Below are 142,057 nucleotides of genomic sequence, written 5' to 3' on the forward strand. Positions count from 1 at the left end.
ATGAATAAGAGTTAAATGTAAGGGCTGTGGGTATAACTCAGTGTTAGAGCACCTGCCAAGCATGCTTGAGGTCATGGGTTTAAGCCCAGCACAATCAAAAAAAAAAAAGAGAGAGAGAGAGGAGTTAATGGGAGTTAATGTATACTTGGTAAGAACAAGGATTTCATCTTTTACCAATTCATGGTAAATGGATCCTACAAGGCAGGACAGGGTTTCAGGTCCCCCTGCCCCACAATAAAGTTTAGTTTGGGTAATTTCTCTTGGTACCAATCTCCTTAATACAACTGCACCAGAGAATGGAGGCAAAGGTTTTAATGTAGGGCTTAAATTCTGCCTAACATCAAGCAGTCTTTTTCTCTTTTTGAGAGTCCACTCTTGTGAAATAATAAAGTAAGAACAATCAAGACATGAGGTTCTACCCTAATCTGCTGAGGGCCAGAATCTGTGAAAAGCATTACCAACTACCAACCATAGTCTTTTAATATAGGAAAATTAAAAAAACAAACAAACAAACAAAAATAAACATCATGGTGGCCTGCCTGTAATCCCAGTTACTCAGGAAGCTGAGGCAGGAGGATCACTTGAGCCTAGGAGTTCAGGACCAGCCTAAGCAACATAGCAACACCCCAATTAAAAAAAAAAAAAAAAAAAAAGGAAAGAAAAAGAAAAAAGAAAAGGAAATCAGCAATAAGAAATTTTTAAATGACAGTTTTTCCTTCAGAACACTACTGTCAAACTTTGTCTCATCATTTTTATTTTCTTATCCAGTAAGCTCCCTCTGTTAAATTACCAAAAACTAAACTTACAAGTCCTGATTTAAATCACACCTGTGAAATGCCTGTTCTCCTCTGGTGCCATGGCTTGGAATTCAGAAGTCCAATGACCATGGACTTGGCACATCCTGTCTCCACCTTTGGTATGAACACAAATATGCCACTTAATATTTCCACGAAGGGAAAGTAAGGCTTATCAGTGTGGTAAAAAACCAACTCAAGAGCAAGGCAAAGTTTCTCCATCCTGAAATCTACTTTCCCCTGAAAGATCTCCATTCCGTGGCAGAAGCCCTGAGGGCTTGAAGAGTCAATTTGGTAAAGATGACCTTGGCAAAATAATCTCCATGTATGTGTGGGCATCAAAATTGTAGTCTTCGAACTCTTTGAGTGAATAACAAATCTTAAAAAAGAGGTCCAGATGTCAGAAGCTTCAGACTTATGAATGAAAAAAGACATGATGTGAAGGCTCCACTCTAGGTCCAGGGTGAGAACTAGGGTTTAGTGATGTGCACTTCACTGCTTCCATTCCCATTGGTGGTGGTGGTGATGATGTACTGTGTGGTCTGCTGTTGGCTGGTGGTCTGGGAATCCAGAGAGTCACTGTGTGCAGATGTCTGAACCTGGACTCCACTGGAAAGGGCAGAAGTTTGCTTTTCCTCCAATTCTGGTTGACTGTCTGATAATACATAATGACCCTAAAGCAGAAAAAGAAGAATCTTTAGAAACTTAGAGCCTATGAGGGAGGAGTTGGGGCTACTGGAGGAGAGGAAAGGGGAATATGTAAAGAAATGTAAAGAAATGTTATAGGGAATTCAAAATAGGCACCTATAAGAGATGCTTTATCTACATCCTTTAGAGAGGATGGGTCAGTCACAGTAACTGAATACAAAGGTACCTTTGCTATTACCAAATGATACAGTAAAGAACTTCAGGTATAGAAATTTGCACATGGCGGTAACCTATCTGGCAAAGAAAATATGCACTTTTGTACTTCTCCTAAGAACTTATAATTTCAGAGGAAAATTGCTGTCAATCAAATGTTAAGATTACTACAAAATGGATCAAAGAAGAGATAGTCTCCTTACAGAGGCAGACTGGCCCCTAAGACAGATGGTCAAGATCAGTGGTTCCCAGACCTTAAAATTTCAAAAACCAGCAAAATTAAAAATTATATTAATGGTCCCAAATTTTTGTTTTGCCAAGTAAGGACAATTAAAATATGCTACCATCAAATTTCACTTTAACATTCATGAGTATAGGAAGGGGTGACTCAGAAGGCTGAGGCAGGAGGATCTCAAGTTTGAGGCCAGGCTAGGCAACTAAAAAAGACTGTCTCAAAATAAAAAATTTTTAAAAGGGTTTTTGCATGTAGCTCAGTGGCAAAATGTCCCTGGGTTCAATCCTCAGTACTTCAAAAAAAATAAAAATAAAGTATAAAATATCAGGTTTTCGAGATGACTAGACAACCCTACCACCCTCTTGGGAAATAATCTTCCCCTGGGACTATTGCAATGTCCCTAGCCACTTAAGAGTATTGTTCTTTTTCTCCCAGCTTCTTAAAGGTATAAATGAAAAACAAAATTGCATATATTTTGTGGTATATAACATGATATTTTAATATATGTATACATTGTGAAATAATTAAGTCAAGCTAACATAAATGAAAAAAGCAATAAATCAAGCTAATATACCCATCACCATATACTTACCTCTTATGTGTATGTGGTGATAACATAAATCTACTCTCTTAGTAATATTCAACTGTACAATGCATTACCATAAGCTATAGTCACCATTCCAGATCTGTACTCTAGCTCTCCAGAGCTATTAATCCAAAAGTAATTTTCTTTTTTTTTTGGAGATAGGGATCAAACCCAGGGTCTCGTACCTGCTAAGCATGAAGTCTACCACCAAACTATACCCAGCCCAAGAATATTTTTCTTAATTTAAATTTGTGTACTCTGTCTCCCTAAAATTTAAGAGGTAAACCAAAACAAACACATGAAGATAAAAAGATAAGGAGTACATACAATCAATAACCTTGCCAAATTCAAGTATTATGGAAATGTTTTTTACCTTGCAGTAGGTAAATTATTTAAAATAGCTCCATAATTGATTCATTATATTATTCTCTCCCAGCCCAGTTGAAGGTCAATAGTTTTGAGGACTTGTAACATTTCCAACAAATGCATAAAAAAGTGATCATGTGATGGATCTAGGAGGCTCATTATAGTTATTAGTTTAATGGATTTTTTTTTTTTTTTGAGCATTTGCTATAGTCTAGCCTCCAGAGAAAGGTAGAGGATGAAGTGATAAAGACATAGGTTTCAAGAAATCGTGTACTGAGAAATAGAGAATAAAGCAATAAATAAAGAATAAACCCTGACAAGCACTCTAGCACAGCATTACAGTGTGGACAGAATGGCTTACCGGAGTAACTGCCTTCACTTGGCCGGAAGTGACAGGAGTCGCTACACCACTGTCCGTAATCACAAACTGACCCGGGGGAAGTGTCATCATTTGAATCTCAGAGGCTGAAAACAGGAAATACATAGATATTTTAATACAAGTTCTAAAAACAAATACAGATGCTCCTTTACTTATATGATGGGGGTCACATTTCAATAAATCTATCCTACCTTGAAAACATCCTAAATCATATATGCATTCGATACACCTAACCCCTGTATTATAGCTTAGCCTTGCCTGACTTAAATATTCTCAGAACATTTATAACGGCCTATGCTTGGTCAAAATCATCTAACACGAGACCAATTTTATAATGAAGTGTTGAATATCTCATGTAAATTAGTAAATACTGTACTGTCAGTAAAAAACAGAATACGGCCAGGCATGGTGGTGCAAACCTGTAGTCCCACCCCCTCACGAAGCTGGGGCAGGAAATTCTCCTAAACCAGGGTTTGAGATCAGCCTAGGCAACACAGCAAGACACTATCTCAAAAATAAAAACAAAAGCCTCAGAATAGTTGTATGGTTATGCTTCTGCATCATCATTAAGGTGAAAATCCTAAGTTGAACCATAGTAATTGAACCATCTGTACAAGTGGCCATAGTCCTCACTTAGGTATTTCCCACAGATTTGCTTGAGGCACAGAAGATTAATCACAACTAAATCTAGATTGAATTATTGTTATTAAAGAAAATCAAAAGTAAATTTCACCCTAGCACCCTAGGTGAAAAATAGTCTGGAAAATATTTTCTACTAAAAGGAATTAAATATTCTTGGGAAAATGGATGATTCCAGCTCTGAGCAGAAGATGTATGAGATGAGCATGGAACATCATTGTCTTACCAGCACACAAGATGCTATAGGGTCATGTGGGAAAGATGCAGGAGACAGTTTGAAGAGACTCCTGTTAGGCAAAAATGGAGTAACCTGAACATCAATAAGGATAACACTGCAATAGGTTCAAACATGTCATGTGTTGAAATGCATGAGTACAAAATGACACTAAGGCACACATATCCCTTATTCGTTACTGTGGATAACACTGGAAAATCAACTCATTATTTTGAAAACTGGTAAATAAAGGTGATTAATCAGGTATCTAAATCATTTATGCTCCAGAATCTGTGCCTCAAGAATCATCTGGTAATTAGGGTAAAATGTTTTTCTTTATAGAATTTTTCTAATTAATTAATAAATAAGAATGATAAAGGGCTGGGACTGTAGCCCAGTGGTAGACGTCTGTGGGTTTGATCCACAGCACCACATAAAAATAAATACAAAAAAAGATGTTGTGTCCATTTTCAACTAAAAACATTTTTAAAAAAAGAATGATACAATCCAAATATCATTACTTCATAAGCCTTAATAAAATAAGGAGCTAAGGAATAAGTATCATTGACTCCTTATATCACAAAAAGACAGACAACCAAACATTGTATGCCTTCTGATGGAAGCACACACACCTGCTGTAGTGTGAACCTAAACTTGGCCAGTCTACAGGAAATAAAAGAGATGGAAGAAAGTATATCAAACGACAACAATAAGCTGGGCTGGGGGGGCACACCTACAATCCCAGTGACTTGGGAAGCTGAGGCAGGAGGATCATAAGTTCAAGGCCTGCCTCAGCAACTTGGGAAGATACTCTCTCGAAATAAAAATTAAAAAGGTCTGGAGATGTAGTTCAGTGGTAAAGCACCCATGGATTCAATCCCTAGTATCAAGGGGAAAAAAAAAAAAAAAAAAAACAATGACAATGTCTGATCCTTATCTGACCCAATTTGAACAAACCAACAAAAATTTTAAAATTTCTGAGACCATCACAGAAATATGAATACTGACTAGATATCTGTAGTAAATTTGAGGGTATTAAAGAATTATTTTCAGGTGTGATAATGTTGTGTTGTGATAATGTTGTATTTTTTTTAAATGCTCTTTTGGGCTAGGGATATAGTTCAGTGATAGAGCACATGCTAAGCATGTGCAAGGCCCCAGGTTCAATCCTTAGTACAGCACCTGCCCCCGCCCCCCCCACACATACACACAACAATAACAAAGAACAAAAACAACAGACTTTTCAATTTTACTTATTTTCTTTTCTTTTGGTGCTAAGGATTGAACCCCAGGTCATGTTACCACCGAGTTACATCTCCAGACCTTTCCATTTTTATATGGAAACTGGACCTCTCTAACTTGCTGAGGCTGACCTTGAACTTAAGATCCTCCTGCCTCAGTCTTCTGAGTCACTGGGATTACAGGTATGCACTACCATGCCCAGTCAACTTCTCAATTTTAAAATAGGTATGGATGAAATGATACAATGGATTCTTACTCAGTTGGAAGATGGAGGAGAAGGATGGGGTTAGAGAGGAGGCTGGACATGACTTGGTAACTACTGAAGCTAAAGGATGAATACAGGGATTCATTATACTATTCTACTCATGTATAATTTTGGAATTTTTTTTCTAATAAAAAATTTCAGTTCCAGAATCTTTTCTTCATGTTAGAATGTTAACTCATACTATTAGCACCATGGATAGCTGTGTATCTTTACCATTCTACTGTGTTTCACAGGAAATAAACTAAACATAAATGTCAAGTCTATTTCCCAGGATTCTACTGGTATTTACTCTGGAGTCAGAGACTCTTTCTCTGACCATAAACTAGATTCAGCCATCATTGGAACCACCAGTATTTATATAAACAGATTTTCAAAACAATTAAATGGCAGAGCTCAAATCTGACTCCACAGCAAATCTATATAACACAGCCAAGGATCAACCGTAACAGTGATGGGCCTCCCCAAAAAAGAAATCAAGACTACTTCCTCCCTTCTTAGTGCTCAGAACTCCTACTTGCTACTATCAAGGTCTGTTATCATTCTTCCTGTTCCTTCCACATTTTCAATAATAAAGTCTCACATACTTTCTAGCCCATACCCAAGGTTTTCATCCCAACCTTGATTTCTATCTACTCTGACTTCAGGCAGCTAACCTTTTACTGTTTCCATAGCACTAACCTCAGGGTTTTGTAATATGCTACTCATATATGTATTTCCTCTGTTAGATGATGATCTCTCTTTCTCTCTTTCTTTTGGTACCAGAGATTGAACCCAGGAGCATTTTACCACTGATCTACATCCCCAGTTCCTTTTACTTTTTATTTTGAAACACGGTCTTACTAAGTTGCTAAGGGTCTAAAAAAGTTTCTGAGGCTGGTTTCAAACTTGCCATCCTCCTGCCTCAGCCTCCCAAGTCACTGGGAATAGAGGAGTGTCCACCCTACCCAACTAATGATGATCCCTTTGACCCAAAGATTATTTCATGAGAAGTGGCAAAGCAGGGTGATTTGGAGCATAAGTTCTGGAGTCAGACAGCCTGGGTTCTAGTTCTCCGGTGACTAGCCACATCTCTTAGATAAGTTTTTGTGACTAAACACATTTTGCCTCATCGGTAAAATGCAATTAGCAACTGTACTTATCTTGTAAGTTGTTGTAAATACTGAATGTGATACATATAACTTCAAATCATTCCCAGCATACACTAAGCTAAATGAAAGTGGGCTTATAGCTGGGCATGGTGGCACATGCCTAAAATCTCAGGAGTTTGGGAGGCTGAGACAGGAGAATCACAAGTTCAAGGTCAGCCTCAGCAACTTAGCAAGGCCCTAAGCAACTTAGTAAGATGCTGTCTCAAAATAAGAAAGAAAAAGAACTGGGGATGTAGCTCTGTGGTAAAATATCCCTGGGTTAAATCCCCAGTACCAAAACAAAATTTTTTTAAAAATTATTATTGACATTGACAGTATTACTGGGTAGTATTACTGATATTAATGTCAACATTAATCTTTATATACCCAGGGTCTAGCACAGTGATTGATATATAGGCATTTAATAATTATTGATGGAAGGGATGAACCATTACCATCAACATACTCTTTCTCCATCTATTCTATATAAGTCACCTACCTACACTTCCTCCAGCAACATACCTAAAGTATCTGAAAATGTCCTGTCAAACTGGCTCTCTGAGGTCAAAATGCTGCCTTGAATTTTGTCATGAAACTCATTTAAATACATACACCACAGAGGGAAAAAAATGCACAATTGATATTTTAATCTAAAAACCTATTATAAAGCTGATGAGATGAAAACACATGGCCGGAGTTCCCCTCATGACCTATACAGCACTGTATCCATTTTTCTTACTCACAGTAGCCTCGGAAAGAATTCCAAGCATTGGGAAGGTATGTGTGCTGCACAGAGGAGTTTTGCTGCTGCTGCTGCAGAGTCTGCCCCTGTGTGGAAGAACTGCCTTGTATATGGGAGGGGCTGAGCCCCTGCTGAGGCTGCTGTGCAGAAGGGCTCAGTGGCTGCCCAGTCACCTAGGGAGAGGGAGAAAATAAGAGCAGGAAATTATGAAATTTTACTAGATCTAAGACTTGCAAATAACTGAATGAAATAAAGCAGAATAATGTGAATTTTATAAGACAAAGTATATTGCTGCTAAAGTAATCATAGTTTTAACTAAGTATGGAATGAACAAAAAGCAATCATAACCCTGAAATTCTAATGTTTTCAGAAAATAATCTACAGAATTATAAAAAACTAATTTCAATAAACTTGTTAGTAAGATAAATTAAGATTAATCCTATATTATATAGGATTCAGACATCTAGTGTAGGTAGAGGCTTACTTCTGACTACCAGATATCAGACCACACTCTGTTGCCTGCTGTTCAAGGTCCTCCAGAATCCAGCTCCAAGCTACCTTTCCTACTTTCTTTCCAAACACAATTTCCTATTCCTAAACAGAATCATTCAGTTTCTTCCAAATGTACTACAATTTCACAACTCTGCATTGTAACTCTTCATTGTAAGATCACAATGCCTCTTTTGAATACCATGTCAAAACCATACCCTCTCAAGACCTAATTCGAAGATCATATCCACACATAATTTCTACACAGTCTGCTCTATGTAAAACTTCTCTCTCCTTTGAACTCCATGCTTACTTAAACATCTCAATGACAGATTCAAACACAACAATACACAATAGTACTCCACAAAGTCATTGTTCCAAATCACAGAAGCAATTTAGCAATTGCATTTAGAATGATAAGAAAGGCTAGTGCTCTTCCTAGGATATCATACCACAGAGTTCCATTGGGACAGGGGAAGCTAATAACTTAATGCAAATGGGTCTACCATATTAATATTAATATGGTATTAATATTAATACCATAATAATAGTATTATTATACCTTAATATTAATATTAAGGTATAATAAGTAGAGGCAAAGGTAAGACTTATTAATTAAGGACCAAAAATAACAACACAATCTCAATAGTGGTGAGTAATGTTTTTACTATCTCTTACGGTCCCTGAGGTCACATTAATTCCCCTGAACAGTCCATAGAGAAGATACCTGAGATGATGACGGGGCTGAGGTGGTGGGCTCAGTGACTTGGATGTGCTGCACCTGGATAGCATGCTGTGTGTAGGTCTGAGGATCATGGAGCTGGCCAACATCCACAGTGGACTGCTGAGACTGGTGAGGAGAAGTGGCCTGGTGGGAGAAAAAACAGGCCCAGAAACCAAATATATATCAGCTGAGGTTAAGGGAAATCTTACCAGAGAAAAAGTTCAGTTAAAAACAATGATCCAACAGAATAGGTGAAACTTCAGATCTAATGCTATATATAACCTCACTGCACTCCCAGAGGGCACACACCTCTAAGCCAACCTGGCCAAATGTAAAGTTCCAAAAATGCTTCTAAAATATAAGCTACTAAAATTCTGGAAGACAAGGAGAAAGAAGAAATACGACTCCTAATAATAAGTTGTATGACAGTCAGGTGCAGGATGCATGCCTATAATCCCAGCTACTTGACTGAGAGCAAGTTTGAGACCAGCCTCAGCAATTTGGTAAGATTTTATCTCAGAATAAAGAAGTAAAAAGAGCTGCTCAGTGATAGAGCAACCCTGGGTTTAATCCCCAGTGCTGTAATAATAATAATAATGAATATGATGATGATCATGATATTAGTAATAAATTACATGAGAAGCTCTCAGAAATCAACAGTTTTTCCTTCAAATTTCACTAAATTTAGTGGCCTATCACTTAAAAGAGACAAAGGAGGAGAATTTGCTTTTAGTTTGTCATGACCTGGAATATGCTATCTCTAGGTATCCTTGTAACTATGTACTTAAAAGCAAGAGAAAAAGTAACATTCCAAGAGTTTAAAAAAAAAAAAAATTAAATGAAATTCCACATTTTATGAGTAGTTGTACACAAAACTATTGTAGTGTTTTGAGACAAGTGTCTCTTAATCATGATAAGTTCATAAGTATAAAATGCGTAAGTTTTTACTAAAGCAAAAACTGTCTCCCTTTAAATTTAAATGTTGCCAGCCGACTGTATGATTCTGGTTAAAAAATTAGACATGAAATCCTTGGCTATTAATTTAAAAGACATTACTTTAAAAGATATGCCAATAATTATTTCCAAATGTGGGTGCCCACCTTAATAGTTTTCTTAATTAGAACAGTTGAGAAATGAAGAGAATAATTGTGCTGTTATGTTCGGATCCACTAAAACAGTGGTCCCTAACCTTTTACATTTCACAAACATGTTTGAAAATCTAGCCAAAGTATTGCTGGTCCCTTTTTCCAGTTGCTATATATACATATCGTGTATATATATATATGGGGTTTTTTGTTGTTTTTCTTTTTTGTTTTTTCGTGGTACTGGTGATTGATCCCAAGGATGCTCTACCACTGAGTTACATTCCCAGCCCTTTTAAGTTTATATTTTGAGACAGGATCTCACTAAGTTGCTGAGGACGGCCTCAAATTTGCAATCCTCCTGCCTCAAATTTGCAATCCCCCTACTCAGCCATTTTAGTTACTGAGATTATAGGTACACACCACCACGACTTTCCTCACATCACGTTTAACACGCAATCATGGGGCCTCATAGATTCTTAGCACAAAGCTAATAACTGCCCCATATGGGGGGGGGGGAGTAAAGAATAGTTGCAGGGCACAGTGACACATGCCTGTAATCCTAGCTAACTCTGGAGGCTGAAGCAAAAGGATTGCAAATTCAAGGTCAGTCTGGGCAACTTAGTGAGATCCTATCTCAAAATAAAATTTAAAAGGCTGAGCATGAAGCTCAGTGCTATAGCACTTGCCTAGTATGCATGAAGCCATGGGTTCCAGTGCTGCAAAAACAAACAAGAATAGTGAATGACAGTGGTAACTTTCATATTGGTTTTAAATTTTTCAAAAACAATGGATTTCAAAGCAACAAGTTCATTTGTGTTTTGAATATACATCCTCACAGCATAAATAAAGGAAAAAGTCAAGCATAGTGGTGCACTTCTGTAATCCCAGCAACTCAAGAGGCTGAGGCAGAAGGATTCCAAGTTCAAAGTCAACCTCAGCAACTTAGTAAGGCCCTCAGCAACTTAGCAAGACTCTATCTCAAAAAAAAAAAAAAAAAAGGCTGGGAATGTAGCTCAATAGTAAAGCACCTGAGTTCAATCCCCAATACCAAAACAAACATACAAATGAATAAATAAAACAGTAGTTCTGAGAGAATTTCTTCTTTTAGCTCCCTCATGAGTAAAAATGAGCTATTCATCATCTAGTAGAAAGAACACAGTTATAATTCTATACTAAAAAGATACTAATTAATAGAGACTGAATCAAAATTATACTTTACAACCTCTCAAATGATAGAAGCCATTTGATGCCTGAGTAAGATTTATCAAACTGGTGCATTATCAAGTAGTCAACCTGGATGCTAAAGGACAAGCATCCAGCATCTTCAGAAGAGGCTAGGTGCCGTTAGTACCTGTACACTATATATGCTAGAGCCTAAAATCTCCTGGCTAGAATAGAGAGAAATCTCTTACACTGCCAAGTCCAAGTCCAGAGCCCACATCAGCCTGGGAAGGGGGGTGGCAATGGTGTTTCACAAATTCCCTAATCTCAGAACTTCCATGCAGAAGCACAATATGTAAAGCCCAGGTTCCGAGACCTGGCTGCTTGTGTTGACTCTAGCCACCATTCTGGCTAATAGCAATATGGTGCTTATAAAGATAAACAGAAGTAAACGCCACACTGTACCGGGGCCACCTGCACCACTTGAAGTTGTATATGCTGAGGTTGCTGGAGACCGGATGCAGACTGGGACACAGGTATGTACTGAATCCTCTGGTAGTCTCCCTGTGGTGTTCGGTAATCTGTTGTTAAGGTCTGAGACAGTTCTGTCATCGCTTGGGTTAGCAGGTCTGTTGTCTAGAAAAATCACACAGAACACATTAGTTGGTAAACTACTGATTATTAAGAGCTATTTTAGTATTCTTTAATCTTGTCAAAATTTCATTAGTCATGCCGGTGGGTTGTGGAACTACAGACTAATCCTGAGTGTCTGTCTCTTGCTCAATGGAGCTTCCCTAGACATTCTGATAATATTGCAGTGAAGGAGCAACGCCGAGAATTCCTTGCTATTTCTTTGACAGACAGCTTTGGAAAATAATGACTAGGAGACCCAATCATAAGCATAATGCCTTATGTAGCAAACTGAATAACAGGCTCTATTTGTAGTCAATTAAATAACAAGACAGGTATTTAAAAATATGATGAGCATCGAAGGAAATGAAATGCTTTCCTGGTCATATACTTACCACCACAGTCTCTCCAGTGGCACTATCTGTCGTTAGAACAGCCGGAGTGGCACTGATCACAGCTGTTGTCAGGGGTGTATGGATGGTGTTGGGAAGCTGGGCATACTCTGGATGTTTCTTTCGAATATGTTGGACCATCTTGGTCTGAAAAATTGAAGCAAAAATCAAGAATAATTACTAAAATTAGTAGTTTTCAATCTTTCTCATATGCAAACCAAAGCTTCCTAAGATCTTTTAATTTGTGCCTTTACAAAATAAAAAATCATGGGCTAGGGATATAGTTCAGTTGGTAGAGCACTTGCCTCATAAGCACAGGCCCTGGGTTCAACCCCCAGCACTGCAAAATAATAATAATAATAATAATAAAATAAAAAAATAAAAAAATCAGACAGGCTCCATGGCATACTCCTGTAGTCCCAGCTACTTGAGAGGTTGAAACAGAAGGCTCCCTTGAGTCTAGGAGGCTAGCCTAAACAACATAGTTAGACCCCATCTTTCAAATTAATTAAGTAATTAAAGGGAAATGAAAAATCACAGCATACTAACTCTGTGCCTGCACTTCCAAAAGTAACATAAGGGTGTGAAAGCGGGGGGCGGGAGTAGGTAGAAAAGTAAAAACTTACATGATCCTACACCATCAGGCAAGTCCAAAACCTTCACAGCATCCCTCACCTCACTAATACCCATAACAATCAGTCACAATCCCAAATGACCCCCTTTTCAGGAACTACCACTTCAGTTCCTACATAATGCTTCCATAAGCCTAAGCTTATAAACTATGAGTGCAGCATATTCAGATCTGAGACCCTCAGCAGGCCAAGGGCAGAAGAGAACAGTCAGGTGCTCAGGCTATTAGATGGCACTAATTCTAGGGAGTCTACAACATTCTCCTCCCATTCTTCACTGTGGTTCCTGCTTACAGGAACTAGAATGATATCTCTTTCAATCCCCCATCACTTAGGAAGGAGTCATCTGGTCCACCTCGATGAGAAGTCACCTTCTGTTAAGACATTCCTCATGCAGAGGTTTCACTGTCAGATGTGGTCAAAAGCGATGCCATACCTTGCTGCTATACTGCTTCGAGCAGTGAGGGCAGCAGACAGGAGGGGTGGCGATGGTGCCCGTCAGTTGGGTGTGGGTGCTTAACATGGGGTCTGGCTCTCCAGGACCAGCAGGACGAAGTTTCCGAATGCTTGGTGGGAGCTCAGCTCCTGGATGGTTCTTCAGAATATGGGCTTTACGCTTGCTGGCACTTTTATAGACCTGTAGGTTCAAATATTTTGCCATGAAAGCAGTGTACAATTCCATTTTCTTGCTTAAAAAGAAAAAAAAAAAAAAAAAAAAACTAACAATGTCACTCTAAGAAAATATCAAAAAAAAGTACCAATAATGCCCAAAAGAAAATATATTAGCAGATCTTTTGAATATAGATATAACATATAAATTAAAACAAGAAGATAATACAGATATGCCAGGTATCTTCCTTGAATTTTCTATATACATCTAAGATATTAACTGTAAAAATATCCTTTACCTGAAAGCTCAAAAGGAGAATATAAAGAAATTGAGATTTGTCTTTAATGCCAGTTCATCCTTGGTCTATCTGTAAAAGCTCTCTTATGATGTATGTAGCTGACTACTAGGAACCGAAGAATCTTTCAAATGGCAAGTTTAATAGCGACTAGTACCTTTGGTAGGGACTCTGTGTTTGTTTAAAACATGTTCTTTACTTTCACTCTGACGTAGCTACATTATACAAGACTATATCATATATACTATTTTAATAAACAATAAATAGTATGTTCTCTTTCATTTTTGTAACTGCACAAAAATAAAGAATGGAATAGTAGAAGTAGAATATTCCACCACCACAGAACTTTTTCACATCCCACTCAATCTTCTAGAAATGCTAGATCTACCACATATGTACAAGTAAGATGATAAACACCCTCATTTTGAGAGCTGAGGAATAAAATGAATTCATATACTAGGCTCTTGGTAACAAGCCTCTTCTTTTGTAACAGAAGTCATAGAAAGAAGGAACAAAAGAAAAACAAATTCAAAGAATTCTTAAGAAAAAAATTTGGCTCAAAATGAAGTTGCATTTGTAGCTCTTTCTGGTCTGAATGGAAAACTACTGAGAGGCGGGGAACCATCTGTTAAGAGTAACTAGTATATATTTACACACACAGACACGCTGGCTCTGAGCAGGGTTCCCACAGTGGCATAGGGATGGATATTTTGCTCTTACCTTATCACAATACTGACAAAAATAATCCCGGTTGGGTTTTATGATGGGTAGAGTTAACTCTGGCACTTCTTCTATCTTCATGTCTGGATGCCTTTTTGATAAGTGATTTACCTAAAGTGGAAAAAAAAAAAAAAAAAAAAAAAACAAATGAGAAAGAGACCCCATTATTACAGACAAAAGATGAGTACTAGAAGTTGAAATTCTCTGACACAAAGCCTCAAAACAATAAGGCATTTGCCCAGAACCAACATCATCAGACCCATCTGATACCAAAGTATATTAACGGTCACTAACTTAGCAAAAACTGAAGAGGAGATAGTCACCCCAGGTCCCATTGATAGTCTCCAGCTAAAAGAACTACTGTTAGAAAAAGGAAAATTAAACTAACATGAATTTCTCTAGTGAATTCTCCTGATGCAACCTGTCTTTCATTGGAATTTAGTTGCCCTAGCTTTACTGAGAATGCTGAATGAATTGATACAAAGTAAGTTTCTGAATTTGAAATATTGTCCTATGACTTTCTAGCTCTTAGAAATACATTCTGCAACTGTTACAAAGTCAAAATAAGTTAAGAGCAGTGAACTGACTGTTCTGATGTTACCTCTAGCCTGGGACCACATACCTTCCTGCTCTGATGAAGAGATTCCTCCTATTGCTCAGTTTCTTAGCTGGAAAAAAGAGGCAAATGGGGGACAAAGATTCTGCCAAAAAGTATATTAAGGAACACAAAAGGGAGGAGGGAAATAAAACAGGACACAAGTAAAGGGATTGAGAAGGGTTAAAAAAAAAAAAAAGAAAGAAAGAAAACAAAAACCTAGTAATGAAAAGTGGTAGAGGGCTGAAGCTGTGGCTCAGCGGCAGAGCACAAGCTTAATGTGCATGAGACTTGGGGTGGAAACTCTAGCACACACACAAAAAAGGGGAGGGTGGCAGAAAACGATCTATTTTAAAGGATCACAAGTTTAAGGCCAGCCTGAGCAACTTAGCGAGACCCTGTTTCAAAATAAAAATTAAAAAGGGCTGAGGCTATAGCTCAATGGTAGAGCAATCCTGGGTTCAATCCCCAGTACCACAAGGAGAGGAAAGGTGTCACCTAAGAAGTGGTACTGGAGGGCAAAGGCAGATTGGAAAGAAGAAAACTCCAAACTGGGAATTGTTAACCCGTTTCTTCCCCTAACTATTGATAAAAGCTACTGACAAACATAACTTAGTACCGAATAAAAATACCAAAGCCACCATCATCGACAGAAATGAGGTCTGGAGGCAGAAACCTGCCGCCATCTGGCACTGACCAGCATGCCCCGTCGCCGGAAGCCCATCATGCAGAGGCGGCACTTGAATGTGAAGCTGTCGTAGTCTGTGGATGTGATACGAGGTTTGAAGGTCTTGGAACGACTAATACGGTCGGCTTTCTTGGCTTCCCTCTCAGGATTATGCATCCTTTGCATGTGTTCCCGTAGTTTGTCTTTTCGCTATTTAGAAAGAAGTTTTAGAAAGGAAATAGGGTAAAACATTTTTATTTGAAGGAATAATAGAAAATATCAACACAAATCATCAGTCACCCCAACCCACTGAGAGGCATCTGAGTTGCTGGAGTGCTGGGAAATACATAGGATATGTCAAAAGTGGCTAGGAATCTGTTTGATAGCAAATAAGTGCCTTCCAATGACCCTTCGTTTGAAATTCACCAAATATGAATGATACATACTGATACCTCAGAGGAAAAATTTTGCATTTATGTAGAGGCAAAGGGTACATGGAATAAGTGTGGTATTAAGAACTATAAGACAAGCGGAGTGCCGTGCTACACACCTATAATCCCATCAACTCTGGAAGATGAGGTAGGAAGATCCAAGTTTAAGGCCAGCATTGCCAACTTAGCAAGACCCTGCCTCTAAAAAGAGCTGGGATGTCACTCAGTGGTAGAGCCCTCTTGGCTTCAATCCCCAGAACTACAAAACAAAACTATAAGACAAACTAATAATGAAGGATAGGCAATACTGGATTTATATGTGTGTATTCAATTCCCACACATTTCAACAAACATAATGATGTTCTTCTAAATCCCAAATTAACTTATATAAGAAATCTCTCCATTTGTGGACTTAGAAGTTCAAGTAAGCAAGTATACTGTCCACTACAGGTAGACATCATACTGATATGAGGCCAAAGAGAAATAATAAGCTGAACCCATCCTGAACAAAACAAATTCAAAAACTGCCAATCCCTTATCCAGTAGGGCTCTCTGCTCTTGAAAATATGATTAAACTGTTATTCATCTTGTAAAGATTTTGAATCTTCCTCTAGGACCAGTACTTCTGCTGGGGTTAGTGGTGAATGCCTGTAATCACAGCAATTCAGAAGGCTAAGGCAGGAGGTTCTCAAGTTCCAGGCCAGCCTCAACAACTTAGTAAGACCCTGTTTCAAAATAAAGAATAAAATATACACAATGGAATATTATTCAGTCATAAAGAAGAATAATATTATGGCATTTGCAAATAAATGGATGGAAGTGAAGAATATCATGCTAAGTGAAATAAGTCAATCCCAAAAAACCAAAGGCCAAATGTTTTCCCTGATAAGTAGAGAATGATATATAATGGGTGTGGGAGTGCGGGGAGTGAGAGAAGAATGGGATAACTTTAGAATATGTAGAAAGAAATGAGAGGGAGTGGGGGTAAGAAAAATGGTGGAATGAGACAGATATCATTACCCTATGTACATGTATGATTACACAAATGGTATGAGTCTACATTGTGCACAACCATAGAAACGAAATGATATACCCCATTTGAATGAATCAAAATGCAGTCTGTAAAAAATTTAAAAAATAAAAATAAATAAAATTTTTAAAAAAAGAGCTGGGGATATAGCTCAGTGGTAAAGGGCCCCTAAGCAGCTTGACAAGACCCTGTCTCAAAATAAAAAGGGCTGGAGATGTAGCTCAGTGGTAAAGCATCCTTGGGTTAAATCCCCAGTACCAAAAAACAAAACAAAACAAAACAAAAAACTGGGTTAAGGACACTGTTCTAAATAATGGTATTTCTCTCAGTACAGACACAATAATAAAGATCCATTGCCTTTTCCACCTTTTCCTGACCTTCAGTGTTAAATGTTTCCCCCATCTACTCCTTTTAACAGACCAATTCACCTTAATCAAATAATGTCCTAAATCTCAAAGCCTAATACTAATACTATATATATCATGTCATGTATACAGTCACAAGTATTTGAATGCCAAAGCTCCGTAAGTTCTTTCTATCCCAACATCTCCAAAAACAGATCTGTTATCTCCCGACTCTCTCTCCTGCCTATGTCTAGTGCCTTGGTATCCACCCTCCCTGCTTCACCCTCTCACCCAGACCTAAGGTCCTGTGAGTTCTCCTTCCAATGTCTGGCTTTAGTATGGACCCTCTTCTCCCACCTTCGGCCTCTGCCTGAGATTACGCTCCCCTCCAAAAGGCCTCTGGCTCCCTTCACCAAAACTCTGGTTACTCAGCATAACAAACTGGCTTAACTTGGCTCTCTGGCTTCATGCCACTGCTGGACTCTTCCCATGCCCCTCACCCACTCTCCCTCTCACCATCTTATCTTCTGAACATGGTATCACCTTAATCCCTGCTGCTCCCTCTGCTCTGAACATTTTCATCCTTCCCTTGTAGTTCATCCATTTCACTTCGCCAGTTGGCAAACTCTTCCTCATCCTTTAGTGAATCCAAAAGTGTCACTTTGGGCTGGTGGTGCAGGTCAGTGGCTTGCCTAGCACATGTGAGACCCTGGGTTCCAACCCGATACCAGAAAATAAAAAAATCAGCTCATCTATGAAGGCTCCTCCATCCCCAAATCATAGCTCCCTCAGCACTTTGTCCTTTCCTCTATTGTAATATCAGTAATATATTTTTTTTTTTTTTGGGTGCTGGGGATCGAACCCAGGGCCTTGTGCTTACAAGGCAAGCACTCTACCAACTGAGCTATCTCCCCAGCCCCTATCAGTAATATTTTTAACATCTGACTTTATAATTAAGGTGTGCACTGCATAAAGTCAGAAGTTCCTACCTTATCTTTATTTATATATAAATAAACTGTTCTTGCTAATGAACAGTTAGCAAGACAGAGAATTGCAATATACAAGTATTAGGGCTACCACCAAAAGGTCTTATAGGAATTCATAGAAGAAACACTTAACCCAGGGACCAAGAAATGTTTCAAATGAAGTGACAGCAGTCAGGTGAAATGATGAGAGTCTGAAAGTTTATTTCAAACCAGGAGTGGAAGGGAAAGCAAATGTAAGGGCCCAAGGAAAGATAGTACCCCAGGATGAAGTAGAGTCAACTAATTCAGTAAAGACAGAGTGCAAAGTAAAGTGGAAACTGGGGAGAAAGTGAGAAACCAGATTTTGTACTATCTTTTAAGTGGTAAGAGCTTTGGGATCCATCTGCCTGAGGAGTTATTAAAGGATTTTTCAGAAGGGTCATGACATCGGATTTGTTTTTCAGAAAAATTAGTCTGGTTATAATCTGAAAAAATACAGTATACGGTGGTTTTGTGGTGTGTCAACTTGATTAAGGTGAACTGCATTTAAATGGAATCCCCTTCCAAGCATTGTTCCAGGTTAGAATTAGCCAAAAGAAACACTGGCATCAGATTGGGAGGTGGGAACAAAGCCACCTGGAGGTGGTATTGGTATGGAGGTGCCAGTGGATTCCCACTAATCCTCTCTCCCTCCCACTCAGTCACCAGCTCTCTTCCTGACCCTGCTGGTCAATTCCAGGCAGGCTGCCAGATGCAGCCACAATGGACTTCCATGGACTGTGCCAGCTCTCCTTCTTGAGCCTACCCTGCAGTTGGAGGTGCCTGAGACCCCAGATTCCCAGGTAAGTTGCATTTGTCCACTCAAGAGTAGTGCTTCAGAGGTTGCACTGGGAACATTTTAAATCAGAGAAATTCTCCCTTCAGACCCTTAACTTCTCTAACCTCTCCTACAATTAATTTTTTAAACCTTTAAGAAAATTCCTTATTCTATAATAACTATGGTAGTTTTGCCTCCATGATTGAGCACTATCTAATATATTGTGTGAAATTAAAGGATTAATGAAAGAAGAAAGTTTTTTTAATATTCATAGATATTAAAATAATATCTAGCATGAAATAGTACCATAAATAAATAAGAAAGCAGATAAAACCCAGATCACTTTTATTTTTCATATTAGGGTTCCCTACACAGTTCTAAATCATGCTATTATATATTGAAAGTCATCACAATTATGTTTGGTAACACACACAACAAAAGATATAAGCTTTGAAACGTACTTTCTATAATTATCTTCACATCCTATACAAATATAGCTTGAGTTTTCCCTTCTTAAACATCCACTACTGATTATTTTCCAATATCCATGACAGTGTGACCAATAATCATATTCCATAGTGTCTCTCAATGACATTTTTGCAGAATTGCCTGATTTCTTCACATACACACACACACACATATATATATATACACATGCATATATATATATTATTGTTTTCACGTTTATTTATGCAACTCTTACCTCTGAGTCTCCTGCCACCTTTTCTTTTTGGTCTCTTCTAAATTCTAGTAAGATTAGTGATACTTACTATTTTTTACTTTAATCCTTTTTACTTTAATCATTTACATTCTCCAAAGTGGTGTGCACCCTCTCAATGTCCTTCACATTTCCCACCTGTTAGATGAGAGTCCTACTGCCTGTGGGCTCAATTAGAGGTTCTCAATAAAAATCTCTTGATTTGAATGATATGTAAATGTATTGGTCTCTTAGGAATTACTCAAGAGCACTTTAGTATACATTTGCTCTTATAATCATTATAGATTTGGATTCTTTCAGGATGCTCATTATGAGTCTATTTGAAGATCTGAATTAGTTATCTTGAAAAAAATCAAGTAAAGTGTTTCCCTTAATTTTATAGCTAAGTCAAACAGGCAGCCCAAAATTCATCCCAAACCCAGTATCCCAGTATTTCATAAATGGATGATAAACTGGTGAAATGAACAGGCTTTTTTTTTTTTTTTTTTTTTTTTTTTTTTTTTTTTTTTTTAATTGGCAGCACTAGAGATAGAACCCAGGGCCTCACACATGCTAGGCAAGCACTCTACCACTGAGCTACATCCCCATCCTTGAACGGACATTACAGCATAATTCCACTGGCCATGAGTACCACACCTCAAACTGTATGTTGGCTTCATACCTTAAATTGCTTCCCACAGGTAGAACATAGGAAGTCTTTGCGGTCCGAATGCCGGAGCATGTGGAGTCGCAGTTTGTCAGGGCGACAGAAGGCCTTGTCACACTCTGTGCACTGGTAGATCTTTTCTGAGTGGAAGCTGCGCACGTGTTTTTTCACCTGGCAGTAAAAACCGGGGAAAACTCAGGGCCTCTGACACCAAAAGAAATGACCAAAGGCAGCTATTAACGCTAGAGGGAGCCAAAGCATTACCATGGATTTCATCAACCTGGTCATGCCATCCAGTCAGATGTGATAATTGGCCTCACTACCACATACTGTCCCTGTCACAAAGAAACAAAATAAGTAGCCAGAAAACCTTACAAATCTTAACCTCTCAGGTGACTTGAAGAGTAGAACAAAGTGTTGCTTGGTCGAAGACCTGATCATCCGGTGCCCATTTCCTTTTTCTTTTTTTAAGACTAAGCAGGGTTCCTTTAGATTTGAATGAATCTTGCTAAATATTATCTATGGGAAGACAAAAAATAACTCTTCCTCATTTTTTTTTCTGCCTTCAACACAAATTGAAGTAATTTAGCTCCTGTTAGTAAACGATCTTTTTATATCTTCCTATAAATCAGGTTCTAGCAGGGTTGGGGATATATAGTTCAAGTGGTAGAGCACTTGCCTAGCATGCGTGAGGCCCCCAGCACTGAAACAAACAAACAAAAACATAAGGTTCTGAAGAATTAAAGACATGAATTAGATGACAAAGAAATACAACACTTGGGTCATTTCTACTAAATTGGGACATTCTCCCTTTGCTTTTGGATAACCTGAATTAAAGAATGTAGCTCCACCCTGGGTTCAATTTCCAGCACACCCTCACTGCCCAAAAAAGAATATAGCTTCTGAACTCAGAGCCATCAAAATCACATGAGGAAGAACTGTGGATGTAAGCTAAGTAGTGAGTCAAACCAAACTGTTCCTGTAAAACACTTTGCTTCATTATTTTTGGAGTTTCTTTCCCCATTAAATTCTGCCTTTAGCAACCTTTATAATTGTTCATGTGAAATAAGAATATTTCTAAGACTAAACACTAGTAGAGCTATAATTAAATCCTAGTCTACTTTTGCTTTGGAAATTTTTTTAAATGTATTTTTATAAGTTAGTTAATTATTCACTGACTAGCATATAAAAATATTAACACTTGAAGTCCAAATGGAATAATGAATGTTGTGGGATTTATCTTCAACCATTTTGTTCTAACAGACAAGGAGACAGTCAGTGCTTGATAAAAATGTATTAAATACTAATATGTTTTTTCTTATTTCCCTTTCAAAATGCATGACCTTAAAAATCGAGACAGGAAACCACAATGTAGGAAGATGTTTCCAGGAAATGGGAGTGTATCTTTTATAGATTCTATTATATGAGAAATGGATATTAACAAGTTTACAGTAGACATTTTAAAAATTCTAACCAGATCTGGGCGTTTATTACTTGCAATATGACTCGAATGTTTAAACACCAATGTCTGATCAGGACAATTAAGTGTCATAATACTCTTGTTTATCAAAAGTAGTGTGACTGAAAAAAATATTGTTCTCAATTATAAAGCTATTTAAAGAAATGATGAAAATGCAGGTATTAGGCAGTCTCCATTTTAAAAAAAAAAAAAAAAAAAAATCAGTTTCTTTTACCAAAAGAAGGAAGCAGACATGAATCTCAGTAGCAGACACTCACCTGGATAAAATCTGGGAACCGTTTCTTACAAGTTGGGCAGGTGAAGTAGCCATCATTGATATGAATGGCCACATGATCTTTCAACAAATCAAGTCGGTCAAAGGATTCTGGGCAAAAAATGCAAGAGTAAGTCTTCTGGTCCGAATGGAGCTTCATGTGGCTCTCCAAGGAGGCGCTGCTGATGAAGCCCTTGTTACAGAGATCACAGGTCAATGGGCAGTTCCCCTCCCGCCCATGGAAGCGCAAGTGTTGGTCCAATTTGTCCTTTTCCCTGAAGGCCTTCCCACACTGCAAACACTTAAAAGGCCGGAAGGATTTCCGAATAAACAGATGTTGAAGAGCTGCATTCTGAAAGACATACACAAATACAATTATGTGGTGAGGAAATGAGTATGTACGTGGATCACACTTCCACAGGGAAACAAAGAATGATCCCTGCGGGACATCCACAGTGGAAAGAATTTTCTGGTGAAAATGCTGGAAATGAATCCCTCCCCAAAAAAGTTTATCTCAAAAAGAAAAGAAATTGTGGTTCGTTTTATGTCTATGTATTTTTGTTGTTGTTGTTGTTTTGTTTTGTTGTTTTTTAAAGATTGAGATGGCATTCAAAAAAGCATTCCCAACAAAGTATTCCAACAAACCCCAAAGTGGAAAAAAATAAAAACCGGATATTTGAGAAAAAAAAGATGGGTTAAGTGATATATGCATGAATAAGGTTGTAGAATGTTAGTCAAAAATTACTTCCTGAAGCCCTTGATAGGAAAGAATTTGAAGAGTAATCGAAACATCTAGCAAAAAAAAAGATAATAAAGAGAATCAAAGGGTAGTTAGCCCTTACCAAGAGTTGGAGAAAGGGATTTGGGGTAAGAAAAATGTTCTGGAATTACAGTGATGATTTGAGATAAATAGAGATAGATACATAGACAGATAGACAGATAGATATCTATAGTTATAGTGATGACAGTTGCACAACTTTAAGAATATTCTAAAAACTACTTTAAAAGGGTGAATTTTAGCTGGGTGCAGTGATACATGCCTATAATTCCAGTGACTTGGGTGGCTGAGGCAGGAGGTTTGTAAGTTAGAGGACAGCCTCAGCAATTTAGCAAGATCCTGCCTCAAAAAAAAAAAAAAAAAAGAGCCACGGGCAGGGTACATGCCTGTAATCCCAGTTGCTGGGGTGGGAGGAGGGGACTGAAACAGGAGGATGAGGAGTTCAAAGCTGCCTTAGCAAAAGTGAGGTGCTAAACAATTCAGCGAGACCCTGTCTCTAAATAAAATACAAAATAGAGCTGGGAATGTGGCTCAGTGTCGAGTGCCCCTGAGTTCAATCCCTGGTACCCAAAAATAAATAAATAAAATAAAATGAAATAAAAAGGGCTGGGGACATAACTCGGTGGCAGAGCACCCTGGGTTCAATACCCCAAAAGAAAAATAATAATAATAAAAATAAAATAATAAAAGAGAAGATTTTAGTGCTGGGAGCATAACTCAGTGGTAATGTATTTGTCTATCATGTGAGAGGGTTTTATCCCCAGCACAAAAAAATAAAAACTGAAAAAAATATGTGTGTGTGTGTGTGTGCATGTGGCGTATGTACATATGTATGTATATATATATATGTATATACATGTATATATATAGTGAATTTTATGCTATGTAAATGACATCTCGATTTAAGAAAAAAGAACTGAAAGGGGAATGAAGAATTCAGATTTATGTGAATGTTTGTTCATGAGACAATGACACGTAAGCACGAATCATAAACAGAATATATGCATTGCATCACTTCCTACAAAGAAAATGCAGAGAGGACAAGTTCCTGAGGTAGCCAGTTAGGTCTACTGGTTAGAATGCCATGCTAATGAAGTTAAGCTTATTGCTGTATTTCCTGTCTAGACAGGGCAATTTCTCCCCCTCTCTCTTACTCTCTCTCTTTTATCTCTCTTTTTTTTTTTTCCCTTTGGCAGTCACAGATTGCACTTCCAACTCTGATTAGCCATCTTGTAAATTCATGTAGTAGTTACATGGAATTAAAGTGAGAAAAGATGGATATTCAGTGCGAATCCATCACAACTGCTGGAAAAACATCCATGCTCCACTGAGAGCAGATCCACAGAATCATCTTTCACACAGAGAATACGGAATTAATATTTAACTGTGCTATAATGAAGTCTCAATTGTAAGTTCCTCAAAAACACCAAGGGAAACTCTAGATAGCTTTAAGGGAGAAAAATCCTTCAAAAAGTGCACCTGTGAGCTGGATGCCTTTTACTAGTAATTGAAGGATTAATGGAATCTTAATGCATTATTTGTGCAAGGAAGAAAGTACAGTGAACACCACTTTAACTCTTAATTACTTAGCAGCAACTTCTACATTAATGTGAAATAATCATTTGGGAGGAAAAGAAAAATATTTATATTTGATCTATTGAAATTTCTGAATATACTTGATTCCATATAAAAGAAAATTGCCTTCTGTGGCTTTCTCTAATAGGGCTAAGAGAGAGATTTAAAGATGATACCTACTAATTTATCTTGAGTAGGTAAATAGCAATTCTGCCCTCTTCCCAAGCTTACTGGGGTTGCTAAGGGGAGGGAGAGGACATAATATTTTATTCATTTTTGTATACAGATCCCTTAATAAACTGCTTAGCTCATAGGAAACCTCCAACAACAGTTTGAAAATAAATAAAATATATTTCAAATAAAATTCGAAAAATTATTTCTAGGTGTTTTTTTTTTTTTTTTTCCTATAGTATCCATGAAGATCTTTACGAATAGATCTTTTCAAATCAGTCACTGAGGTTGCTTTCACTTACAGTGCTCAGCAGTCACCTCATCTTTTTACTCTATCTGGACATGTATTTACATTACACAAAAGCTTTTACTATTTTGTCTACTCTCAAAACTTTATGGAAAGATGTCATATAAACAGATACTATTCTGAAGCTGAGAGAAGATTCAAGACTTAGAGCATGTCTTCCATGGAAGAATCATTTCCTTTATCCACCTTTGGTCAAGTTTCCAAGGACAGACACAATGCACAACAGTTGATGACAGTTCCAATGAGGATTCCAAATCTGCTTGGGTGCCAAATCCAGAGTTCAGCTTTGTTTTGGTCCACTATACTAATCAGTCTTCTGTCATTTCTGATTAGCATGAGTACCTTCAGACACTTGATTTAAATTGAGCAGCCACCTGGCTCCTCTTCCTTTGCTCTATTGACAACTCTTATCATCCCTTTGATTTCCATGGAGCCCTGAACACTGTCTAAGTGCTCAAGAACTAGTCTGTATTTCTCTGAGCTAATGATACTCATGTGATCCTCATATTACAAGGTAGTAAAAGTGCTGAAACATTTCCCACCCTTTGAACCACTTTCAGGCCAGTTCTGCTCTAAGGTAGCTTCTGCAGTATAGAGCCACACCTGGTCCACTTTCTAGAAGAAATAATGGCCACCGAAGAGGCAGCACACAGATGTATCGGGGTCTTCTGTTGACCGGACACCTGTTAGTCAACCATACCACACCATATGGGATGTCTGTTGTTCTAAGGATGCCAAAACAGTATCTTTGCTAAGTTCTGTAAATCACATTGCAATGAATTCTGAGACAAGATTCTTTGTTTCTAAAATGTGCCTAAAGTTTGATATTAATAGCTAAAGGAGTGCCTGGTGTGGTGGTGCAGCCCTCTAATCCCAGTGGCTCCAGAGGCTAAAGCAGGAGAATCACGAGTTCAAAGCCAGCTTCAACAATTTAGTGAAGACATGAGCAATTTAGCGAGACCCTGTCTCAAAATAAAAAATAAAAGGGCTGGGGATGTGGCTCAGTAGTTAAGCATCTGTCCCTATGTTCAATTCCTATTTACAACAACAACAACAACAACAACAAAAAGCTAAAGGAACCTACATTATTGATTGATTTTCATACTATTTTAATCCTGAGTCTAAAAAAGAAATCAAATCATCATGCTTGTTTGTTTGTTGTTTGTTCTTAATAACTTTTCCTCAGACTAATATTTTAGGCTTTTAAAACCTTTGGTGGACTAGACTTGCTGAACATACCTCACTCTCCACTATCCTTCACCTATCACCTACTCTAGGGTCAAGCTAGTGCTTGTACTGTCCCATAACTACACCAAGCACATCCCTGTGTCTGGGACTCTGATTTGAAAGCTATACTCCTCTAGAATGGTTCACCTTCTAGAAAAGACATTCTCTCTTTCAGGGACTCAGTCTAGGTCTCCTTCATCTATTAATTATTCCCTATCTCCTCCACCTTTCTTTGGTCTTTCATTCCTCCAAGTTCCTAGAGCAATTATAGGCTATACTTTTACATTTCACACATAACTGTAAACAATCTTATGCTATTTTTTAGACTATCAGCTCCCAGATACAGAGCTCAAGGGAAAGTTAGAATTCAGAACCACTCCATAAGTAATTCAAATTATTTTAGAGCTGGAAGGGACCTTGGAGATCACTTAGTCCTAACCTCCATTTCATACAAGAAGAATCTGCAGCCCACAATTTACTCACTAATCTATTTGCAAATGAATTATAATTATTCATTAATTTGCATTTACTGGAGCAACCAAATTGTGCTTTTCATCAGGATTTAGTAAATACAGGTTGCAATGAACAGCAGGTCAGGCAAACACTTAAATAACATTCTGTTATGTGAAACACAGGAAACAAACCTACCTGCAGCTCCAACTGAGCAGGCAGCATTAGAGGAGAGAAAAATAGTTACATTACCAATTGGATTGGAAGACTTCCCTTCAGTTGGTCATTACCAATCTGGATAAAAAAGATGAAAAAATACATAGCCCTACTTTTTAGAATGTGTGCAAGGAGAAAACAAGATAGGTCAACTAAGACTGACTTCTAAAAGTCACATGCCTGTGGCTTTTGTTTCACACAAGGAACCATATACAGAACCAGTATCCCAACTTGTCCAAGAACAAGTACACAGATAGCTAGACTATGCTTGTACATCCACAGTTCACTACATGTGTGCGCTTAAAGCTTTTGCCTTCAAAGAAAAAAAAAAAAAACCAAATCTAGCAAGCATTTCTCTGGACTTAGTAAAATATCAGAATAGACAAAGCAGAAAAGATAGCAATTGAGCAAGAGAAAAAAGGGAAGATTGGGAAATAAAGCAGAACAATGGATGAGAAGATATTCACAGCTTTTTGTTTTTCTGATCTATATTTATATGTTTATAGATCCTTTTGAAGTAGTATACACTGAGCCTAAGTTGTATGTGTTTCAGTTTATAAGATCCTCATAGAGGGTATTGAGACAGAGTTCTTAAGAGTCCTTCAAAGCTGTCATGTGGCTATGAATGTTTAAAAGTATTTTTACATGAAGGCGTGGACTATTTTTCAAGGTCCCTTCTAGCCTATAGGTAAATAAGAACACCTAAAGAGGGAGGTGAGTCCTCTCTCTCTTGCTCACAGCAAGATCCCTTCACAATGGTAGCTGTACCTATTACCACGGACCATCTGAACACAGTCTCACTTATCATCTTTTTAAAAAAAGAAGAAAAAGAAGACCAAAAGAAACATAATCTAAACCAATCATCCATTTAGAACTTATAAAGCCTAGAAGTTGTATGAAAAATCTCTTTCATCTGCAAGTCAAGTGCAAATTAAAATCTTTTATGCCCAGTTGGCCACAAACATGGGTTTTATGTCATTGCTTTTTGTCTGCATAGACACTGCACAAAACTATATCGTTTTCTACATGTAATCCCTGCAGTACTGAGACTCAAATGCTGACTGTGAAATAATAAGAGAAACACATATCTTAACTGGAAGTCATGGTAGCCCTGTAGCCTCAAGATCTAGAGTTAAGACACAGGTAATACAAGTGAGATGCTGACTAGCTCCTGAGATACAACTTAACTTCATACCATCCCAGGTGTGTTGACTCTACCTGCCATATCGACTTGGACACAAGGTCCCCTTACACAGTAATGACACTTGCCAGTCTTCCCTTGGAAACAGTAGATAACCAAGTTTAGTTACCTGCAATTAACTTGTAAGCTATGGTTAGAAACAGATAAGCCTGGCTTAAAATAATTTATATAAGTAATTAGGGCTGGGGATGTAGCTCAGTGGAAGAGTGCTTGCGTAGCACACAGGAGGCCCTAGGTTCTACCCTCAGCACCAAAAAGAAATAAAAGAAAATATAAATAATAATTATAATTAAGTATACGTTATTTCTCCATTTCTAATCTATGAACTTAGGGATGTGGAAAGCTATCTTATTTTAACTGTACTAGTCCAGGAGCTGCCAAAATCCAGGCTTGTGTGTTATTACTAAACTGCTAGAATCTAGGACTAGCTATGACAGCCTGCCATAGGATATGGAGACATTAAGAAATAGAATTTTCTTGCAAAATAAGGGGTTCAAGCAGGTAATGGGCTAGATGAAAGATTTCGAAGTGGATGGTGATCAGACTGGAACACCAAATGTTGAGGGGAAGAAAGAGACTGGCAGTTAAGAAGGAGCATCCCACTTACTCGGATGCGTTTGGCCCTGCGCATGTCATCGGCGGTCAAAGTGCTCTGGGTGGGTACGACGCTCTCTTCATGCTGTGGCTGCAGGTGTAGGGTGTGGGTTTCTGGTTCATGCTCCAGAGACGACTGGGTTTCCTGCGGCAGCTGAGGGATTGGGATAGTGGTCTGTTCCGGTTGATCCAGCCCATTCAGACTAGCAGGTTCAGCCTCATCAAACTGCTCCTTTGTGGGAAAATGTAGCAAGTCCTGAAATTTGTAATAACCGGGAATTATATCCCTACCTAGATAGAGATCAGTACTAAAGGACTACCAGCTGAGATTTAGAATTGCTGCCTTTTTTTTTTTTTTTTTTTCCTTAAGAGACAGCATTTTGCTGTTACCTAGGCTGGGCAGGAATCCTGTACTCAAGTGATCCTCCCAACTTGGCTTCTCAAGTAGCTGACCACTGTGCCCCGTTACTGCTTATTTTTAAATGACCAGATTTATAATGGTCAGAAAAAAAATACTCTGGGAAAATTAGGTAAATAAGCACAAAATACAAAAACCATGGGATATTTCAGATATTTCTTAGTAATGGTTTAAGTTAATTTTTTAAAAAATCCCCTCTCTAATATCTCTGGCCAATTTCAGATTTTTAGGGCAGCAAATTTGAGTTTTTGTTTTAAATAACACTCGAAAATACATGCTTTTTGTCTTTCTCCAATCACACTTTAATTAACAAGCAGCAAAGCTCTGATTCATTGACAGAACTATTAACATATGAAAGGTGTTTGTGTTTAAATCCAGGAAGGGTTCTGTAAATTCTCTAAACAAGCATCTAAGCAGGAGTTCTTTCCCAGTCCCCAGTACCTGTGTCCCATCATCACTTTTTTCTCCATTTTCACTGGTTATTTCCAAGCGGATAAATTTTGGAGGACGCCCTGGCCGTCGACCTGGGCCAAATCGCCTCTTGCCTCGTCCCCTTCCTCTGCCTCTTGTTCTGGGGACAAGAGATTAGGTTACAAATAGTTATAGTTACATCATGCTCCCTAAAATATTTCCAACCCCAGATTTTGAGTTCCTCTCACTTGATTACTTTCCCTGTTTCTTTTCTGTAATGGAAACAATGTTTTGCTAATACGCACTTTCTAAAGTTCTCATCTTTGCCCTCCCTAAAAAAAAGGTGTCTTTGAATTATTCTTGAAAAAAAAAAAAAAAAAGGCTATATAAACACAAAGCACCAACAATATTTTGCTTCTGAAAGGAGGTAAGAAATGCAAACAGAACATGCTAAGCCTAGTGTTACCTGAGGACATGTTACCTTAGGCAAGATTCCATCCTTTCTCTATTTCCCCCTTACCTCAGTTCAGATTCCTTTCACAAAATATGGCTAACTCAAATTATTTTGTTTTACCAAAATCTCTGGGAGCGTCAGAACAAATTTCTTATTCAACTATTCCATAACATGCCTAGCAAACACCAAATTATTTTATTTTATTTTATTTTGCTATTGACAATGTAACTGGCACAACCCTTTAGTTTCACATTTTTTACACAAGGAATCTTGTGTAAAAGGTGGAATCTAGTGTTATATATTCATATATTGTTACATATTCATACATGCACACAATATAACAATATAATTTGGCCAATATCATTCCCCAATATTTCCCCTTTCCCTCCCATCTTCCCTCTCCCTGGTCCTTTCCTCTACTCTGCTGATCTCCCTTCCATTTTATGAGATTCCCTTCCACCTTTCCTTTTTCCTCTCCAGCTTCCACATGAGAGAAAATATATGGTCCTTGACCTTCTGAGTCTAGCTTATTTCACTTAACATGTTCTCAAGCTCCATTCTTTCTCCTGCAACTAACGATTTCATTTTTATTTATGGCTGAATAAAACTCTGTTGTGTACATATGTCTATTTTCTTTATCCAGTCATCCATCAATGGATACCCACTTTGGTTCCACAGTTTGGCTAAGATACCAAATAAATTTTTACCTCATTTAATGGATTTCTAACATACAAAAATTCCTTATTAAGAGACTCCAAAAGTACATCACAAACATCTTTTAGATGAGGGGGGGTTATATATGATATCCATCAGGTCATGTTTTACTCTTCTATGTATCTATTTAAAAATTTTTTTTTTCCCAGAAACTTTTTTTTTCTCCTAATGTTGCCCAGGCTGGTCTCGAATTCCTGAGTTCAAGGAATCCTCCTGTCTCAGTCTGCCAGGTAGCAGGGACTACAGGCCCATGCTTTCTGCGCACTCTTAAGATTTTTATTATGGAAAATTCTAAATATAAGCAAATGTAGAGAACAGTATAATGAGCCCAAGGTACCTATAACCCCAATTTTAATACTTATCAATTCATAGCAATATTATTCCATCTATATCTCTACATGCATACCTATTATATCCCAGACCTCATTTCACCTATAAATATCTTTGCATGTATCTCTAAATCATAAGTACTCTTATATATGTATGTGAATATAATACAATACCATTATCACACCTAAAAAAATCAGGTAGTTGCTCAGTATTATTTTATCTAGTCAAATTCAGACTTTCCTCATTGTCTCAAATTTCTTTTAACAGATGGCACGTGAAGATTTTATCTACTATGTGTCACACACTATGCATGACACTAAAGATATCAAGTTATAGGTGATCTTATCCTCAAAAGTCTAGCAGAGAGGACTGGGGTTGTGGCTCAGTGGCAGAGCACTTGCCTAGCATGTGCGAGGCACTGGGTTTGATTTTTAGCACCCATATTGATAAGAGAATAAAGTAAAGTCTATCAACATCTAAAAAATTGTAAAAAAAATTGTTAAAAAAAGTCTAGCAGAAGCAGCAGGCCTATAAGCCAAAATCCTAATATAAAAATGCTACAATAGAACCATGAACAGTTTGGGGAATACCTAGGAGTGAATAGCTTAACTCTTATTGTGCCCATCCCCTTCAGATATTTATCCCAAGGTCAGATCCTAGACCTGTTGTCCTCAATACCATCCCACTACCCCTGTTTCACAAAGTGCCCATTCTGACACTATCCTCATAGCTCTCTCCAGACTCACTCCCTTCAATACCCACACTCAACAACCCTTCCACCCCACAGCATCTCCAATCCAATCCTTCCTTCTTCCACAGCACACTTCTAAGATCATTCACTGCAATCAATCCCTTTATCTGCTCTGATCCCGACACTAGGTGTTGCTTCTTTGTTGTCACTGTGTTGAATGCTCTTAGTGAAACCATACCTTGTGTAATCCAGTTCCCTGCCTGTATCGCACCAGCAACCATGCAGCTAGATGGTTGCTGGGAACAATATACAGACTTGCTTGTGGTCTTTTGTTTCATGACCATGAACCTCATGTGGACATTCAGTGTTGTAGCAATGTACAGTACTCCCCTAGAATATTCTCTTTCCCACTTGACTAAGTAAGGTTTCACACCATCTTGTATCTTTCCAATCCTTTAAGTGGACAATTCCTACATCTGTCCAATTGATACCACCCTATTCTAAACAACACTCTTTCCTCACCTGCACTGTTGCAATAGCTTCTGAATGAACTCGGGGGTCTTCCCTCTTACTTCAATACACCCTTACCCTGATGTTTATATGCTATCTGAAGGATTCTGATTTCAGAATCTCTAATTAAGGGAGATTTAACTAGAGTAAGGAAATTTTCCATTGCTGGTTATTGGTTATGCTAGAAAAGCAATAAAGAGTAAATAAGGCAGGGGTTGGGTATGAAAGATAACCCTCAATAGCTACCTACCTGGTTACCTAAGCATACACACTCATTAGTCTATATACAAAAATTATTCCAAATCTTTAAAGAACTGATTTGTGAGACTTTCATCCTCGTACATACCTGCTAAATACATCCAGTTTCTCATCATGAGAATTGAGATGCTGATGCAATTGCTCTGAGCTTATAAACCGGCGGTACTTCATAGCAGGGCCAATTCTTCTCTTGCTCTCGAAGAACTAGAGTCACGGGAGAGAAATCATGAAAGCTGATGATCAACAGACCAGGAAAACTCAGATGCCTGCTATCTCTGCCATTTATCTCACTGCAGACAGTATCTGCTATTTGTATTACTTTCTTGTTATAAAATCAAAGGCTAGAATTTGGCAGAGAGGTGGTTTATAGGCTTTTATTTTCTGACACATTCATGCAGGACATCAAAGGAACAACACCCTCACACTGCTTTCTCTTACTCTACACACACCACACCTCCCCCAGAAAGACAGAAAGTGCTGCAAGGAGATCTGTATTCAGATAACCTAATGATTTGGATCCAAGTTTCATATTTTTTTTCTTTTTGGTACTGGAGATTGAATCCAGGGGTGCTTTACCACTGAGCTACATTCTAGCTCTTTTTATTTTATTTTGAGGTAGGGTCTCTCTAAGTTGTTGAGGGTCTTGCTAAATTGCCCAGGATAGCTAGTCTTAAAAATGTGATTCTCCTGCCCCACACTCCTGAGTCACCAGAAGTACAGGTATGCACCACTGTGTCCAGCCCAAGTCTCATAATTTAAGGGTATATTTTATCATAAATAACTTAAAAGTGAATACCCAACATAATGACTTTAGCAAATGTTTGGAAGTAACTACTAAAGCTGAATATATGCATACTATAGGACCCAGCAATTCCACCCCTAGATGTAGACCTAACAGAAATGTGCATACATGTTCACCAAAAGGTATGCATAAAACAGAGCAAGCACTCTTCAAAACAGCTCAAAACTACAAACAATCCTGTTGTAAGATAAAAGAATCTGGCTAGCCTTAGTCCCTGGTTCCTGGGAGGTAACCTCTTAGTAGCTGGAATTTCCTGATTGATAGAAGTGCCTTTGTTATCATCACTGCCCTCATTCTACCTAAGCTTATGCTATGGAGATGACTCAGAGTCAGGGCTGGCAGTGCCAGAAAGTCCAACCTTGTGATTAGGTTGGTGCTTTGCCAGGTGCTTGGCACACACCTGTAATCCCAGCCACTTGGGAGGCTGAGGAAAGAGAATCACAAGTTCAAAGTCAGTCTGGGCAACTCTGGGAGACCCTATCTGAAAATAAAGAACAAAAAGGGTTGGGGATGCAGCTCAGTGGTAGAAAACCCTGGCTTCAAACCCCAGTACTACAAAAAAAAAAAGAAGGCTGGTGCTTTGAGCCAGGTGATACCAGCCCTACCTCCCACAAGAGAATGAGAGCTAAAAATCGAGTCCAGTTACATGACCAATAATTCAGTCATGCCTATATAATAATGTCTCAATAAAAACTCTGGACAGCAAAGCTCTGATGAGCTTCTATGATTGGCAGTGATACATCAATGTGCCAGAAGGATGACATATCCTGAGAGGACACAGAAACTTCATTTAGGACCCTTCCAGACCTCACCCTAGTTCTCTTCTTTTGGTTGATTCTCAAGTATATCCTTTATAAGAAAACTGAGATCATTAAATAAAGTGCTTTCCTAGATTCTGTTAAGTCATTCTAGTTAAATATCAAACCTGAGGGGCACTAAGGAACCCCCTAAATTATAGCTAGTAGTGTAGATAGCTTGGAAACTCCAGAGCTTGCATCTGATATCTGAAGTGAGGGAGTCTTACTGAAAACTGTGCCCTTAACCTGTGAAATATGACCAGGTTCTGGGTAGTTACTATGATAATTGCATTGCACAACCAAATCTACAGCACAATTGTAAATGAATTGTTATATATTTATACAACAGAATACCAAACAACAATAAAAATGAATAAATTGCAATCATATCCAATAATATGATGAACCTGACAATGCTGAGTAAGATGCCCAGGCTACAAAGGTGTACATATCATATCATTCTATTTATGTGCATTTCAATAACAAGCACATAAGCAGGAGAGTAATCATGCTTGGGAATTTACACAGATGTGTTCACTGTAAAAATTCATCAAGCAGTATACATAACAATTTGTTCACCTTTCTATACAGAGAAGGCATTTCAGTAACATTTACATTAAAAACAAAGTCAATGCCTGCTTTACTATGTCCTCAAAGATGTTCAAGTCCAGATAAGAATTGTCCTCTGATCTAGGTTCTAATTTGGTATTTGCAGGTTTTCATTATATTAAATACTATTTTCTAGCACATATGAAAGAAATGTAAATATGTCATTGTAATTTGATCCTAGAGTTGTTGGAGATGTATCTCTAAGAAACCTGGAATATCTTCTGAACTATACTGAGATGGAAAAATTAGAAGTTGCATGAAGATGTAACATATACAACTTAGAATTCATGTAGAAAATATATAATATAAAAGTCCAACCACCTTTCCTTTCTTCCTCAGAAATGTCATGAATTTTCTGGTTCACAAACTCAGCATAGGATGCAGCATACCACACCTGCAAGAACCAAGGACATCAAAGACTAAGGAACATCACCAGATGTGCTTTGCATGCTTACATTATTTCTCCCCAAATGAAACAATTCAGGCTTTTCCACAGCCCATTTAAAAAAAAAAAGAAAAAAAATCACACTGTGAACTCCGCCCCCCAATACCCATCTGGCAGATCATCTGTCAGGAAGTCCATTTGTCAAGACACAGTGCCTATTTCTTTTCCCTTTTTAAAAAATTTGTGTTGTTTTTATCAATAACTCCATAAGAACTTTATTCATAAGTCACTTCATCTAAATAAAACAGCCACTTCTGATTTTTTTTTTAAATTTAGACTATATTTAAACACATATTTGAATACAGCTGCCATCATAGTGGCTGACCAAATAGCTCAACTGGGATCAGCAATGGGACTATTATCAAATGCTTCCACATTCTCCCAAGGCTCTTCTCTCTTACACCAATGGTAGCTGCTTCTCTCCTATCCCAGTGACTGCTTCTGCACACTCACCTTAGCTGGCTCCTCTTCTACCTAACTTTTCAATATTGGTGCTCCTCAAAATTTAACCCAAATCCTGGGCCTTCTTATTTTCCCTCCAGTGATCACATCAATTTCTAACCAACCCTATGCTAATGACTCCCAAATTAACATCTTTATCCCAGATGTCCCTTCTCTGATCACTCCAAGCGCATTCTACTGCTGACCTGATATTTGGTATATTTCACCAAAAGCTCAAATTTAACATGTCCAGAATGGAATTCCTGATGCTTCCCAACTCACATCTCCATCTCTACCTATCTTCTCCATTTCAACAATTGTCCCACCTTCCACCCAAGTGCTCAGACTTAAAACCTAAAAGATGTCTTTGCTTTCTCCATTTGCTTCTGTAATCCTTCAGTAGTACTATCACTTTCTCAGATGTTCTCCATCTCTGCTTCTTCCACTTGAGGCAAGCCAACACCATCTCTTGCCTTCAAACTAGCCTCCCCTTTTCCTTGCAATCCACACAGGAGCCACAGTGGTCTTAAAACACAATTAAATTTTGTTGTACCAGAAATGGCTTATTTCCTAAAAAACCTGAAATGTTCACGATAATCCTCCAAGGGCTCCATGATCTCCTCTATCTTACTAAGAAACTTCAGCCCTTGTCACTTTGCCCACCTTTGCGCCAAGATGGCCTACACTCAGCAACTCAAACATGCCCAGTGCTTTCCCACCTCAAGCCTTTGCCCTTGTTGTCTGACCCCTAGGAATGCAGGGTTCTTCTCCTTTGCTCTTCTTGTAACCCTCTGAAGGGTTGGTCCCTTCTCATTCCCAGACCTCAGTCCATCACCTGTTCAGCAAGGCTTTTTCTATGCAGCATATCTATATTGGTCCCTTCCCTGTTATTTGCTCTTTCTGCACCATGACACTTAACTCCTATTGGATATTATTTGCTTGTTTGCATCTTTCGGTCCACTTCCCCCTCTAGAATGCAAGTTCCCTGAACACAAGGTAACAGCTTGTTTTTTCCTATGTATGAAACACAGGAGTTCAACATATTAATGACTAAATGACTTAATCATATATAATTTTATAGAACATTCATTTAAATATATGGGAATATTTATAAAGGCAGACTTCATTTTGAATGGTACAGTAATATTCTGTAGAGCCTGTATTAATTTACTTAACTGTGTCCCTATGGTTGCACTTTAAGGTGGTTTATCATTTTGCTGTTACAAATACTACCCTAATCCATCAATTCCAAGATGTATATTTTTTTCATATTTAACATCTCAGAAATCAGAAAGCATCTCTCACTCTGGCATCTTACAATCTTTGTCCTGATGCAGCACTCAGCACCTGTGCAAGGCTCCGGCACAAGTCTGACCCAGCTCTCTGCACTGTTCTTACCTCATTCAGTTATAAGCACCCCCTTTGTTTCCAAGACTTGTTGACACCTGCCAAGCACTGCAAATGAAGGCCAAAAAAGTTGCCATTTCCCTCAGAATAAAAGAAATTTCAAAGTAGTAAGAGACTTAGCATCCTCCAGTCCTCTCATTAAGGCTTCGGTCAGACCTGTCAGAAGCTTCCTGCTGACTTGATCAAAAACCACTTTGCTTTCAAGGACCAGTGATTCAATTCAAGAAAAAGAAACAGATGAATTCAAATGAATGGGAAAGCACAATATTCAAACTCTAGGGGTGTGGCTCAAGTGCCAGGCCTGATTTCAGCACCACACACACAAAAAGTTATCTGTGGTATGGAACAACATCCCAGAGACAAAGGTAGAATATTTTTTTAATATCTTTATTTATTTATTTATTTTATGTGGTGCTGAGGTTCAAACCCAGTGCCTCACACACACTAGGCAAGCATTCTACCACTAAGCTACACCCCGAGTCCTGGACTATTTATCTTTTAAAAGATTGTGAGGAGAGGGTTATGGCTTAGTAACAGAACAAAATGTGAGGCCCTGGGTTTGATCCCAGGCACCACATATATGTGTAAATATATTATATACACACACACACACACAACAATATCAAGGACTGGGGATGTGGCTTAGTAGTACAGCACTTTCCTAGCATGAATAAGCATTGCAAAAAAAAAAATATATATCATATATATATACACATCAATATTATCTTATCATCTAGTGGTACAGAAGATGGCAGAAGACAGAAAAGCAAAAACATGAGGCCCATACTTATAATCCCAGTTACTCAGGAGGTTGAGGCAGGAGGATCTCAAGTTTGAGGCCAACCTAGGTAACTCTGCAAGACCTTGTCTCAAAATAAAAATAAAAAGGGCTGGAGGTAGCTCAGTGATAGAGCATTTGCCTCAGATGCAAGAAGCCCAGGGTTCAATCCCCACTGCCAAAAAATAAAAAAAGGCACAGACACTATGATGTAAACCAGTGATTGAAAGGGGAAAAAGTCACACTGCATACAAAGCAGTTTTTTAACCTTTTACCTAAGTATGCATTTTTATGCATGCACAAGGATGGTATGATTTTAATATTATTTCTAATTAAATCTAAAATAGCTCCTGAGAAGTATAAAGTAACCATGCTTATCAATTTAACAAATGCAGGCAGGGTGGGTGGCTGGGCCAGCAGTGGTGGATACAAGGTCAGTTCTGGGTGCTCAGGGTCCCTGTGTTATGAACAAAAGAAGGACATGACTGGCAGGAGAAATGGCAGCAGGAAGCAAGTCAGAAGATGGTGGGAACAGCAACAGCAGCCATGTAAAGACTTTTTTACTGAAAAAGTTGATTGAATGTCTGCCAAAATGTTCAAGTCCACCAAAAGAGAGAGAGGCACTGTTGTGACACTAATGAGAGATCATGATATAGCTGTTCTTTTGGATTTCTTTTTAATAATGTGACCTTCACCTTTGATCCCCTGACCTGCATTACTCAGATAACTTTTCATGTTTTAATTTAATTTCATTTTTAAATTTTGGTGTGTATGTTGGAACATTTCATCTCTCAAAGCATAGCACATTGATTTCCTTTAAGTGATAATGAATTTGCAAACTGTTGTCTTCATGTTCTATATTAAAATCATTTTAGATAGATCGATAAAAATTTTTAGGCATTTTAATAACAGTTTAATTGGGAACATTTTTTTTTTCTTTTCTCTTTTGGCCATTCTGGATATGGAACCCAGGGCCTCACACATGCTTTAGGGGGAAAACAAGCTCCCCGCTAGGCAAGCACTCTACCTCTGAGCTATATCCCCAGCTGCACCACACCCTCACGCGCTATTGGGGAATGAACTCAGGGACACATTACCACCAAGATCTATCTCCAGTCCTTTTTCTTTTTTATTTTGAAACAGGATCTCATTAAGTTGCCCAGGCTTGTCTCAAACTTGTGATCCTCCTGCCTCAGCTTTTCAAGTCACTGGGGTTACAGGCTGCACCACTCCACCTAGTTTAAGGGTAATTTTTTTTTAACATTTCTTTGCTATTTTTCCTTTTCTTCTTTAAATAAAGTCTGTTCCCAGCATTTGTTCATTTGTCCATCTGGCTGTAGTAAGGTTGGAGGTGTACAACTCTTTGTCTCAGTTATCATACTTAAAATCTTTATCCCTGTATTACAAATATTTCTCCCACTCTCTCACTTCCTTTTGTCTGTTATTTCGGTTGTTTGTTATACTCAACTATTAAATTCCCATTTAATTGTTGCTGTTCATCTTAATCTCTACAGTTCCACTTACTGGCTTACAAGAGACAACAGAGCTAGGGTATAGTTCAGTGATGGAGCACTGGGATAGATGCCATAAGATATTAATCTCCTTTGACATTCTTTTTATATTTTCTTCATGGTTTATGGGTTATCTAGCTGATGGTTTCCAAGACAGAGGTTTTATAGCTTTTGAACAAAATCCAGGACTTTGTTCTCCCCGTAAAGAGGAGGAATCAATTTCTAACTTTTTCACATTGAGGTACCATACAATTCAGTGTTCATTCCTCATCTATTTTGTCATTTACATCAGGAAGTTAAAGAATACTTTGCCCCCCCTATTTTGTTCATGTTCCTATAAGCTAAGGAAGGAAGGGAGGGAGGAAGGAAGGAAAAAAACCTGGAGGAGTTACTCAGTGGTCAAGCACTTGTCTAGCATGTGTGAGGTCCTGGGTTCCATCCCAGGTATGACAGAAGAAAAAAAAAAACAGAATTTTTCTTTTGTAATCATACCAGAATTTCATTATGTCATCGAGTCAATATTTAGACAAATTCTAACAGGGTTAGTCCCAAAACACATATTTCTAAAATCAGAAGTCAGAGAATTCTTTGAATAAAATGAAGTATTTAGATAAAGAAAAAGAATCTTGCCATCCATTTGAATTTTATTTTACAAAATCTCATGTTTCACAACAAATTCCTCTTTAGTTAAGTATAAATGACATTAAGTGACACCATCTTTAATTACCCCATCACAAATACCAGTCTGCTCCCCATACAATCACTTTCTTATCCCTAGACCTAATGGCACTTGATGAGCACAGAGTCCATCTACTTTTCACTGTTTCATTTGCAGGATTATTATCAGTCTGTAGTACATAGTATAGTCATCCCTCTGTGTCCATGGGTTCCCCCAACTGCTGATCAAAAATATTGTCTAAAAAATTTGCATCTGTACTTAACATAGAGTTTTTTCTTGTCATTAGTCCCTAAACAATACAGTATAACAACTATTCACATAGCACTTTATTTTATTAAGTATTATAAATAATCTAGAAATGATTTAAAATATGTGGGAGAATGCGTAAGTTCTACGCAAATATTACACCATTTCACATACGGGACTCGAGCATCCACAGATTTTGTTATCTGCAGGGGATCCTAGAACCAATTCCCCTAGGAATGTCTCCAGAAGTAAGTAAATTACCAGTAAAGGACCAGTTTAGTAAGAATCATACTTTAAGGGGAAAAAAAATAGGAAAAGTTCTAAATAATTACTCTTTTTTAGCAGAGGGCCCTCCAGATCCAGCACTGTACCTTCAGTTCCTGCTTGGGTTCCACATTCTTAATTGTTGTATAATAAACATGGTGGCCATATTGGTAAGCCACCAGGTTCTGTTCTAGGTGTTCTGGGCTGGACGTACAAAACATCATCCAGTTACACAAAGTTTCATCAGATAACTCAAAACCACAGGTCTTCATGCAAATCCCTGTCTTTTCTGTCCCCTTATCAAGAGAAACCTGCAACCAAAGAAAAGGTTAAAAAAAAAAAACCTTCAATATACTATTAGCAATAATGTATAAAATATTTCTCCTTAAATTAACCCATACATCTCCCTTGTATCTAGAAAGATACTAGAATTGTAACTTAACAACATAAGATAAAGGATACTTCCTGAAACCTCTCTGACCTGTAACATTACTTGGCAAAATCCTAAAAGTTCACCAATCTAACTACATGACTTTAGTTAATTTTCACAAAACTAGCACAACCAAAACTGCTGTAAATAAATGTTAGCATAATACTCCCAGTTCATTATAATTTGCCTCCTTTGGAGATTCAACTGTATCCATTTATAATATTCAGCCAAGAGACAGGTAATATTCTTGCTTGGAGAGCTTTTTTTTTTTTAAGACGTTAACAGACCTTTATTTATTCATTTATTTATATGTAATGCTGAGAATCAAACCCAGTACCTCACACATGTTAGGCAAGCGTTCCACCACTGAGCTACAACCCCAGCCCTTGCTTGAAGATCTTGAGTATTAATTTAAAAAAAAAAAATCTCTCTACACAGCAGTTAATTTCTCAAAAAAAATACATTCCAGATATTCACCCCCACTTACTGCCCTTTCTTAGCTCTTCAGAGTGGCTATTCAAAAAAGAAGATAGGTAAAGAGGGTTGGGTAGAAGCAAAAGCATTAAAAATAAAGAATGCAAATCAAAATAAATATTCTTCAACATACAGTAAACTATTTTTTTGTTTTTTTAGGGTGGGTTTTTTGTTGGTTTTTGTTTGTTTGTTTTTGCAATGCTGAGGATCAAACCCAGGTCGTGCACATGTTTGATAAGAGCTCTGCCACTAAGCAACATCTCTAGCCCCAATGAACAATTATTTAACAGAAAAAAATAGGACAGATTCAGTAGGACAGAACCTGTTGTAATATTGAAAAGTAGTTTTTCACACAAACATTCCTGGCACATAGATTACATACATCCATGTAATTTTGTTTTTGTTTTTGTTTTCTTTGTGGTACTAGAGACTGAACCTAGGGGCACTACACCACTGAGCTACATCCCAACACTTTTTTTATTTTTAAATTTTGATACAGGATTTTGCTAAATTGCCCATTATATGCTCCAACTTGTGATCCTCCTGCCTCAGCTTCCCAAGTGGCTGGGATCACAGGTATGTACTACCATGTCCAATCACATTCCAAAGTTCATTTTAAAAAAAGAAAGAAAGGGCTGGGGTTGTGGTTCAGTGTGAGGCACTGGGTTTGATTCTCAGCATCACATAAAAATAAATAAGTAAAAAATAAAGGTTCATCCACAACCAAAAAAAAAAAAAAAAACTTCCAATGCCTCTGTTATGTGTTGAGTTTTGTGTCCCTCAACTCTATAACTCCCAGTACTTCGGAATGTGACTGCATTTGGAGATAGAAACTTTAAAGAGGTAATTAAGTAAACATGACATAATTAGAATACACCCTAATCTAATATGACTGATCCATTTAATAAGAGGAGATTAGAAAAGACACACATAAGTACAGAAGAAAAAACCCTGTGAGGGCACAGTAAGAAAATAGTCATGAACGTTTAAGGAGAGACCTCAGAAAAAACCAAACTGCAACACATTATCTTAGACTTCTACCTCCAGAGAAAAAAAGATTTCCATTGCTGAAGCCTCCAGTCTGTAGCATTTCATTGTGTCAGTTCTAGCATACTGGCTACAGACCCTCTCAGGGAGCTAAAATTACAACCTCCATTTTATTGGCTGGGAGACAAGGTGGGGGGGGTGACATTTTCCATTTCTAATTAACAATGGGGGGTTGGCGAGGGAAGAATAGAGTTACTTTAGACTAGCTAGAGGGGAGTGAAGGGAGGGTAGAGGGTATGGGGGTAGGAAGGAGAGTAGAATGAATCAGACATTATTACCTTATGTACATATATACTATACGACCAGTGGTATTCTACATCATGTATAACCAGAAGAATGAGAAATTATACACCATTATATATGAGGTATCAAAGTGCATTCTACTGTCATGTATAACTAATCAAAACAAATTTAAAAATGTTTTAAAAAGAAAAAAAAATTAGCAAATGACTGCTATGTAATGAAAACAAAAGACTCAGCAGAATAAATGAAATGCCCTTTGAAAAACTGTTAAAGAACAGGAGTAAAATGGGGACAAAGTATAAATTACCTTTAGATGAATGTAACAGTCTTTCAGTTCAGATCCCCTGACAAGGGGTCCCTCCACAGGGCCAAACTGGGTACGCTTCGGAATGCGCCTTTTGGAAAACACTCCTCCAAGGAACCTGTCTATGTAGAGGACCAGTGGGAGACTCGCTCTTGCCCGAGTGAGCACAGGCCGATTGGGGATGGGGTGCAAGGGCCATGCTTGGGGCACACTGAAGAATGGCATTATTACATTCCTCACAGACCCTGCAAAAGAAAAAAAGCCTTGAATAAAAGTCAACTTTCTTGACATCATTTGCTCTCAAGTAAAAAGTTTTGACCTGAAAAATCCCCAAATCTTGTTTCCAGGTCAAAATTCCATGAACTCCTACCAGGGCACTACCCATTTTACTGTAATACATTAGCTTGCACAGATAATAAAATGTGTAATTTTCCTCTGAAATCAGGCAAATTTGGTTATGCCTTCCAAAAATAATATTCAGGCTGTGACTTATGTCACTGCTGATAGTAATTCAAAGAGTGGTCACTAAATTTATGAATCAACAACACAGCCATAAAGAAAAAAGAAATTATTAGGCTAACTTACAAATTTTGGTCACACAAAATTATCTCAATAAAGCTGTTAGAAAAAATGAAAACAAACCCTGATAATACAGTTTAATCAATTTCCTCAAAGGGAGTTAGAAAATCTTCATTCCGAGGGTAGGTCTAACTCAAATGGAGAAAGTATCAACAATTTGGATTTCACCGCAAACTGTCTGATAATGCATTCCCTCCTTTATTCCATCCTTCATTCACTTGGACATAATTAGCCCAGCCCTGTAGGGCATGCATTTCCAGCTCATTCTAAAAAACTCAGTTTGCACCAGCCAGTCACCCTCCCTCTTTGCCAGTAGCACCCACATGTACATTATCCACCAGAATGAGATGCACATAACCATAAAGCAGGGGGGTCAGTGGTTGGATCACAAAGTGTTCACATTCATGTTTTACCATTTCACCCTCTTTCAGCAATGTGGTAACCTGGTTTGGATATTTAAATTTCTATAGTTCTCATATAATGGAGAACAACTTTGTATTAATATTTGTATATAAAGTAGCTTTCTGTGCATTTGACTTAGGAGTTACCTTGAAAACTTCTGAATTCAAGGAAAAATTAAACGAAGTTTTCTGTTGGATAGGAATTTAGTGGAGGACTAAACACTGACCCCCTGCAGAAAGGTCTTACCAGCACCACATGGAAGGCCTAGGAGTGTAGTACAAGGCCACAAAGCTCTGAACAGTCTCGGTCACTTCAAATGAATGAAGTTAGAACTTTGCTATCTGTGTGTGAAGATCCATGAATAGAAACAATGATTTGGTAATGGAAGTTCTTTTTCTTTTTCTTTTTCTTTTTTTTAAAGTACTAGGGATTGAACCCAGGGATGCTTACCCCTGAGCTACATTCCCAGTTCTTTTTATTTTGAGACAGGGTCTCACTAAATTGCTGAGGGTCTTGCTAAATTGTTGAGGCCGGCCTTGAACTTATGATCCTCTTGCCTCAGCATCCTAAGCTACTGGAATTACAGGTGGTTGCCACTGTACCTGACTGGGAAGTTCTTGTTATGAAGAAAGTGGCAAAATAAATTTGTTAGAAACTGAGATGGCTGAATAGTCCCAGACTGGGCCAACTTACAATAGAAGTTTGGTATTAGAGTGACCAGGCTTGGATGCCTAACCCATCACCCACCCCATGTCACCAGAGTAGACAGCCTAACCTCTTCTGGGCTTGTTTCCTCATCAGGAAAACTGGAAAACAAATACAAGTGTCATGATCTCCCTCCCATGGCTTCTGTGAAGATGAAGTGGGATGATGCACACAGAGCATGTGGCACAGTGTGTGGGATGTGGGAAAGGATTCGGTGCAAGTGAACCAAGTTCACAACCACACACACTCATGAGAAAGAGCATGTGGCTTCCTTTGAGAGTCCAGTGCCTGCACTTACATAAATCATGGGGGTCAAAGGGCCGGGGTGGGTCTGGCTCCCAGTCATCCAGATCTGTGTCTTCACCGTCTTCTTCCTCCTCTTCTTCAGTATCCTCCTCCTCCTCCTCTTCCTCTTCTTCTTTTGCCTCCAGTCTAGCTATTGGATTCTGCAGAGTTGCCAAAGGGTCGGAACCATCCACACTCTCGATGGAAGGCAGTACCTGGTTATGCACAGGTAATGAGGCCTGGACAGAAGTGTAAGGTGGAAATAAGCAGACACCTGCTTTCAGTCAGTTGACACAAATGCACACACAGAGTACAGGCTGGGGTGGAATATATTCTTCAAGCTAGTTCTCTGTGAGGCACTGGAAAAAATGGTTTCCACCTGAAGCCTATAAGAAAGAGTCTGACTCTTTCAGATGTCTGTGGTCACAGCTTTTAAGCTCAGATCTCTCCTTTCCATTCTGCCTGTTACCTGGGAAGGCTGAGAAGAAAGCCTGGGTCTCTCTCTTTGATGCCAGCAAGGAGGTTCAAACTGAACAAGGCCCTGATCTTAAGCATCTAGCCCCATTCCTTAGACCTGGTGATACCAGGTCCTCTCCTTACATAGTACCCACAAGCCAATGCACACATGCTCTAGAGGACCACCATGCCTTCTCAGAGACTTACAGTACATGCAACAGCTTTTTCTCACACCTCCTGGGATTGGGGGATCATCAGTCTTCACATTTGAACTAAATCTGGGGTGAGGTCCCTCCTTTCCTTTCAGGTACTGCCACACAAAGGAGGGAATACTTGGCTGCTTTTCAATCACTTTGTTTCTGTTTGTGTTTGTACTGGGGTTTGAACCAGGGGCACTTTACCACTGAGCTACATCTCCAGCCCTTTTATTTTTACTTTGAAATCGGGTCTCACTAAGTTGCTCAGGTTGGCCTTGAACTTGCAATCCTCCTGTCTTAGCCTCCCAAGTCACTAGGATTACAGAACTGTACCACGCACCTGGCTTTTTTTTCTTTTTTTTTTTTTTTTTAAAGAGATGGGGTCTGTGCTATGTTCCTCAAGCTGGCCCAAACTCCTGGGCTCAAGTGATTCCCTGATTCAGCCTCCTGAGTAGCTGAAACTATAGGTGTGTACCAAGTCTGCTTCACTTTCATCACTTGTGTGTGTGTGGTGTGTGTGTGTTGTGTGTGTGCGCGCGTGTGTGTGCGCAGTGCTGAGGCTAGAACTTAGGGTCTCCTACATGCTAAGATGCTAGGCAAATGCTCTATCACTGAGCCACATCCCCAGCTCCTATTTCACTTTTAAAACCAACATGGTGCAATGCATGGTTAGTTTAATTTCAAGGTAGACAGGTCTCCTTTCAAACAGTTCAGAGAGTTAAGATTTGAAGAAGGAACAAAGGAGGTACCTTGCAGTTAGTCTCTTGCAAATAAGACAAGGGTTGGGTGACATATTGGAATAATATTATCTTACCAATACATGGGTAGAAAATAAATGGCACCTTAAGAAGTTCTCCTGCTTCTCATGTGTTATGGGTTATTTATACCCTAATTTCCTTTTAGCCAGTCTGTCTCTTCTGCCTAATTAGTTTCATAGGCATACTCAAATCATGTACTCTCCCCTATTCAAGGAATTAAGATCTAAATATACCTACTCCCTTTTTCTTTATCTTCTCATATACCATTTCCTCTCTTAGAATGTTCTTCCCTCACCAATCTTCTAAATCAAATTATGTTCCAGTTTCCCAGTGAGCCCTACCTGCTGCTTCTAGGCCTCCCTGACTGAACCACCTATGCTCCAAATTCCTGTAGTGCTTAAGTGTCACAGAGTCCAGATCTCCTCAACCCTGAGCCTCGTTTCCTTCCTCACCAGGCGGCCCAGATCATTCTGCTTAGTCTAAATCTCCCCACACACATTTCCATGCATTGGTCAGGGCCTAAGACTTTCCTCTGAATTAGGTGAAATAAGTCTAATCTTTCTGTAACATGAATTAAATACTTGAGGACCAAAACTCTTAATTCATTCAATCATTTCTCATGTGGCTGAACTCCCAGGTCTCTGATCCTCTTGCCTTCATTTATTTCTCAGTGGATTCCATATTTTTATGAATATAGTATCAGACAGCATTACCATCGATGACCAGCTACTGTTCTAGTATAAACTGAACATGAACTTGCAGATAACTACAACTGCCAAGTTCTTTTTTCTCCTCACAGATTTATTAAATCATCTTTCCCCTCCTCAGGACTTAAATAGCTGTTTTTTTCACTTAAATGGGGGATTTTGCATTTATCTCCAGTAAATTTCATCTTATTATTTTTATCTGTTCTTCCAGTCTCCTAAGATCTTTTAGAATCTTGATGCTGACATCTCGCACATTAGCCATTCCTCGCAGCCTTGTATCCATTGTCCAAACACCATCTACTTTGTCCCTGAGTAAGCATTCTCACAAGTCCATCTTGGCTCTCCAACTATGTCTTGGGAAATAAGCCATGGCTCAGGAGTCAGACAGATGTAGAATGATTTAGAATAAAGTCCTGGCCCCACAACTTAGCAAGTTACTAAATTTCTCTGAAGTTTTTCTTCATTTGTCAAATGGACACTCAATATATATCACAATGATTGTTGTGAGGAAAAAGTGAAGCAATATGCACATAAGGCAGTAACAGAATTGTTGACACTTAATAGGTACTCAGTATTATTGTAATTATTACAATTATAATCTTAACTTCATTAAGGACCAAGGTGACATCATACACTTCCTCTACAACTTTAAAAGACAATACTGTTGGGCATACAGGAGTTGTTCAACGAAGACTGAAGATAGTTTGTTGAACTATCTGTGGCCCTTTGGGAAATGATGCCAATCCCTTCAGGCAACTGGAGGAACTCCTTGCTGCTATTCACAGAAACAGCCTTTTTGTTGTTGTTGTTGTTGTGGTTGTTGTTGTTGTTGTTATGAATCAAATCTAAGAGCTCAGGGCTGGGGTTGTGGCTCAGTGGTAGAGCGCTTGCCTAGCATGAGGCACTGGGTTTGATTCTCAGCACCACATATTAAAAAAAAAAAAAAAAAAAAAAAAAAAAAAAAAAAAAATCAATAAAATAAAGGTCCATCAACCAACTAAAAAAAATTTTTAAAAAATCTAAGAACTTAAATTCTATGAAGAAACAGTAATGAAGGTATCTACAGAACCCAGCCTTCTGTTAGAGTTTAAAGACCAATGCTCAACATTTAAAATACTCTGGCTCCAAAAATCACATAAATCACCTACCTCAAGTATAATGCACATGTTTTATTTTTAATTTTTTTAAAAACTTTTATTAAGGGCTGGGGATATAGCTCAGTTGATTGAGTGCTTACCTCGCAAGCACAAGGCCCTGGGTTCAAATCCCTAGTACCGGCAAAAAAAAAAAAAAACTTTTATTAAAAGATGAGGTCTCAGCCAGGCGCAGTGGTGCATGCTGTAATCCCAGTGGCTCAGGAGGCTGAGGCAGGAGGATCACGAGTTCAAAGCCGTCTCAGCATATTAGCAAGGACCTAAGCAACTCAGCAGGCCTCTGTCTCTAAATAAATAATAAAAAGATCTGGGGATGAGTCACCACTCCTGGTCTGCCTCAGCTTCAATAAAAACCAGAAAAAAAATACTGCCTGAGGGTGAGAATAAGGAGACAAGGAGACAAGAAGAAGACAGGGAACTTGCGGCAATACAATGGCTTTGGTCTCCTCATCAAATCCTACAAGAAAGCTACTTCATTCTCACTATCTCAGAGCACAGTTTACTATGTCGCCCTTTATTCTAAACCACTTAAATTTCATGCCAGCATTAGTGATGAATGTTACCACACACTGAACAAACCAAAGCATACATGCACCTCTGCTCCTCATAAATTCTTTATCTCTCTGACAAGTCAAACTGGAAGAATGAATTCAGCAATTCAGAGTTATTCTAGAAAAGCTGAGATGATATATTTTTTCCCCAACAGATGCTGTTAGAACTCTGATTCAGTAAGGTAACTGTTTGGCTTCTAGCCACTGCTGAGAAAGCTGACATCAAAATAGCATCAATAATCTTCACCTCCCCCATGCTGGGACACTCCCAAAAGACTGTCAGAGGAGAAGACTTGAATGCTTCCACATTATCTTTAAGAACTGATGCTAAAGCAGTCAAATGTACACCAGAATCAAGAAAACTACTGTTGAAAAAGGGAAAAAAAAGAATGATGATGATCATGTCTATGTAAGAGCTGTATATTTCCAGTAGTATAGACCTGAACCACCGGTAGGATACACTGCAAATTTGTTTACTTCAAATTCAACTGACATTTACTGAATACCAGGCATATATTTAAATCCTTTGAGGCCAGGTGTTATCACACTGCTCCTAAGTGGCAGAGAGAAATTCAAAGTTTGCCTCTGTCCTGCTTTTCCACTATATCACAACGGCCCCTGTGGAATTCAGAATGGAATTCAGTCTATTCGAGCAGGGGCAGCAAAGGTAAACACCCTTATACCTTGGATGCCAGGGCAACACACATGTTCATAAGGTAGTAGCCAGGGCAGTGAGTTGGTAAGCAACATGTGCCTATTTTATTTAGAGAGAAAGAATAAGAAATGAAACTATTTTAGTGTCTATATATTTTATCATGTACAATCAAATACAGAAAATGGAAAAGGAAATGGTTTTAACTTATGGTATACTTTCTTTTTCCATTTAATGCCACTCTATAATTATTTCTGAAGCTACACAATGCATTTTAGGATACAGTTTTATCTGAAAAGTGGAATATTAAACGCACTGGACAGCAGCAAACATGACAGAATGCTTCTTGGTTCCTACTGAGACAAATTATCAGTACAGCATATTTCTTCTCAGTGTGTGGGGAGTCACACATGTTCAATTTCAGAAACAGAGTGGCGACTGTGCTTCCATGTCTGGAGACCATGAGTTCCTTCTTAAGGACAGAGAAGGCACATATGAAAAAAGGACTTTAAACAGATTTGCTACCACTAAAACAATTGGAAATAGAAACCTTTGGCTAAGGCAATAATAACAACAACAAATGCAAACACCATCTGTGTTTAACCCTCACCTTAACATTCTATCCAGAATTTATCCAGGTCATCAAATAAAATGACACTGCTGAGGTGTGATAACCAGAAATAAAAGGCTGTGCTGGTTGAAAGAAAAATACAATAAAGAAAGATGCTGGGGCTCAGTGATAGAGCATGTTTAGCATTCACTGAACTCTGAGTTCCATTCTCAGCACCAAAAAAATAAAAAATTTAAAAAAAGAAAGGAGAAAGGAAAAGGAAAAGAAAGATACTAAAACAATAACGACACTGTCTTACAATGCCAGGATTCATGGAGCTAAGAGTAGCTTTCCTTTCGTACAAAACATGAAACAGCAGATTGTTTTTTGGAGATTGGAGAAGATGACGGGCACTTTGAGGTGCAAATAATGACAAGACCTTTAATTAAATCTGTGCCTTAATATTAAACCCTCTGACCAACAAAATATCATTTTGCTTATCAGATTGGAAAAATTTGAAAAGAATGTAAATACCCAATGTGGCAAGGGAGTGTGTAAATTGGCATACTAACATATTTTTGATGAGAATATACATTTTTTCAGGTATCCAAAAACAACTTAAAGTTTTATCAAAATAGTTTTCCCATTTATAAGAACAAATTTCAAAAATACGTCAAATAGAGAATATTGTGATGAACCTCATGTACTTGCCATTCAACTTCAGTAATTTTGACTCATAGCCAATCTTACATCACTGATTCCCTATACTTTCTTCCTCGCTAGATTATTTTGAAGCAAACCTAGATGTTATACATTTCATTTGTAAGCAGTTTAATATATATCTAGAAAAGAAAAATTTTATATTTCATATATTATCACATCTAAAATCTATTCCTTAGTATTATCAAATATCCAGTTAGCATTACTATTTCCCCAATTGTCTCATAAATATGTTTACCTTCAATTTGTTCAAATCAATCTCCAAACAAGGACCATATATTGCATCTGACTAATAATGTCCCTGAAGTCTCTTAATTCTGTTAGCTCCCATTCCTCCTCTTTTCACTTGTGATTTATTTGTAGGAAACAAAATCAAGGGCTAAGGGTGTAGCTCAGAGATAGAGCACTTCTATAACATATATGAAGCCCTGGGTTCCATCCCCAGCACAAGAATAAATGAATAAATAAGCCAGGCCATTGTTCTAGAGTTTCCCATAGGTCAGATTTTGCTAATTGCATTCTTGTGTGTCTTTTTAACTTGTTTTCATTAGTCTACTATGCTTCCTATAATCTGGCAGTTGAATATAGAGACTCAATCTGATTTAGGTTTGATTTTTGGGGGATGAATACTTTACATTGGTATACAGTAATATCGGAAGTCCAACAACCAGGAGGCATGTAATGAATGGATGTCTCTCTTTCAGTGATACTAAGAATGGTCAGAGGGTTAAGTTGCTATTATCCTAATCTATTAAGAAATTCCAAATTAAATCACCTTTTCTTGGTGGTTATAGTCTGCTGTTGATAATCATTGCCTAGATTCCTTTGTCATTAGGGAATGGAAATGGTGCTATATTTATTAGCTCCACAAGTGTAACTCCACATCATGTACAACCACATGAATGGGATTCTAATTAGAATAAGTTATACTCTATGTATGTATAATATGTCAAAATGCACTCCACTGTCATGTATACCTAAAAAGAACAAATAAGAAAGAGAAAAAGGAGAAAGAAAGAAGAAAGAAAGAAAAGAGAGAGAGAGGGAGAAAGGGAGGGAGGGAAAGAGGGAGGGAGGAAGGAAGGAGAAGGAAAAGGAAAGGAAAGGAAAGGAAGAAACCTTTGTGAAGTAACTGGTTACCTGAGTACTTCCAGGGAGAGAGGCAGGATTCTTTCCCTTCATTTACCAGTTTTTCAGGATAGTGTGGTGGTCCCTAGCTCCTCAAAAAAGTGACCAATGAGTTATTTCTTTCAATATCAAATGAACATGCAGACCATAAGTATGTTTAAGTACTTTTTAATCTATTATAGATATTAGCCTTTCTGACAGGTCAACAGTCCTATTTTGGCCCCTGCAAATTACATCTTGAGTTCCTTCCATAGGTACACCAGAAATTTTTAACAGTTCCTTTGCATTCTGAGAACATGAGTTGCTCCAAGTTCATCTTATATCTTCCTTCCCACAGTTCTGAAATCTGACATTTCTCCAAGGAGCCCTGATTGCTCAGAGCCCTGAGATTCTGTACTTAGGGACCACATAGTGGGGTGTTAGGAATGCTCAGTGCTACTAGCCTGACCCTTGTGTCTAAACCTCTGCAGTGGCCAGAACTACAAAACGTTTTTGCAGTACTGGGGATCAAATCCAGGTCTCATGCATGCTATGCATATGCTCTTCCACTAAGGTATAGCCCAGCTCTAATAACACGTTTTTTTTAAGAGAAAATATATCTTGAGTTCATATTGATATTTCAATTTCAATTTGGGATTCTGGGCCTTTATTTGTTTGATTTTTATACCTGTAACTTAATGCACTTTCAAACAAAACCTTGGTTCTTATTTATTTTTATCTTACTGCTGAGGATCCAAACCAGGGCCCCATACATACTAAGCAAGCACTCTACCACTGAGCTACACCCCCAGCCCAAACTTGGTTCTTAAATAAATTAAAATGTGAATATATTTTGTCTCTACCATTTCTCCTTGGGAAATTTATCCTAAGGAGATAATCTAGTATGATATCCATGACAGTGTTTTTTATAGTATTAAAAAAGAAGAGAAAATCAGAAGGAATTTCAGTTTACAGAAGCCAGAATGAGGAAGGCTATCACCAAATTGATATATAATTTTAGCAGATTTTTTTTTAGTATTTAAAAATAGAACAAGTACAAAAACATTTCCAAATTAAAAAAAAAAAAAAAAGACACATTAAAAATTCATCATTATCAGGGGGCAAGGTGGTGCACACTTATAATCCCAATTGTTGAGAAAGCTGAGGCAGGAAGTATGCAAGTTCAAGTCCCGCTTTGGCAATTTAGTGAGATTCTGTGTCAAAATAAAAAGGGCTGGGGGTAGCTCAATGGCAATACACTTGCCCAGCATGTGTTTAGGCCCTGGTTCAATTCTCAGTACTAAAAGAAAAAGAACTTCTTATTCTTTGGAGCATGAACCAATATACTATTTATATCCTTTTTTTTTTTTTTGAGAGAGAGGGAGGGTCTCACTATGTTGCCTAGGCTGGTCTCAAACCACTGGGCTCAGGTGATTCTGCCTCTGTCTCTCCAGTATACGCTTATTTTTAAAACTTCCCTAACAAATCACATTTTATTACCAGTCATTCCAATATATACTGACTGGAGTGTGTTAGTATTATGTTATGTTTTGCTTTGTTTCCATGAAAAGAGCTCTCAGAGAATGTTTAGTATTTAAAGAAAAAAAAAAAAAAACTATCCAGAATGGCACCAGGCAGAGGGTTAGAGGGACACTGCAGGGAACTAAGAATTACAGTATTATCCACAAACAACAAAAAGGCAAGTCATTACCTGCTGAGCTGTAGTATCCTGTTGGACATAAGCTACCTGGCCTGGATCTGTAAACAGAGTCTAGATAAAAAGAAAAAGAAAAAAATAAATAATCAAAAGATCTTTAGACAGTTCACCTACATAGGAAAAATTATACTACTGCTAAGCACCAATGCTTAGGAGAATTATCTTCCAATACAGCTGGTAATCCTTCACTAATAAAGAACATATAGATAGCAATCTTACATTTGGCTAAAGAAAGCTTTTCATTCTCATGGCTCCAATGAGATAGTATGTCTAACCACCTCACATGGCTAACATGTTTCACTATTTCTTTTTTTTTTTTAAACTGGGGATTAAACTCAGGGGCACTTGACCACTGAGCCACATCCCCAGTACTATTTTGTATTTTGTTTACAGGCAGGGTCTCACTGAGTTGCTTAGCGCCTCACAGTTGATGAGGCTAGCTTGAACTCACGATCCTCCTGCTTCAGCCTCCCAAGCCACTGTGATTACAGGCATGTGCCACCATTCCCAACCACTATTTTACTTTTAATCAAAGCTTGTCTTGAGGTTGAATGTCACAGCTAATTAAAAAGGTATATCATGCAAACATACAAGACATGCTATGAACAAGGTTACATATATTCACACATAACACCACTCACTGGAACAGATTTGTGATTCAGTGAAAATGCAAAGAGATATATAGACACAGAGAAGATCATCATAAAAACGGTGTTCAAATACAAACACGTGTATATTATCAGAAGAGAAGGAGAAGGAATATAAATTGAACTTAATGTCAATAAAGCCAGTAAAGTCATAATGAAAGTTAAAAAAAAAAAAAAGTGATCCCAATTAGAGTGGTCATACTGCAGCAAAGTAACTAGAGAAAGAAAATCTTCAAGACTGTTATAACTAAGGTACCATGGTCAACATCCTGCCCCAGAAAAATATGCTTTCTTCTAAAGCTTTTAAGATTTTAATTTGCCCAAGATTTTAATAGACCTATGGGAATAAGAACTATGGTTAATTTTGATTCCAGAAAAATATAAAGAAGGGTTTCAGGCAGTATACAGATTTCTCATATTTGATTTTTAAAAATTATCAAAATTTGATGTTTAGTAACATCATAACCTGAAGTTGGGCACAGGACATTCTTTATAAAACTTGTCTGGTCTTATTTTAATACAGTTAGAGGACTAAACCTAAGCAGAAGCATTTGAAAAGTACCATCAAAGTATTTGGCAATTTCATCTTTAAATAGATTAGAGAAGTATTGATTAGGTGAGCCGCATATCTTCTTGGGAGTGATCTGAGTCTCTTGATTTGCATGAAGGCAAATTTTATTATCAGGATCCTACCACAAAGTATATAATTTTTTTTTTTTAAATTGTGTTTGGCAGTTGGGAGTAGGCTCAGTGGTAAAGCATGTGCTTGGCAAGCACAAGGTCCTAGGTTCAATCCCCAACATTCAAAAACAAATAAATAAAAACATGTTTAAAGGCACTTTGTACATTGTGAAGTATGAACAACAGAAAATAACATTTGTATACTAGGGAATATTTGTGTCATATCTTTGGAAAGTTCAAGCCACTGGGGGAAAAAATTAAAGAACTTATAATTGTACAGTTTTTACCAGTAAAAACAATGACTTCTGTTATAGACTAAGAATCAGTAGGTTATTAACAAAGGGTAATTAATAAGCTATTAGAATCTTTTGCTTATATCTTTAACTGAAATAAGCCATACATTTTCACTGGGTCATCTTTGATTAAGCTATAAACTAAATGTCTGATTACTGATACTCAAAAAAAGTAACAAATTCACAATCTAGTCACTGTACAACAGAATTGACACGAGGCTAGTGCTCTAAATAGTTATTACCCTTAATTTAAATTAAATGAATGATCTCTTCCTCTGCTGAGTGGGTAATGAGCTCTTTGAGAACACAAATCTTATCTGAACGTTTCCTGCTTCACCAGTACCTAGTACAATGACTGGCACAGAGTAAACATAAATAATTGCTGAATTGATTAATTAATTAATCAACAAATTTAAAACAATAATCTTCCACATGCCTGTGCAGCTTCCACAGGATGGATGTATACCAGTGTGTGCTCAGGACCATCCACTGAAGTGTAGGAGGCACCATCTGCCGTGTACACCACCTGCTGGGGTGGACGGACCTGGTCATCGGTGTAGACAATCTGAGCCACAGTACCAGCATCCGGAACAAAGTGCACCTAGGGCAAAACACAGGCAAGTGTGTAGCAATTATTCTTGTAAAACAAAATCAATCTCACAAACATACGTGGCCAACCAAGTACATTTGCACTGCTAAAATATCCCCAATGAAAGATGAATGAGAATCTAGGCAGTTTGATCTACTCTGAGAGACTAGGAGATATGTACAAGAACTGTGTCATAGATTTGCCACTTATATGAGAGAACCACTTAAATTCCTCTGCCTCAAATGTCCAATGCAGATAATTCCTTTGGGGAGTCACAGGTGGTATGGGGTTAAATGATCCTGCAGATTCCTGTTTGACACCACTACCAAAATACAAGACACAATTATTCTGCGATGTGAACTTAATGGTTAATTTGAATTGTCAACTTGATTGTATTAAGAGATGCCGATGATTAAGAGGCTTCTGGGTATGCCGATGAGGGTGTGTCTAGGAATGACTGGAATGTGGGATAGGAACTAAAGTGGAACCCCTCCCTAAGCATGGCAGCACCTGCCCAATAGGATGGAATAAAAGTTGGAAGAAACAAGGAAGCAGATGCAGATGTAAGCCTGACTCTTCTTGAATGGGTTCTGGATTGCTGCTTCGATCATCTGAGGATACTGGACTCTCGTTCCTTCACTCTTCCAAAGTGGACTTGGCCAGTGATTCTCCAGGTAGTTTCCAGAAGCCTTGGTCTCAGAGTAGGATAGCACTGTTGATCCTCCTTGGACTTCCACCTCTTGGACTGCGCAACTGCTGGTTCTTTCAGCTCGCCACTGTGGACTATCCAGCTTCTGGTCGTGTACGTCAATCAAATAAATCCCCTTTTTATAATCATACTTCCTATTGATTCTGTTCCTCTAGAGAACCCTGGACTAATACAGTGAACAAATATGTCAAGACTTCAAAAGCCAATTGCTCTCAGCACATCACAAAAATTCTATTTTATAACAGTTCTTTTCAGTTGACATGTTAAATAAGGCCATATTCTTTCCTACAAGGTTCTTTCACGCTAAAAAAACATACTGGAGGCATATCAGAAAATTTCTGTGAATCAATGAATGAATAACAAAACTATTCCTTGCCGGCTACGTAAGACACAGAAAATTCTTACAAGAACTTTTAAGGAGTTCTGGACTAATATTAGTTGTCACCAGGGTAAATAATATTCTCTCTTCCAAAACCTAAGAACTAAAAGCAAAAACTACGTTTTATAAAATACTTAAATTCTTTGTCTGATACTATTTTAATACAGTTAGAGGACTAAACCTAAGCAGCCAGCATGAAGGACTACATTTGGAAGGGCTATAGCTTGGCATGTGGCCAAGACTGGAGGTCTGGAATACATGACTGAAGCGCACATTTAGGAGAGAGACCCTTTATGTACTAATGTGGAAAACGGTGCTCAGGTTGGGATCCTTACTTTTCCCACTGCCTTAGCAGTGGACATAACATTTTTGTCAGTTTTCACCAATGAGGAATAATAGATTCCAATACTGATATAAACTAACTTAATCTTCAAAAGAAACCTAGAAGCCAAATGTAATTAAGCATCACAGAAATACAGCAAAACTTCCACTTCCTATACTAAATGATTAGTCTGGCTTCTGTGTAAATTTGATTTATCCATGAAGATAAAGTTTATACATTGGGAAAATAAGGTTCATATCATATTTGTGCTACAAGACAATTTTGTGACTTCAGGTGTATAATTCAGGTGAATTCAGGTAAATAAGTCCTCTAGATTTGTTCATTAACAGAATTTTTAACTAGTTCCAGTACTTTAAAAAAAAAAAAAAAAAAAAAAAAAACATTTTCCAAAAGATGAGCCATCTAAGATCTCAGCTTTTTTGCTTGGTCTTCCTCACTCAGATACTGCCAATAAGAATTTGAAGATTAAAAAAAAAAAAAAGAAGAAAGAAAAGGAAAAAAACACCAGAATTTGCAGTCTGATTTTCTAACCAAGAGCACGAATGACTAGGAAGAAAGAATATAATGGGACAAGTACGGTGGTACACGCCTGTAATTGTCAGTGTCTCAGGAGGCTGAGGCAGGAGGATCATGAGCTCAAAGCCAGCCTCAGCACTTGGTGAGGTCCTAAGCAACTCAGTGAGATCCTGTCTCTAAATAAAATTGAAAAAAAGCTGTTGCCTTTCACCTACCCATTACCCTCAGCCCGAGGTTCACCTCCTGATCATCTGACGGCAGTCAGTAGACTGACCACAGACAGCCAGAGGTGCACCAGCTGCCTGCTGTTGTCTGGAAGTTCACTGTCACAGTACCTGCAGGTTTGGTTGCCACCATTTCTGCCACCATTTTGAGACAACAGCCATGACTTGTAGGACCCCTGGCCGGACTGACTGAGTCCTGTCTCCAGGATCCCTCAGTCCGACTGATCACTCCCTGCCTCCAGGGCCCTCACATCAACTCATTGCTCCCCGCCACCAGACCCCAAAACCGACTGACTGTGCCCTACCACCACTACGCCCAGACTGATTGATTCCACCCGACTCCAGGATCCCAACAACCACACCAAATACACCCGACCTCCAGGACCCCTACCTGACCAACCACACCCCGCCTCCAGGACCTCTAGCCAACCACAACCATACCCTGAACTGCAGATCCCATTTGCCAACACATTTGGAAGTCAGAGCGCCATCTTGGATAATCCCGGAAGCTATATCTCCCATCTTTGGGTGGGGCAAATCCCATCCTGAGACACCTGCTAGAGACTGGAAGCTTATTGTCAGGTACCTTTCATACATTAGGCTACTGAAGACTGGGAAGTTTGAATATTATATGACAGTTATAGTATAGATTTTCTTTTTTCTCCTTATTGAAAAATTTTAAGTTTTTATTTCTTTACTTTTCTCGCTGGTCTTTTCCTTTTGTTTACCTGTTTCCCTAGGAGTCTCTTTCTCCCTTTTCCCATGATAACAACCGACTTCTTTTGATTATACTCACTCGTTCTATGATCTATATATTCTTTCTTATCCATTAACAGCTACATCCTACACCCCTCCGCATCCTCTTTGTCCTCCATTAGAAACTGTAGACCTTATTGCAAATCTATTTGTTATACTGAAGATAATAATTGAACTCATTCTGTTTATTGTGACAATTTGTTAACGTCCTAATAGGGGCTATGTTGGTTTCAGGCTGCGTACTGTCTGAACTGGGCAATGCTAATATTGATTCTCCACTTAAATAAAAGGGTCACTATAAGCCTATAGGGGGGAATCTGCAATACCCCAGATCTGCACTGCTAGAGGGGAAGATATATGAATAACATGAAAAAACAAGGGAAGAAAATGATCCAAACAAATCTAGATTCTATTTAATAGAATCCAATGACAGTATGGTAGAAGAAATGTCAGAAAAGGACTTCAGATTATACATGATTAAGATGATTCACGAAGCAAAGGATGAGATACGAGAGCAAATGCAGGCAATGAAGATCATACCAATAAGCAGTTTGAAAGAGCAACTCCAGGAAGCAAAAGATCATTTCAACAAAGAGCACGAGATTCTCAAATCACACCAAACAGAAATCCTTCAAATGAAGGAAACATAAACCAAATAACAAACTCAATGGAAAGCATCACCAAAAGACTAGACCACTTGGAAGACAGAACCTCAAACAATGAAGACAAAATATTTAATCTTGAAAATAAAGTTGCCCACACAGAGAAGATGGTAAGAAAATCATGAACAGAATCTCCAAGAACTATGGGACATCATGAAAAGACCAAATTTAAGAATTATTGGGATTGAGGAAGGCACAGAGAATACAAACCAAAGGAATAAACAACCTATTCAATGAAATATATCGGAAAATTCCCAAACCTGAAGAATGAAATGGAAAATCAAATACAAGAAGCTTACAGAACACCAAATGCACAAAGTCACAATAGGTCCACACCAAGGCACATTATAATGAAAATGCCTAACATTCAAAATAAAGATAGGATTTTGAAGCCGTGAGAGAAAAGCATCAGATTACATATGGAGGAAACCAAAACAGATATCAGTAGATTCTCAGCCCAGACTCTAAAAGCTAGAAGGGCCTGGAATAACATATTTCAAGCTCTGAAAGAAAAAGGTTGCCAACCAAGAATCCTATACCCAGCAAAACTAACCTTCAGATTTGAAGATGAAATAAAATCCTTCCATGATAAACAAACGTTAAAAGAATTTACAAATAGAAAGCCTGCACTACAGAATGTTCTCAACAAAATATTCCATGAGGAGGAAATGAAAAACAACAATGTAGGTCAGCAAAGGGAGGAACTACCTTAAAGGAAAAACTATTCAAAGGAGAAACCAAGTCAAGTTAAAAACCAAAAATAAGCCCAAATGACTGGGAATACAAATCATATCTCAATAATAAACCTGAATGTTAATGGCCTAACTCATCAATCAAAAGACACAGACTGGCAGAAGATTAAAACAAAGACCCAACAATATGCTGCCTTCAAGAGACTCATCACATAGAAAAGACATCCACAGACTAAAGATGAAATGATAGGAAAAAACCTGCCATGCACACAGACTCAGTAAAAAGCGGGGGTTTCCATCCTTATTTCAGATAAAGTGGACTTCAAGCCAAAGTTAGTCAGAAGGGATAAAGAAGGACATTTCATGCTGCTTAAGAGAACCATAAATCAGGAAGACATAACAATCGTAAATATTATACCCCAAACAACGAAGCATCCATGTACATCAAACAAATCCTTCTCAATTCCAGGAATTAAGCAGACCACAACACAATAATTTTGAGTGACATTAACACACCGCTGTCACCACTGGATAGACCCTCCAAATAAAAACTAAACAAAGAAACCATAGAACTCAATAACATAATCAATAACTTAGACTTAACAGACATATATAAAATATTCCATCCATCAACAAGCAAATTCACTTTCTTCTCAGCAGCACAAGGAACCTTCTCAAAAATAGACCATATGTTATGCCCCAAAGCAGCGCTTAGGAAAGGCAAAAAAATAGAGATACTGCCTTGTGTTCTATCAGATCATGATGAAATTAGAAATCAATGACAAAATAAAAAACAGAAATTACTCCAACACCTGGAGACTAAATAATATGCCATTGAATGAAGCTCAGAAAACATAAAATATCAGGGAGGAAATAAAAAAAATTCTTAGAAGTAAACGAGAACAATGATAAAACATATCAAAATCTCTGGGACACTCTGAAAGTGGTACTAAGAGGAAAATTCATTGCATGGAGGGCATTCAAGAAAAGAATAAATGTCAACAACTAAATGACCTAACATTACAGCTCAAAGCCCTAGAAAAGAAGAACAGATCAACACCAAAAGTAGTAGAAGACAGGAAATAATTAAAATCAGAGCTAAAATCAATGAGATTAAAACAAAAGAAACAATTCAAAAAATTGACAAAACAAAAGTTGGGTCTTCGAAAAGTAAACAAAATAGACAAACCCTTAGCCACACTAACAAAGAGAAGGAGAGAAAAACTCAAAATACTAAAATTTGTGGTGAAAAAGGAAATGCCATGACAGACACCACTGAAATACATAACATAATGAGAAGCTACTTTGAAAATCTATATTCCAACAAAATAGAAAATTACAAAGACATTCACAAATTTCCAGAGACATATGATCCTCCCAAACTGAACCAGGGTGACATACACAATTTAAACAGATCAATATCAAGCAATGAAATAGAAGAAGCCAACAAAAGCCGACCATCCAAGAAAAGCCCAGAACCAGATGGATTCTCAGTCAAGTTCTACAAGACCTTCAAAGAAGAACTCATTCCAATACTTCTCAAAGTATTCCAGGAAATAGAAAAGGAGAGAACCCTACCAAACTCATTCTATGAAGCTAATATCACCCTCATACCCAAACCAGGCAAAGACACATCAAGGAAAGAAAATTTTAGACCAATATCCTTGATGAATATAGATGCAAAGACCCTTAACAAAGTACTGGCAAACCCTATCCAAAACGTATTAAGAAGTTAGTGCACCATGATCAAGTGGGGTTCATCCTGGGAATGCAAGGTTGGTTCAACATCCATAATCAATAAATGCAATCCATCATATGTCAACAGACTTAAGGATAAGAATCATAAGGTAATTTCAATTGACGCAGAAAAAGCATTCGACAATTACAGCACCCCTTCATGCTCAAAACACTAGAAAAAATAGGGATAGTAGAACATACCTGAACATTATAAAGGCTATTTATGCTAAGCCCATGGCCAACATCATTCTTAATGGAGAAAAACTGAAAGCATTCCCTTTAAAAATGGGAACAAGACAGGGATGCTCTCTTTCACCACTTCTATTCAACATCGTACTTGAAATACTAGTCAGAGCAATTAGATAGACTAATGAAATTAAAGGGATATGAATAGGAAAAGAGGAACTCAAGCTGTCACTATTTGCTGATGACATGATTCTCTATATAGAGGATCCAAAAAACTCCTCCAGAAAACTTCTAGACCTCATAAATGAATTCAGCAAAATAGCAGGTTATAAAATCAACAAACATAAATCTAAAGCATTTTTATACATAAGTGATGAACCATCTGAAAGGGAAATGAGGAAAACAACTCCATTCACAATAGCCTCAAAAAAAAAAAAAAAAACTAGGAATCAATCTAACCAAAGAGGTGAACGATCTCTACAATGAAACTACAAAACATTGAAGAAAGAAATTGAGGAAGACCTTAGAAGATGGAAAGATCTCCCATGTTCTTGGATAGGCAGAATTAATATTATCAAAATGGCCATAATTCCAAAGGCACTATACAGATTTAACACAATTTCAATTAAAATCCCTATGACATTTCTCATAGAAACAGAAAAAGCAATCATGAAATTCATCTGGAAGAACAAAAGACACAGAATAGCCAAAGCAATCCTGGGCAGGAAGAGTGATGCAGAAGGTATCATTATACCAGACCTTAAACTCTACTATAGGGCAATAGTAACACAAACAGCATGGTACTGGCACCAAAATAGACAGGTAGATCAATGATACAGGATAGAAGACACAGAGACATACCCACATTAAATACAGTTGTCTCATACTAGACAAAGGTGCGAAAAATTTACAATGGAGAAAAGATAGCCTCTTCAAAAAATGGTGCTTGGAAAACTGGAAATCTATATGTGGTAAATGAAATTAAACCCTATTTCTCACCCTATAGAAAACTCAACTCAAAATGGATCAAGGATCTAGGAATTAGACCTGAGATACTTCACCAAATAGAAGTAAAATAGGCCCTGGATCTCCATCATGTTGACTTAGGATCAGACTTCCTTAACAAGACGCCCAAGGAGCAAGAAATAAAAGCAAGAATCAATAAATGGGATAGATTCAAACTAAAAGTTTTTTCTCAGCACAGGAAACAATTGATATTGTGAAAAGAGAGCCTACAGAGTGGGAGAAAATCTTTTCCACACACACTTCAGACAGAGCACTCATCTCCAAAGTTTATAAAGAACTTAAAAAACTTTAAACCCAAAATACAAAGAACCCAATCAATAAGTGGGCTAAGGAAATGGGCAGACACTTCACAGAAGAAGATATACAGGTGATTGACAAATATGAAAAAGTGCTCATCATCCCTAGTAATTAGAGAAATGCAAATTAAAACCGCCCTAAGATTTCATCTCACTCCAATTAGAATGGCTATTATCAAGAACACAAGCAATAATAAGTGTTGGCGTGGATGTGGGAAAAAAGCAACCTTGTACATTGCTGGTGGAGTTGCACATTGCTGCAGCCACTCTGGAAAGCAGTATGGAGATTCCTCAGAAAACTTGGAATGGACCCACCAATTGACCCAGCTATCCCACTCCTCAGTTTATACCCAAAGGACTTAAAATCAGCATACTACAGTGTTGCAGCCACATCAATGTTTACAGCAGCTCAATTCACAATAACTAGATTGTGGAACCAACCTAGATGCCCTTGATGCCCTTCAATTGACGAATGGATAAAGAAACTGTGGTATATATACAATGGAATATTACTCACCCTTAAAGAAGAATGAATTATGGCATTTGCAGGTAAAGGGATGGAATATCATGCTAAGTGAAATAAGTCACTAAAGGCCGAACGTTTCCTCTGATAAGTGGATGCTGATCCGTAGTGGGGAGGGGTAGCAGGGAAGAATGAAGGAACGTTGGGAGGAGAGAGGTGGGGCAGTGGGGATGAGAAGGATGGTACACTGAGAGAAAAGAAACCAAATAAACACTAATATCAATAGCCAGCTAGAGAACACCTTCACCTGTGCAGCATTCTGTTCATGCTCTGCAGAAGTTGGCCACACATGTGAGCTTTCATCTTTGGAATCCATATTTTCCTTCTGGACAAGTCTGGGCCAACCTACAGCAGCACAGGGCAGAGGACGGTCATCTGTCCAGCAAGTACGTGTTCACGAAGGACAGAAAGTTCTCTCTGCAACCAGTCTGAGAAGAGAAAGAAAAGAAACCCAAATTTTAAGTAATGAATGCAATTTTAATAAATTGCAGTTTTACCAAAGGGGGGTGGGGGAAAGCTTTGTTACAAGGCACACACCTGAGCTAAAAGGTAAGAATGAATTATTTAGAATGATAATATAATGCACTATGTGTTGGTGTGTTTCTAGGCACTTGTTGGGGGGTGGTGCAAATGTGTGTACACTGTACATATATTGTACCCTCATTAAAAATGCTGAAGGTAATTTTAGTTCTCTTGAGAACAGTTTTCCAGATGTTAAACAGGCAAGTGATAAGTTCACACCCTAATCTGATCACTGTGTTGCCCAAGCTTTTTTATGGCAGACACTACCTACCTAAAACCATCTCTACTTAAAATGAATAGAAGAAAAGTAAAAGTCACAAAACAAGGGGGGAAATGGCAGGTATAGAGAACTAGATTTCCGGGCCACAATTTGGTAAGTGAAAAATATAAATTTTGTTTCCCATTTGGTCAGTATAGGAGTGATCAATGACCAAATCAAGTTTTACTTAGCATCAATATGCATAAAATCCACATCTTATTCCTTTCCAAAATAGACTTTTAAAGCAATAATCTTCCTATCTGAAAAATAATACACTGACATTTTAGACATCAGATGAGAAATGCTGTGTTAACAGGGCAGCAGCCAACATGATACACTTCTTCCCAATCTCCTAGTAAAGTAGCAGACGCAGACAGGAAAAAGTAAGATGATCAGAACACCAATAAAATCAGGTAAAAAAGACCATGAGCCAACAGCCAGCGAGAATGTCTCCATTATTAACAGAAATATACTGAGAAGCACATATTTAGACCACACATCCTCTAATCTCTGAACCAGAATAAATCCCCCAAAATGAAAGATACTAGAAAACCCTATATCTGTGTCTGGCTCTGGAATAGGAACTGCTGTGTCCAAACTGCAAGGAAACCATCTTCTGAGTAACTCAGGAGTCTGTTCCTGCCCTCCTCACCCCTCCTACACCATCCCCCATACTTGTTCACCTGCCATATAGCTTATTCTTCCTTTCCTCATTCAAAAGGTACTTGACGCCCTTGTCCACCAACAACTGAATGTATAAACAAAGGGGCGCGAAGGAACTTTCTGAACAAATGGCATATCTTTTATCTTGAATCTGGATTGAAGTGATGGTTACATAGAGAATTTTATGTATCAAAAGTCATCAACTAGGGCTGGGGAGATAGTTCAGTCGATAGAGTGCTTGCCTTGCAAGCACAAGGCCCTGGGTTCAATCCCCAGCACTGCGGGGAAAAGAAAAAAAAAAAAAAACTTCGAACCACCCAAAAGTCATCAACTAGGCCAGGTGTGATGGAGTACATCTGTAATCCCAGTGGTTAGGGAGGCTGAGGCAGGAGGACCAGGGAGTACAAGGTCAGCCTCAGCAATTTAGCAAAACTCTAAGCAACTCAGCAAGACTCTGTCTCTAAAAAAATATAAAAACGGGCTAGGGAAGTGGCTCAGTGATTAAGCCCCTCTGCGTTCAATCCCAGGTACCAAAAAAAAAAAGTCATCAACTAGTTGACTTCAGTAGTACATACCTATAATTCCAGCTACTCAGAAGCCTGAGGCAGGAGGATTACAAATTTAAGGCCAGCCTAGGCAACTTTGTGAGATTCTGTCTCAAAATAAAAATAAAAAGGGCTGGGAATGTAGCTCAGTTACAGAGAACAAATATAGCATGTATGAGGCCCTGGGTTTAATCCCCAGAACTAAGAAAAAAGAAAGAAAAAAATAAATAAAAACTCATCAACCTCTTCAATCAAAATATGTGAATTTATCATATATAATTATACCCTAATAAAGTTGATTTTAGTAAAATGCCTCCTTTAGATAGTGGCACTATTTAAAAATGTACACAAAAAGATCTTCAGGATGAATTGCATATGGTATGTAAATTAGACCTCAACAAAGTTGTTATTTAAAAAAAAATATTAAGAAGCCTAGGAAAAAATGTCACCAGTAATATAAATATCTATAAAAATAATAGTAATAAATAGTAAAATAAATATCAATAAAAGAGCCAGGCATGGTGTTGCACACCTGAAATCCCAGCTACATGGGAGGCTGAGGCAAGAGAATCCTGAGTTCAAGGATGGAATATTGTTCAGTGATGGGGTGTCTGCAAGTGCAAGACCCTGCATTTAAACCCCAGTACTATGAAAGGAAAAAAAAAGATTTTTTAAAAATAATTTCAGACCGAAAAGTTACAAAAATAATACAAAGAATTACTGTATTTTTTAAATGCTAAAATTTTACCATATTTGCGTTATTATTATTTTCTTTTTTTCCCATATGAACCACTTGAGAGTAAATCACAGACCCAATACCTTTGTACTCTTAATTCTTAAGTGCCTAATTCCTAAAAACAAAAATATTTTCTTATAACCACAGTAGTATTACCAAAACCCAGAAGTTAACATTGAATTGGATCATCTCAATTATCCAATTTATAGACCTTATTCAAATATGGCCAATTGTCTGATTAATGTCCTTTATAGTCAAAGAAACATTTTTCCTTCTGGCCCTAATCCAATCTGCATCTCACACAGTGTATTCAATTGTCATGTTTCTTCAGTCTTCTTCAATCCAATAGATTTCTGCTCTCTTAAGTCATCTGTGACCTTGACATTTTTGAAATGCACAAGCCATTTATCTTTCAGAATGTTCTTCAATTTCAGTTTGTCTGATGTTTCTTCATGGTTAGATTTAGGATGCATATTTTAGCAGGAATATCACAAAAGAGAGGAGTCCTTCCAATAAGGGAATTTGAGATTTTCTCTTTTTTTCAACTTGGTTCCTTGATTGCACAAACACTTGAGTGCACACTATGCTAGGCACAAAGTAGCTGTGGGGATCAGGCAGGCATAGCTTATGACTTCACATGACACAAAGCCCAGAGAGTCTTACTGCCTTCATTTTCTCAGTCACAAACAGAAACACACTATTAGGGCTGCAGTGTAGCTCAATAGGAGGTCCTGGGTTCAATTCCCCAACACCAAAAGAAAGAAACATAACTACTGATTTCCTTACCAAGTCCCTTTTCTTTAACACCTTGTTTGTTCCATATAACATCATACTTTTTATATTGCTGCACATCTCTATACAATGTCCTTATTATTTATTACAGCTGCACAATTTCATTGTATGAATATATCATAATTTCTTTAATCAATCTTGCACTGAAAAACATTTAGGTTCTTTCTAATTTCTTACTATTACCTGCAATACCATGATGATAACTTTTGACATACATTGTTTTACAAGTGCTAGTACCTTGTATTGTATGTGCTAGTATACTGTATCCTTTTGGAAACTTTTTTTTTTTTTTTTTTTGGTACTCGAGATCCCAGGGGTGCTTTACCATTGAGCTACTTCCCTAGCCCCTTTTATTTTTGAGACAGGGTCTCACTAAGTTGCTTAGGGCCTCCCTAAATTGCTCAGGCTGGCCTTAAAACTTATAATCCCCCTGTCTCAGCCTCCTGAGTTGTGGGATTATAGGCATGGGCCACCATGCTTATCTCCTTTTGGAATCTCTGAGGTTTGATACTGAAGCAGTTAAAGTCGTTCTATGAAAATGAAGTCATTATTAGTTTCTCAACACCCACATTGGTGCTATTCTATGAATAGTGCTTGAGACCACCTGAGACACAGACCAAATACACTGAAGCATGTAGGGGTAAAAGCCAGAAGAACAGGCAGAGGGAGGAAGGACAGGAGCTCAAAATCTGGATTTGGGTAGCTACTCTGAGGCTTAACTGACCTTGGGGTAGATCACATAAGTCTTCTAAATTTCTCTTCCTTCCCTGTAAAACAAGGATCATAAGATTATTAAGAGAATGACACAAAATAATGAACACAAGTGCATATAGCACACTGCTTGCTAATAGTAATCAGAATGAAATTATGGCCTTTGCTGGTAAAGGGATGGAGTTGGAGAATATCATGCTAAGCGAAATAAGCCAAACCCAAAAAACCAAAGGCTGAAAGTTTTCTTAAGATGCAGATGCTAATTCACAATAAGGGGGTGAGGGCCTAGGGAAGAACAGAATTACATTGTATTGGATAGAGGGGAGTAAAAGGCAGGGAGGGGGTATGGGCATAGGAAGGATATTAGAGTGAAACAGACATTATTACCTCATGTACATATACTGCATGACCAATGTGATCCTACAATATGTACAATCAGAAAAATGAAAAATTACACTCCATTTATGTATGATTTATCAAAATGTATAAATACATTCTACTGTCATATACAACTAGTTAGAACAAATGAAAAAATTAAAAAAAAAAAAAAGTTAACCAATCAGCCAGGGCACAGCGGTGCATGCCTGTAATCCCAGCAGCTCAGGAGGCTGAGGCAGGAGGTGGGTGAATTCAAAATCAGCCTCAGCAAAAGTGAGGCGCTGAACAACTCAGTGAGACTCTGTCTCTAAATAAAATACAAAATAGGGTTGGGGATGTGGCTCAGTGGTTTAGTGCTCCTGAGTTCAATTCCCAGTACCAAAAAAAAATTTTTTAAGTTATCCAATCATGTTGCATTTTCCTATCTACTTGTCAGTCTCCTCTACATTCCTTAAGGTCAAGGAGTATGTTTTGTTAACTCCTGGCTTGTGATAGACCTAGATTGATTTCATTGAGTGATTAAAGATACCATAATGTGCAGTGGGGACAGGAAAGGATACCTACCTCCAAATAGGGGTGGTCAAGGATGACTTCTTGGAAAAGATAAAATTTAATAGATGATAGGAGGAAGAGAGCAGGAATAAGAAGGGATAGGACAACTATTCCAGACTGAAGGATCTCTTCTAATCTTACAGTATACAGGAAATAATGCATGACAAAATACTGGTAAACTAGGCAAAGATTTTGAAGTGGGCAGAAGGGAATAACTACTTAGCAGCTAGGAGAAAATAAATGGTAGGGGGAGTTAATCTGTTACCAGGAAAACCATACCAGTAAAATTTAAACAATAAGGATATGAATTCTGTCCACAATGGCAGCTCTCAATAAATTTAAAATCCTCTAGCAAATAAAGCCCAATGTGATGTAAAATACACATATGTTTTTGTCCCCTTTACCCAGTATACAAGTCCTCAAATTCCTGGATCTTTAAAGGGATAAGTATCTTTTGACATGACATGATCAATGGCTTAGGATGGGAACTGGTCACCAGAAAGACCGAGGCAGGATTAGAGGGTTAGGACTTCAGCCTGGATCCCCAATGTGGGGTTACAGATGGAGCAGACGGAGGAATGAAGGGGAAGGGGGCTGAAAAGGTTAACCCAATCACCACAGGCCAGTAATTTAATCAAGTATGCCATGCAAAAAACCCTAAAGGACAGAGTTTTGCAAAATTCCAGATAGCTAAGCACATGGAGGTGGAACACCCAGAAAGTGCCCATCTCCCCTACCCTACCCTATGCATCTTTTCATTTGGTATTAATATCTTTTGTAATAGTCTTGGTGATATGCTAGTAAATAAATATTTCCCTGAGTTCTGTGAACCACTCTAATAAATTAATCAAATCTGAGAAGGGGGATGGGAATCCAGATTTATGCAGGTCAGTCAGAAGCATAGGTAAAACAACCTGGAGCTGTGATTGGCCTCTGAAACAGGGGTAGTCGTAGGGGCTGGGTCTTAAACCTGCAGGACATGAGCTATCTCCAGACAGATATGGTCACAGCTGAAATGGATTAGAGGACACACAGCTGGTGCAGATTGATTGCTTGCTGGATGGAGGGTGGGGCGCACCCACACATTTGGTCACAGAAGTTTTCTGTGCTGATTGTTGAGTGAGAGTATAGGAGGAAAGTGAGTTTCTTTCTTTTTCTATTTTCCCAAGATGGTGAAAACACTCTAATTCAAAAAATGTCTGGGCTGGGGGTGTCACTCAGTGGCAGCATGCTTGTCTAGCATGCATGATGCCCTGGGTCCCCATCCCCAGCGCACAATAAAAAAATGTCTGGGATCCAAAGTATTGACACCAGATATCCAGTTAGTAGTTCTTGTTCTTTAAGATATGGCTATAAAGGGCTGGGGATATAGCTCAGTTGGTAGAGTGCTTGCCTAGTATGCTCAAGACCCTGGGTTCAATCCCAGCACCACAAAAACAAAACAAAACAAAAAAAGATATGGCTATAAGACACATGAAGTTTCTATAACTACTAACTATTTGAAACATCAGTATAATATTCTGTCATTCTTTATTATTTAATACATTGTTCAGGAAAACTGAACTCTAGGCATGATTCTACTACCAAGCAAATCACCTTAAATCCTCTGGACATTTGCAAAATGAGAGCATAAAAATGGTTTCTAAAGTCTATTAGGGTCTGGGGAAGTAGTTCAGTGGTAGAGCACTTGTCTAGCATTTATGAGTCCCTGGGTTCAATTCCCAGTACCATGAAAAAAATATATATATATAAAAAAAAACTGGTCTATCACATTTCACATTAGCCAATCTCTGAGACTCAACATCATCATATGTAAAATAGAGATATAATTACTTCCTAAAGTTATTGTGAGAGCTAAATTATATTTTTGACAATTCTGGGCACAGGTCTAGCACATCATGGATGCTCAAATGTATCAATTTTCAAAATCTGTAGACAAATATGCAGTGCTTCTGCATTTTCAAAACAGTCCTTTTAAAAACAATTATTAGTCCATCCCTCTGCAAAAATTTCTTTTGTAATGAGAGTCTGTACATAAGACTTGTCATGTTCATTTTCCTTTTCTATGTATTTATTTACTTTTAATATTTTATTTATTTATTTATTTTGCAGGGCTGGGTATTGAGCCCAGGGCCTCAGGCATACAAGGTAAGTGCTCTTTTTTTTTTTTTTTGCGGTGCTGGGGATTGAACCAGGGCCTTGTGCTTGCGAGGCAAGCACTCTACCAACTGAGCTATCTACCCAGCCCTATTTATTTTCTTTTTAGCTGTGAAAATTTATAGAGCCCATTGATGATTTATAGGAAACAGAGGAGAACCCCTAGAGCCATGTTAGTGCTGTCCAGCAGTCAGGTGCTGATGGGCATGGACTTCCCTCTACTCCACTTTATTTATCTGCTACAGATCTGACAGAACAGGAGAACCATACCTATACCTTATCCTAAAAGATAGCATCCTTTTTCTCTCCTCTCCCATTGTCCAAAAAGAGATACTTCAACCAGATATGGTGGCACATGCCTGTAATCCCAGGAGCTCAGGAGGTTGAGGCAGGAGTTTCACAAGTTCAAAGTTAGCCTCAGCAACATAGCGAGGCCTTAAGCAACTTAGTAAGGCCCTATCTCAAATAAATAAATAAATAATAAATAAATAAATAAAAGGACTGGAAATGTTGCTCAGTGGTTAGGAAAACCCTCGGTTCAAAACCCCAGTACAAAAAAAAAAAAAAAGGAGTTAGAGGCTTCATTCCCAGGAAGATGACAAGTTTGCATTTCTACCTCCTAATGATCAACTTTACTCAACAATGTTTACTGAGTACTTTGTACGTGCCAGTCATTGTTCTCAGTCTGTCAGAAACACCAGTGTAAAGGCTGAGAGTGTAGCTCAGTGAGTTCAAACACCAGCACTACAAAAACAAAAACATCATGTATCAAAAGAAAGAAAAGAAAAAAAGCCAGGTGCAGGACACATCCCTGTAGTCTCAGCTATTTGGGAAGCTAAGGCAAAAGAATCATTTGAGCCCAGGAATTCAGCCTGGCAATACAGCAAGATATATCTCAAAAGAAAAAAAAAAAGGAGGCTGGGGAGATAGCTCAGTTGGTAGAGTGCTTGCCTTGTAAGCACTAAGGCCCTGGTTCAAATCCCAGCACCCAAAAAAAAAAAAAAAAAAAAAAGACCTACCCTCCTAAAACTTACTGTTTTTTTCAACAATGTTGTATAGTATAGAATGGGAGCTTTAGAATCAGACAAATCTGAAGACTGAACCCTCAAATCTATCAAGTATTTGGTAGTTGTGATGTTAGTAGTCACACACTCTGATCTCTGTATCTTCATTGGAAAATCCAAACTATCAGCCCTGCATTGTTATTTTAAGAATTATGGATCTGTAATATTAACAGTCTGTGCATATTTCATCAAAATCTATGATGCATTTTTCCACCACATTTTAACGCTGTTTGAAAATAGGGAACCATTTCACACTCATAGTATGTCTCAATCACTATGCATCCCAGGTGCAATCAGAAAGTAGGGTAAATGCGGGTTCATGAGTGACCTCCTTGTCACTGTGGTTTATTATGAGTCTGGCTTCACTTCACTGTGATAGTGGACACAAAGAATCTTAAGGTGCGTTTTTTTTAATTTTTTTTTTTTTTTTTTTTTTTGGTCCAGTGCTGGGATTGAACCCGGTGCTATGTACAACCGAATCTACAATTCACTTTCTTTTTTTTGTTTTGCTTTGTTTTGTTTGTTTTTGTTTTGTTTTGTTTTTTGAGACAAATTGCCCAGCTAGGCCTTGAACTTGTGATCCTTCTGCCTCAGTCTCCCAAGTAACTATAGGCATGTGCCACCACACTCAGCTCTGTGATTTTAAATGTCCTCAAAAAGATCACTATAATTTGATACTGAAACTAAAAGTCATGGAAACCATAGTGAGGCACAAACTTCATTAGGGAAATAAATATCCATCATTGGAATAATGACCTTAACAATCAAGTCTACAGGACCTGGAGAGAAAAAGATAGCCCACATGGAGAAAACTGCATGATGTATTGCCATTACTGAGATTTGTGGGACAGAATGGCTGGCTACAGAGCAAGTAAGAAAACCCCAGGATCAAAACTTGCAGAACGGTATCAGACACAACAGATTCCTGGAGGACAGCAGTGTACCCTCTTAAGAACTGCCACATCACTCACATTCTTGATAGCAAAGAGAACAAAACTACATTGGAAATTACCACATCACAAACTCCAAATCAAAGCAATTCTCATAAATCAGACTCTTAGAGTGAAGAAATCTTAGAAATACCTTAGTCAATTTATCTCACTTAGTTTCCCTTTCATGTATGCACATGATATGATTTAAAAATCTATATGTAAATAAATCTCAAAGAGCTCTTTCAATATAGTATATAACAGGCCTGGGGACAGCAGGAGAGCTCAGTGGAAGAGCACTTGCCTTAGCATGCACAAAGTTCTGGGTTTGATCTCAACACTATGATGATAACAGAAAGTACATAATAAACATTCTAACTCAAAAAAAAGCATTGGTGCCTGAATTAATTAACAAGGGTTTTTTCTTCTTATGATAAATAAAATATTATGTTCTTACCATCAGCATCTTAGATTCCATAAAATATGGCAACATTTATAATCTTAGCACAATGATGAACATTCAAGAAATGGTAGCAATGAAAAAATGGTAGCAATTTTCTCTTGCCTGATGAACATCAACACATTTCTTAGTACATGGCAAGCACTGGGATAAAAAGCAAAAACCCTGCTTCTGTGAAACTCACCATCTAGTGGGAAAGATGACAGCCCACCTCCAAGCTCACCTTAGGTGATACCTACAGGGTAGCACTGATGGTAATAGAGAGCAAGGAGAAGAAAGAAGGAAAAGAACAAACTGCCAATTATCCAGCAAGTTCTATCACAGGGCCCCCAGAGAATGGAGTCTCCTAATATGACCACCATCCACAACTGCCTCCCTCCCAGGAGTTTCTCAGTTACCATCCTGCCACCCATCCCACAATCCTATCCCCTTATCATACACCAGTACCAGTCTTGTACCCACCATCACAGGGTCCTTCTCTGCTAAAGCCACTACTCTAGTAGCTCCTACATAAAGAAGAGGAAGTGGCCCAGCTCCATCTTCAAAGGTAGATGGGTGCCAGGATTCCAGGTTGAACTAGAAATGCAATTTTCACTTTAAAAATATTATGATACAGCCAGGCACCATGGCACCGCTTGTAATCCCAGTGGTTTGGGAAGCTGAGGCAGAAGGATCACAAGTTCCAGGCTAGCCTCAGCAACTTAGTGAAGCCCTAAGCAACTCAGTGAGACCCCGACTCTAAATAAAATACAAAAAAAGGGCTGGGGATGTGGCTCAATAGTTGAGTGCCCATGAGTTCACTCTCCGGTATCAAAAAATAAAAATAAAAATAATAATAATAATAATAATCAAGAAAGGTTTCTGTACTGGCCCAGCCCCTTTTATGCTAGACATATCATTCCTGCTCTGGAAAAATGCAATATACACTCCAGAGAATAAACTACAAGTAACTGGTCTAGCTCAGTACAAATTAACTAACTAGCATAAAATGATGGCTCCTTCCTGAAAGTCAAAACTAGATATACCAAAGAAATAAAGTACAGGGAAAGTGATGGACCTGCAAAATGATCATAAAAACTCTGAGAAAGAAAATGGACGAGGTTGAGTCTCATGTCTGATCAGGAGCTGTAGTAGACCCAGGATGCAGCCCAGGCAACACAGAAGCAAGAGGTGGAGTCAGAATTTGTCTGTTGTTCTCTCGCTGGTATGACTCTAAGTGCCCACTGCTCATACCTGTGCCCATTCACCACTGAAAAGCCAGGTGATGCCCAGCAGTGGGGAAGTCTCAAGGCCAGCACAAGAAGGTGAGGTGGGGAGTAGATACCAAACGTGAAAGAATGGCTAACTGCTGGACGTTCTCTTCTGCCACACAGTGCCTCCCCATCGCTAAGGAATAAATGTTCCTCTAGTGTAAAACAGGAAGCAGCAGGTCCAGAGACTCACTGGCCTGATGAACAAGCAACTGCTACTTTAATCTTTCACATTTCTTTCAATGATATGTTCTAGCTACATAGTGACTTTTGTTGACTCAAGTATCAAATGAACATTTTTCTAGAATACTTACATAGAAATTGGTTTCTATTTAAAGGAACAATGCCTGAATTTGTTTTAAATGAATGACCATATGTACTATAGTCAATGGATTAGGCATTTGGATTTGTACATATTGATATTAGAGCAGGCTTTAGAATCAGACAGCATGTCTTAAAATTTTGGATGTGTTACTAACAGCTTTTGGCAATTTGCTTTATCACCCTGAGCTCCAGTTTCTTTATCTATAAGGAAAAGAACCTAAAAATATTACATATTTAACAAATAATTATCAGTTTGTAACTAATGTGCATATATAACACAAAAACACCATGATAAGAAACAGGAATCCCGTGTGAACTCATATTTAGGATCAAATTACATTTGGTAAACTAAAAAAAGTGTTTTCCCTCTATGTTACAGAGAAAACTTCTTCACAACACTGAGTTATAAAAGGGGGAAAATGATGTGAATCCAATTCTATGGTATAGAATAACAGACCTGATTTCAGTATTAGAAGAGAAATTCCAGGCCCCTGGTTCTCAATTACAGTCAGATGACAGACCCCCCCCTTCAATTATAGTACCATTAAATATTAATATATATGTTTACAACACAAAATAAGAAAAGCTAACACTGTACAGCACCATGTACCAGGATGTACTGGTTCATTTAATTCTCATAATAATCTATAAAACTTTGGTACATTATGTCTCCTATTTACCTTGGCAGGCTGCCTAATGTGGGGTTTTGATTGACAGTGATTTCTTCATCATTACTCTGCATAAAACTTTCTTTGATGTGAAGGTGAGGGACTAAGAAAGAGGTTTAAGTGATTTGTCCAGGGTCACAGATCTTAGGACACAGTGAAGCTGCAATGTAAGCCAAGCTTTGGATGCAAGTCCTTGTATTAACCAGTATCTACACAACTTCTCATCCCATACTAAGAACCATTGGCCTGTGTTACAATTCCAGTATAAGGACTCCATTAATGAGCTATATAAAAATCACATCCAACCTTACTTTACTATTTAAAAAATTGTTAGTTTAAGCAAAATTAGGTATTCCTAAATTTCCCATTAACTTTTTCTACTTGTTCACTTATTACATCTTTGAGTTGGCCAAGATGATAAGCAGCAATAGCAACAAAAAGTTAAGGTCACCCAGGCACAGTGGCAACATGCCTACAACCCCAGCAACTTGGAGGCTGAGGCAGAAGGATCACAAGTTTCAGGTCAGCCTCAAACTTAGTGAGATCCTGTCTCAAAATAAAAATAAAACAAGCTGGGGATGTACTGAGTGGCAAAGCACCCCTGAGTTCAATCCCTAGTACCACAAACCCACAAAATTAAAAATATAAAAGTTAAGGTCAAAGGAGCTGATCGCCAATACAGGTCCTTTAAAATTCTTGAGAGCCAATCAGCAACTCTACTATCAGGGTGGTTACAATATTGCACCTTCAAGAAACTTGGCACATAGTAAGCAAACAATAAATAGTTGTGATTGCCAACAGTGCCCGTACCCTATCAAACTTAACCTCAGTATTACTCTTCCACTTCCTAAGCTGCTATGTTTAGTTGTACTAAAGGTGGGATCATGGGGAAAAGGCAGTGATATTTGGTCTTCTATAATACAACATCTACACAGGCACCTCTAAGACACTTCTGGAGTGAGCAGGACAAGAGAGAGAGAGAGAGAGAGAGAGACTGCAGAGGCTTCAAACGATGCCTCATGCAGTTCACAGATGAATCAGCATAGCCCCATAGACCTAACTGAAGAGCTTCTTTTTCCCCCACCTCCTGGGTTTCCTAATTCATAAATTCTCAGGCTCTGGTTTGAGGTTTATTTTTTGGATCTCTGACTTCTAACCTAATCCATATGCTTTATATGCAGGATTTGGGGCAACTCCCCCAATGCACTAGCCACACTAGAAACTACAAATATAAGGCAAGGGGAAAACAATGGGTTCAGGGCCAATCACAGGGACAGTACATGAGGACAGCTCACACACACTGAGAGCTTACCATATGCTATACACTGGCCCAGGCAGTTCACACTTATCAATTGATTTAATTACTTAATGCCCACACTAACCCAAAGAAATTGTTTAAAACTCATGTACAGAAAACATAAAATTCATACAAAATAAAATAAACTCAGGGCTGGGGAGATAGCTCAGTCGGTAGAGTGCTTGCCTTGCAAGCACAAGACCCTGGGTTTGATCCCCCCACCCAAAATAAAATAAAATAAAATAAATAAAATAAACTCGTGCTGTACTCTGACCAGCTAGTTTAAAGCAGCTAAATTTGAGAGTCATGAAATGAGACCAAGTACAAAGAAATAGCTTCTAGTGCATTCACTCATTTGGAATCAGAAGTGGAGATCTTATATTTAATTGATGTCTGGAACAAATAGTTCCTGAAATGAAAAAAATACTGGAGCAGGGTGAGGTGGCACACGCCTGTAATTCCAGTGACTCAGGAGGTTGAGGCAGGAGGATCACAAGTTGGTGGCCACTTCAGCAACTTAGCAAGACCCCGTCTCAAAAAATAAAAGGGGGGGAGGTGCTGAGGATATAGTTCAGTGATAAAATGCCCACAATGCCCAGGGTTCAATGCTCCATACAAAAACAAAAAAAAAAAAAAAACTGGAACAAAACAAAACTAGGTGAGCGGACAATGGCAAAAATATTTTAAAGTTGCACTTTTTGATGTTGTTAGGCTGAGTTATCTCATGCAACCCAAAACACATCCTAAAAAATTTATTCCTGCTAGGCAGGAACACATATACACCTGTAGTCCCAGCTACTCAGAAAGCTGCAACAGGAGGATTGCTAAGTTTGAGGCCAGCCTCAGCAATTCAGTGAGACCCTGTCCTCAAAATAAATATTAAAAAGGGCTGGGGAGGTATTCAAATACCTAGCATATGCAAGGTCCTGGATTCAATGCCCAGCACTGATAAAAGAAAAAGGAAAAAGAAAAGAAAAAAAGAAATGTTCCTCATTTGTTTCTGAACACCATTTGGAAAGATACTGTGGGGGCTGGGAGTGTAGCTCAGTGGTAAAGCACTGGCCTACCATGCAAGAGAACCTGGATTCCACCCCCAGCACTGCAAAAAAGAAAAAAGAAAAAAAAAAAAAAAAAAATATATATATATATATATATGTAGTATACACACACACACACACACACACACACACATACATACAGTGTAGCCAGAAGAGAACTTAACAACAAACCAACCAATTTGAAAACAAACCAACCAAGAAAACCTCACTAGACTGGAAAACTGGACAACAAAAGCAAGCAAGCACAGGAGCGAAGCATATCAAGCAGGCCTGACCATCTTTCTCCAGGCAGGGGTCCTTCTGTCCTTAAGGGCAGGCAGTAACTCCTCCTACTTTTCCTATGTGCTTCAGGGAGTGTCACTAAGGGTTTTCTTCTATGAAAGAAGGTTCTTTTTTCCAGTCAAGATTGTGGCACTCCTTTCTTCATGCTTCAAAAGAAATGTGCAATTAAATCTTTCTTCATGTTAACCCAAGAAATGTGGACTTTTTTTTTTTTTTTTTTTTTTTTTTTTTGCCCTAGTTCGGATAAGAACTTTTCATGTACCAAAAAACAAAGACAGATCCTCCCACCCATTTTGATAGCTGGTTTGTGATGCATCAGGGCCCATCTAGTCCTTCAAAAGATCCCTTACCATTCACTCAAAGAAAAGAAAACCCAGGCTGAGAGACTTGGGGGTCTGAGCCTGACAATCCTACATGAAAATTCTTGTGAGTTCAAAAGGAACCAACAGTCAGTATGAGTTCTGAGGAATGACAAACCTTGATGTTTGCCTTTTCCTCTTTATAAAGAATAGCTGGTTGGCTGGTAAAATGTGAAGGCAATTTCAAAGAGAAATCTGTCAGGGGTCCTCCAGTCTACTCTCGAAAGATGTTAGGTGGAAACCTCAAAGCGGCTGAGTGTATCCCGTGCCTACAAAAAACTGCACAAATCATAAGCGACTGGCTTGGGACTTGCTCATAAGTAAATGCATCTGCCTCATGGCTTCATGCCCTGAAGCACTGTGATGCCCTCCAGGGAGGATGCCCACCATCTTTCTCCCAGAGTCACCTGTCCTCTGGCAGGCTGCAGAGTGGAGGGCAAAGCACTGAGCTGACTCAGGCTGATCTGTACTCTCTGACTGTTTGCCCCAGGATCTGATCTTCCAAAGCTTCAAGGGAAATTCTGCAGTATATATTAGAAAGCTCTTTCTTGGTGGGCCTCAGACCACACGTTCTGTCTCTTTAGCACCAGGAGACTACCACACACCCAGCACTTGTCTGCAGCTATGTTTTAACTTCTTACCTTCTGACCAGCTCTGACAACTTGGTAAATATCCCAAGGAAAAACCAGTGCTGGACTTCAGGCTCCCTTCCCTAAACCTCCCTACTCCAAGTGTTGGCCTCTGTGTTCTGACTGCCTGCCTTAGCAGCCCTTCTAACTCAAATTTCTTATCTCCCCAGTTCCCCGAAATTGCCTAAAGCGCTCAAGCTTCTCTGCTTCTCAGCAGCCCTTCTGATCAGCTCTCCATCCTTTCTCCCATCCAAGGATAAGAAAATGCCCCAGGAGGAAAAACCAGGTGTAGAAATTGTATTTCTTTTCCTAAGCATCCCCTCTCTACAAGGATCTGACCAAGACCTGGCTGGCTTGATAGGAAGCTAATGGCAATCCCGAAGGTGTGAGATTATAAAAATAAATAAATATATATATAAATCCTTCTTTTTACTTTATAACTGTTTATCAAGAATTTGAAAACTCATGGATCCTAGTCTAGGCAGACTGTGGTAAGAAAAACACTGTCCTATGGTATATTTGACATGACAAAGTAAATCTTGCAATCAAAATACAACCACAGGGGCTGGGGTTGTGGCTCAGTGGTGGAGTGCTTGCCTAGCATGCATGAGGCACTGGGTTGGATACCCAGCACCACATAAAAAACTAAATAAACAAATAAAGGTATTGTGTCCATCTACAACTAAAAATATTTTTTAAAAAGGGGGGGGGGAGCTGGGGAGATAGCTCAGTTGGTAGAGTGCTTGCCTTGCAAGCACAAGGCCCTGAGTTCGATCCCCAGTACTGCAAAAAAAAAAAAAAAAAAAAAAAGAGGCTGGGCACAATGGCCCACACCTGTAATCCCAGCAGCTTGGGAGGTTGAGACAGGAGGATCATGAATTCAAGTCAGCTTTAACAATGGTGAGGAGCTAAGCAACTCAGTGAGACCCTGTCTAAATAAAATACAAAATACGGTTGGGGATGTGGTTTAGTAGTCGAGTACCCCTGAGTTCTATCCCCAGTACCAAAAAAAAAAAAAAAAAAAAAAAATACAAAATGCTGCAGTCACTTTGGAAAACAGTCAGACAATTCCTCAAAAACTAAAGAGTTACCAAATGACCTGTGATTCCTTACCAAGGTATAACAAGCCCAAGAGAAATTACATTTCTCCCCCAAAAACACTGTACATCAATATTCATAGCAGCATTATTAATAAGAGTCCAAAAATGGAAACAATCCAAATACCTACCAACTAATGAAGGGATACATAAAATGTGGTACATCCATAAAATAGAATATTATTTGGCTATAAAAAGAAATGAAAAATTGGTACATGCTATAACAGGGATGAACCCTGAAAACATACGAGATGAAAGAAGCCAGTCACAAAAGAGGACCACATATTGAATGATTCTAATTACGTGAAATATGCAGAACTGGCAAATCAACAGAGACAGAAAACAGACTAGTAGTTACCTAGGACTTGAGAGGCATGGGACATTAATGGTGACAGCTAAAGCGTATGGAATTTCTTTGCTTTTTTTTCTGGTTTAATTTTGAAACAGGGTCTTGCTAACTTGCTTAGGTCCTCACTAAGTTGCTGAGATTGCCCTCCAACTTGCAATCCCCCTGGTCTCAGCCTCCTGAATTATTGCTGGGATTACAGCACCTGGCCCAAAGCTTTTTTTTTTTTTTTTTTTTTTTAAGATAAAAATGATGGAAGTTTAAATCAATAAAAACTTTCTTAAAAGTAATGTGGAAACAAACATCAAGAAACTTTACATATATGGGGGGAGGGGAGTATGATATTTGCCATTAGAGCAAACATGAGTGCATTTTTGACAAGTTTTTTAGAACGTTCCAGGGCAATAAATTAAGGTTATGCTTCAGGACTACAGACTATGACAGAGAAAAGCCTCAAACAGTTAAGATGGGTCTAAAAAGACCACAAGTGCAAGGTGACAAATTTAAACTTTATTCAATTAACCTACAGTTTGCAAAGTTCATGGACTAGTTTTACCAGGATCCAGGAGGGAGCTAGTTGAAAAATAAACTCCAGGGTCTCATCCCTGAAGATGGTGATGGAATCAATTACAGGAGCAGGAGGAAGACAAAAATCTGTTTATAGACCTCCCCAAGTGATCCTGAAATGAGCCAAATCTGGCTTAACACCTGCACAACAGGGAAAGAAAAATACTTCATCATGGCAGTGACAGTTTAGGAAATCACTCTAGAAGTAACATGAGGGACTGATTACAATGAGGTCAAGGCCACTTTTGGTAAGCACTGGACAAAGATTAGAGCTCTCAATTCCATTCCAATTTAGTGACATTAATAAATATTCTTAAACTTTCAATGGCCAAAATCACATCTTTAAAAAAATTTTTTAATCACTAAGCAAAATTCAGCAAGAACCTATACACCTTCTTTCAAAACAACAAATCGAACTGGGCACAGTGGCACACACCTGTAATCCTAGCAACTTGGGAGGCTGAGGCTAGAGGATCCCAAGTTTGAAGCCAGCCTCAGTGCTTAGCAAGGTCCTAAGCAACTTAGTGAGACCCTGTCTTAAAATAAAAAATAAAAAGACCTGGGATGTAGCTCAGGCAAAGTATCCCAGTTCAAAAAAACAAACAAAACAAAAAACCTAGAAACAAAATATACTAATCACCAGCTTCCCTTTTTACTTGGAAAAGGCTGGGGTAAGGGTGAATAGAATTGTTTTCCTTGTCAGCCAGATTGCTCTCTTGGGTTTTACCTTCTAGCTTCCCTTTACCATAAGGTAACAGGCAAATCTGCACTGTACACCTATCAGAATATCTGAAATGAGCACTGAATGTAAACATGGATTTGCAGAGGACATTTAAAGACCAAAAGATTGCTGCAGATGACTCACTGAATCATTCCTAACATTCGTGCTTTTCACTAAGGATACCAGATTTGCAAAGCTCCAAGCACATTTCCTCCAGGTCCCTTCTCAAGGGCAGCATTCATTCACAAAACAACTGGTAGGGAGACAGATAGCATCTGTGGCTCTGGTATACCTCTGCATGGAAGGTATCTGCCCCACATATCTCAAGTTCTTTTGTTGAAGTAGTAGTTGCAGTAACTAGGAGACTTTCAGGTGGGTCCTCTATGGTCTAAAAAGAATTCCTTACAGTTGATTCTGGATAAAATTCTGTATAATGTAAAAAGAGGTACAATCTTAAGTAGTAAGCTGTTTCTTAATAAATTCAGGTGTTTTGAAATATTTTGACTAAGGAAAAAAATGTATTACAATTGCTTAGAGAATTATTTTAGAGCATAGTTTTCATAATTAACATGAGAAAAAAACATAATATAATCACTTGTTCACTCTACTTCAATTCCTGAAAAATACAGTCTGAAGTTCAAAGAAACTAAAACATAACTCTGACCCAAGGCTAAGAAGCAAAAAGATATTGGTCGGAAGTAATTCCCTTTATACCTAGTTCCTACCTGTTGTAAAGAGGTTAATGTGGCCTGTTTTCCATTTTCAAATTCCCATTACTCATCCACAATCCCTTATTAGCAAAGTTAAATGTGAAATGCAGAGTAGTAAAAAAATAAAATAAAATAAAAATTTTTAAAAATACAAGTGTTTTATTAACAAGATGGTGAAGCAGGTAGAAGACATATTAAGGCAGGTAGTACCATCATAAAAACTCAATCTTGGGTTGGAGGTGTGACTCAGTGGTAAAGCACTTGCTTGGAAACATGAACAAAGCCCAGTGTTCTATCCCCAGCATTGCAAAACAGTGGAAGGGAAAGTCTTGGGCAAGGGCTCAGTGGCACAGTGCGTACTTTGCACATATGAAGCTGTGGGGTTCAATCACACACACACACACACACACACACACACACACACACACACTCAGGAGGCTGAGGTAGGAGGATCACAAGTTTGAGGCCAGCCTCAGCAACTTAGTGAAGCTCCAAGCAACTTAGCAAGACCCTGTCTCACAATGAAATTTTAAAAAGGGCTGGGGATATAGTTCAGTGGTATGTGCCCAGTTTGTTTTTTGGTATTCTTGATTACAGCCATTCTTATTGGGGCAAGATGAAATCTCAATGTAGTTCTGTTTTGCATTTCCATGATGGCTAAAGATGTTGAACACTTTTTCCAGAAAGTCTTATTTATTTCCATTATTAAGCAATTGATTTGGGAATAAACATCTCTTGACTATAAGCATAGATTCTCCTTCTCTTTCTCTTTCATCAGAAAATACATTTCGGGCTTGGGAGAGCTCAGTCGGTAGAGTGCTTGCCTTGCAAGCACAAGGCCCTGGGTTCGAACCCCAGCACCGCAAAAATAAAAAAATAAAAATTCAACTTTAAATTGGTAGAATTTTCAAACTATGTGATTAGCAATTTTTTCCACATTGGAGAGATAAAATAGAGGCATTCAGGTTTAGAGCAATCAGCAGTAAGTGTTCTTTGCAAATACATAACTAGACCATTTCATTCAGGTGTAGCCTAGAACAGGCTAGATTCCTTTGCAAATGCACTGAAGGAGTTAAATGAGATCCAAAATTGGAATCTTAACAAGTGCAGTTCTTTATTTTAAAAATCAACATAATCATAGGCCATTTGATTCAAAATGTATACTGTGAAAATGCAGTTACTTAAGTAAACAACTAGTGGATTATAACAATTATAGCTGCTGCCATTTACTGAGCACCTTTTAGGTGCCAGGTACTGTGAGATGTTCTTTAAATACTAGCTTTCAAAACAATTCTCACCACAACCAAGAATGTTTACTTGATCATGATCGTAGCACTAAGTGGGACTTAACCCCAGATCTTTGTTACTACAGAGTTTGGACCTCTTCTTTCGGCAGAATCAGCTTTCATCATAGGCAAAGCTGCCAGAACCCCAGCAGGAAATGGACTGGCTACTGTCTCCTTGTCTCGCACTGGATGATGCAATCAGAAGGCTAGACTTCACCTCGAGGAACTAGAGGAGGTTTTAATTTACTAAACCCACAAGCAGATTTAATTGAGCAAATTGCTCAACAGCCAGAGTTGGGTAACTCTGAAAAAAAATTTGAAAAATACTTTTTAAAAACACAAGGTTTATCAAATGTCTATTCTGTGTACAGCATTGTTTTAGGAACTAAAGAACACAATGAATGGAGCATTTGTGAAAATATTCAGCAGTAAAAAAACAATATTCAGCAGAGAGGGATAATATAAATAACATTTATTCACTGCTGTTCAAAATAAATAGCTACCTATGTGTAGAGATCACAGCAACCCTCAAATATTAATTGAATCAATTCAGATCATGAAAACAAATTATTCCAAGTATTCTTTCTGGTTCTCATGAGCATGTATTTCTCTAATGATGGAAATTCTAGGTATTACAGTAGGCGTATTTTTTAAAATTTTCTTGATAATGCTGAATTGTTCTTCAAAATAGTTATACTGATTTAAACTCCTATCAGCCATGTATGAGAGTCTCTATTGCTAAACATCCTCAGGATTTGGTATTGCCTACCTTAAGATCTTGGGTGTACAGTGTTACAGCATCGTAGCTGTAATTTGAATTTTCTTTGTTGCTAATAAGATGGAAAACTTTTTCATATATTTATTAGAAATGTGAATTTCTCCTTTTCTGACAAGCCCGTTCAAGGCTGTGCCGCTGTTCTATTAGTGTATGAAGCATCTTGCTCATGAATCCCTTCTCTATACTACTAAAGCCATGAATATACTCTTCTATATTAACTTTAAAAAGCTTCATTGTTTTACATTTCATTTCCCCTGACTCCTGGGTCATCAATCAAGAGTTTGCATATGGATGAGACTATTTCTGAACTCCTTATATTTTTTTTATTGATCTAATACTATTAATCCAACTGATGCCAATATCACTAGATCTCTAGTATAGAAGCTTTCAACTTCTCTTTCTTATTCAAGGGTGTTGTGCCATGACAAACATTTTTAAATTGTTTAGTTTTTAAAAATTTACTGGGATTACACTAAATTTATATCAGTTTCCAGAAGATGAACACCTTTACAAACTGAATCTCCAATCCTTGAACCACTGTGCTGTACATTTACCTAGGTTTTATTTAAAGTCATTCAATTGTTTTAGAGGTCTCGCTATAAAAGTCTTACACATATTCTGTTACACTTAAAATACATCTGCAGGAGACTAGGGTTGTTGCTCAGTGGTAGAGCACGCACCTAGAATGCAAGAGGCCCTAGGTTCGATCCTCAGCATCACATAAAAATAAAATAAGGGTATTGTGTCTACCTACAACTAAAAAAACCAAAATATTAAAACAAAATATTTTTAAAAAAGTACATCTGCAAGGCTAGAGGTGTAGCTCAGTGTAAGAGTACTTGCCTAGTATGTGTGAGGCCCTGGGTTCAATCCTCAGCACCACATAAAAATAAATAAAGGTACTGTGTCCATTTACAACTATACACATACACACACACACATCTGCAGAGCTAGGGGCGTAGCTCAGTGATAAAGTGCTTGCCTAGCATAAGCAAAGCCCTGGATTCAATTCTCAGAATCACAAATAACAGAGTCAATAGTATGTATATACCACTGACTTAAGCCCAGCGTAGTGGCACATGCCTGCAATCCCAGTGACGTGGGGAGTAAGGCAGGAGGATGTTAAGTTTGAAGCCAGCCTTGGCAATTTAGCAAGTTCCTTTGTCAAAGTAAAAAATAAGAAGGGCTGGGGATGTAACTCAGTGGTAGTGCACCCCTTGGTTTGAAAGAAAGAGAAGGAGAGAAAGAAAACCAGCCAGCCAGTCAGTCATGAATCTGAATAAAGGTATTATTTTTTAAGTGATATATGAAAAGATATAATTTTTTTTGGTGAGTTAACTAGTGGTATGGTTTGGGTAAGCATCTCCCGAAAGTCCATGTATTAAGGCTTGATCCCCAGTTTGGTGCTATTGGGAGGTAGTGGAAACTTTAACAAGTGGTGAAGTCTTCAAGTCACTCAGGAAATGTCTTCAAGGATGTCTGTGAGGAGAGCAGTTTTGCTACACTAATGCTCCTACCATGATTTGCTGCCTCATTACAGGATCAAAAGCAATGGGGTCAATTGATTAGGGATTAGAACCTCCAAAACTGAGTCAAATAACCTTTTCTGTTTACAAGCTTATAATCTCAGCTATTTGTTTCAGTAATGGAAAGCTAACCAACACACATAAACCATAGGATGAATATATATAAATATGAATGTAAAATTCCTTAAAATTTTTAAATGAAACAAAGTTCATCAAAATGCAATGGCTGCTACATAATTTCATTTTAATTCTCAAACTATAAATACAGTTATATAATAGTTATATAGTAGTTATGCAATATCTTGCTTCGGCAGGTTTAAGGTACTTGAGATAAGTACCTTATAATGTTTAATGTCTTAAACATTATTGTTTGTAAGTTCTTACATTTATCAAACGATGAAGTACTTAAAATCCAGGGATTGGACACTAAGGATATAACTCAGTGATATAGAGCTTGCTTAGCATGCTCCAGGCCTTGGGGTCAATTCCTAGTACCAAAAAAATATCTGTTTTCAAAATCCAGGGGCAGGGGTTAGGGGTTTGAGGTGCAGTTCATTGGTAGAGTGCTTGCCTAATATGCACAAGACCTTGAGTTCAATCCCACCACTGATAAAAAATAAATAATCCAGAATAATTTTCAACTCATCAACTTCAATGGTATAAAGGAAAAGATTAACAAATAAAGACAAGGAGACCGAAACCTCATTAAGACATATACCGTTGCTGGCAACTGAGAACTCAGTCCTTTGTTCCTATTGGCTATCTCCCCATTCTTGTCTAATTCACTAAACTTCTGTCTTCTTTTTCTCATTTGTAAAATTGAACACTTCCGTAAATGTCACATTTTAAGAACTAAATGTAAATAGGTGCCTTTGAAAAGGACACTTCAAAAGTTAGTCAAACACAAAGCAATAATTAGCCAAAGGAATTACAATTATTCCCCTACCAGAAGTACATTATATTAAGGATGCCTATAATCATGGTTTGTGACAAGATGGAAAATAACCCCCAATAAATTGCCTTCAAAATCTTCAAGGAATGGTAGAATTTGCTTTTTTTAAAATAATTTTTAGTCTTGCCAGGTGATGCCCTCCCAGATGTTAGGATGCAGCAAGAAGGCCCTCACCAGATGCCAGCACCATGCTCTTGCACTTCCAGCCTCTGGAACCATGAGCTAAGTAAAATTCTATCCTTTCTAAGTTTAAAAACAAAATTTTCTTTTCAGAAGAAAAAGACTTCTGAAACCATTTTGAATGCCTTAAGTTAATTAATTCACTTCTGCCGGACTTGGTGGCACAGGCCTATAACCCCAGGGACTCAGGAAGCTGAGGCAGGAAGATCACAAATTTGAGACCAGCCTCAGCAACTTAGTGAGGTCCTAAGCAACTTAGTGAGACACCCTGAGTCAAAATAGAAATTGAAAAGGGCTGGGGATTGTAGCTCAGTGGTAGAGCAGCCATGGGTTTAATCCTCACTGCTGCAGGAGAAAAAAATAAATAAAATAGGTGGAATTAATTGTAATAATATATTTTATTTAATGCAGTCAAACCAACATTATCTTTTCACCATGTACTCAATATTTTAGATACTGAAGTATATTTTTTCATACGAAATCTGAAAATCCTTGTTATATATTTCACACCTGCAACACTAGCCAGTTTCAAATGTTCAATAGTCACAGGTTTGAGCTGCCTACACTATAGATCTAAGGGATAGCTCTTCTAAAGATCACAGCAAGCAACAGGTTGTGTGGACTGTAAAAGTGGGCAAAAAATAGGGGCACTTAGTTCCAATATTCTAATGTCTGAAGTAAATGTCAGTTCAATTAAAATATACGTAACAGTAATAGACTATTTTAGCAGCCAGTAACTTTCTGGCAATCCTTGCATTCGGATTTTTTGGTTTTGTTTTTGTTTTGCAATACTGGGGATTGAACCCAGGGGCATCCTACTACTGAGCTGTATCCCCTGCACTTTTTATTTTTTACGAGATAGGGTCTCTCTAAATTGTGGAGGCTGAACTTGAACTTGCAATTCTCCTGCCTCAGGCTCCTGAGTAGATGGGATTACAGGTGTGCACCACCAGGAACCACACATTTATTTTGCTTTGTTTTTTTTTTAATACATATAGATACATATAGATACAATATTGATATTAAGTATTTTTCTTAGCTATCTATTTATTGATTGATTGATTGAACCCATGGCCTTGCACATGCTTGGGCAAGTACTCTACCACTCAGTTTTACCCCCAGTTCCTTTTGGGGGTTCTTAAAGTCCTGTGCAGTATTGATTTTTTAACAACTGTTTCCACATTTTAACTAATCTTGCTTTACTTCTAATTTGAGATAATCCCTAACTCTATTCTTTGCTCTCCATTCTTCTCAACTGCACACACACCTTGATTCCTTAATGTTTCAAAGTCATCTAAAAAGAACCTACTTTCAGCTGCTTTCTACAACCTGAACATATTTAAAATCTACACAGGTGTGGACGATGGGAAGACACTGAGCATTTTGGAAAGGGAAAGGATGTTTTAGAACTAATGAGATATATCACAGGAGTTGTAGGAAATAAACTAGAGATGACACAGTTCAGAATGGGCCACACAAGTCTTGAACCAGTGTTATAACAGCGAGCATTTTAAAAGGACTGACGTCAGATACCCTTCAATCATGTTAGCAGTGATCTGACTACGTAAACAGTTTAATGCCAGAGTAAGGAAAAGGAAAGCATCTTCAGTATGAACCAAATAATGAAAAGCTCTTCACTCATCCTCTGTTTCTTCCCCAAACTCCAGGATCATGGCAGGACCCTTGTGGAAAATGTCCTTTTCTGTTTTTGTGTTGGTGGTGATGGTGGAGGTACTGGTGCTGGTACTGAGGACTGAACCCAGGGTCTCCCATATGCTAAATACACACTCTACCACCAAATTATACCTTAGTACCCCAACACTTTTTTTTTTAACCATAAGCCAAATTCTCTTCAGTAATTTATTAAAGTGCCTACAACAAATTTTCTTTATTATTTTTTTTAAGGGGGGATTTAACCCAGTGGTAATTTACCATTAAGTTCCATCCTGAGTCTTTTTATTTTTTGAGGCAGGGTCTCATTAAGTTGCTGAGGCTGGCCTCGAGTTTGCAATCCTCCTACTTCAGCCTCACAAGTTACACCACCCCATACCCAGCTCTACAACAAATTTAAACAATAACTTCTACTTGTGAAAAACAAATTGCTGAACTGGGTGTTTATACTTTTCCAGGTGGGGCTAGAAGATTGTGTATTTTAGTGGCAATAGGTCAAAGTACATTAACATTCAAGTTTAAAACAAATTCTGGCTAAAAAGAAGGGGTGGTTTAATACTTGTTTTTCCCAAATCATTTTTACCAAGTTAAATTATCCAGATACCATCTATTTACCAGTGCTTAAAATGTAAATTTACTGAGGAAACCAAAATTACAGCTAAGTAGTTCTCAGTCCTTTGATTAATTCTGCTTGTTATCCAGAAACCTACCACTGTCAATTAGGTTAAGCTTTTAAAAGGTAAAGTGTATTAAAATATTATTCTCCCAGTGGCTTAGAAGGCCGAGGCAGGAGGATTGCAAATTCAAAGCCAGTCTCAGCAACTTAGAGAGGTCCTAAGCAACTTAGCAAGACCCTGTCTCAAAATAAAAAAATTTAAAAAGGGCTGGGGATATAGCTCAGTGGTGTAGTGCCCTGGTTCAATCCCTGGTACCAAATAAAATACTCTTTTAGTTCAAAGAACTTCATGATGCCCTCCTTCAAACAATGGGAGACACTACTGAAAAAGTGGCAAATCATCAGTGAAGTCTTTAGAACCTAGTAAAACAAAACAGATACTACACTTAATGTTACATTTGTGCAAATATTTTATGCACATACACAAAGATTAAAAAATTAAAATATCAGCAAGGAGTATCTCTAATAATTATATTTTAGGGTTTTTTACTTTTTATGCTGTTTCTATATTTTCTGTTTTCTACAATGATCATGCATTATTGTTAGAAGAAAAACAAAATTTAGGCAAGTAGAAGCTGAGGCAGTGCCAACCAATTTGGGATTACATTGGATTGACATGCCATAATCTCTAAAAGCATTCAAGGAACTTGCCGTATGTTATACATCCTCACCTGCATTTAGATTAAAACACAGAATGCATACATTATGTGGTGAAGCATGCTGCAAAACAGAGAAAGTAAATGTTTTTTTGGAAGAACAGAGCAATTCAGCACCCTTGCAAAACAAATAACATAACACACACAGAATAATTAAGAGGAGTCATGGGCTGGGGTTGTAGCTCAGTGGTACAGTACTTGCCTAGCATGTGTGAGGCACTGGGTTCACCATATAAAAATAAAGGTACTGTGTCCATCTACAACTAAAAATATATACATATATAAAAAAGAGAAATCACAAGACATTTTCCCCCCAGTACTGGAGTACTGAACCCAAGGGTGCTTTACCATTGAACCACACCAACAGCCCTACTTATTTGAGACACTGCTCACTACATTGCTGAAGTTGGCCTGGAATTTGGGATCCTCCAGCCTCAGTCTCCCTAGTCACTGAGATTACAGGTGAGTGCCACTCCTGTTGGCAGAAAAAAAAAATGTCTCCAAAGTACAAAATGTAAACCCTCTACTAAATACCACTTAATTGTTCACTTTAAAATGGACCCTATCACCAGTGCCCATTATGGTCTATAAGTTTTAATAATTTTCATTCTGGATCTGAAGAACAGAGTCTTAAGGATCCCCAAAGAGGATTTTGGATTTTCTTAAACCTCAGAATTAGAAAATGTCCTGAAATTTGTCCTTTTAAAAATACTTTGGGTGGTGCTGTCATATTCTTACATGTGGCATTCTGTGATTAAATCTAGTTTACGATAAATAACTAAATTTTGAAGAGCTCCAATTCTAATTGTCCCAATATGACCTCAAGGAAAAGGAAATAAACTTTTATTTGTCCACTATTTTGTTGGGGTGAGGTATTTAGAGTATGGTAGAAAGAACAGGCAAAGACCTGAACCTTTCAAAATGGAAGAAATGTTCCTATAACCTATTGTTGATAATGTCTTTTTGCGTAAGTAAACTTTTTTCAAAAGTTTTTTTAAAAAAATGGTTCGTTTTATGTCGATTCCACAATTTGTGAAAAACCCAGCAAAGTCGACTTGCCAAATACACCAGATTGTATAAACACCTTATACATTGCTTTGCCCCCAAACAATCCTAATTTTCTTTTTAATCTCGTCTTCCTCATTCTAGAGCAACAAAGCTACCACAGTACTGGAGGTGGAATGCATAAATACAAAAGAATACAATGTAATACTGTCTACTCTGCTGCCTTCAAGAAGCTTACAGCCCTGGAGTGGTAACATCAAAGAGGGGAACAGGTCAGAAAAAGAAAACACAAAACAGGAGTAATGTTTTAATGAAGGTAAGTATTGTTGCGTTAAAAAAGAACCTAGGGGTGGTGAGCAGTCAAGACTTGGAACAGGTGAGAGAGAAGAATCAGGACAGGGGACTTGACTGAGCGATGTTTAATCCTACATGACAGCACACAGTCAATCCTCCTCTTGCTTTAAGTGTACACAAATATTGATTGAAAAGGGGTTAAAATCCAACTATTCTATGTAGCAAAACCAAAGGAACAAAACCCAAAATTCAATAGCGCCGCTTCTGTGTGCCTGGAGGGCAGACGGTGACTATTCCACTTCACTTAGCAGAGTACCTAACACCTGGCTACATACTTTAAAATTTTTTTTTTTTTTTTTTTTTTTAAAGCCAACAGTCTGGCTGGACTGTCAACCCGCTCCCGAACACCAACTGGCTTCGCAGGCCTTGGCACTGCTCCGCGGGCGCAGACTGTCAGGAGCAAGGCCCGCAGCACAACCTCGGCCTCCGCCCTGCCCATCCCAACCGGGCGTTTACGGGACAGACCCGCAGGGCCGCCCCGCACCCCTGCAAGCGGCTCCCCCTATCCCCGCGACGCCAACTTGCAAATAAAGGCTGGAGGACCAGCTATCAATGGCAGGTGGGCGGCGCGGCCTCGCCAGACAAAGCTGGCGCCCCATCCTACAACCCTCGGCCGTGCGCTCCCGCTGCCCGCCCGCCGCGGGCCAGCCAGCCAGCCCCGAGGCCCTGGCCGCGCCACCACCCCCCGCGCCGGCCATCGGTGCCCGGCCGATGGAGTCCGGCGCCGCACCCGGTGCGCCCGCACAACCGCCGCTGCTGGAGCGCGCAGGCAGCCTAACCGCCGTCCCGGCCCAACCAACGCGGGCAGGGGAGGAGAGGTGCGCGCGGCCGGCAGAGCGTGCTAGCCACTCGGGGGTCGCAGGGGGGAGGTTGAGCGCGGGGAAGGAAGGGGCGAGGAGGCGCTGAAGCCATCGCTGAAAGCAGCGCCAGGAGGGCCTCCCGGAGGAGGTTTTGCCCTTTTCCCCTTAGAAGGTGCAGATGGTTTGACCCCCCACCCCGAGAGAGGTGCCTTGTCCCAGCCCCGGCTGGACTGTACCATCGGGCGGTGCCGCCGGGATTTCTCCCCCCCACCACCACCATCAATTTCCCCCCCCACCCGGGTCCGCGGTCGGTTGGCCCCGGCCGGGCTCTGAGACGCGGAAAGAGCTGGGCGCCATTTTGGGTGGGACTAAGCAAAGACGAAACACCCTCCCAGACGATGGGGTACTCTGGACCCTGGCTTATCCAGTTCCCTTAATCCTTTAGGTACTTACACGACGTTGGATGAGGGGAGCTGGAAGATCAGCGGGTCCCCGATCCTCTCTCCCTAGGGGTGATGGAAATCAAACCCCCCCCGCCACCTCCAGGTGGTTCTTCCCGCCGCAGAGTGGGAGCAGCATAAAAGGCGGGGCCTTATTAGCATAATCTGCCTGGCAACCTGATCTCGACGTTATATGATTGGTTAAACTCTGTAAGCTCCATGCCGTGCCTAGAGACGAGAAACGCTGGGGCGAACTGACAGGCCCAGATTTAAGAGTCATGACGAAGATCCTGAGACGCTTATTCAGTCGGCAGAGAAGCCAAAAGGAGATTCACACAATGGCCCAATGACTGAAGGCCTCTTTATTTCGTGCTCTGCTGTTCATGTAAAGTCCAATCGAAGAGCGGGTCTCAGGCAGCGCTCGCCTGCGTTTGTACTCTAAGCCAATCAGAAAGCCCGACTCTTAGCATTCAGGGTCAAGCCCTCTCTGCCCGCCTGGGCGCGGTGGAAGAAAATGTCCTGGGTGTCCACAATGAGGGCTGACTGTGCACTGGGATTCTCTGCCCGTATTCCCGCTCGCGTGAGGGACTCAGAGTCCTGGGAAGCACACCGGGGCTGTAGCGGGACACACGTCAGCTGGGTGCTTCCCGCCCCAGCAGGAGTTTACATCCCAAGAGGCCTGCCTGCCTCACGCGGGCAAAAACCAAACACTAGTAAAACCCTTCCAGGCTCAGCGCGCCCAGGACACGCCTCAGTTTTCAGTTTCTCAGGGTGCGCCCTGCCGGCCCAAGCGCCACGGGACCCTATCTGCGCTCAGTCCCTGTCAAACCAGAAAGCGCCTTCGCTACGGCTCTCCTTTCCCCTTTACCATTCTGAAAAGGAAATTGAATTCCATAAACACTAAGAAGCATGAGTCAAATCTGTTTTAAACAAGTGACTTTAGTCATTCATTTCTCAATCTCAGGCTTCCACATTACACCCTCCCTTAAATCGCCTACTCAAAGGGCAACAGAGTACATAACAGACGAGCTCACGCTTTGGGATACAACACCCAATTCTAACTATCCACTGGCAGTAGGAAAGGTAACTAGATTGCAAAGACCTTGGATCTTTGCACCTTCAGGGAATAGTTTTTCCATCCATGTATTGAAGATTAAATAAGATCTCGATTTAAAATACTGAATAAAGTGCTTTCCTTAGCACACTGTCCAGAACTTGAACAGAATGCTGATGATAAAACCTTCAGAATGGCTAAACTATTGTCTAACCAGGAAAAAGAGGGAGAAAATACAAAAAAAAAAAAAAAACCCACAAACAAAAAAAAAAAAAACCTTGAGAACAGAAAATACCCACAGGGGGGAAAACCAAAATTTCATTTGATAGTCCCTTTGCTGATTTATTTGATTAAATAATTGAAAATAGTGAAGATAAGAGAGCATTCTATTTTTTAAAACTCCAAAACAGGAGGGCATAGTGAGACAAGCATGTAATCCCAGGAGGCTGAAGCAGGAAAATCACAAATTCAAGGCCAGCCTCAGCAATTTAGTAAGACCTTAAGCAACTTAGTGAGGCCCTGTCTCAAAATAAAAAATAAAAAGGCCTAGGGTCTGGCTCAGTTGTTAAGTGCCCCTGGGTTCAATCCCTAGTACTAAAAAAAATAAAATTAAATTAAAAAAAATAAAGGTTATCAGCAATAAACCTTGTTGAATTTAATTGAAAAAATATATAAGGGGTTTGATGAGGTAGACTTGAACATTTTTAGTGATAAGTGATATTCACTATTTTTTCTGAGTATATGAATAGGGAAGTCATTTGCTTTAAGAATGAATATATTGGCTAAGAGAGTCTTTAAACAAATTATGCCAAAGATTGAACAAAAGTTCCCAAGCCCTATAACCTTTAGCCTCTGGAGAATTCATTTTGATATTTTACCATAGTACATTCTACCTAATGAATTAGAAGTCTCTGAGGTCTGCTGACCAGAAATGACACAAGAAACCAAAAGAAAACTCACAGTGCTTTGTGGGCCTATTTGGACCAGAGAGTCCCAGTTATCCTCATGGACTTATAGAAATGTTCTAAAACTTAGAAGTACACAAATATTACAAGTAGATACCATCCCACAACTTGTTTTTATTCAGATGGTCTGGGATGAATCGTAGGAATCTGCTTTTTATGTGACTTTAAAATAATTTCTTAAAATTTACACAGTATAAGTCATTCATTGTGGTATACACAAAATATTTATTATATATGTACTGTGTACCAGTCACTGTTCTAAGCAATGAGGGATAGACAGGGGAACAACAACAAAAAATCCACCCCCCATTCTCATGGAGTTTTCATCCCAGTGAACCCACCTAAGAAAATTCATAAATAATTCCAAGTGATGGCCACAGTGGCACACTATAATCCAATCAGCTCAGGAGACTGAGGCAGGTGGATCACAAGTTTAAAGCCTGTCTCATCAATTGGCCCTAAGCAACTTAGCAAGACCCTATCTCACAATAAAAAACAAAAATGACTAGGGATGTAGCTCAGTGCAAAAGTGCCCCTAGGTTAAATCCCCAGTATCTAATAATAATAATAATAATAATTATTAATGTAACATGATAAATATAATTTCTCTATTATAATTAATATGTTATGATAAACATAATAATTATTCCAGGTGATAAGTGCTGGGAAGAAAATAAAGCAGGAAATGCAAAAAGGTGGGAATGCTGACAATTTAAATAGGGTGTCAAACAACTCCTTTCTAAGATACTAATGTGAACTGAGCGTAATAATGGGGGGTGGGGGGAGGAATCCAGTCATGTTAAGATTTTGGAGAACATGCCAGTCTGAGAGAACAACAGATATAAAGTCCATGAGATTTAAAATAAATAAATAAATAAATAAAAGTAGTATAGCATGTACAAAGTCAATTTTCAATTGAAAAAGTATTAATTGGGTGCTTACTATATGCCAGGCACTGTACTGGTACTTTAGGATTCATTAATTAATAGTCTAGACCAAAGGAAAAAACACAAAAATCCATGCCTTTCTGGTGCTTTCACTCTGACACACTAAAAAAAAAAAAAAAAAAAAAAAAAAAAAAAAGGAGTGCTGGTGGCGAAGAACCAGAGTTGCTAGAACAGAGGGCAAAGGGCATAGTGATACAAGACAACTTGGAAAAACAGGTAGGGGATAGATCATATAAGACTTAGTGGTATTGAAGTTGTTTGAAGTTCATTTTTAAGCAAAGGAGTGAAACACTTTTTTCTTCTGTTTTATTCTATTGCTTATTTTCTTGGTGGAGGGTGCAAGATACTAGAGACAAGGACTATCTGTTCCAGTGTGCTGTAAGCAGAAAATGATGGTGATCTTGACCAACACAGGAACTTGAATGAGGGGACATGCGTGGACACAGATATATTTTGAAGATGAAGCCAGAGAACCTGCAAGTGGATAAGATATGGGACAGGGTGGTATTTGCTGATACTGACAAGAAAATGATCAAAAATGACTTACAAAATTGAGACTTCACATGCCTGTAATCCCAGGGGCTCAGGAGGCTGAAGCAAGAGGATCATGGGTTCAAAGTCAGCCTCAGTAAAAGTGAGACCCTGTCTCTAAATAAAATACAAAATAGGGCTGGGGATGTGGCTCAGTGATTGAGTGCTCCCAAGTTCAATTTCAAGTACTAAAACCTTGTTGAGCAGAGTTCTCTCTCTCTGCTTTTTCCTTTTTTTTTTTTTTTTTCTGGGGGAGAAGGGGTGTACCAGGGACTGAACTCAGGGGCACTCAACCACTGAGCCACATCCCCAGCCCTGTTTTGTATTTTATTTAGAGACAGGTCCTCACTGAGTTGCTTAGCGCCTCGCTTTTGCTGAGGATGGCTTTGAACTCACAATCCTCTTGCCTCAGCCTCCAGAGTCGTTGGAATTACCAGTGTGGGCCACCCAGCTCTCTCTGCTTCTTGGTGCAATGTCCTGAGCCACTTTCCTCCATCACACTCTTCCCCATGATTTTCTACCTCACCTCCAGCCCCAAGGAATGGAACCAGCCATCTATGGACTGAGACCTCTAAGACTGTGAGCCCCAAAATAAATTTTTCCTCCTTTAATTGTTCTTCTCAGGTCTTTTGGGTAACAACAAAAAGACTAGCTAAAACAATCCCCTATACTGAAAAAGAGAGAAAGAGAATAAATAGAAGACAAGAGTTTTAGGACTAATTAAGCTCTTTGGAGCTGCTAAATTTAGAGGTGACAGGAGGACAGCCATCAAAAGACTGAGCAGAGCCAGACATGGTGGTATGTGCAGGTAGTTCCAGCAGCTCCAGATTTGGAAGTCAGAGGCAGGAGGATTACTTGAGCACAGCAATCCGAGGCCAACCTGGGCAACAAAACAAAACAAAACAAAAACAAACAAACAAACAAACAAAAAAACACCAAAGTTATTAGGGAAGAAAAAAAGCTCATCATTACAAAGTAAAACAAAAGGAATGCTGGAGAAAAATATCATATGACAGTAACCATAAGTATTAAAAATTTTCAAGCAAGAATTTTTCATGGATGCTAAAAATAATTGGTGAAAATTTCATACTTCAATATCAAAGTATCTCTCAAAAAGAGCCAAGCATGGTGGTACATGCCTGCAATCCCAGTGATTGGGAGGATAAGAAGTTCAAGGTCAACCTTAGCAATTCAGCAAGAACCTTAGCAAATTTAGTAAGCACTTGTCTCAAAAAAAAAAAAAAAAAAAAAAAAAAGAAAAGAAAAAAGGAAGAAGAAGAAGACTGGGGTTGGTGGCTCAGTGGGAAAGAACCCAGGGTTCAACCCCCAGTACCCACCCCCCCAAAAAAAAATCCCCAGAAAGATACTCCCTGCCTCCTTTGGCAGTGCTAAATTTAAGAATCCAGAGCCTAGGCAAGCCCTTGACCACTCAGCTACAATCCCCCAACCCTACGAAAGATACTTATTAATTACAAAGAGAAAAATAGTTTGTAACTTCACAGTAGAGAAATTCTGCAGATATTATCTTAACCTGTTGATCAAAAGGAATATACTCACAGCTTGATGTACTCACTGCCTTAGCCTGCCTAGTAACTGGGATTACAGGTGTGTAATACCACACTCGGTGATGATTGAGTTTTAATGTCCCATGAAATGCGTCTCCCTCCAGACTTGTTATGATGTGGGCACATCCTATGTGAAAAAAAGTAACAAAATATTTATGTTATGAAACACAAACAAAGCCCAAAGAACTGTTGCAGACTAAAGGAAACTAAAAAGACTTAAGTAAATTCATACTCTTATTGGATCAGGGAGAAAAAAAACGGGTTTTTTGTTTGTCTGTTTTGTTTTATTTTTGTTCGGTATTGGGGGTTGAATCCAAGGGTGCTCTCTCACTGAGCTACATTCCCCAGGCCTTTTCATTTATTTGTTGTTTTATTTTTGAGACAAGGTCTTGCTGAGTTGTTTAGGGCCTCACTAAATTGCTGAGATTGGCCTGGAACTTGTGATCATCCTGCCCCAGCCTCTCAAATCACTGGAATTACAGGCCTGCACCACGGAACCTGGGAAACACATAAAAAAACAAAACAAAACAAAACAAAACAAAAAAAAATATATATATATATATATATAAAATATGTATGTATGATGTTAGTGGGACATTTGATCACATTTCACATGGAAGTAAGATCTATAGATTAAACAATAATCTCATGAATGATAATTTTCTGATTTTGACCATTGCATTGTAGATACATAAAAGATGTATCCTGGGTTGGGGATATAGCTCAGTTGGTATCATGCTTGCCTCACATGCACAAGGCCCTGGGTTCAATCCCCAGCACCAAAAAACAAACAAACAAAAACCCCACAGCCTTCCTTTCAGGAAATATACCTTGAATCATTTATATTCAATTCAGAAAAGAGAAATAGATAGATAGATAGATAGATAGATAGATAGATAGATAGATAGATACACACACACACAGAGGGACAATTAAAAATCTTACATATGGGAATTCTTTTCTGGGCAGGGGTGAGATAGAGATTGAACCCATGACCTTGCACACACTACCACTGAGCTATACCTAGCTAAATATGGGAATTCTTGTATTACTTTTGCAACTTTTTCTGTAAGTTCAAAATAAAAGAAGGTACTACTAAAAAGGTAAAAATCAAGTGGGGCATAGTGGTACACACCTGTAATCCCAGTTACCCTGCAGTTTGAGGCCAGTCTGGGCAGCTTAGTGAGACCCTATCTCGAAATTTTTAAAAAATTTAAAAGCTGGGGATGTGGTTTAGTTGATGGAGTGCCTGCCAGGCATGCACAATACCCTGGATTCAATCCCCAGTTCCACAAAACAAAGAAACAAAAAAGGCCAGTCATTTGGTTTCAGGTCTGCATGGCGAGGTCAGACAATGACAGCAGTAATGACAGTGGTAACCGGGTGGGCTGCAGAGAAAAAACCAAGGAGTTTGTTTCCCAGCCAGAGTTGTTCAGAGCTTCAAATTTAGGATAAAAGAATTCAAGAAAAATCAAAGAGTCTAGGTGTGGGTGGCTACGAATGTAATTGGGAGTCCAAAGTTTATGCCAAGTTTAATAGTGTCCCCCAAATTCAAATAGGGAGTCTGTTAATGTGACTTCATTTAGAAATAGGATCTTTGCAAATGTAATCAGTTAACATGAGGTCATACGGGATAAAGTGAACCCTAACTCTACAGTTGGTGTGATTATAAGAACAGAAAACAAAGGCAAGTCATATGAAGACTGAGACAGAGATGGGATACAATGTATCCACAAGCCAAAGAATATAAGGAATCCCAACAACCACCAACTCAAAAGGTGTCAGAGAGAACATGGCTTGCCCACAATTTGATTTTGGACATCTAACCTTTAGAACTGAGAGAATATCTTTTTTGTTGTTTTAAGCCACCCTGTCTATGGTACTTTGTTATGACAGCCATAGAAAACTAATCCAACATTATAAAGTGAGTAAAACCAATGTGGTACAAGATTACAAGTGGGGAGGAGAGAGAAACTATCTGAATGTAAATGACTGAGATTTTGAGCCAACAACAGTGTGTGTTTGTTTATTTTTGTACTGGGGATTGAACCCAGGGGCACTTTGTCACTGAGCTACATCCCCAGCCCTTTTTTAGTGAGATTACAGGGATTATAGACATACACCACCATGCCCAGTCCAACAGTTCTTTACATTTATTTATTCATTTTTGTGGTTGTTTGTGTTTGATGATGATAATATTATTCTCATTTGGGTTGGAGGATTTTCTTTGTAGTGTCGGGAACTGACCCCAGAGCCTGGTACATGCTAGGCAAGTGTTTCAACCACTGAGCTACATCATCCCTATCCCTCTTCTTTTTGCATCTGTGTTACTGGGGATTAAACTCAGGGACATTCTACCACTGAGCTACATCCCCAGCACCACCAACCCCTTCTTAAAATTTTATTTGAGACAGGATCTTGTTAAGTTTCCCAGACTGGTCTCAAACTTGAAATTCTCCTGTCTCAGCCTCCCAAGAAGCTGGAATTACAGACATGGGTCACCATGCCCAGCTCGGATGTGATTTAATATGAAAGATTCAGGTCTTAATTTAGACTTTGAAATAAAGGAAGCTGTTCCTATGTGTGCTAATGAGTTGTCTGGGAGCTATAGCTTCAGGGTGGGGCTGTTCACTTGAAAGACCAAGTCTAGATTAGAGGGTTAGGACTTCCAGCCCCATTACCCCAAAGCTGACTAACAATGGTTAATGATTTAATCAAGCATGCCTATGTAATGTGACCTTCATAAAAACCCAAAAGGACAGGCTTTGGAGAGAGCAGGTTAGCTGAGCATGTGGGGGTTCCTGGAGAGCAGCCTACCCGTATATGGCATGGATGCTGTTGCAATTTAAATATGAGGTGTCCTCCAAAAACTCATGTGTGAGACAATGCAAGAATGTTTGGAGGGGCTGGGGAGATAGCCCAGTCAGTAGAGTGCTTGCCTTGCAAGCACAGGCCCTGGGTTCGATCCCCAGCACCCAGGAAAAAAAAAAAAGAATGTTTAGAGGTGAAAAGATTAGATTATGAGAGCTGTAAACTAATCTGTGGATTAATCCTCTTGAATAGATTAACTGGTTGGTAACTGAAGGCAGGTTTGGTGTGGCTAGAGCAAATAGGTCAGTGGATGTGTGCCTTTGGTGTTTATATTTTGTTTCTGGCAAGCTGAGCTCATGCTGCTTCCTGGCTATCATGAATTGAGCAGCTTTCCTTTACCATGCCCTTCCACCTTGATATTCTTGCCTCATCTGGGACCAAGTCATGGAGTTGGCCAGACATGGACTGAAACCTCTGAAATCCTGAGCCAAAATAATTTTTTCCTTCTCTAAGTTGTTCTTGGTAGGTATATTGGTCACAGTGATGTAAAACTGAGTAAAATAGATGCTTTGTATCCCTTCTCTCTTATCTTGCCCTATGCATCTCTTCATCTGGTGTTCATTGATACCCTTTGTAATATCCTTTAAAAAAAACTTCAAACATTAAATGTTTCCCTGAGTTCTGTGACCTGCTCTAGCAAATTAATGGAGCCAAAGAAGGGTGTTGTGAGAATAACCTGGGATTTGGGATTGGCATCTAAAGTGGGGGACAGTTTTGGGGACTGAGCCCTCAATTTGCAGAATCTGACACTTTCCAGGTAGACTGCTTCACAACTGAATTGGATAACAGGACACCCAACTGGTGTCTAGTGCTATAAAGTTGATTGCTTGCTTGATACAGGGAGAGGCAACTCCCACATCTTTGGTTAGAGAAGTCTTCTGTATTGATTGTCATGTGGAAGTATAATAGGAGAAACCAAGTTTGTTATTTTCCCTCAATGTATCCTCATAGCTATGTTCATCATATTTGTAGTACTCTTTAAGGGCAATCATTTTGAGAAGACTTCTCTCAGAATTAAGTTAACACATACCTGAGAACTGAGACTGAACCTAGGACCCGTGGCATGCTAGGTAAGTGCTCTACCACTGAGCTCCATCCCCATGCCCACTAATATTCTCTTGAGGCTGGGGGTGGAGTTGGGTAGTAAAGCATGTGCCTAGAATGCTTGAGGCCCTGAGTTCAAGGTTCAAGCCCCAGCACCAAAAAAAAAAAAAAAAAAAAAAAAAAAAAAAAGCCACAAATGTTCTCTTGAATCCCATCCCTTTTTTTTTTTTTTTTTTTTTTTGGTACCAGAGATTGAACCAAGGACCACTTAGCCGCTAAACCACATCCCCAGCCATTTTTAATGTTTTATTTTGAGGCAGGGTCTCACTAGGTTGCTTATAGCCTCACTAAATTGCTGAGGCAGACTTCAAATCTGTGATCTTCCTGCCTTAGCCTCCTGATCTGCTGGGATTATAGGCATGCCCCATCCCTTGTTCTACATTTAAGAAGCTATATCTGAGTGATAGATGTGGAAAGGCCTTCAACTATAATTGAAAACTTCACCCTCATCATTCTAGGAACAAGCCTATGAAAATGGAAAGCTTCTAGTCAAATGTCAAGCCTCATTAGACACTAAGAAGACATGCTGGAAAGAAACCCTATGCTTGTAAGAAAAGTGAGAAAGCCCTCTTGTAGCAAAATCAAATCTCACAGAACGTGAGAAAATGCACAAAGGAAAGAGATTCCCTATGTGTATCAATGTAGAAGTGACTTTAGCTTGAAAGAACACCTGATTAAAGATTGGAACATTCATACTGGAAAGAAATCCTATGAATGTAATGAATGTGGGAAATCTTCAGTCAGAAAGAAAACTTTATTATTCATCAGATAATCCATACAAGGTAGAAATTGTTTGAATATAGTAACATGAGAAAGCTTTTAGAAAGAATCCAGGCCTCTTTAGAAATAGAGAAGTTATACTTAAGCACTAAATGGCAAATCAAATTTCATTGGGGATGAGAAAATTCATATTTGAGGGATGCCCTATAAAGATAATGAATATACCACAATCTTCAGGCAGAAGCTGTACTTCACTAAATATTATAATATTCCTCCAGGAGAGAGACCCCTGAATGTTGGAAAAGGTTATCTTTCCAATCACATTGCTTATTGTTCATGTGAGAACCCATACAGGTGGTTGCAGTGTAGATCTGGAATGTACCCCAAAGGCTCATGGGTTAAAAACTTGATTCCTAATGCAGCAGTTTTCAGAGGTTGGGAAGTGATCGGATCATATGAGAGCTCTGATCTCATCAATGGATTAGTCCATTGATAGTCATAGCTGAATGGACTTTCATGAGGTGGTGGAAACTATTGGTGGTGGGACCTAGTTGAAGGAAGCAGATCTTTTGGAACATGCTTGGGAGGGCTGTATCTTGCCCCAGGCCCTTTCCTCTCTTTCCCTGCTTCCCAGACACCATGAGACAAGTAACATCGCTCTATCGTTCCCTTCCTCTATGATGTTACTGTGTCACTGAAGGCCTAGAAACAAGGAAGCCAACTGGCCACAGATTGAAACCTCTGAATCCATGAGCCAAAATACATCTTCCCTCCTCAAAGTGGATTTTCTTAGGTATTTTGTCACCATGACAAAAGGCTTACTGACACATAGCCCATACACAATGGAAGATATGCAATAAAGTCTTTCCTCAATTTTTAGCTAATGCTCTACCTGTGAGCACTGATCCTAATTGGGGGGAAAAAGAAACCGTTATAGTAGATATGTGGTAACTCCCAAATGGAAGTCATGCCACATTAGAAGCCAGTGATTTGTACTCACTAAAACCTTGAAAATATCTCAGATTTAGAAAAAGATTCAGGAATTCATATTTTATAGCACATCAAATAATTCATTTAGGAGCAAATTCACTACAAGAAACCTCAAGCAGCAACTTAATTTTATAAGATACCAGAAATTTTTAATAAGGAGAAGTTTCATCAGATAATGGAAATTGGGTCTAAAACACTATCACACAAACATTAATGCTAAGTTTTAAAAGCACTCTATTTGAATGTTAGTAGCAAGTGATGGATGCTATTACCCTACTGCTAATTCACATGGTCCTGGAGAGAGTAGGCAGTGCAATCCCTTTGTATGTTTACAAATACATAAATAAAAAGACTAAATTAAAGACTTAAATATAACAATAAAATAGTAAAAATCTTACAAGACAACCTAGGATATGCTCTCTTCTACAGACTTAAGTGACCTTTTTCACCAAGATTTGAAACCAAGGAGTTCTAAAGGAAAAAATTAAAGAAAAATTTCAAAGCTACAATGGAGACAATGGGCATATTTTAATTAGCTGTAAATAAATATTTTGGATGTATATATCATAAACAAGTTCAATAAACAATGCATGAAGATTTTTGCTATACAGAGAACAAAGAGCAATTTTCTTTCTTTTGTGTGTTTTTTTTTTTTTTTTTGTGGTTATGGTGTTTGAGCCCAGGGTCTTGCACATTCTAAATACATGCTCTAATGATGAAGCTATATCTGCAGTCCAGTAATTTCTTAAAAATTTATAAGAAGAAACTGTGGGTATGGTGGTACATGCCTGCAAATTCCAGCTATTCCGGAGGCTGAGGCAAGAGAATCACTATTTGGTTCAAGATCAAATAGTCTAGGGAATGTATCTCAGTGGTAGAATGCTTTTCTATCTTGGGTTCAATTCTTATACTGGAAAAAAAAAAAAAAAAAAAGGAAGAGGCCAACAACCCAATAGTAAAATAAACAAAGAGTGTTAAATTTTCAGGGAGAAGGAGGGCTAGGGATATGACCCAGTGGTAAAGCATATGCAAAGCCCTGGGTTTGATCTCTAGCATCTCAAAATGAAAAAGGGGGGTGGGGGCAGGAAAGCAAACTTCAGTAACAGATGAATCCAAGTGCCCAAAAAGCATATTCAGAGATGCTCAAGCCAGGCTTGGTGGCTCAGTTGTAATCGCAGCAACTCAGGAGACTGAGGCAAAAGGATCTCAAATTCAAGGCCAGCCTGCACAACTTAACAAGACCTTGTCTCAAAATAAAAAATAAAAAGAGTTGGTTCAATCCTGAGTGGGGGGGAGGCTAAAATTTTAAGTATCATGAAAATTAATTATTAGATATCACTAATATTCTTCAGAGAAAAAAAAATTTTAAAGCAATAACATCTATTTTTAGAGTACTCGCTTTTGCATATAATGTTGGTGGCAATATGAATTGTTCTAGTCTACTTGGAAAGCAAGGTCATAACATCAATTAAAATTAAATATGTTTATAGGTATTTAGATATTGCAGGAGATATCTATGTTGGGGTTCAGCAAATGATCTTTCCAAAATATGACTTTCTAATGTGGCGATTATTTTATTTATTTATTTTTGGTACTGCAAATTGAACTCAGGGGTACCGTACTTCTAGTGTTACATCCTCAGTCATTTTTATTTTTGAAATAGGGTTTCATTTAGTTGCTGAGGGTCTCACTAAATTGCTGAGGCTGGCCTCAAATTTTCAATCCTCCTGTTTCAGACTCCAAAATTACTGGAATACAGGCATGTACCACCACACCTGGCTTATTTTAAATTATAAGCCCTTGAAGAACAGGAGATGCCAGAAGAGGTTTTATTCTGACATTTCTTTACCTGTTTAAAGATCAGACAGATCCTCCAAATAATCCTCCAAAGTATCTTTGGTCCTTCCCTGAGTTTTTATTAACCAAACTCTTATCTGTAGAGAGGAAGATTAAAGAATGTAACCACACCTGATAGATTTTGTCACAAGACATTGGCCATCTCCTAGGGCCCATTCAATTCCCAAAGAAAATTATTTATTAACTATTGTTTGACTATTGCGTCCCCTCATTCACCTGAAATAATTCACCGTCCCTCAAAATAGATGCCTTCCCTTCCTTCCTCTCTGAAGAAGAGTATATAAGCATCTGGACCCCACTGGGTTATTGGGTAACAACACTCATGAGATTGTTCCCCAAGCACATTAATAACTGTGCATATTTTCTTTTCCTTATTAATTTTTTGGCTTATTCCAGCAAATATTCAGAAGAGGCAGGAGAAGCTTTCCTTCTACCTCTACATTTATACGATCATTTAACTCAGCAGTCCCCATTCCGAGATTCTACCTGAAAGAAAGAAAAGCACCAATACAAGGTATTTAATGCATCATTTTTCATAATGGCAAGAAATTAGAAATAGTCAAATAAAAATGGTATATCATGCCATAAAATAGTATGCCATGGTGAAAGATAATGAACTAGAGCTATATCAGTAGACTTGGATTAATATCGTAGAGAAACTGTAGAATAAAAAAGACAAAATGAGGGGAAAAAAGTGTACTGTATCAGTCAAGGCTCAAGTAGAAAAGTAGAACTAGTAGGAAACATCTTAAGGAATTTATTACAGGAAGTTGGCTTACAGGATTGTGGGACTGGCTAGGTAAATCTGAAATCTGTAGCCTGGGCTGTCAGGCAGGTAGCCGGCACTCTGGTATGCTGAATGTACTGTCCTCAGGTGGAATTTCTTCTTCTCAGAAGGCTCAGTTCTGTTCCTAAGGCATATTTCTTTCATTTCTTTTTCTTTTCTTCTTTTCTCTCTTCTGTTTAGTGGTGCTGGGAATAGAACCCAGGGCCCGGTGCATGCTGGGCAAGCCCTCCACCACTGAGTTATACTCTCATTCCCTGTTAAGTCCTTTCAACTGACTAAATGAGGCCCATCAGATCATCAAGGATAATCTCCTTTCCTTAAAGTCATTTGATTATGGACTTTAATAAATACAAAATACCTGAACAGCAACACCTAGATTAGTAATTGATGGAACAAGCAAGTCAACACATAAAACTGAAAACCCATGTGTAATATTTCATTTTATTTCTACATTTGATTTTAGCCAAAAGGCTTGGAATCAATGAGACATTTCATTTTTGTAAAGCAATGAGAAAAACCTGCATGATACGTTCCCCTTTGTCCACAGTTTCATTTTCCACAGTTTCAATTAACTGTCATCAACTGGACAACAAAACTAGCATGAATTTCTTCTTCTTTCTTCAGTTTGACAGATTTGTTGCTGTAGATCCTGGCAACCTCTATTATTTTTCTTTCCTTAACAACTTAAGAACTTTCACCTTTTCACTTAAAGAGGAGTTTAAGTCATATTCAAATAGCCAGTATCAATACTATTATGCTTTGGGGTCATTATTAGGTAAAATAAAGGTTAGTTGAATACAATCATTCCAATTCTCCCAAAAGTTGATCTTGTAACTGAGATAGGTAGTATTTTCAGAGACAGAGAGGTCATATTCATATAACTTTTACTACAGTATATTGTTATAATGCTCCATTTTATTATTGCTAATCTCTTACTACCCATTTGCAAATGAAACTTTATGTGGGATGTAGGTATAGGAAAAAACATATATATATATATATATATATATATATATATATATACAAATATATATATATATATAAAATTCCAGACTATCCACAGTTCCAGATATTCATTTGGAAAATCTTAGAACATATAGATAAGGGGGTCTACTATATATTTATGCATGTAGATGTATATATGTAGACTCAAATATCTGTATATTTGTGAATATATATACATATATAGCATATGTATGTTATACATATGGTTGAGCTTGGAGAAAAAAATATTGTACAGTTACCTGGGTATGTGGGTTAGAATGATATAGGCAGAGGGTAGAAGAGAACCAAGTAAACATGGCGAAGTGGCACACACCTATAATCCCAGCAGCTCAGGAGGCTGAGGCAGGAGGATAGCAAGTTCAAAGCCAGCCTCAACAAAAGCGAGGTGCTAAACAACTCAGTGAGACCCTGTCTCTAAATAAAATACCAAATAGGACTAGGGAATGTAACTTAGTGGTTGAGTGCTCCTGAGTTAATTCCTAGTACTCCCCCACCAAAAAAGAGAGAGAGAGAGAGAGAGAGAGAGAGAGAGAGAGAGAGAACCAAGTTAAAAAAAAAAAAAGCAAAATGGAAAGTCTGCAATATGGAAAACATAAAATCCAGATATATAGTATGATCACATTTATATAAAATAATCTATGTGCATATAAAAAGACAAAAATGATATACATACACTTTAGCGAGTATTCAATAGATTCTAATAAGCCTTCGGTTAAAAGTATTCATTTCTTATTAATTTTTTTAAACTTTTATTTCATTTTTACTTTTTTGTAGTACTAGGGATGGAACTTAGGGTTGCTGTACCACTGAGCTACATCAAAAAGAAGTGCAAGTGTTTTTCTTAAATACCTATTTTAATTTTAATTCTTAAAAGGCAGTGAGACCCAAGATGGCGCACTAGAGGGAGGCTGCATTCCTTGTGCTTCTTAACTCAGGATTCAAGCAGAATCACCCATCCTCTGCCAACATTTTGCCTGCCTTTTGAGTGTGGATTGTTCACTGACTGCCACCAATCATCTGCCATTTGCCCATTTGCACGCCTCTTGCCTGCCCATCACCCGCCTTTCACTTACCCATTGCCCACCACCCACTGGCTGATCGTCTGCCATTAGCCTGCAGACTGCCTGCAGACCACCCACAGACTGCCAGTGGATCACCTGCTGTTGCCTGGATGTCCATTGTCATAGTTCCTGCAGGTTTCATTACACTTGGCTGCTGTCATCTTGGGACTCCAGCCAGGGTCTGCAGGTTTGCCACTGTGACTGACCCCTTCTCAGGGCACAGCCATCTCCATCTGGGGACTCAGGCCAGGGCCTGGAGATACATTGGGGTACCTGCAGGTCTGATTGCATCTGAGGGCTTTCTATTCGGTGTGGCAGTGGCTTCCATCTGGCTGCCTCTTTGTAGGGTTGCTCCTCCTTCGTGTGAGCACATCCCTGGTGGTCTCTCTGCAAGTTAAAAGGGTGAAAGGGCACTGAGATCTTGGGACTGCAGCAAGTCAGGACCTTAGGAAGCTGAAGCCCAGGTTCAATAGATTGCCGATGAATTTGCCTGGGCCAGTCCGGGTCTGGCAAACCTGTGGACAGCCAGAGACTAGGGGCAGTACCCTGGGGGGAGCAAAAGTTGAAAAAACTGGAGAAAACTGAGCTCTCTCTAGCTCAGTGAGTCCTGAAGTGTGCAGGGACAGAAGGTGTCAGCTACAATGGACGGGAAGACTGTAAGAGGGTGTGAGGGCATCTTGCTATGGGCTCACCCACCCAACTGGTCAGGCACTGACTGAACTGGAGCTAACATCAAACTACAAACAACCCCAACTGTCATCTGAGAAGAGGACCTGAGAAACTTTTTGAAAGCCAATGGAAGCAATCATTCAATTTTACACTGAGACTTTCCTCCTTTTTATTCTTTTTTTGCCCTCTCTCACACTTTTACCATCTTTGAATCCAAATACTTTTTATACATCAATTTATTGAGGAATAGGATGTCTAAATAATATATGACAGTTTTGTGGTATATTTTTATATTTTTACTTTTTAAAAAAATCTGTACATATTTTTTTCTCTCACCTACCTGTCTCCCTGGATTCTCTTTTTTACTTCTTTCATACTAACAGCCAACCTCTATTAATTCCTACTTCGCTCTTGCTATAAATTTTTACCTCTATCTTCTCTCCCTCTCCCTCATAAACATTACATCTTACACTACTTCTGTTCCCTCATTATCCATCATTTGAAATGGTAAACTCTTTTAGCAAACTTACTGTTTATATTGTACACAATAATTGAACAATTCACTTCTGTCTATTGTGACAAAACTGTAAATAGAAGCCATTTGGTTTAAGGTGGTAGATCGTTTGCATTGGGTGCTGCTAATATTGGTCTCCCCCTTAAAGGTGAGGTACTGGAAGCCTTCAGGGACACTAAGACTACAGGGTAGAATCTGTACTGCCTCAGCTCCATACCAGTAGATGAGAAGACACACAAAAAAACATGAAAAAACAAGGGAATATAGTGCCTCAAACAAAAAAGATATTCCAACATTAGAATCCATAGACAACACAGTAGAAGAAATGTCAGAGAAGGAATTTAGAAAATACATAGGGCTGGGATTGTGGCTCAGTGATAGAGTGCTTGCCTAGCATGTGTGAGGCACTGGGTTTGATCCTCAGTACCACATAAAAATAAATAAAATAAAGATATTATGCCCATCTACAACTAAAATAAATAAATAAATAATTGAAAAAAGAAAACACATAGATTGATCTTTGAAATAAAGAATGGTATTGGATAGAAAACACAGGAAGTGAAAGATCACTTCAATAAAGAGGCAGAGATTATAAAAAGGAATCAAGCAGAAATCCTTGAAATGAAGGAAATAATAAACCAAATTAAAAATTCAATGGAAAGTATCACCAAGAGACCAGACCACTTGGAAGACAAGACCTCAGACAATGAAGACAAAATATATATTCTAGGGCCTGGGGCGATAGCTCAGTCGGTAGAGTGCTTGTCGGTAGAGTGCAAGACCCTGGGTTTGATCCCCAGCACCCCAAAAAAAATATATATATATGTATTATATATATATATATATATTATATATTCTTGAAAATAAAGCTGACCACACAGAGAAAATGGTAAGAAATAATGAAAAGAACTTTCAAGAAATATGAGAAAACATGAAAAGACCAAATTTAAGATTTATTGGAATAGATGAAGACATGGAGCTACAAACCAAAGGAATACACAATCTTTTCAATGACATAATATCAGAAAACTTCCCAAATCCAAAGAATGAAATGGAAAATCAACTACAAGAGGCTTACAGGACCCCAAATGTACAAAATAACAACAGACCCACACCAAAGCACATTATAATGAGAAAGACTAACATACAGAATAAAGATAGAATTTTAAAGGCTACAAGAGAAAAAAACTAAATTACATATAGGGGGAGCCAATTTGGATTGCAGCTGATTTCTCAAACCAGACCCTCAATACCAGGAGGTCCTGGAATATGTATATCAAGCTCTGAAAGAAAATGCATGCCAACCAAGAATTATATATCCAGCAAAACTAAGCTTCAGATTTGAAGATGAAATAAAAACCTTCCATGATAAATAAAAGTTAAAAGAATTCACAACTAGGAACCTTGTACTACAGAACATTCTCAGCAAAATATTCCATGAGGAGGAAATGGAAAAAAAATAAAAAGCAATGACAACCAACAAAGGGAGGAACTGCACTAAAGGAAAGGTCAATCAAAGGAGAAACTAGGTCAAGTTAAAAACCAAAAACAAATAAAATGACTGGGAATACAAATCATATCTCAATAATACCCCTGAATGTTAATGGCCTAATGGCCTACACTCATCAACCAAAAGACATAGACTGGCAGATTGGATTTTTTAAAAAGACCCAGCAATATGCTATCTTCGGAGATTTACTTCCTAGGAAAAGACATCCACAGACTTACGGTAAAAGGTTGGGAAAAAATATATCACTCACATGGGCTGCGTAAACAAGCAGGAGATTCCATCCTCATATCAGACAAAGTGGATTTCAAACCAAAGTTATTGAGCTCATACATTAAAAGAATAAAAAGTCAACAAATAAATGACTTAATATTACATCTCAAAGCCCTAGAAAAAGAAGAACAAATCAACACCAGAAGCAGCAGAAGACAGGAAATAATTAAAATCAGAACTGAAATAAAAGAAATTGAAACAAAAGAAACAATTGAAAAAATTGACAAAACAAAAAGTTGGTTCTTTGAAAAAATAAATAAAATTGATAAACCCTTACCCACACTAACAAAGAGAAAGAGAGAGAAAACTCAAATTACTAAAATTTGTGATGAAAAAGGATATATCATGACAGATACTATTGAAATACAGAAGATAATTAGAAACTATTTTGAAAATTTATACGCAAATAAAATAGAAAAACTTGAAGACATTGACAAATTTCTAGAGACATATGACCTACCCAAACTTATGCAGAGGACATATACAATTTAAACAAATCAAACAATGAAATAGAAGACACCATTAAAAACCTACCAACCAAAAAAAGCCCAGGACCAGATTCCATTCATATGGGGTGGAGAGGTGGGGTTTGTAACCAGACACAGAATAATTAAATATAAATTAATAGTTTTCCTTAAACAGTAACAAAAACCATAGGATATGCTATAGGAAATATGTTTATGGTGAGTTTACTCTGCACTTTGGGTCTTTAAGAAATAGGATGTGTGAGATGATTCAGTTATGAGGAGTGATTTCTGGAGGGTTGGTATTTCTGCCCCAGTCATGTTCAACCTGCTTCACCGTTTTACCTGTGATCTGTTCACTTGCCAAGGTTACTTATGTCCTCTCTGTAGCCCTCACTGACAGTTGAAGACACAGCTGAGCAATCTGTGATTCTCTTTTCTCTGATCACACTCGTTGGTCCCAAAGCAGTTCCTACCAGGGGTCCATCCTTATGCTTTTGCTTGGGGGTAAAGAACAGCTGGATTTCTAGTTGTTTACTGGAGAAGGTCACTTTCTAGCCAAAAGTCAAGAGCTGTATTAAATATAAGCTATTTTAAACAAAGTGACCCACTTTTTCCTCCTTTTTATGATTCAGCTTCACCTCTAGTGAACAATGATAGGGGAAATGTCAGAAGGGAACAATAGGGATGTAAGAGAAAGACAACTGTTGATTTTAAGCCAGTGGTTTACTTGTTTTCCTTACAAATAAGAGCAGAAAGGTAGTACTGGGGACCAAAATGGCAAACAAGAAAAATAACAAAAAAGACTTTTTGAGTAGGCTAACAATATGTGAAAGACTACTTTTCAAAAAGATCACTGCCAGAGAACGTTGAAGAAAACACTTTCTAAGAATTTTCACCAACTAAGCATACAAACATCTTTTTTTGGTTTACTTAAATTTTAATTTTTAAAACTCAATCCACGGCAAGGTGTTTGTTTTGAGTAACCTCCTTGTTTTTATATAATGCTCTCCAGCTTGCCTAGTCTTTCCTATGTATAGCCCCATTTGATCCAAGTGAGATTGCAATTATAGCGGCTGACCAAATGTTAAACTAGGGTGAATCGTATGCTGAATGTGGAGAAAAGAAATGGAAAATTTTTTAGAAAATGGAACTCTAAGCCAAATATAGCAAAGATTAAGATCCCCGGGAACATGGTTCTGAATATTTATGGGTAATCCATGAATAATCCTTAGAAATAGATATTGCTGATGCAAATCAGATGAAAAATTTGGATGTATTTTTCCATCACATATGGCAATAAAGCCTATGAGAAGACTAAAAAGACAGTGATATTGTTATGAGGGCTATGGATGCATAATTTTAAAGACTGACAGAAAACAAAGTACCACTGGTTAGAGAAATAATCCCTCTCTGCTAGTAAAGACAACATTTCTCTAATGATTAAAAGTAGGGCTGGACAGAGAAACAACATGTATCCCATTTGTTTACAATAATAAAAAAAAAAAAAAAGTAGGGCTGGGTGTGTAGATCAGTAGTATAGCATTCCATAGAAGTCCTGGATTTGATCCCCAGCACTACAAAAAGACAAAGAAAAAAAGAAGGAAGGAAGGGAGAAGGGAGGGAGGGAGAAGATCAGGAGACAGTAAGAAATGAGGGTGAAAAAATCCATTGTATTTTAATGCCTGACATGATACTTTTTGTGTTAAGTTGCTCAAGGTTTCATTCCTTCTCAGCAACATAACAAGAAACAGATCTTGCATAGATTTAAATTTAAGTAAGAACTTTCCTGCCTAACAGCATTTTTTAAAATTATTTACTCTACTCCCATGGTCATGGATAAATATTCTCTTAACTGCCTTTCCTTATCACATTAAAATAACCCTTAGAGAACTTGAGAACTAAGTGAGATACTTTGTTCTCAAATCTTAATATTCTAAAGTGGCAACTAATTGTTTTTCATTGCCATCAAGACCAAATCTAATTTAAGTTTAATTCTTTAAATTTCCTCACCAGAAAGAAACATTAATCACTATTACCTAAAGTACAGTCATTGCTGGTGACCAAATTTATAGAGAAAATAATTTTAGCTATATTTTTTAAAATAAACTTTTCCTTCTCAGAAAAGACACATTCACAGGTAAACATCTCAACAGCTTGTGTTGTGTTCATGACCTGATCACTCAGTCCATTCATAAGCAATTTCTTTAAAAGTATTTGCCCAGGTTAGGGAAGAAAATAAGCTCCTAGATTTAATCTTAAGTCTATAAGACTTATGCAAAATACTGGGTTTGAAATCATACATATATTTATTCTGAGGAGAGACTTCATAGTCTCTAGCACATTCTTCAAGGAGTCCAAGACCCCATAATGACTAAAAATTGTTTGCCTCATAGTTACTAAAAACCAAGGGACTTCTGTGTTAAATTCACAGATTTTCTTAATTGGCTACAGCAGTATTTCCCAAATTTTTATTCAAATAGAATCATCTGGGGATTCTGTTTAAAATGCAGATTATGATTCAGAAGGTCTGGGGTGGGATGTAGAATTCTGCATTTTAAACAAATTCCAAGTGATGTTGTTTATGCTGGTCCATGGACCATGCTTTGAGAGATAGCAAAAAAATATATATGATACACATAAAGAATGTGTGCAGAGTTCAAAAAATTTCACCCATTAAGAAAATTCTACTATTGTATTCATCAATATACACTAATGTCCAGTAAAGACAGGAGAGCAAGCAATTACCAGCCAAACTTGGAATAAACAAACATGGAATATATTCATGAGATGGAAAGTTATACCAGTCATCACTAGTTAGAGGTCTGAATCTGATTTTCATAGATGTCATACATCAAGAAGGTCCTCTGAATTCTCTAGATTTTATTCTGTAGGAGTTTAATAAAATGCTGTCTTTTCCCCAAGTACAGACATAGATAGAAATTGATCATGCTCTTGGTCATATTTTATATTAGTGCATCACAGTTATACACAATAGAGGGTTTCAGTTTGACATATTCATAAATGCATATAACATAGTTCAATCCCTAATTGGGCATTAGTTTTTAAAAGTCATTATTGCCTTGTCCTCAGCACTGTGAAATACTGTCTTTTCATTCTCAGGCATAAAAAGCTTTGTTATAAACTAGTTTAGAAATAGGTAAAATTGCTAGGGGTATAGCTCAGGGGCAGATACTAACTTGTGCAAAGTCCTGTATTCAAGTCCCAGCACCACGAAAAAAAGAAAATTAAAACAAATATATTTCATCACTCCAATACGGACAAAATCATCTTTTTCTTACACATTCACCTTATTTTCTTCTCATCTGCTCATTATGATTGATTTACCCAAGATTATCAATACCTATCTGGAAGTTTTGCCAACATCTGAAGCCTAGCACAAAAAATTAAACCAACAATCACCATTTCTTACGAATATGTATGTTCCTTAGTTCAAACAACAACTCTGTGAACAAAACTTCAATTTTTTACTCTCCGTCAAACTCCCCAAATAACTGTTTATCAAATACTATTAAATCATCCTCTCCATTGTTTCCTAGAGCTATCCAGAATTTCAAGTGGGAAAGAAAATAAAGAACTACATCAGTTTTCTACCCTACGGTCATAATAAAAAATGCAGCCTCCTCTCTGAGATCTGAGGGGAAAAGCCAACCATGAGAATAAGTTACAAAGAATGGAAATGGGATTAGCAAGGTGGCAGCAGCTCATAACTCCAGTGAAGGGGATGTTGAGGCAGGAGCATGACAAGTTTGAGGCCAGCCTCAGCAACTTAGCAAGACCCTGTCTCAAAATATCAAAATAAAGAGGATTGGAGATATAGCTCATGGTAGAATGCCTCGAAGTTCAATTCTCAGTACGGGGGTTGGTGGGGAGTCTAACACAGGGTTTAGCATATAGTGAGCATACAATAAATGTTAGTAATTACCATTGTCATTGTTACCACTGGCTTCTTCATTTCCCACCTCTGGGCCTCAGGACTCCAAGGCCTCAAGCATGCTAGGCACATGCTCTACCACTGAATGGAAACTCAAGTCCCTCTCCCCTACCTTGAGCGCAAGCTTTTTCTATTCTACTTCATTTCCACACCATTCAGTCAAATTGAGGAACTCATTACATTCGCCCTGGATTATGATCAACCCATTGAGTATTTTAGTTATATCTTTAAAGATAAATTATTTTAGATAGATAGAAAAGATGAAGATTTTATTGTTGAGGGAGAAAATTATATCAACACAGGTAGGGAGGTAGGAAAGCAGAGTTTAGCAGAAATTCCATGTTTTTATGGAGGATTAATGGGAGATACCATCGTAAACTAGGTTGGAACTGAATTATAGGGGATTTCTGTGACCAGCAATAGGCAAGTCAAGGAATTTTGAACACATTTTCTCATGGAAAAACATTTCCAGTACTGGGGATTGAATCCAGGATCTAGGCAAATACTCTACCGCTGAGCTTTGTCTCAGTCCTTTTTATTTACTTTATTTTATTTTTATTTTTACTTTTATTTTGCAATACTGGGGATTGAAACTAAGGCCTTGTACATACAGCTATTTAAAATTTTATTTTGGGACAGTATCTCACTAACTTGCCCAGATTGGCCTTGAACTTGCAAGGCTCCTGCCTTAACCTCCAGAATAGCTGGGATTACAGGTGTGCACCCTGTACCTAGCCTGAAAAAATATTTATTTTTGAAAAGGAAGGTAAGATGATTAATCCATTTTGTCCCATTGTTCCAGCTACAAAAACTTACATAATATGTAATATAATTATATAATATATACTGTTAGTAAATAGCAATAGTAATAAATTAATTAACAATATAATAACATTAAGCTTTAGATTGTGATTTGCAACCTATTTTAGTGCACCTGTGTCAATTTCTTTGAAATATTCAAAGAATTGAGAATTTGGGACTTAATGAGTTAAAGAACAGTCAGAATACTTCATTTACTCTTTTCTTGGTTATGTTGTTTAACTTCTCTGGAGTTTTGTTTGCTCAACTGTAACATGAAGCAGTCAAAGCAAATGCTCTCAAAGATCTATGCTGATTCTAAAATTGTAAGATTTATTGGAAATTGTTAAAATGTTCTAACAATATTGAAACTTCAGTTAAGGACCTCACATTCAATGTGAGCCCTGGCTTATTCTTCTGTTCATATATTCTTGCCTTCAGCAAAGTGCATTTATTTTATGTGGTATGTTTTGCATATATGGAACCCTGCTACTATGTCAAGTCTCATTGGAAACCAATCTTGATTACTATAATCATCAAATAATCTTTCTCAAACACTTCAGGAATCTATAGCAACAAGCCTGGGACCACCTACTTTAATCCCCCTTTGTCAACAAACATGGGCTCTTGTCAATCTCAGCTCTCTCGAGTCTTCTTTCTCCTACCTGCCACCTCACACAGGAAGCTAGATTCCAAGTTGAACATAACATTAATTTACAAATCAAATATGAGGGAGTACAAATGGTTTAATAACTAGTAGATCTATCATGCTTATTTTAAAAAATCATTGTTATTTTTCAATTAAATAAATAATGCCAATCATATGAGAAAATAGAAGAAATATTTTAAAAGAATTAGAAGGTAATAACATCACTATCCAAAGGATAAAAAATTGTTAACTTCTTGGAATATTTCTTTACAAGTTTTTGGGTGGCTTTTGTGTAGTTGCAATCATTTTGAATATATAACTTACTTAACATTATAGTACAGATAATTTCCATGTTATTACATTGGCTTTCCATGTAATTATTTTATATATTTGATAGCTACATAATTTTTTATAATTTTATTTTATTTTTTGCAGTGCTGAGGATTGAACCCAGGGCCTTACACATGTCAGGCAAGAGCTCTACCACTGATCTACATCCCGAGCCCTTTTTTCTTTTGAGACAGTCTTATTAATTGCCCAGGCTGTCCTCATATTTGAAATCATCCTGTCACAGCCTCCTGAGTGGCTGGGATTACAGTCATGCACCACTATGCCCAGTCCTAAATTTGTTTTTTGTTTTTTGGGATTTTGGGCACTGGGAATTGAATCCAGGGGGTTCTTTATCATTGAGCTACATCTCCAGTCCTTTTGACTTTTACTGTGAGACATGGTCTCACTAAGTTGCTTAGGGCCTTGCTAAATTGCTGAGGCCTCAAACTTGCCATCCTCCTGCCTCAATCTCCCAAGTCTCTGAGATTACAGACATGCACCACCACATCTGGCTCCTAAACTTGTGTTTTATTTTTTAAATATATTTTTAGTCTTTAGGGTTTATATATATATATATATATATATATATATATGGTATATATGGTATATATATATGGTATATATGGTATATATATGTTATATATGGTGTGTATATATATATGGTATATATGGTATATATATATGGTATTATATATATGGTGTTATATATGGTGTGTGTATGTGTGTGTATATATATATATATATATATATATATTTTTTTTTTTTTTTTTTTTTGTAGGCAGACCCAACACCTTTATTTTATTTTTATGTGGTGCTGAGGATGGAACCCAGGGCCTCACAGTGCTAGGTGACCACATGACTACTAAGCCACAACCTCAGTCCCTAAATTTGTGTTTTAACTGACATATAAAAACATGAAAATTGTACTTGTTTATGGGGTACCGTGTGATGTTTTGATACATGTGTACACTGTGTGATGTTTGTTTTGTAGTTTTTGTTGTTTGGCACTGGGGATTAAACCCAGGAGCCGGGTGAGAGGCTTTACAGCTGAGTTACATTGAGCTACAACTCAGTCCTTTTATTTTTTATTTTGAGAGTCTAAGTTGCAGAGGCTGGCCTCAAACTTTTGATTCTCCTGCCTCAGCTTCCTGAGTGGCTGAGATTACAGGTATGCACCACTAGGCCTAGCTCACTATGGGATGTTAAATCAGGAAATGTCTTCCTCAAACAGTCATCTTTTCTTTATGGTGAAAATATTCAAAATTCTTTCTACTACGTAACATTTTAAATTTGACCCAAACTACTTAAGACATACCAAAAGACGTAGAGAATAATAGAATGAACATCCAACATCCCTGCTGAGTTTAAGAAATAAAATAAAACATTACTGGAGCTGGAGATGTACATCAATGAGAGAGCATGCACAAGGCCCGGGATTTGCTCTCCAGAGCCAAAACAAAACAACAACAACAATAACAAAATAAAAAATTAAATAAATAAATAAATAAAATAAAAAAGAAAGAAAGAAAGAAAACATTACCAATGTAATTCATACCCTCTTTGGAATCCTTATTTGCAGCTTCCTCCTTCTTTAATATTATGTAACCACTTTCTGAAACTTGATGATTAGCCAACCCATGCATTTCTTTGTATTTTATCATATACGTATATATCCATTTGTGTATAGGGGGGTACTAAGGATTAAACACAAGGGCACTCTATCACTGAGCTATATCCCCAGCCATTTTTGTAATTTTGAGACAGGGTCTCACTAAATTACCCGGTCTGACCTCACACTTGCAATCCTTCTGCCTCAGCCTCCCCAGTCAATGGGATTACAGGTGTACACCACCATGGCTGGCTTGTATGTACCCTTAAGAAATATATTATATATAATTAGTGACAGTACATATTCTACAACTTTCTTTTATTTTTCTCAAAATTATGTTTATGGGAGTTATGTGTGTCAATTCATGTCTGCTAGTTAATATTTCATTAAATAAACATACAATAGTTTCCCTTGTGTTCTCCCATTGCTCAATATATAGGTGGTTTGCAACCTCAGGTAAAGTTTTTTTTTTTAATTCTTTTAGTTGTTGATGGACCTTTATTTTATTTGTTTATTTGTATGTGGTGCTGAGAATCAAACCCAGTGCCTCACACATGCTAGGCAAGCTCTCTACCACTGAGTCACAACCCCAGCCCCATCAGGTAAAGTTTTGACAGGTATCTTTTGACAGATTATATTTAGTTTTTCCTCATTTAGGATTATTCCCTAGGTACAGATCCCAGAAGTGAAATCACCAAAAAACATAAACATTTTTAAGGTCTTGCACTTTTTGCCATACTGCTTTCCAGAAGGAGTATACAACTTCTATATTACCACCAAATATGTATTAGTTTCTTGTTTTATTACGTACTCACCAGCTATGCATGATATCATTAATTTTTTTCTTGAATTTTGACTAATTTGCTCAGCAAAAACTGATATTTTAATTTCTGGTGTACTTGAAATTGAATAACTTTTTCAGATATTTATTAATCATATTTCTTTTGTGATCTTTTTATGCCTTTTGCCTAACAAAACTATTGAAGACAGTCTTTATCTCATTTTAGTAGTTTTTTATGTAACAATATATCAACTCTGCCAAATTTGCTACAATTTTTTCTAGATTTTTTAAACAGTAGTTTGTTTGTTTGTTTATTTGTTTATTTATGGTACTAGGGATTAAGTGCCTGGGTGCTTTACCACTGAGCTACATTGCCAACCTTTTTTTTTTTTTTTTTTTTTAGATTTTTTTTTTTTTTATTGCCAACCTTTTTTAACTTTTTTAAAAAAATTTTATTTTGAGACAAGGTCTCACTGAGTTGCCCAGGCTGACCTCCAACTTGCAATCCTCCTGCCTCAGGTTCCTGAATTACTGGGATTACAGATGTGCATCACTATACCTGGCTTATGGTTTAGTTTTTAAATAATGCCTATAGTATGTAATTAAACCATCTTTAATTTTGTGAACTTGCTTATAAGACTGGTAATACACATAACAGAATTGAACAACATGGTTGTAAAATTATTAATATATAACTAAAATTTGCAAATAGGTCAGCTAATCTGAAATTGGCTAAATTTTATAATTCTCTTGGTAGTTTTAATATACCCATTTCCCAGAGTAGCACTGATGGACTGTTCAGTGTTTACCTCCCTGTAGTTTGTAAATTATAGGTAACCTATGATGTCAATGGAAACCTTTCTTTCTTATTTTCTGCCTTAGTCTATTTTGTATTGCTGTAACAAAATACCTGAACTTAAATTTTATAAGGAAAAGATGTTTATTTTGAATCACACATTTGAAAGCTAAAAAGCGTAAACTTGGATGCCACATCTGGTGAGGGTCTCATGTGGCCTCATAATATGGCAGATAGCATTACATAGTGGGAGCTGCAAGCAGCATATGTAGAAGGTACCAAGGAAGTGAAATGGCCTTGCTTTATAGCAACCCTCTCTCATGGTATCTATTCCCTCAAGATCTAACCCACTCCCTAGAGATGAGCATGAATCTCTTCTGAGAGCACACCCCCATGACCTAATTACCTCCCACTAGGCCTTATCTTCTAAAGATCTCAATACATTTACATTGGGGACCAAACCTCCAGTACATGAACCGTTGAGGGACAAACCATATATCAAAACCATAGCACTTACCTCATGCAATCTGGGCATTTACTTTACCAATGAGTTACCTTCCTCACCCCTTCCTTTATTTTTATGTTTTCTTAAGAAAATAACTAGCGACAGTTCAGGTTTAAATTACCATTAAAGTTTTTCAAGTTACAATTCACTAAATTAGCTAATATTGGAAATTGGCTATTTATATATATTTTTGTTTGCTAGTTCTTTGTCAATTTGTTCTACTTTGAAGGGGTTCCCTCTTTCACAATTTTAAAATGAAATTAGAACTAGAGGTATAACTCAGTGATAGAGCACTAGCCTAGTACATGTTAGGCCCTGGGTTCCATGCCTAGCACAGGGGGGAAAAAAAGATTTGACCTTCAAAAAAAATTTAAGACATAGGTTGAATTAATCAGTGATCAGTGATTCTACTCTAAGGAAAAAAGTAAAAATAGACAGTAATTTATTTCCCACTCTTACACCTCTTGTGTTATGAAGAAAGGCATAGGAATTAGTAGAAGCTTCCTTTGAAGAGAGTTTTAATATAGCTCTTGACAGGTCAAAGCACCTATCAACCTAACAAGTATTATTGAATAATTGCTTTATGTTCAGGCCTGAGGCAGATGCTAAAAAATATAAAGACAGTGAATAAATAGCTTTTTCAAATAGAGAAGACTGGATGAGAATAGTGAGAAATCACATTGCTGAATCAGATTATAGATGTTCTCTTATGTTATGCTAAAGAATATGGATTTTGTTCTCCAGCAATTAACAGCTTTAAAGTATGTTCTTTTACTTTGATCATCCCACAAGTCAGCAGGCATCTGCAGTTTCATTTATGTATTTATGTATTTATTCATTTATTCATTCATTCATTCATTGGTACTGGGAGTTGAACACCAGGGCACTTTGTCACCGAGCTACATCTCCAGTTCTTTTTTCTCTTTCTTTCTTTCTTTTTTCCTATCTTTCTTTCTTTCTTTTTTAAATTTTGAGACAGGATCTTGCTAAGTTGTTGAGGCTGTCCTTAAACTTCAGATTCTCCTACCTTGGCCTCCTGAATCATTGGAATTACAGGTATGAGCCACCATTCTGGGCTCAGCAGGCATCTTTAAAATATAAGGCTTGGGATGTGTGTGTGTGTGTGTGTGTGTGTGTGTGTACATATACACGTATAATCTATCTCAGGATAGAGCATTTGGCTCACATGCTCAAGTCCCTGGGTCTCATTTCTAACAGAGCAAAAAATAAATAAAATACAGAAATACATTTGGAACTATCTGGTCCTGTTTGCAACACCATAAGTCTACTTAAATAATAAAATGCTATTTTCCCTTGAATTAAAAACAAAGGTGTATTATAAAGATAATACAAGAGGAAGTGTAAGAAATGGTCTGGATAGAGGAGATATGAATAGAGGGCAGCTGTTGGGAGACTGATTGATTGCCACAGTCAAGGTGAGATACGAAGAAGGTCTGATGTTACAAGACATCATGCCAGGCACTGCAGGGAAGACTAAGCTGAAAAAGACATGGCTCCTGCTGTCGAGGATGAATGAATGAAAATGCCACACTCTATGTTTGTTTACCCTAACATAATGTCCCTGGAGGCAGTCGTGTAGAAAGATACAAATAAGAGAAGGTAGACTTTTTTAGAAAAGCTTACTGAAGAGAAAGATTATGAAAGCAATAATTTTTGCTCCATCCTTTAAATTTGACTAAGCATTTCCTGCGTCTTTATATTATCAGTCTATATACTCTATGTTGGTGTTTTGACCAACCATATAAAACAATACAATGGGAACAATGTGGTCAGTGTTGCCTGAACTTGTTAGTAAATGTGATTTCACTTGCTAATTCAGAGAGAAGAAGAAAGTAAAAAATCTCTCCCAGCCTCATGACTGGCCAAGAGATTACAGGAGTGTCAAAGTCTACAGTGGTGAAAACCTTTTTTATAATGGCCTGCTTATTCATGTGTTGTGTCACTAGTTAGTCTGGACTGAAGTTCTGTTCTAGACTTAAAGAAACAAATGAGTCATATAAATGATTTCCAGGGCGTAGTATACTGGACTGTGTGACAAAAAAGACTAGACATTCCATTCTCCTTCCCTGGCTTGGGCCACCATTATTCACCTTTCTCTTATGTGGATTCGCAGACTCAGCTGAGCTTCCATGGTGTAGCTGTTAAAGAAAACAAATACCCAGAAAGAGTTCATTCGTTAATAGAAAAAGGTTGGGATTTGGAAGCAGATAGAGTTGAAAATGTGCCTTCTCAAGGGAGAATGACCCGCTGTGAGTTAGTTTACCTCTCTTGCAGCCACAGTTTTCTTACTTCTAAAACAATGCAACTACACATACCACATGCCTATTCAAAATAATAGATGTGCAATACCTCTTACCCCTGTACTTTGCTAGTAGGAATGTAAAATGGTGCAGCCACTTTGGAAAACAGTTTGGTAGTTTCTTAAAAAGTTAAACATAAATCTACCATACAACCCAGGAATTCTACTCTTTGACTTGGTAATACAATGCAAGTCCCTGAAATTTGTGTGCGTGTGTGTGTGTGTGTGTGTGTGTGTGTTTGTGTGTGTTTGTGGTGTTGGGGATCGAACCCAGGGCCCATGCATGCTAAGCAAGTGTTCTAACACTGCAATACTTCGACGCTCCCCTCCTTTTTTATTTTTTATTTTTCGTGGTACTGGGAATTGAATCTAGGTATGCTTTACCACAGCCACGTCTTTAGCTCTTTTATTTATTTGAGACAGAGTCTCAAAAAGTTGCCCAGGCTGGCCTCAGACTTGGGAGTCTCCTGCAGTCTTCAGGATTACAGGTGGGTGATACCATGTCCTGCTTTTTTTTTTTTTTTTTTTTTTTCCCTTTTCTCTTTTTGAGAAAGGGGTCTTGCTTTGTTGCCCACACTGTCCTCAGGTGATCCTCCTGCTCTTGCTTCAGCTTCCCAAGACCCTGGGACTACAGGTATAAACCTCTATGCCCAGCCAAGGCCCTAACCTTGAATGTTTCCTTATAAAGTAAAAACACATACCATAAAGTTATTTTTATTTTTATTTTTGTGATGATGATGAGGCTTGAGATTCAACACAGGGCCCTGTGCATGTTAGGCAAATGTTCTACCACTGAACTACATCCCTAGCCCCACCACAGAGTTCTGTAAAAATGTTTCCTTTTTTTATTGTGATAGAAATTTTTGATGGAGTACTTTTTAGAAATTGTTTTTCTTATTAAGATACATGTATCTGTTTCAACTTTTCTCAGAAGCAAAAAATTAAATGAAAAGAGCAGTTCGTAAAATCACATGCAATATGATTCATTGTGAATTTTAAAACACAAAACATGTGTTTTACATATGGTTCATGAATATATGCATATATAGAAAATTACTTAAAATGGATGGGAAAAGACTAAATTCATACTTATGGTTACTTATGAGGAGGAAGGATCCAGGAGACTGGGAAGGATACACAGGGGACTTTGGTGCTGCTATAGTGGCTTTTTTGTTTTTGTAATGCTCGGAATCAAACCCAGAGCCTTGTGCATGCTAGGCAAGTGCTCGCCACTGAGCTATACTTCCAAGCTTTTATTTCTTAAAAAAGAAGGAGAAGGAGAAGAAATATGCAAAGCAAACATAACAAATTATGAACAACTGTCCAGTCTGGGTATTAGTGTTTACTATATTATCCCCTGTGCTTTTCTCCATTAAAAAAAAAAAAAAAATCTTCTTAAAAATGGTGCAGTTTAATGCTGAAATTTGGAGAAAACAGAAAAAGATAAAGACAATAACAATGATAACTAACAGAAATAACAACTGTCAACATATTTTGGCATATGTACCTCTCATCTTTTTCATTCATTTATATGTACAACTTAAAAATGACTGGTTAACTTTATTTTGGGATACTTAAGTCGCCTGCTGGCAGCTGAGTTGTAGTGCCTTTGGCCTAGGTGTCAAATGGCAGGTCTTACATAAACAAGACCATTCCCACTCCCTTTTATTATTAAAGCTTCTGGTTTATAAACTTGCCCTTTACAAAAGATTTGCTGTGTAGCATGTAAATATTTAATTTAATCCACATCTACTTAGGCCTGGCTGATGTTTGTTTTTCATTTATATTTCACTGTATTGCATAATACCAAATTCATCTGCCAAGGCACTCCATCCCATTTTTTTTTTTTTTGGTGCTGGGGATTGAACCCAGGGTCTTGTGCATGCAAGGCAAGTACTCTACCAACTGAGCTATGTCCCCAGCCCCCATGCCATTTATTTAAAATAAATAAATAAACCAAAATTGTTTGCCAGTTTTGTGTAGATACCAAATGTTCTTTTCCTTTTTAGCTACTTTGTTTGAAATTATATGTCTTCCTTCTACCTTAATAAGAATATTTTTTTCCCTCTCCTTCTTTTCACTTCTTAACTACCTTCTTCCTTAATTTTGAGTATAAACTTAAAAACTGGTTAAGTTTTCAACAGTAAACCAATCAAGAAATCTGGATTTGATGCCTATTACATGGAAACGCCCCTGAGAGTCTAGAACTGCACTGTCAATTATAGTAGACACTAGTTACTTAAGGCTATTTTAGTTTAAATTCATTAAAACTAAGTAAAAATTGAAATTCAGCTATTTAGTCACACTAAGCACATCTCTCTTTTTTTCATTTTGGGGATTCACCCCAGGGCTTCTTACATCGTAGGTAAGAGGTCTCTACACCGTCAGCCCACACTAGGCACATTTCAAGTGCTCAACAGTCACAGTGCCTAGCAGCTATAGTACTGGTTGCACACATACAGAACATGTCCTCATCTCTATTGGATAGTGCTGATCTGGAATTAGGTGGCAGCAGGCAGCTATGATCATTTCCTGCACTTTCCAAATTTCCCACTTTCATTTTCCTAGTTTTGTAAACCTTTGCAGTTTGCTCAATCACGATGAGCAAACTGCAGGTGACACATGAATGATGAAGACAGAGCTTATCAGAGGCAACTCTGCCCTTCCCTAGAGACTACTATTCTGCATTTTTTTAATTTTTTTATTTTTTTTAATGCTGGGGATTGAACCCAGGGCCTTTAGCATACTAGGCAGTAGCTCTACCACTCAACCCCCTGAGACTGCTATTTCTGGTAAGCCTCTCAGGCTCTGTCCTAACCCACAGCTTGAAGATTTTCAGATAAAGATCTTACCAAGAGACAGAGTAGATTCATCCATCTAAGCCTCCTTATTTTGTTTACTTGTGATAGAAAGAGTTCAAGAATTTGAAGCGAATATATTAGAGAATTCCATTTCATCCTCAGAAAAACATCTAGTTTCTGGATCTGTCTATAGACAATCCCTGACTTAATGATGGTTTGACTTATGATTTTTTAATTTTACAATGGTGCAAAATGATAAACATTTAGTGGAAACCATACTTTTATTTATTTGCAGTGCTGAAGATTGAATGCAGGGCCTCAAGCATGCTAGGCAAGCTCTCTACCACTGAGCTACATGCCCAGTCCCATACTTTGAATTTAGTATTTTGATTTTTCTCCCCCTTAGGTTAGCAATACTTGGTATGATCCTCTCTTGCACTTCTAGGCAGTGGCAGTGAGCCACAACTCCCAGTAAGCCCCAAGGTCAGGAGGGAAAACCACCAATACTCTGTAGCTTACTGTGTTGCTAAGCTAGGATGTTCTGTAGGCTAGGTGCATTGTACGATTGTATGCATATTTATTTATTTATTTATTTTTGCAGTGCTAAGGATGGAACCAAAGGCTTCAATCATGCTAGACCAGTGCTCTACCCACTGATTGAGTTATATCCCCAGCCTTGACTTTGAGGAGCACCTGTACTTCCTTCTTGGAAAGAAAACTAATGATAATTTGTACAAGTGGGGTATGGAAAGCAAGAAATTGGCAAATAGGTATTAGGTGAGTCCAAAAGGCCAATAAGTGGTCACAGGTAGAGTAATTCCTACTTTTATAAAGGACACACTCTGCTGAAAGACAGGGCAAAGAGGTAAGTTAACACCTCCTAATCATTGCAGGTAGGAAAAGCAATTAATGAATGAAATTTCTGATGAAATTAACTTTCAAAACTTAGGAGAGCTGAGGATTAGTTCAGTGACAGGGCATGTGCTTAACATGCATGAGGCCCATTCAATGTCTAGCACCCCCTTTATCAGCCCCCCTCAAAGAAAAGGAAACCAAACCCATGATATTTCTCTTACAATTCTTTCCACTGCTTCTGAGATTTCACGTAGTTTACCAATATTTAATTTTTCATTGGTTTTATTCTCCCTCTGGATTTTTCCATTTGAATTTTCCAGGATTCTGTTGCTATTCTAAAATGATTCAATATACCATTTAAACCTTAAATCACCACATTTTATTAGAATACCTACAAAGTAGTTATTATTTCCAATTAATAACAGTATGTCCTTTGCAATAATTACCTTTGGCCATAAGCACAAAGTTAAAAACACTCAGTTATGTAAAACTATAATGTCTTCAGCAGATGACAAATGTGTGCTTTAGGCATTAAGCCATTTTAAATAATTTTAAAGCTGCTTTCACAAAATACTCTTGTGTGGAGACGCCAGCTGAGGAAAGAGAAATGTTGGCCCAAACTCTGAAAGAAGCCAAGCTGGGGGCTTTACCAGGATTGTAGTGGGGAGAAAATTATGTACAGAAGGGTTGTTCATGGAGAGGCCTGTACCGTTCTCTTTCTCGTTTCCTCTTATGTAAACGGAACATGGAAATTGTAGGTAGATGTGGCCTACCAGATCTCAAATGACTGCAGCACTGCAGAGGGAAAAGGCAGTCTCTGGGTAACCAAATCCCAAACCACCTAAGCCTTTAACAGACATGGTCCACACTTACCAATTCTCCTTTGAAGCAAATAGGCAGCTTGTCTAGGTCCCTAAAGACATATTTAATCTCCTGTTTTCAGAGTTTTGGAAGTAAAGGAAATAAATCTGATTCATCTTTATTTAATCTTGTGTCTTCCTCTGAATGCTGAGCAAATATTAGCAAGGTACGTCGCCACCGTTGGCTCCTCCTCAACTCACTAGGGGCTAATCATCTCTTCCAGCTACTCATCTTTGCCTCTTTGTATTAGCAATAATGAGCTGGGAAAGAGGATCTGAGAAGGCACTTTGATTTTAATCAGCCTCACAGACTTACTGGTTACAAACAATCTCACTTGTTGTTGAATATGTTATTTAGGGCAATGCTCAGATGCCCTGAATAAGAATAGTTGCATGCTTATGAAAAAAAAAATATTCCTGAACTCCACTTCCAATGCATCACAATCTTTGGAGAAGTGCTAGGAATCTGCATTTTTATAAGCTTTCTTTGTGTTTCTTAGGCACATTAAAATTTAAGATTGAATGGATAAACTGGTACAGTAGCACACACCTGTAATTCCAGGGACTCTGGAGGCTGAAGCAGGAGAATTGCAAATTCAAGGCCAGCTTGACAATTTAGTGAGACCCCATCTCAAAATAAAAAGTAAAAAAAGGCCAGTGATATGGCTCAGTGGTAAGGTGTCCCTGAGTTCAATCCCTAGTAGTGCAAAAAAGAGAGAAAGAAAGAAAGAAAAAAAAAAAAGATTGAATGGATCCAAAAAAAAAAAAAAAAAAAAAGATTTTATATACCATGTACCATGAAGAAACAAGACAAAAGCAGAAATTTTCAGCTAAACCTCTGGGCTTGAATAAAGAAAAATCAATAATTGTGAAATCACTCAAAGTCAAAGCAGAAGTAGGAAAAATTCGTAGTTTACTTCTAAGGCATCCAATGATTTGGCAAACAGTCCTCATGATATATGCCTCTCATTTTTCAAGCTAGTCCCAATTTCAAATATTGTGTTCTAGGTGCTGGGGTGCAGCTCAGGGATATAGCATTTGTACAAGGCCCTGGGTTCATTCACAACATTGAAAAAAAAAATCGCATGTTAGTTGTCAAAACCATCAGCAAGTATTTGCTTTCTCTTTATTTTCATTTCTTATTTGTAAAATAGAATTTTCTGTCCTATATACTATTTATAAAGATTGATCAAATGAGATCACATGTATGAAAGAAGTTTGCAAACAATAGAGTGCTTTACGACCACTATTAAGTCCAGGGAGGAGTGAATTGTATTGTTTCATTGACTAATTCTTTGTCCTTTTGAGGAAAATCAGCTACTAATTCAATATTCTCCTTTGTGAATTAGGGCCATGTCTTTGAATCACGGGTGAGTTATATTGTAGCACAATGAATCTATTCAGTGTTTGTCTTTGCAATTGAGTTAACCATGTGGTAATTTACAATTGTGGAGATACTCAGCTAAGATGTGTAGATGGACACAATACCTTTATTTTATTTATTTATTTTATGTGGTGCTGAGGATGAACCCAGTGCCTCACATGTGCCAGGCAAGTATTCTAACACTGAGTTATAGCCCCAGTCTTTAGAATTTTTCTTAAGAGTAGACACAATTGGAAATACTCATCCCTCTCGCCTTTCTTCTTCATATTGTTAATTTTCTCTTTGTTGTTGTTTTTCACTTTTAAGTTATTATTGATTTGTTTTTTTAAATAAGTAATACATTTGAAAAAATAAAAAAATAGCTAGGCACAGTGGTCCATGCCTACAATTCCAGTGATTCAGGAGGCTGAGGCAGGATGATTGTAATTTCAAGGCCAGCCTCAGCAACTTAATGAGCCCCTGTTTCAAAATAAAATAGAAAGAGCTAGAGATGTGCTCAGTGGTAAAGTGTCTCTGGGTTCTTTCACCAGTACCGCCAAAAAACAAAAACAAACACAAAACAAAAAACAAAAACAAACAAAACCACACACACACACACACACACACATACACACACACACACACACACACAAAGCTATAAATAAAACATCTCTCTCTCACTACTACCCATCCCATATATCTAGTTCCCACCTACCCTTTACAGGTAATCACTGTCATTGATTTCATGTGTATATTTTAAAATTTATTTTTATTTATATGCAAGTATATAAATATATATCACTCCTCTTTTCTTTATTTATTTTTGTGCTGCTAGAATGAAATCTAGAGTCTCACACGTGCCACACAAATGCTCTACCACTTAGCTATAGCCACAACCCCTCTTTTTGCTTTTTAGCATATTACATACACAGTTCTGCACCTTGCTTGCTTCACTTAACAAAGAATCTTGGAGATCTTTTTCCGTAATAGAACATAAAGTTTTCTCAGTTTTTTTTTCAGATGGATTTTATTCTTTTGCTCTTGTAAAATAATGTTATAACAAATAAACTGGAACATTCATTATTTCCCATTTGGGGGAGTACATCTGTAGGATAAATTCCATATGGCTTATTTTCTAGCCTCTGAATGTTTTGGTTGATTTTTTGGGATGATTCCCAAGTTGTGCATATCTTTTTTCAATTAGGGAAGCCAAAATTATACACAATACTCTAAGAATAATCTTCCCAGTGCTGAATATATCAGGATTGCATTTCTCTCTTTTTGTTCTAGTGAATCAGATTTGCCAGAACAATAAAGCATTTTTCAAAATGGCCTAAAAACTGTTCCAAAAATTCAAGCTTATTAAAAATAATGACGTAACATTTCTGAAGAATATTAAATATCTGAGCACCATGATGACCAGTTGTTTTGTTAACTTCATTTTTAAAAGTGTTTTAATTAATTAATTAATTTTTTAATGTATTTTTTTAGTTGTAGGTTAACACAACACCTTTATTTTATTTTTATGTGGTGCTGAGGATCAAACCCAGAGCTTCACACAGAGCACGCTACAACTGAGTCACCCAATCCCAGTCCAACTTCTTTTTATCTTTAACACACATTCATTGTTTTGGTTCCCATCTTAATGGAAGCATTTGATTAAGGCCAGAGCTGCCCAATATACAACAAGGAAGTAAATATGAACAGGGAATAGAATGGGAAAACATTACAGCACACATTCAGAATGTATGGTGACTAATGATCTGATTTTAGATATTTCATCTCATGAGGGGTCGTGGTATACACCTATAATCCTAGCAACTCAGGAGGCTGAGGCAGGAGGATCACAAGTTCAAGGCCAGCCTGGACAATTTAGAGAGAACTTGTCTCAAAAAAAAAAAAAAAAAAAAAAAAAAAATTAAAAGGGCTGGGCTGTAGTTCAGTGGTGGAGCACCCCTGAGTTTAATCCCCAGCCCTTAATGTTGATTAATACACAATAATTCAAAGCTGCTTAGTGGCAGGCAGAATTTCAAGCATTTACTGAATATATATAAAACCAACAGGTCCTGGATTTTTTTTGGGGTGAGAGTTAGAACTTAAATGGAAAGGCTACAAATAACACCCAAAGTTCACTTTAAGTAATTGTCTTGCTATGATTTTCTCTGTTTTAACTGTTCTTTTCTTCCTTTCCTTATTGCCAAATGCCCTTTTGCCAGAATTGCTTAATCAGGGGTAAAATAGACTAAAAAACAAAACAAAAAAAAAAAAAACCTGTCCTTGCATTTCCTCTAAAAGGAGGATTAGTTTGAGAAACTAAGACAGAGGTCTTAGACAACACATAAAATAGATGGATGAATGGTTGAAAACCGACTTTGGTTTTCATCAGACAATTCTGCAGTTAGATTGGAATTGACACATAATATAAACTGAGTGATAGAAAACAAGAGAATTCAGGATTGAACATCCAAAATATTTTTCTAAAGAACTAAGCAAATTGGCATATAGATGAGGAATTAGATGGAAAACCATTCTTTACCTATTCTTGAAGGCAGAAATCCTTAGATCTGTTGGTACTGCACCCTTGATCACTATAAATTCAACCTTAGACATCCAGAAAGCTTCGCCTTTAATCCATCTAGGGCAGCAGCCAAGAGCAAAAGACTAAAAACAACCACTACAAGAATAACTTCTCCTTGCAAGGATGGGTTATTGCCCCATACATCAGTCTTCGTGACTTGAAACGGTTACAATCTTTTTATTTGATGACTGTTAACTCCAAATTGTGATATACAAGTGTCACTTATTCTCACCTAACATGTCTGCTCTTGATCTATGTGCCTTATAGATTGTCTTTACTGCAACTTCCATGCAAATAATTTCTTTCTGTGTGAAAGGTTGCACATAAGGTCCAACAGTGACTTAAAAAACAGGTATGAGTAGCTGGGCATTGTGTCACATGCCTGTAATCTAAGGAACTCCAGAGGTTGAGACAGGAAGATGGCAAGTTCAAAACCAGCCTCAGCAATTTAGTGAGACCCTCGGCAACTCAGTGAGACCCTATTTCAAAATTCTAAAAAATAGGGCTCAGGATATGCATGTCAAGAAGAAGCCAAGAAGGATGGGGATATAGCTGAGTTGTTAGAATGCTAGCCTCACAAGCACAAGGCCCTGGGTTTAATCCCCAGCACACACAAAAATTTTAAAAATAGAAAAGGTGGGGGATTTGGTTCAGTGTTAAGCACCTCTGAGTTCAATTCCCAGTACCAATAAAAAAAAAAAAAAAAAAGAAAGAAAGAAAGAAAGAAAAAGAAAAAGAGGCAGGTTTGCATTTTTATTTATCATTTAATATGAGTATGCACATATTAAATATTCACTTGTCTCCTTGCAGTATCCTATACAGGCAACCTCTTACTTTTCAGTTTCATCCCTAAATACTTTTTGGTATTCATCTCAAAGGGAAAAATGGTATTTTTATCACATAACCAGAATGCATTGTTACATCTAACAAATTGAACAAAAATTCTCAAAATGAGTTCTTGATTCTGTAATAAATTACCATATCTATGTAATCCAGTCTGTAAATACCAGCAAAGCAGAGGTGACAACAACTTTGGTTTTCTGAACAGATCTGGAGCAAATGTTAACAGTCCAAGATTAGTATATCTGAAGGTGTGACGGTGGTATTAGTCACCAAATGGTGACGAGTGCTTAATCTAATCTGCATCTCACTCCCAAAAGAGTAAAACCCAGCTTATTGTAGTAGGTCAGGGAACAGCTCAAGTCTTTTGTAGCCTTCATCATGTAAAATGTAACAAGGGATTTAAAAGCGAACTTCAGAATATGTTTCTGGACTGCTGGATGCAGAAGTCTTTTTATCTCAAAATAGTACAGACATCATCAAAAGTCCCTGTAGGGCAAGCATCCAGGGGCTGCTTTGAATGCTGCTGACTGTGCTTTTAAAGAGGCGTGCCAGAAAATGTGATCAAGAACCAGTTCTTTTAAGAAGTCAGGAGAGAGAGTCACATAAAAGGCCTGCCAGAGTTTGGAGACCAGGAGACCCGTCTGAAAGTAAAATTACTGATTTGGTGTACACTCTTTTTTCAAGTAGTCATCTGTCGTGGTGAAAATGTGGCAAATACCCATTTTTGACAAAGGAATAGTGAAATATTTGGTACAGTTTGAGCAGCACATGTCTAGCCTAGTACTTTAGAGAGAGAGAGAGTTCTAGAAAGAAGCAGACCTGAGTTCAAATCCTCTTGCTTCCATCTATTTTCTATGTAATGTGGAACACGTTAGTCTCCCTAAGCCTCAGAGAATTGCTATATGAAAGTAAAAGTTAATATTACAGTTTCTCAGATACTTTGATATTAAAAAGGATGTTTACCGAATAGCTAATATGAGTATTTTGGTCTCCTGAAATCATTAATTGATGTATATCTTTTGGTTCCACATGACAATTTCTTTTTTGGCAATCTCTTGAGATAGTGTTCCCCCCCTACCCACAGCACTGGGAATGGAGCCCAGGGCCTGGCACCACTTGCATGCTAGGCAAGTGCTCTACCACTGAGCTATAACCCATCCCCAGAAGCTTATTCTTAATAGTCAAAAAGTGGAAAAACCCAAATGTTCTTTAACTGCTGAAGAAACAAATACAGTATATCTATATAATGGAATGGTATTTGGCAATAAAAACACTGAGAGTATAGTTCAGTGGTAGAGTGCTTGCCTAGCATACAAGAGGCTCTGGGTTTTATCCAGGAAATACGAGTCAACTGCAATGTGCACACCTGTAATGCCAGTGACCTGGGAGGCTGAGGCAGGAGGATCACAAGTTTGAGACTAGCCTCAGCAATTTAGTGAGACCCTGTCTCAAAATAAAAAATAAACAGGACCGGGGATGGACCTCAGTGGTAAAGTGCCCCTGGTACCAAAAACAAACAAACAAAACAAAACAAAAACAACAACAACAACAAAAAAAACAAAAAGGATGAAATACTAATACATGATACAATATGGTTGAATCTTGAGAATATGCTAAATGAAAAAAAAAATCACAAATATCACATATTTTATGATTCCATTCATAGAAAATATATAGAAAAGGCAAATCTATAAATATGCAGAGTAAATTAGTGGTTGGGTGAGGATTGGAGAGAAACTGGGAGTGACTGCCTACGGACATAGCGCTTCTTTTTGGGGTAATACAAATGTTCTAAACAGGCGTGGTGGTGCAGGCCTATAATTCCAGCAACACGGGAGGATGAGAGAGGAGGATTGCAAGTTCAAGGCTTACCTCAGTAATGAGAGAGGCCTGTCTCAAAAATAAAAATAAAAAGAAAGGGATGGGGATGTGGCTCAGTGATAAAGCACCCTGGAACAAATCTCTGGAACCAAAAAAAAAAAAAAAAGAAAGAAAAGGTTGTCAAATTAGTTATGGTGATGGTTGCTCACTTCCGTGCATATGCTAAACCTCACTGAATTGTATATTTTAAGCTGGTTAATTGTATGATATGTGAACTGTATATCAATAAACTGCTACATAAAAGTAAGACAAGGGCTTAGAGTGCTTGCCCAAGGCACTAGGTTCAATTCTCAGCACCATATAAAAATAAATAAAAGTATTGTCCATCTGTAACTGAAAAAATTTTTTAAAAAGGTAAACAAAAACAGAACAATAACAAACAATAAGTTAGGAATATACCTTGAGGTCCCTCCAATTCCTTTATTCAGGTCTTCCTGAGATACTAGCAGGGCTTACTTTCTAGCATTTTAAAATAAAAATATCAAATAAATATTAATGTCACAATAGAAGCCAAATAGAAATATGAAGATGAGCCCTTTCTACATCTTAACTTTGACTTGGAGATTTTCTAATTTAATTTCAAATTTCAAAGTAATTTAAAGTTGAGGGGTTTCATAAACTCTACTAAATCAGAATATATTCAGTGATACACAGAATAACAAATACAGAACAAAAAAATAAGAGAGCTAGGAAGAATATATGGGAAGGAAGAAAGATAAAATTTGTGGCTAACCTGGCAGTAAGCTCCAAGCTAAACTGAAGGTTGAAAAAAACAGTAATTAACAAACATTAACAAACATAACCAGTCTGTTGCCTAGTTAGCAGCCTATCCCCAATTTCCCCTTCCAGTTTGATTTTCATTTAGTCATTCACCTCTCACCCTCACCATTCCCATTTCCAATTCCTTGAGAGTCTTGGTTCTTTGAGATACTCAGCACATTTCTATTTTCACCCTCTCTGCCCATCCGCATCTCCTAGTTATTGATTCTGGGGTGGGCATGTGACCTAACAAACCAAAGAATCTCAGGACTATTGTTTGAAAGACAGGCAGAAGTTAAGTTTTCTTCTGGACAGTTTCCTGTGCAGATGTAGAATAGGACCTGAAACTGTAGCACAAGACTCCCTCAGCCTGCTGATGAAGCAGCCACACCAGCAAGAACAAGAGGGTCATAGACACATCAACTAAAGACCTGATTGGAACCATGCCCAATCTCTACCCCTTCACCTTTAGACTTGTCCAGTTAGATAAGCCAATAAATACTATTGTCTAAATCAGTCTGGACAGTTATATTATTTACAGTCAAAAATATCCTAATGATATATGGGTTATCTATAATTCTTTTATTTCTTTTTTCTTTTTTTTCTTTTTTTTTTTTTTTGGTGCTGGGGATCAAATCTAGGACTTCAAGCATGCTAGGCCACCAAGCTACATCTCTAGCCCTTGGATGCATTCTAAATGAGTTAATATGTATTCAAAAACTTAAGCCAGGTGTGATGGCACAAGCCTGTAATCCCAGCAGTTTGGGAAGCTGAGGCAGGAAGATGGTGAGTTCAAAGTCAGCCTCAGCAATTTAGTGAGGCCCTAAGCAACTTAGTGAGATCCTGTCTCAAAATAAAAAAATAAAAAAGGGCTGGGAATGTGTGACTTTGTAGTTAAGCACCCCTGGATTCAACTCCTGGTACCAAAAAAACCAAAAAAACAAGCTTAGAACAATGTCTGGCATGTAGTAAGTATTAATACTAGATAGTTGTAGTTATTATTATCAACAAAAGTATATTATAAAATGAAGATTATAATGACTACCTAATTTGGTATTGTTGAAAAAGCAGAAAAACAAAAGAGAAGTGAATCCTTACTCTCTCCATTATAAAAGTAATACGTATTCATTATAGAAAATTTAGAAAACACAGAAATATATTAACAAGTATGAAACAATTACTTAAAATTCCGCTATGCAGAAAAAATAACATGTTGGCCTATTTTATTCTAGTCTAATTTATATGCATAATTGAAATTATTTTATATATGTAATTTGCATTATGGTTTTTAAAAATTTATCATATCTCAAATGTGTTTTTCATTATTTATTTTCACTTGGATTATTTTCCTAGAATGGAGTCCTAGAAACCAAATAAGTAAGACTTTTGGTTCTTTTGAATATGAAATGATTAATGGATACAAAATAAATTTGAAAATTGAAAAACACTGTACAAATATGAGCTATTATTGTAATATTTTCTTTTCTTCCCCCAAACTTGCTGTACCACCCCAAACAACTATGACTACCTACTGTCCTGTCTGTACTAAGTACTTATTATGTGCTGTGTGCTGAGCTAACACAAAAGCACTTTATCCATTATTCTATTTAGTCTTTATAAGACCCCTGCTAAAAAGGTGGTATTATCCTATTTTACAAAGAGAATATGGAGCTTTGATGAAATTAGAGTAGCTAAGGGCACATAGCCAGAAATAATAGAGCCAGGATCTAAACCCTGAATTTCCCTGAATCTGAAATTCATGGTGCTATCTGCTATCCCACCCTAACTTCAACCAGCCTCCACCATTGTGCTACACCCTAGGTCCTTGTATTTCTTCTGTATTCCTCAAGTCATGAGATGAGGCACTTTCTAACTCCTATGTCAACTCACAGGACTACTTCCTCTTGCCTGATTCAGACTCTTACTGTGTTGCCCCTAGATTATTGCAGTCTTCTCCTGGTTTGGCATATCCCTAATCTAACCTCTAGTCAACAGAGTAATCTTTCTAAAATGCAAACCTAACCATCTTTAATGGTCTCCTATAGCTAGTAAAATATAGGACAGGGTTAAGGATGTAATTCAGTGGTAGATGCTTGCCTAGCATATGTGAAGCCCTGGATTGGATCTCCAGCATCAACGAAAAGCAAATAAGGGACAAAATCTTTGTCTCTCAGGATTCCTCTTTTCTCTTCCCACACAGATGTTTCTTTTCTGGACAGTGCATACTTAGCATGAAAAATATTGTGCTCAGTTTTGTAGTCCCCATTTTTATGGGTTGATTGACAAATTGGAAAGTATGTCTCTATATACGTTCTTTTTTTGGTACCAGGGATTGAACGCAGGGGCGCTTAACCACTGAACCACATCACCAGCCTTTTTTAAAACATATATTTTATTTAGAGACAGGGTCTCACTGAGATTCTTAGGGGTTCGCTAAATTGTTGAGGCTGGCTTTGAACTCATGAACCTCCTGCCTCGGCCTCCCAAGTTGCTGGAATTACAGGTGTGCATCACTGTGCCTGGCTCTATATACATTCTTCTTTTTTAAAAAATATTTTTAGTTACAGATTGACACGATACCTTTATTTTATTTATTTATTATTATCTTTTTGTGGTGCTGAGGATTAAACCAGGGCCTCACATGTGCTAGGCAAGCACTCTATTAACTGGGCTACAACCCTAGCCCTGCTATATACATTCTTGATTATAAAAATTATTAGGATATCTGAAAACAATGTCACATGTAGAATGGTTTTTAAAATATATATATTTTAGTTGCCAACGGATCTTCTGTTCAACTTTTTATTTACATGTTTTGCTGAGTTTCAAACCCAGGGCCTCACACATACCAGGCAAGTGCTCTGCCACTGAGCCACAACTCCAACCCCATAAGATGGTTTTTAAAAGGAGTATATGTACAGTAAAGAAATAATTTTGAGAGTGAGGAGGCTGAATAAAGAATGACAGTTATCTTCAAATATGTGAGGGAGAGCTGGACATCAATGGCAGACTTTTGTATTCTCACCCTCACCTACTTGGGAGACTAAGGTGGAGGATCACTTGAGTTTACCAGTTCCAGACAAGATTGGGCAACAGAGCAAGACCATGTCTCAAAAACAAAACAAAAAGACAAACAAAAGACAACAAAAATTATGCAGAATTGCTCAACTAAAAGACAAAATTTCTAGCCAATGGAGCTGTGAGTTTCTCTATCTTACCATTATAGATATTGTAGGTTAGTTTTTTTCATTCTGTTTTGTTTTTTTCGGGTGCAGTTTTCACTATAGTGCCCAAGGAGGTCTTGAATTTGGGGGCTCAAGTGATCCTCCTCACTGAGTAAGCTGGGACTACAGGTTTATAAAATCTCAGCTGGGTCTACAAAAGATATTATAGAAAGGACACGGCACAGAGTAGAAAGATGATCCAAATACTTTCAGACTCTTACCCTTGTGGTATATCAGACTAATTCCACATCAGCTTTTCTGAAAAGTAAGTACCATGCAGAAATCACCAACATTAAGAACTTTTAGAGTAGGCAGTTCCCAGCACTGAAGTTTTTACTTATATTTTCTGCACTGAAGGCAGACAAAATCATTCCAAGAAAGACCAAGCAAAAGCACTAAAATATTGGCATTGCTATGAGTAGCTGAGAAAATAACCACAGCCCACAGGTGGAATAAACAAACTAAAGTGCAAGGAATGGGTTGACTTCTTTCAAATAAGACTGAGGAACAACAGTAAATGAAAGAAGCTAAACAGGCTCACATACAATGACAACTGCTCCAAACATGCAAACATGATTTGCTGTCAGAAGTAGTTTTTCTGCAGAGTTAATGAACAGTAAGTTTCATGGCCACTCTGTTTTACAGTCTTTTCCAAGGCTTTGGTAGGAACCCTCTTAATCTTACATATCTCTTTCTTTAAGAGAGCTCCCTAGATTGTCCTTACAAAACCTGCTTGCTTCAACACTGTAAACCAGTTTACCAGCAAAACAAAACTTGGTATGTGCATAGGGTGTTTAAAAGTTTTTTCCCCAAGCATTTGATTTCAGACATGTTTCCATGTGTAGATTGTAATCAGTTCAAACCATATTATCTTTTTTTTTCTTTTTTTTTTGTACCATGGAGTGACAGGAGTACTTAACCACTGAGTCACACACATCACCAGTCTTTTTTTTTGACAGGCTAATTTTTGAGGTTGACTTTGAACTTGCAAACCTCCTGCCTCAGCCTCCGGAGTTGCTGGGATATTAAGTTTGAGCCACCATGTCTGGCTAGGACTTGATATTTTTCCCTACTTGACTTATTTGATAAATCCCTTAGTCTAAAGCAGCAGGAGGTAGAAAAAAAGACTATAAATTAAACTTGTTAAATCTTAATGATGCATTCACGTGATAAAGGTGTGACTCACCTAAAGTTAAACCTGTTCTGTTCTAAGCAACTGCATTACTTCCCTTTGAAAAGTGAATCCACCTGCTTAGTATAGGTGCAGACAGAACACAGAAGCATTCTAGGCAGGAGAAAAAGATTGGACAGTTAGATAACCTTCAAACTCCTGTTGAGTCACATTTTTAATTAGCAATAATCATACCTCAGAGAGACCTCATTGGCTACGATACTGACACTGTGCAAAACTGCAAGTCACATTTTGGGTTTGTTTGTTTGATACTGAGTATTGAACACTGTGGTGCTCTACCACTGAGCTACATCCCCAGCCCTTTTTATTTTTTTATTTTGAGAGAAGTCCTCGCTAAATTAATGAGACTTGCCTCAAACATTTGGTCCTCCTGCTTCAGTCTCCAGAGTCACTAGGATTTCAGGTTATAAGTCACATTTTTATGATGGCTTCTCCATTTATTATTAAAAGCGTGATTTTGCCAGGTGCAGTGGTGCATACCTGTAATCCAGTGGCTTGGGAGGCCAAGATAGGAGAATTGAAAGTTTAACACCAGCCTCAGCAACTTATTGAGGCCCTTAGAAATTTAGTGAAACCCTGTCTCAAAAATTTTTTTAAAAAGGGGGTTGGTGATATAGCTCAATGCCAAAGCACCCCTGGGTTAAATCTCCAGTAACCCCCACAAAGAGTGATTTTTTAGAATCTCACAGTCATAATAAAATGCAAGTAAAAGCTGGATGCAGTTGCACATGCTTATAAATCTCCGCTACTTGGGATGCTGAGGCAGAAGGATCACAAGTTCAAAACCAGTCTCAGAAATTAAAAAAAAAAAAAAAAAAAAAAAAAAAAAGTTTTTTAAAGAGTTGGGGATGTAGCAGAGTGCCCTGGGTTCAATCCCCAGTGCTGCAATCAATCAATCAATGTTGAAAAAATTTAAAAAAAATGCAAGTTAGAAAAATGCCAAGTCATTGGTACATTTTTCATGTCTATTGAGGGATTTATCAGACTAATAGTTTCTAATAGGAGACAGCTAGTAGAGATGTGGTTAGAAGATCATCCATTTCTGAGTCAGAAAAGACAGTTTTCAATTTCCTTCTCTGCTCGAACTGGTTTTGTCTATTGATAAATTATTTAACCTCTCTGAGCCTCAGTTTCCTGATCTGTAAAATGGGAATGATGCTCATCTTAAAATTTCAAACATCTCTCTTTGTTTTCCAGTTTCTCTCCTTCTACCAGCATGTTCTTTTTTTTTTTTTTCAGAGTTGATTTTTTTTTTAATTTGTTCTTTTTACCAACACTTTCTTATTAATAGAAAACAAAACTCCATACTACACAGGAGGCACTGTTTTTGTTCCCTCTTTCAACAGGGAACAGCTTGGAAGAGATGACTAAATTGTTAGTTAGCCTCACTGAGGAGCCACTTAAATCTTTGTTTTCTGCAAGTAGCTTTTGTCTTTACAAAGAAATAACTAATGACTAAGTTCAATGGCCTTCAAGTTTAATGGTCCTCTCTTTGTCCTCATGTTACTTTTCTAACTTCTTAAAAAAGTTATTTGGGATTGAATCCAGGGGAGCTCTACCATTGAGTTACACCCCAGGGTTTTTTAGTTTTTATTTTGAGGTAGAGTCTGCTAAGTTGTCCAGGTTAACCTTTTTGCCTTAGCCTCCGAAGCATCTGTGATTACAATGTATGCCACTGTATGGTGGCTTTTCTAATTTTTTACTTTATTTTGTGATGATAAATATTGACTGAATGAAAAATAACGTGTTCTTTTATTTTCTTTCTGCCTTTCTTGTTGCATTCTACACTGGCTATCTTTTTTAAAAATAGTTTTTAGTTGTTAATGGATCTTTATTTTATTTATTTATCTATATGTGGTGCTGAGAATTGAACCCAGTGCCTCACGCATGCCAGGCAAGTGCTCTACCACTGAACCACAACCCCAGCCCCATACACTAGCTATCTTATGGATTTAATTAATA

General features: G+C 37.9%; 1 protein-coding gene and 1 pseudogene across 1 annotated transcript; both read right to left on the reverse strand.

Annotated features, from left to right (window-relative positions):
• Positions 1–647: 647 nt before the first annotated feature.
• Positions 648–93,411, reverse strand: Prdm10 (PR/SET domain 10). The gene is given in 29 exon segments (XM_047519602.1): positions 648–1,468; positions 3,204–3,307; positions 7,452–7,623; positions 8,667–8,807; positions 11,375–11,545; positions 11,935–12,078; positions 12,997–13,197; positions 14,186–14,296; positions 15,478–15,657; positions 20,414–20,569; positions 22,136–22,483; positions 26,838–26,849; positions 28,664–28,906; positions 29,510–29,639; positions 32,525–32,599; positions 32,601–32,640; positions 34,966–35,038; positions 40,523–40,672; positions 40,674–40,714; positions 40,717–40,726; positions 42,917–43,104; positions 43,107–43,136; positions 43,139–43,158; positions 44,894–45,123; positions 53,448–53,507; positions 55,511–55,675; positions 63,960–64,140; positions 67,954–67,996; positions 93,126–93,411. Coding segments are annotated over 27 exon segments (3,468 nt in total). The 5' UTR covers positions 64,029–64,140; positions 67,954–67,996; positions 93,126–93,411; the 3' UTR covers positions 648–1,264.
• A 46,740-nt stretch (positions 93,412–140,151) lies between these two features.
• Positions 140,152–140,314, reverse strand: LOC124960852 (uncharacterized; annotated as a pseudogene).
• Between the last annotated feature and the right edge of the window lie 1,743 nt (positions 140,315–142,057).

Source organism: Sciurus carolinensis, chromosome 11, assembly GCF_902686445.1.
Source record: "Sciurus carolinensis chromosome 11, mSciCar1.2, whole genome shotgun sequence".
Classification (NCBI taxonomy): Eukaryota; Metazoa; Chordata; class Mammalia; order Rodentia; family Sciuridae; genus Sciurus; species Sciurus carolinensis.